The following is a 114,019-nucleotide window of genomic DNA, read 5'->3' as shown; positions in this document are numbered from 1 at the left end:
GGAAACACTGAACTTCAGCAGAACCCCCCTGCACTCCCAACCTATTGAAGACCTGCCAAAAAAAGAAAGCTGTCATTTCTGAAACAGCATGCATCTTTTGTTTGCTGTGGTATTTTTCAGGGGGAATACTAACTCTGCCTTAGCAAAAAAATTAACATCTGGAGATTCTCAGTTTTAAAATAGCAGGTAATATGTTTGGCAAAAGAGAAATCTATGACAAAGAACTTAATAAAAGAGGGAGATGGGATAGCTCATGGGACTGGTACTTCGAATTTCCAGTAGGGGTTTGAAATGGTGCTTACTGATAGTAAATGGAGGAGTATTGCTAAATGTTAATATCACACTACTCTCTTCCTATTTACATACATCCTAAAATGACCATGAACTTTCCTGCTTGTGTGTCCTCTCTGGAAACATTCTGGGAAATTAAGTTATTAACGGAAAATCCATAAAACTAAAAAATTACAAGGAAATATTGGAGGGTGGTTTTAAAATGTGAATTCCTGATTTGCAACCATTCAGATTCCCTCAGGAAATCTGCTTCCAAGAGCTGTGCTTGTGATGGGTGCTGGGTGTTCACCCAAATACATACACTACACCCACAGTGATCTGTGCTCCTTCTTCCCTGCTCCCCCTCCACTTTGATACACAGCCTGGCAGCACACTGGAGTCAATAGGGACAGAGATCTTAAAACTGTAATATTGTTATAATAAATTAAGAGCCAGCTAATCTAGGTATTTTTTTCTTTAATGTATTTTGGCAGATCTAACAGAACTTATGACCTGTTTCATTTGCCTGTAAATAACGTACCTAGAAAACAGAAACTTAATTTTCAAATTTCTGTTTCATAATTTCTCTGGACAACCAAGTACTTTGGCATTTTAAGCCATAGATTGTCTGGAACAGCCCAAAAAGAAAGCAGATCAGGCTCCTGAATATGAATATGAACAATTCCTTGTTACACACTATGCAATAGAAGTACTTTTACCAGCCACTCATTTTGCAACGTCATACTGCTTTCAAAGGTTTCAAACAGATTGGAACAGAGCTTCTGTATTTAGGAGCCTTGAAAGCACCAGAGAGCTTAGGACGTGTCATAAAGGCTGCTTAAGACCTATGGACCAGATTCATCCTGGCAGCCACTGCCACAAGTCAAGAGATGTACTTGGTGGATCCATTTGGCCCCCGGTGCCTGCAGCTGTTTTTGTGTGCTGGAAAGTGTCAAATCAGCTCACACTCACCAGTCTCCTCATGTATTCTTCCAGCAAGACACTGATCCACTGTGGACTTTACAAAGAAACTACTTTTTTCAGAGGACATCACAGCACTTGCTGCATGAAGGAGAGGTGAAAGGAAAGAAGCCACAGTCCAGACTTCTCCTGCCTTGTCAGAGGATGAAAACCACCTTTTTCTCACTTCTCTTTAATTTCGAAAGGCAGGACAAACTAAATGGGGCTACAAAAGTGCTCCTAGGCCTTGCAGAACACAGGGCAAGAGAAGGCACATGTTCTGTCATCTGAAAAATGAAATGCAATGTTAAAACCACAAGATTTGTTTACTACAGGAAGCACTTACATTTCCAGACTTGAGAGCAGTTTCTCCACAACCCTGATTAAAATTACTCATCAAAACATTACACAGAATTAACTTCATTTCATACGGTGAACAATTATGCAGCTTGGGTGGAGTGGAAAGTATCCAGCACATTATTAGGTTGTGTTTAGCAGAGGCATGTGGTAAAATGTCTCCTTTTTCCCTGTCTTAGAGCTGTTTGCCAATGTAGACATTCACCAAGAAAAGCAAAGGTGAGGGGGGATGAATAGGAGCTGGAAAAGCTCAGGCTTTAAAACAGCAACAGAGGAATGAGGAGCAGGGAGACAAAGAGGTTTTCAAAGAGAAGTTTCATTTCTTCTTCCTATAAACCAGTTGCAGAAGCAAACTTGCTAGCAAAAGTAAGTTGTGTGCTGCATGATACAAGTGATCTGTCACAGGACAAGCAGCTATTTTTTCATCAGCTATCCTGGATGTTAGGGGGCTGAGACAGGGTTTAAATGAACCCTTCTGTTCTCAGTTCCTGCCTGTGCAATGAGCTACTCACATATGACAACCACATTTGAAAGGAAAAGCACGTCTTTCAATTTTGATTAAGCTGATAAATGTGTTCTCCTCTAGCACCTTTTCTGGGCTTAGTGAAGTTACAGGATTAGGCTCCTTAAGATGCCTTTTAGCATTTTGGTGCTAAAGAAAGCTTGTCAGGCAGCTCACCGAGGCAAGAGGGACAGAAAAGAGCTCCACTGCAAACCCAGACATGGCTGGGACCTAAGTTCTGGTGCTGCTTGTTTTAGTAACACAGCTTGGACCAGGACAGAATTTTTCAAGAAACACTAATCCACAGTGGATTAACATCTCACCTAAAGCATAAGGGTTTATTGTCATAAATCCACCACAAAATTACAGCAATTATAAATATGAAATGCACCTCAAGAAAAGGAGCTTACTGGAGAGGGGGAAAAAGAAATATTTACTAGGGCACACAGCTGAAAAAAACCTCTGTGCTGACAAAGCACATTAAAGATCTCACGTAGAACCCTTATCGTAGCCAGCTCGTGTTTGCACAGCCTTTCACACAAATGGGTTTCACTAAAGGGTATTTGAACAAGAAAAGAACCCTTGAATCAGGCAGACACCAGGGATGAAAGTCTCAGAATTTTGACAAAGTTCATACACGCAAGCTTAAAACAAAAGCATGAAACTCCTCCAGATTTATAGCCAACTTTCCTCCTTTCATAGCACTGCCTTTCAAATACTTTGTGAAAAAATGTTGTCATAACAATAAAGTGTGAATAGGCAAATCCATGTATTCCCAGTTGTTGTCCCAAGCAAACAAGAAAAACATTTCACACTTCACAATTAATACAATGTCCCTTTGTCCCAACACATGAAAGAGCTATTTAAAACAAATAAATGAAGAGATAGCCACATTTTTAAAAAAATATTCAATGTATTTTCACATTTTCTTTTGCAACTGGGTCTTTTCCACCAGCTCCAACCACACAATACCATCAGAAAAGGCCAGAGAGATATAGAAGAGCAATACATGGTATGCTCCAGTTGCCTGTCATCAACTTAAAATATATTAATGTAATTAAAAGTCCTGTTAGCAAACCCTGGTGCCTCTGCCCTCGAGGGGTAAGGACCAATGCCAATACATTGACAGAAACATTTGAAGTCCAGAATTTGCCCCAAGATGTCAATCTGTGAATAGCTGTTCACATGCAGCTTTATTGACACGCTGGTTCCAACAGTAACAGCTTTAGCCTCTTGCTGCTGGGCCTTCCTGGTGCATCTACCACCACAAAATCACTCTAAGCACCACTTCAAAAAGTAACTCAGGACTCCAGGCAGGATTTTGGGAAGATTAAGGCCCACACAGTGAATGACATCCCCGAAACACTTCCAACGTTTCAGGCTCTGGCCAACTCTCTGTGCTACTGAAAGCTGAATGAGGAAGATGGGAGGTGCACCAGCCGAGGCAACATGAGACTGCCATGCACAAAGGCTCTGTTGCAATCTCAGTTCCTGGCTGAACACAGAGATGGGCTCGTGCCCAGGGGAGTTGGTGTGGGTTTTCCCTGGGCATGGCCACAGGGACTCAGACAAGGGCAAGAAGCAGATCCCTTTATCTGAGGGAGTGCAGGTTGGTGATGTTGGTGGTGGACCCTGGGAAGGTGTAGAAGATGTAGCTCCTTTGACCCAGGAGCACAGCTGAAGACCTGTTAGACAGCAACTGGACAAAACTGAAGAACCCAGTGTTAACAAGGAGAGACAGTGCTTGACTGGTTTCACAAAGGTTCTGGTTTTCTTCTTCTATATACAGGAACATAATACACATTTATACACAAGTTTTAGTATTCAGTTAATAAATACACAGCGTTCTTTTGTTATTGCTTACACTGCAGCTAAGCCAAATATTGGAAGGTGGATTAAAAGAAAGGGATTCATCATTTTTCTCCTACCTCTCCCCTTCTTTTGTGTCTTTGCAAAGTCTATAGCTTTTAATACTTTGACATAATGTAGCTCAACTGAGTCACAAGCAGTACAGCCAGCTTTTAATTCCTGCAGGATGTGTACACTTCTCTGAACTCTGTGTCCTTTGCTGATTTTTTTGCCATTTTAAGTATTCAGGTTTTCTTCCTAGGCTCACTCCAAATTTTACAGTAAAGGTGAACTCCGAGTACCAAGAAAGAAAGGTTGCTTGATTTATTCATCATTCTCATTACCTGCCCCTGTGGCCCATATTTTTACTCTTTGTTCTCACACATTATGTTGTCCGAACTAGCCAAAAGTTACTATTGTGACACTACAAAAGCAGGAAAAGTTCAATATAGAGACATTTTGGCCCATTTGTACCAATTCTTCATTTTTTTGCTTGTTCAATACATCAGTTTTCTTCCTGGTATATTACTCTTATTTTACAACAGTATTACTCTTATTTTACTACTGGCTAACCTTACAGTAACCCTCCAAGAACCCAGAATTTTCTTCTCCCCAGATTCCTCATTAAGATAACATGTAACACAACAACACTCCATGAAGCAGTGGGGCTTATGCTGCCGTCATGATGGTCCTCCAGAAGCCAACAGGAGTTGCAGGCTTGCTAGAGCTTTGGGGGCAATAGGACTTATTAGTATTCCTCACACACTTCTACACACACATCCCCCCTCAGTTCCAAACACTACTCCACTTTCCCATGGCATTCAGCTTTCCATGGCTGGCTTAGGAGACTGACATCTGCATGGGGAAAAACAGAACCTGAATCTTGAGTCTAAAGCTTGGGGCCTGAGCCAGAGAGGACTTTGCAGCAGGTCTTAAATTTTGGTGAAGTGAGCTGGTGGCTCTGAAAGCATCAGTGTATTGAGGCGTTGGAGTTCAGTGCTGGCATTGCTGCAGATGGGATGGTCTGACACTTTCTGCCCTGACTGTATCAGAACTGATTTATAGAATCAGAGAATGGTTTGGGTTGGAAGGAACCTTAAAGGTCATCCAGTTCCAACCCCCTGCCATGGGCAGGGACACCTCCCACTAGAGCAGGTTGCTCAGAACCCCATCCAACCTGCCCTTGGACACTTCCAGTGGTGAAACATCCACAACTTCCCTGGGCAACCTGTGCCAGTGCCTCACCAGCCTCACAGTGAAAACACCTTCCTAATAACCAATCTAAATCTACCCTCTTTTAGTCTGAAACCACAGCACCTTGTCTTATCATTACACTCCCTGATAGCGCTTCTGTATTCCTCCCAGCGGAGACACAGGAGAATAAATTCCCAATTCTCTCCTCTGGCCCCTCAGCCAGCTGTTGACAGGATTACAGCTGCATCCCCAGACCCAGCAGCACAGCCCCCTGCCCAGGCTGAAGCAAGTGGGGAGGGTGGGTCAGGAGCAGACGTGACTCTATGTGTTAATTAAGCCCAACTCACCACGATGAGGAGCAGGGTCAGCAGAGCCCCACCACGCCAGAGCCCCAGCCCCCAGAGGGGCAGCAGTGAAAGCCCAGCGCTCAATGAAGACACTGGGAGTTCTTAAGACATCTTTTGAAAGAGATTAAACAGACCCCACATTGGATTAGAAAGATGATGCCTGACACATTTAGTTTCCGTTACCTTTTGTGTGCCGGCTCAGTGCACAGACCTGTACCAAACAGTGCATTATCATGCAGATTTCCCTGAATCCCTCTGGGATTTCACAGAATCCGTAAGACCCTCACAGCAGGAACCCCTATTATTAAGCTATCTGCGCAGATCAGGCAGTAAGCTGTGCCTAAGGGCCATCTAGAGGTTGTTGAGCTACAAGAAAGCAAAGGGGTCAGGGGTTTGTGGTGAGAAAAAGAAGAACTTTAATCTCAGGATGCCAGTAAGTGGGGGTGTGCAAAAGGGCTTCAGCATTCCTCAGTTTGCCCTGTTCCTTCACCTAGTGAAGTATGTCATGGAGTAAATTAGGGAAATTCCCAGGCTGGACTGTCTGATTAGGAAAAATGATTTGTTGCCAGAGGAACCACTTCAACTAAATATGACAAAGAATAGATAAGACTGAGCAGAACAACCCAATAAAATAAGACAATCAGATTTGATTCAGTAAAAGTATTTTAACATAGCTCTTTTCTCCAGTGCAAGGGAAAGAAGGTTCCATTTGCATTTCCAAGAGAAATACGTGTTTAATAGCTCTCATACACTTCCTTGAAGGAAACCACTCAAAAATCCAAACCCTCTTTTTAAAAAAGGGGCAAGGGAAAGAAATAATCACACAAATCATTTATCTCACGTATGCTACAGAGAAGGAAAAATTTCTGCCCTCAGCTCATGACCACAGACTTATTTTGAGGGAGGTCTGCTATTTAAGCCATGCCATTTTCATGTTTTTACTGGCACCAAAGAAGCAGGAGGTTGTGTGTGGAAGGGAAAGGCTTTTCTGCCTCTGCTAGAAATGCCAGTGCTCTGGCTCAGCTGGAGAGAGGAGATGTCCTGCCACACAGGCTCCAGTCCCCAATTCCACTGAGCCAGATTAAAATCCAGGCTTGGCCCAAAAAGCTAACCCAACTCCATTTTCTTCAATAAATAAATGAATAAATTCATTAAAAGTTGACTGGCTGGCCATGAAATCCAAGTTTGCCCCCCCCCAGCCCCTTCAAATCTTCCCCAAGCCCCCTGTTCAGAAGCAGCAGAAGCCTGATGGCAGATGCTCAATAGCTTTACTGCTGTCCGTGCCAATGCAAGCAAGCAAAGGGGAACTTTCAAAGCCCTCCCTACAAGCTCTGCATAACACAAATAGAAACAGGTCTTTCTACACACCTAAAATATTTAAAAAAAAAAAAAGAACAACCAGCACCTTGCTTCTCAGAGCCTCTACTATTCTTTCCTGCCCTCAGTTCAATTTCACACCCCAAGAGAAGCTGGCAGGCTGAGATGTTAGTTTAGCTGTCATACCCTGCTGAAAAAAAAAATAAAAAAAAAGGACAGAATTGTTCATTTTCTCCTCTCGAGATGCAGAGACTTTGCCATAGACAAAGCTTTAAAAATAAAGGAGTGGAGAATGCTTTATTCATTTGCCCACATTTATTCACTGGCATTAACTGAATTCAATGAGAAGCAGAGAAGTTTGTTTTTCAGAACAAAACTTTCAAAACCTAGGCACAGCCTGAGAAGACAAAAAAAGAATCACAGCTCTCAGTAGCCTTGGTGGACACTCAGTGCATCTTCATTTCAGGTTATTGATGCTACTCCTTTTGTACCCCTTCATTTGCCCACTGTGTACTCCTTCACACAGACAGAGATGGCTGCTTGGCTTTAGAGGCTGTTGGTCTATGGAAACCTCAAATAAAAATGAACCAAACTTAGGTGTGGTCTGTAAGGGAAATAGAAATGCATTTGATAAGCTGGGTTTTGCACAGTAAGGGGGAAAAAAAAGCTATTTCTTATACTTCTTTGGATCCCTTTAATAGGATTCTAGTGAAAAATAAAAAGGTGGGAGGCCGAGCAGAGAAGGTCTGAGCCACAGAGTGAGAAGAGGACAGAAGTCATGTGTTATTGTATCTGTAACCTCAAGATCTAGACCACTACTGGAAGGAGATTTAGGCACTGCAGTTAGTTATACTGCCCTACTATACCATCATAAAGTTTATGAAGTTTCCTCCACAATAAAGCATCATGCATTCATTTTATAATTGTTAGTAACACAGGTCCTGTTTAAAGATTTCCCTTTGATGTGTGTTTTTTTCTGGGTGACTGAGCTTTATGAATAACTCTTCAGTAACGTTGCCCTCAAAATGTGGATTTTGGTTTTTAAGCTCTGGTACGTTGCAAATTAACCCAGTGGAATTCACAAGGGGCTTAGGGGAGGTGTCAAAAAGAGAGCCATTGTATCTTGGGTGATTTATGGCCATCCTTAAGACTCCACCTTGGCTGCACTTTGCTCAGGGAAACCTGTGACATTCAGCTGTGGCAGCGAATCAGACAAGGATGTTAGCAGAAACCAAAAAAGGAGGGTTGAAATCTAACCTCTTTTGGTACATTTTTCTCCCTGTAAAAACCAAAGAATGTCATGTGCATATGTGGAGACTCGTTTTACTTGTAATTGGTTTGCAGGTGTAGCAACACCACCTGGGACTGACAGTGAGTAGAGAGCTTTTAAGGGTAAGAAACCTTTCACAAAGCAGATACTGCCACAAGATACAAGTGTTGGTATTGCACCCCTTGAATTACTCAGTAGGATGGACAAATGAACCATATGATGGTAATACCTGAGCTATAAGTCACTTTTTCCATCAATTTCCACAAGACCTTTCAAATAGAAATCAAACTACACCAACACCAACGTCAGAAGGACATGGACCTGTTGGAGCGAGTCTAGAGGGGACCCATGAAGATGACTGGGGGCTGGAACACCTCTTCTACAAAGACAAACAGAGAGAGTTGGGCTTGTTCAGCCTAGAGAAAGCTCCCAGGAGACCTTAAAGCAGCCTGTCAGTACTTAAAGGGAGCCTAGAGGAAAGATGGGGAGAGACTCTTCATTAGGGAGTGCAGGGATAAGACAAATTGCAATGGTTTGAAACTGGAAGAGAGGAGATTTACATTAGATGTTAGGAAGAAATTCTTCACTGTGAGGATGGAGAGACACTGGCACAGGTTGTCCAGAGAGGCTGTAGGTGCCCCATCCCTGTTAGTGTTCAAGGTCAGGCTGGATGGGGCTCTGAGCAACCTGCTCTGGTGGGAGGTGTGCCTGCCCATGGCAGGGGGCTGGAACTAGATGATCTTTAAGATCCCTTCCAGCCAAAACTGTTCTATGATCCACCAAAAGCTCATTCAACAGACCAAAAGCAGAGGTGGGGAAAGTGCTCAGCAAGTGGATCCTAATTCCCTGTGACAGTCAACAACACCACATCTCCCTGTATTTAGTTGAATCAGGGAAACGTTTTCCTGTAAGAAGTTTCACACTGACAAACTCAATCTGGGAGATCCTTGTTCCTGAGGACTCTGGTGGATGTGCTGGCAGCCCACGCTCCAAAGCGTTGTGGAGCCATGCCAGAAGAGAGCAGGAGGGAAAGGTAAAATGAACAATGTCTGCCTGGGAGAAAGTCCAAGACTTATTTCCAGCCCTGAGCAAAAGGCAGGGAGAAAACTCACTGCTACCCAGGCGGGCAGACCTGTGGGGAAACAAGAACTTCTGCCTTCGGAGTGGAGCAGAAGAGGGAAACCACAACATGCAACAGCAATTCCAGCTTAATTCTTCAGTGATGTACATAAGTGTTGGTCAGTTCATAAAATTTATTATTTTCTGTTAAAGAAAATACAGACATCCACCTGAATCCTTTTTTTTTTTTTTTTTTTTAAAGCCAAACAACACAGTGGAAGAACCAAGGGTATCTTCATGGACCAATCCTGGGAAAACTCTCCCAGATCAATGCTTTGGGGAAGAATTTCCTTCCTTTTCTGTGACTATAAGCCCACAGAACACACCTATCAAAGCTCAAAGTGGAGAAAAATATTGCCCACTCCCTGCATTAGAAAGGGAAGTTAGCTTACAGCCACACTATTCCTTCAAGGCACCATGGACAAAAGAAATAGAAAGAAAGTTTTACTCCAAATGGACTCTCAAGTTCACAGAATATGTCATATGCACATTACTATTTTAGGGCTTTTTTTTTTTTTTTTTTTAAATAAATTGCCCTGTGGGAGAAGCTGGCTGCAAGTCAATGCCACAGAAACCTAATTTTAACTCCAATGAATACAACTATTTACAAGGCCCCCTTTCTGCAAAGGAAGAACCCTGCTACTGCTGGCAGTTTTGATGTGATAGGAACACATATTTCTAAGACATTCAACTGGCCTGGCTTTTAAAAAAAAAAATACTGTTTTTACTCATGCATCTTTAATGTTCAAACTGTTCTTGGCAGCTCCCACTCAGAAGCACTGTCATTCAAAACAAGAGAATGACAGACATTAATATGGAAACATTCAAGCTCTTAACTGAGCCGGAACAATAATTATGCCATCCAATTTTATGTTGAAGAGTATTGACCTTGGTCTCCACTAGCAGAGAAAATCCAACAGACAAAGATATAAAGAGGCATTTAGGGAAAGTGAAAGAGAAGGGTTTTTTTTGACCACGGCGCCTTGCACGGCATCAGAACCCAAATTTGGGACTAAAAATATCATCGCAGGGGTACCGGGGGATTCGTGGTATGACAGGACAGTGAATCAAGTCTTTACTACAGGAAACACTAATGGCTGGAAAACACTGTGCTAACACATGAAGGAAACAGGCATCCGAGGGGGAGCTCCACGCTGCACAACCCACACCCCGCTTTCCCTAAATACAAATAAATTACATGAACATATGCTCTGTGTGCTACTCCCAGATGCTAGAAGTGCAAAGACCAGTAATGAAAACTTGGGAGGGGGGAAAAAAAGAGGGAAAGTCTGTCATTAAACACAACACTCGGGGAGCCTGGAGGGGGAACAGCTTTTAATGAAACAGGTCGCGACAGTTTGAAAGAAGCTGACAGCAACAGGGGATGCTGGAGCTGACGTCTCCAAGTCTCCTCAGTCTTGCTTAAAAATAAGAGCCATAACCTCTCACAGGCAACAAGATTGTGTTTTATTACACCTATAAAAGCGTGGAGTTTTTTGCTGAGACAATAAACAGACGGTTGTCCCATGCTCAGAAGCAAATGGGAACAAATTATTTAGTGTAGACATTAGATTCTGCTGATATGCTGGATTATAAAGTGCTTTTATGAGTGTTTGCTACCTCAGCAAAGCATGACCTTCTGCAGCAGGATGCACTGTCCATCTTGCTCTCTTTCTCAGGAGGAGGAGGAGGAGCAAGGAGAAAGGGCAGGGGGGATCCAGCATGCAAAAGTAGCAAGGAAAAAAAATAATATATGTAAAAAAAAAAAACACAAGCAAAAAAAAAACCAGTAAAACTATTTAAATGGAACTTTGATGACTGCATTTCTGGAGATGATCTCCAGCTCCACTTGCCTGTTCACACTCTGTGAGGTGATGGCTCTGCTTACCACCTGCTTGTCCTCAGTCCAGGTCTGAACGAGAGCTGGTGTTTTTTTAGCTAGTGCCAAGGGAAAAACAGGGTTTCCACCAGGCTGAACTGGGCGTTGGCAAACATCCTGCTATGTTTGTGGTCCTGCTGACTGATGGTCACCTCACAAACCACAGGAATAAATCCACAAGGTAAATCAAATGGAACTTTCCCTCTGCGTGTGCGTACCTATACCCATGCAACAGAAATCACTGTGAAAACCTGAATTCTATTTCCAAGCTGCAGCAGACACAGATTTGTCAGGATTTGGGAACCGATTCAGGCACTAGCTTTGTCTAGACTATCCTCATTCTCTAACAAATGGCTTTTTTCCCAGCTGCTTAACCAGGCAGCACAAAAGTACCATCTCCCCATGCTTTCCTCCGTCCAGGAGACACTTGAGAACACTTCTGTCCCTCTCCATTTCCTTCACTGGGCAATTTTAAGAACGTGTTGAATTATGCACAGGACCAGGAGCAGAAGGTGCAGCTTGTGCCCAGGATTCTATCCCCACACACACCTCTGAACCGTTACGCAGAGAAGCTGCGGGGCAGGCAGCAGTGGTGCCACGGTGAGACAGAGGGAGCAAGGAGGGACAGAGGTCAACGCTGAGCCTCACGTGGGCTACAGTACAACAGTCAGGAGCCCCAGCCATGCCATGGGGCCAGTTATCACTTTTGCCCCTTCTCAGCCAGCCCTGCACTTTGCCAGTTCCCCACAGACTCCGTGGCATCAGCCAGGCGAGGCTTTCCCTCGGCATCCGGGAAAGGTTTGGATGCAGGACGTGAGCAGAAGTCAATTTTCATGTCTGGAAGTCTCTTTGGAAAGATTTCAAGTCACTGCCAGCTTTTTTCCCAGACTGTCCTATCTAGGCAACCTCTAAGGAGATTGAATAATTTTCTCACTGCTTACCAATTCAAAAGCATTCTGTACCTCGACGCGCAGCGCCAGTGAAGTCATCTCTGAATTCCCAGTTCCCTTTGAAGACCTATCTCTGTAATCAGCCTAGAAAGTTTCCTGACTCCTGTATGAGTTGGCAAACGTTTTAAGCCAACATTTCTGGCTGAGATCTACATTGCAGCAAAGCTGGAAGGGAAAAATCTTTACAAACATCCAGCAAGCTTCCTATAGAATAAAATCACAGCCACCTTCTCTTTGTATTAGAAAAACCCTACCAGTGACAAACAAAACTGAGCTTCATCAAAACAAAAGAAATCCAGGTAGAAAAGGAGGTGAAGAGGAAGTAACAACAAAAAATCCAGGTAGAAAAGGGGGTGAAGAGGAAGTAACAACAAGAAATCCAGGTAGAAATGGGGGTGAAGAGGAAGCAACAACCTAGAAACTGTCTCTTGAAATTTTGAGAATTGAATTTTGGGGAGTCTGACTTTCCAGGGTTGGTGGGATTTTCAGAGGGGATTACCACCTTTTGATGCAATAATCAGTTTTAATTGTTGTCAGATTGTACTCGACAGCCCTATAGCAACCTGAAAGGGAGTTTTTCACAAAAATTCTCGTTCTTGACTCAGTTTGGATCTGACCTGATTTTTTTTGTCAATTAGTTCTTTACAACTGGCAAATAGCTTAAGCTGCAGGAGATGGAGAGAATTATTTTTAAGGCAAGGGCATCTAGCACCTTGCAAAAACACTGCTAAGGCACCGTTAAAGTTGTAAGTAACACCGTGCATCTCTGTTTGGGACAGAAATAAGCCCTAGAAGCTGTCAGAAGGCCATTGTGGAACTCCCTTTGCTGCTGCTGGAGAGGGAACGTTCTGCAGACACTGGCAGATGGAGGTGCACAGAAAAAGAGGAGTGCTTTAACACCTGCTTCTCTGTGCCAGCTTCTTTATTCCCTGCTCCTCTGGCCTGCGTTGGACACTTCCATTCTCCTCTGGGTGCTTGGGTCTCTTGGCAAATTTCCTGAGCTAGGCAGTTGGCTATTTTGGAGGAAGGAGGATGGTAATTGGGGGATATTCCGCTTTTGATGTGCAGGGCAATTAAATCCTCAGTGAATAGAGAAGCAAGTGAAGCATTCGGTGTCACTTGAAAGCAGAGATGTGTAGTGCCATTTCTACGCACCAGTGTGAAATACAGAGGGGCATAAGGGCAGCCCAGAGCCCTTTATGCTGCAGCCAGAGCCGCCTGCAGATGCAACGACACAACAGCCCATTCAGGAGGGAGGCTATACAATAGGTCATGAGAAAAACCTGTTGCTCCTGATTAAGTTTGCAAATACTGTATCTGTAGGGATTCAGAGTCGTGGTTGTACCAGATGAAAGGTCCCAACTGGAATTAGGGTGAGGGGTAATTCTATATCGTGATCAGGTCTGATTACTCTTCACCCAGCAGCTCTCTCTTACTGCTTTGTACAAATTAGTCAATCACCATTTTTGACAGGTTTTTTTGCTTGCTTTTAAAGTGGTTCTAACAGTTAATAATATACCCTGAAACAATATGTTTAATTCATTAGAAGAACACATTCACTCTAATACTCACATTTTTGCATCGAATCTTATAAATGTTTTCAAGAAGAAAACAAACTCCCCGTGGGGTTCATTCAACTTTCAAAAAAGCTAATACAGAGGATTAGGGAGGGGTTAGCAATTCCTGATGTTTTCTTAAATGCCACAGAGGTTTACAAAACAGATTTTGAGGAAAATGTAGAGGCAACTTCCTTATTGAAAAGCAAGGAAGTCGAGGGGAAAAAATCCATAGGGTTGTTAGCCAGTTTCTACAATGTGATCTCTCAAAGTTATTCCTCAAGCCATGTGTTGTATGGCATCACAGGACAGATGAGGCTTCATGTGGGCAGTCAAAAGTATGAAAGTCAGCATTATGCTGCCTAAAAAGACAAAAAGGCCAAACTGAGGCTTAGAGTAAGCTTTAGAAGGAAAAATATAATTGTTGCAAAGACCTGATTTTGGCTTTTCTGATTTGAGTTGAATGGGGGGAAAAAAAAAAGGAAAAAAAAAGTGAAAAATGTATTTCAAGTGCCTGACCAATTTAGGAGTGCAAATCCCACTAATTTCCAGCTGATCCATGCTTTCCCAACTCTTACTCTCAACCATCAAGGGTGCATGAGCATGAATGTAACTCAGCATAAGATCAGATTCAATCTCAGACATACATAGTTCCAGTTAACTATTGCAAGAGGACAGAGAGTGATGGTTTTAGTCTAAAAGAGAAGAGATTTAGACTAGATATAAGGAAAACAGTTTTTACAATGAGGATGGTGAAACACTGGCCCAGGTTTCCAGAGGATGGTCAGTGCCCCATCCCTGGAAACACTCTGGATCAGGTTGGAAGGGGCTCTGAGCAACCTGCTCTAGTTGCAGATGTCTCTGCTCCCTGCAGGGGTGTTGGATTAGATGGTCTTAAAAGGTTCCTTCTAAACCAAAGCATTCTATGATCTTATGATTCTATTACAAGTGAATTTGCACGTGTAGTAGGATGGAATGAAATGCAAGATGTGGTAGCTGCCCTTGGTAAAACACTTCTCCCTCTCTAACGAGGACAGTACTCACTGAACAGTCTGTATAGTGTCTAGCTAGCTTAATGTTTTTTAAAAGCTGCTTCCCTCTTCAGCTGTTGGAGTGAGAAAATGCTTCTGAATGTTTATGAGCCACATTAGGAAAAAAAAAAAGCCTGTGACTATCATCTCCATCTGCATGGTCAGCTGTGAGGCAGGAAGAGAAGACAGTCAGTTAGATACAAGCACCTCCAGGAATCAGCTTCACAACACTGTTAACTGTTAAGAAACTCATTGAGTGGGTTTGAAGCCATGACTTTGGGGCACGATGGCTGTGAAGGGCAATGATAGCAAAGCCATGGGGTGGGAGATGCAAGGGACACCCAGGACACACCACAGGCATGGCAGCTGCTGTCCCTGAGCAGAGGGTCCATCAAAACCCCAGGACATCTGTCACTGGCTGGAGTGGGAGACTCAAGGGTGACACACTCAAGAGGTGGCTTTAAGTCAACATGAAGCAAACCAGCAAATGTAGAAAGAGGCAATAAGGAAAAAAATATAAATTTGTTTGTTCAGTTCTATAAGGATTTCAGAGTTTGGGCTTTTAAACATGCATTAGCCCTCTTGTAGGAGCAGGTATTTACTTTTCCTGCCTAACTCATTTTCTTCAGTATTAAGGATCCCTCGAGTCTTATCTAGATTGAAGTGGGTTACACTTTAACTCTCAACGTGCCATTTTAAAACAGTTTCAAGAGGTCTTTCCTACTCTTCACTGCTTACACACCAGACCCAGGCCAGGAGCAAATGCAGGTCTATCACCACATCAAAAAACATCGCTGCAGAAAGACAACTTCTTACACATGATTTAGAATAAAATCCCTTCTTGTGTTTTGCTACAATAAATAACAATCCTTCAAGGGCTTCTTGGGAAAAGGATCGTTTTCTTTGAAGTGTTGCTTTTCTAATGCAGCCTAGGTTTTTTCAGTTGAAAGCAATCAAGTAATGTTTTCCAAAGCAATTGAAATGTAAGCTCTTTGTTATGTTTGCCTTTCAGGAGAAATACAACATAAATTAAAATCAATGCAATTTGACTACTTTACTCATATGTTATTGTATATCAGAGATGTAAAATTTAAACATTTTGTGTATGCACTATAGTATTCAAGTAAAACATAATCTGTGATAATAGTACCTAGAAAAATCACTGCAAACCAAGTATTTGGTAGCATATTCTCCTCATTTCTTGTCTCCTTCCTTCCCTTAAATCAGTCAGAACTGGGTCAATATTTAATCAACAGAAAATACAGATGACACAACCCCCTTGCTATTCTGCATAATATTTTACCCATCAATCTGTTTAAAAAGAGCAGAAAAAAAAAATATTCATTATGACCTCATTTTCTGCATCCACAGTGGCAAGCTTGTTGGCCTATGCCCTACAACCTACCTAAGTTTTTCCTCTCAAGTATTGCCAAGGAGGTGTTCATACTTTTCCAAAAAAACACATCTCAGGCCTCTGGTTGTCAGGTTTCATGCACTGGTTAAATAAAATTAGAAATCCAGCCTAAAAAAAAAATCAAACATGTCACAGACATCTAGAGATGATATTCCATTACAGAAGTTACTTGGAAACGCTACAGTTTGATGCTATGGTTTCCTTCATTTAATTTAAAATTACCTCAAGAATGTTAATCATCTCACAGCAGTAAATCCCCCATGTGCCAAGCTTTTTCCATAAAACCTAGAACTCTTTGTTCATGCTGATTGGGATCTCCAGGGGATTAGGTGATCTGTCCATAGAAAGGCAAACAAGAGAATAATTCAAACCGGTCTTTGAAAATCAGAGTGCCTCCTAATCCATCATAACCACTAGTCTGGAGTGGGAATCAATAGCAAGGGTTGGTCAAGGTCATAATTTGCTGGTTTACCTGAATACAGGTATTATAGTTATTGACTCAAAGCATTACCCAAGGGCTACAGCTGAGCCTGCAATCTACAGGCTGCTCAGACCTCTAGTAAAGGATAGTCCCTGCCCATCTGGGCCATGAATCACCTCCTGCTACAGCTGCTTGGCTGGCACAGCCACGTGGCTACTGCAGTCCTGCAGAAGGCAACCTCCTCAACTGCAGCTCGTGGTCAGCACGGGCTGTCTGGAGTAGGACACCTCAGAGGACTTTGGGACATGATCAGAAAGCTACTGCCCATCAGGTGAGGCACCACAGCTGACTGCAGGCATGCCTCTAGCCCACAGCAAAGGCAGAGTAATGAGAATTAGCAAAACCTTCTCTCCTGTGGATTACATTAAAATGAATTGCACCACTTCTACAAAAGGTCAGGAGCACACACAGGGCTTGTTCCCAAATCTCTGCTGACACATGGAAATTTTTGTGTTGGAGCCCTAGTTCTCATGTGAGCCAGCCTATATAGTCTGTGAACAGGGACTTCTCTCATACACATCTGAGGGGTGACAAACAGACATAGGAGGACAGCAAAGGCTCTACCTATTGAATCTCATGTAAAGGTTAACAAAGCAAACAAGTTTGGACTCAGCCACATGGACTCAGGCTGCCAAGCAACTTGAGTTTCCAGAGTAAAAACACTTGTGCAAGCAAGGGGAGCAAGAACTGAGGCTGACTTCAGAGCTTACCAGGAGGAAAATAAAGAGGAGAAAAGGAAAGTAAAAGAAAATTTCTATCTCAGGGGGGAAAAGAGTCAAGAAGTGGATGATGTGCCATTGCCAGCAATAATGAGCTCTAGCACACCTAATAAAAGTGTTCAGGGAGCCCAGTGATCTCAGACCAAAAGAGGCTGTAGAGAGATATCACTCTTTTCACACGTAGCCCCCAGAAACATCATGAAGAGAAGGAAAGGAAGCATGTGTGCACTGCAGAGCAAAACACTCTGGGGGCTGTGTTTGATTTGGAAGACAAAACAGTTTGCCAAAGAGAGGTGGGATCATTTGCAGGACACATGAATAAACTTTCTTCAAGAGAAGACATTTTTAAGAGAAACTGTTCTAGGCTTAGAGAAAGGTGTCCACAACTGCAGTGGCAGCTGGATGACCCAGGAGGAGGAGTGAAGGACAAAAGCCACCAGTGCAGAACCGTGTGTGATGACCTGAGAGGGCGGCTTCATGGAGAGACTGATGGAGCACTAATATCATCTTTAATACAAAAAGCATTTTTAAAGCTGGAGAAAAGGATATCTGACCCACCAACGTCTGGCAAAGGACTGTCAGAAAGAGCCATTCCATAGAAAAACAGCACTGAAAAGTTCTGACAAACCCTGCTGAGGAGAACACCAATGGCAGAACTTGAGCAGACATGAAGACCTTTTATGTGGCTGCCCTGCAGACATTGAAGAGCTCATTAACTGGTGTACTTGGGACAAGTAGCAAGCCAGTTCCAAGTGAACAGCACTAAACAGCAGTTACTTGGCAGAGCAAACACAGCTGCAGCCTCGAGCTGGGGGAGGAAAGGAGGGAGAAGCACCAGTGAGGAAACACGGGCTGGTCCCAGGCACTACAGAGCATCCTGGAGAAAAGACACAAGGTGCAGCCAAAGTAAAGAGGAGACAGATCTCCTAGGCTGCAGTGGTGGAGGAGGAAGAGGTGGCTGTGCTTAGCGAGGCCATTCCCAGCGTGCCTCCTATTTCCAGTATCTGCACATCTCAGAGGGAGGTTCCAGCAACCCAAGAGAGCTCCATGCTAAGCAAATAAAACAGTGAAGCCATTCATTTTCTGGAACTGGCCAAGATTCATCAAGTGCCATAAACGGGAAGGCAGGAGAGCAGCTGTACATACAAGCCTGGGTTTTATTTGAAGGAATTTTACAGCAACCTCAGTAGCTGAAAGAGCTGACATCACGAGGCAGAAGCACCACTCAGATCTGAGGGAAAGGAGATCTATCAGCTGGTCAAGCTTACAGGAAGCAGAAAGTAGATGTGCAAAGGGTACCACGATTGACAGGATGAGTCTGCGCAGCTTTAAAAAATCCATCCCAAGGAAAAACCTGCTCCTTTGGATGGCAACTGGCAATGAAAGGTGATGGCAGATGGTAACAAGCCAAACAGCAGCAAAACGTGAGTCTCAGGAGACAGGTACTAACTCAGAAATAACCAGTCAAGGCAAAACAAAAGATAACAAGAGTGGCAGGAAGGAAAAACTCAGCCCAGAGAGCATGAAAGGAAGAAGTCAGAAGACGTGGGGTCAGCTCTCCATGGAGGAGAGCACTGCTGGGCTCACAGGAACAGCCTCACACAGTGAGTGTAGCTACATGATGGGAGTAAGAGACACCAAGCAAGGGTGGGCAGCCCAAGGGGGCCTGGCCCAGCAGCTGGTACTCCAGGCAGAGGATGAAGAATGAAAAAAAATAAGTAATTTTCAATCAACTTCCAAAAAGTCCCTTTACAACTCAAGTTAAAGCAAGTGCATCTCTTCCTTGGCTCATAAGTTCCTGGAAACTAAAATAGTGCTGTTATGCAAGATGGACCATATTTAAATCTACATAAGCATGTTATTTTACACAGAAAATGTCAAGAAAAACACAAAGGGTGAGAAAAACCCAGCACATTGTCTAATGTCCAGCTACAGCAGGCATTGATATTCCTGGAAATAGGTTTAATTGCACCTAATGCATTAAAAAGGCCACAGACTTGTTGTGTATCATGATTGTGCCTCACCTACAGAGAGGAGGCATAAACCTCCCCATCTTCCAGCTGTGCAGCAGAAAAGGGCCACACCAGGGCTCAGCTGGCTTGTGCTCATGTCTTCTGACCTCACAGGGAGAATAAACACATCGAGCACCAAGACAAGTCCAGGTATTACTCTAAGCAGAGCCTATATAATTACTAAAAATAGATGCTATGGAAAAATCCCTGTGCTTTAAGCCCTTGCAGCTTTAGGCCAAATTCCAGAGGCTGTCACAACTGACAATGTGCACGTTTGTTAAGCAGCCACACAGGCCACATCCAGCCCATTGGGGACTTCAGGATGTATGTTTTACTAATGAATTTTGTGCTAGCTGTGCCAAATCACCTAGTTTATTTGGGCACATTCATGTGAATTGTACATCCACTTGGAGCAGAGAGAATATTCTTCAGCTTTTCAGCACTGTGGAATAAAGGGGATGTGTTCTCCGAGTCCAGGAGCACATTTGGCACATTGAACAAGGGTCTTGAAGGGTTTGAGAAGGGTCTACCACAGTGTGACTACAGGGGCTTGCACTGGAATGGATTTTTTTGTGAGGAAGAAAATATTTTCCCCCTGTTATATTTTCTGTGTAATCTGGGAGGGGAAAAATGGGGTAAATAATAGAACACAACTTTTGCTCACAAGAAAATCTTGTTTCCACCGCTCCTGCCCAGCATGATCTGAGTCCTCCTTGGGACCCACAGCTAATGCTGTAGGAGATAAACCCTCACACACAGGATAAAATTGTCAGTGAGACTGCATCAAGAGGTGCATGTTGGTGCTCTCCTTGAAACTTGCCAACAGTCCTGCCCCAGCTGGTTGCTTCTCATCTTCATCCCTTCCCAAAGATATCTCTTCCTCTCCTGGGCACCTAATTGCCACAGCCTGGCATTAAGCAAAGCAGAGTAGCTCATTGCTCATCTTACCTGCATAAGAGACAGGAAAGTCCTGTAGCAGCTGGGCAAGCAAGGATCAGCAGAGCAGAGATCTGCATTTACAGCTCTATGCCATTCCCTCTTAGGGCTCTAAGTGCTCAGCCAAGAGAGAAAATACAAGTAGCATTAGGTTGGGAGGGGAATCAGCATCTCCAAGTGAAAATTTTTTTCACAGGCACAGTGTAAGCAGGGAAGAAAATCTCATTTCATACATTTTGTCCCTCTCCTTTGATTAAGCCTTAGTTTTCCACGTTTCCACCCTCAGTGCTCCTCCATCCCTCTTTCCCCCCCCAGCCCCATCCCCTCTCACAATTCCCAGATCGTGCTTTAACCAACAATACCGTGGCTGAAAGGCTATTATGCAGATTCATGAATACATAATTCAAAATCAAGCTGCCCCAACAGTTGCTCTTCACTTCCCTGACCCTCTCGGCGGCGCGGAGGGCGGGCGGGAGGCAGGCGACACACGCGGGTTTTCCCACAGCCTTTCACCCCTGCTCCAGGCTCATCCCACTGAGAGCCTCTGTGCCCTGAGGACAATGTGGGGGCACTAAGCAGAACTACACTGCAGCAAAGATTTTTGCTGTAAAATACCTGTAAATACCTTTGTGCTGTAAAAACAACACCAAAAACACCTACTGAATTCACATCCTAGTGCTCATGCTGGTTTGTTTCTGCCTGTTGGGTATTTTTGGGCTGATTTCATAGAACACCAAGCAACAAGGCTTTACTATCAGTGGCTCCTGACAGGAGTCGTGCTGTCCACACATCCTCAAACCCAAAGCAGCCCTTGCAGTTTAAAATAAATGAATATATTTCATCTTCCAGTAACATGCAACCCAGGTAGGCCGACCCTCAGCAGACTTGGAATCTGGCTCTGCACCATGTGACACCCTGTTAGCTTGTCTAACAGCCCAAGCACAACCTCAGCAGCTCTAAGGCAGCCCCCTTAATGTAGCCCATAGGAGACCATTTCTGACTAGTGTCAGGTCAATACACTGTCCTCTGTACTTTGCAGGGGTTTCCCAGATAGCTCCATTCTCCTCTGCAGACCAAAGAACACTCACCCCAAACATAATTTTGGCATTTAAATGAAACCACAGTAAATTCCCAGATGACTGTAGTCCAAGCAAGTACAGCAGCTCCTCAGTGCCCTGTAAAGATCCTGCAGAGGAGAATGAGATAACCAACTCCTTAGCAAGTGGATTAATAGATTGTGAAAAGCCCATCTCTAAAATTCAGCACAAGCATTTCGAATGGCCTACGGACAACTGAATGATGGGCTGGTGTTTATTAAGTTTCACACAAAGGTGAATTAGTGCCTTTCACTATGGCAACGGCAATAAAAGGATATAGAATGACTCCGAAAGGTCCTGGCTGGCTGGGGAAATTGGTTGGCATTCTGCAAGCCTATTCAACCAGGAAAGGGTTTCATTATGTGCACTTCCCCTGGGCTGATGGAGCCCATCACGTGTTTCCCTCACTGCCAGGGATGGGACATGGAGAGAGCAGGAAAAAAGAGCTCAGCCATACCCCTGAAGCTGTGTGTTTAGAAAGGAAACCATCCTGCTAAAAGCAGGGAGAAGGACACAGTTAATCACCACTCACTGAAACTGCTGGGCTAAAAAAACAATAAAAACACCAGGTCAAAGCCAGCTTGAGGATATCACTGGACCAGGTGAAGATTAAGTTCTGTTTCATCAGTGGATTCAGTGAACTGCACACCCAGAGCTACAAGGTACCTGGTACCTGCACCTTAACAACAGGAGTTACACTCTTTGCCAGGCTAAAAGCTTGATCTTACAGCTGCTGTGGCTGGTTTCTCAGTAGATGGACTCTGTGGAGTCCTTCCCTTAGTTCAGCACTTTTTCCATTGATTGCTGTCATCTTCTATAGATCCCACCACCCAAACTCAGTTAACAGTACAAAAAATACCTAGAAGAAAGAGCATCTTCATTTACACTCTGAAGAGAACAGGGAATAAACCACAACAGGTTGAGCTCTTAGGCTGGTGAAGGTTACATGGTGGGGGCAAGTTCCTGTCTTGTGCTTTTGCCTTTGCTGGAGAACCTTGCACCTCTGTGGTAAAGTACAGTCTTGCCACTTTCTGTTCAAAACTGCCATCCACCTGCCATGACAACAGGAGTTTTAAAGCCTTGCATGAACCCATCAAACACTTCAGCCTGATCTAAGCTGTAGATTTCTTCCCCCTTGACTCTGGATGGGGTTGGTCACACAATGTCAAAGTTCCTGGAGAGGCAGATTAAATATCATCCCTTGTTGTACAGAAGGAAGAATGGTGTCTTCAAAGGCTTCAGTGGCTCGGGATATTCTGCAGTGAAAGGAGCATCACAGCATCTCTGGCTCTGAGGAGCCTCCACTGCCCAAGGGGACTGCAAACCAATTCATCAAAGCCAAAATCAGCACTGAGGAGTGACTAAAGGAGTGGGAAGAAACTGTCAGGAGTGTTTGAGATCTCAGCCTGAGGGCCCTAATCAATAAAAATAAATGGTAGTCTTCCCCCAAGGAAATGTTCTGGACTTTTTTATCTCGTTTCTTCTGGAGTTGATAGAAGCAGAGGGGAAAGGCATTGACTTTTTGTTACTTTTTATTTACTTAAATGCACTGTACACTGGCTGTCTTAGCTCCAGCTTCACTGGTGTCTTACCTTACTTGAAATTCTTCCAGACAGTTTGATAAATGAATTGTGAAGTGGTCCAGCATCGTGTGTTCTTTCTACAGCACTATCAATAGAAAATGCTCTTAAAGTACAGATCCCCCAAATACCAGGGGAAAAATCCCTTTCAGGAGAGCAGCTGCACACGGCATATGTGCTATGTTTATGGAAAGAGTAAACATGAAAACCAGACACATTTGGTTTTAATTCACTTCGCCTGACCCAAGGAGTCCTCCCCAGAGATAATACTCAGGTCAGCCCATAAATTTTCAAATAAGTGTGCATGATTTTCACTGCATGTCCTCTATTAAAAAAGCCAGAAAGTTGTGTGAGGAGAGATTTCTGAGCAGACATCCAGTAAAGACACTGACACAAAACTGGTGTATTTGTGGACTATTTCACCAGAGAGACCAGCCGTTGTACCAGCACACGGCACACATCAACAGTCCATATAAAAACCTGCTTCTGTAGACAGAAGTACCTCATGTTACCAAAGGCAAGAGTCAGAAGCTCAGACATAACACACTGAATAACATCTTACCCTGCAAAGAGCCTCGCTGAAGCCAGCAGATGAACTCATGGGCTCAGATACCACTCCACGCAGCTATGCCAATTGGAGCCATGGTTACAACTTCTGGCAAAACATTCCCACTTCTTCCCTCCACTCCATTTTCAGGCAAGTTGAAGGGATTCTGTCATAGAAAAGCAACATTTTATTTTATCTGACTTCTTCAGAGCAACATAAATCTGGAAAATCCTAAAGCAGGTGCCAAAACACGCTCCTATTAATTATAACCCAAATGTTGTAAGGTTTTAAGTCGTTTACAGCAAATCTCAACGCTGGACCACACTGTGGTGTCCTGGCTCTTGTGGAGTCCACCTCATCAAAACATTCCTCATGGGTTTAGCCCTAAGCATCTGTTTCTGTGGTCTGCTGAGCCCAAGCTGTGCAGTTCAACTGTTCCTGCAAGACGTGGAGCTACACAGATCTACCGTGGGTGCCCTTATTGCTGCACAAGAGTTGGATGTGTGGTGCTTCATGTTTGGCTTAGGACTGCTCTGGACTTCACTAGCACAGACAAAGACATCACTGGAAGCACAGGAGGACAGCCCTCATGTACACCAATTTATCTGAATTCCCCAAACTCAGGCCAACTGCTCTCAGCAATATTCCACCAAGGAGGTGATACTGATGAAACTCAGCCAAACACAAGAACAAGATCCCTTTTTTCAATTAGATGTTTTTAACATCTCCAAAACAGAGTTCCATCGTGCGACAACATCTTGAATTAATTGAGCTATGGGCAATCCTTGTTCTTTTTTGTGTACTATGAAATGTAGGAAACGCAGATGCTGTCTGTTTAAACTGTCAAACAAGTTTCCTGATGGTAGCTATCATGTCTGCTACAGACTTGTTGGTTTAACAAATGTTGTGAATGCAAAGTTAGAACATGTGTGCAAAATATTCCAAGCTATAAACATCAGAATTACTAGAAGTTTGGTGAAGGTTTGTAGCATCAGCATGAGAAGGTCTGCAAGTGCTCTGGCTCCTTTGCTGGTGGGTTTCAGGAAGGCTTTTCTATTTCAAATATCACCATAATTATTGTGAAAAGCCTCACTGCCCAGAACAGAAGATCCTTACTTAAAACTGCAGGCAACTAAGCAAGTAGTTGGTGCATAGAAAGCCTTCCATTCCTGGTTCAAGTTAAGAACAAAAGAAATACTGCAGGTAATTTATGGCCTTATTCATACAATCCTTGAAAAATAGTAGGATTAACTCTGGAAGAACAGTGAGTAACTTTACCTTACTTTTCAGAAAAATGGGGTTATTATAATCTGTAAGGGTAGGAAGCATCCTGCACTCAGCTGCCTAAACCTGAGAGTAGCTTACCTGCCACACTGAGTCCAAGTGCCTCACAACGATGGGGTTTTGTGAGACTATCAAAAGCACTTTCAAGTACCAGCAAATTGAAAAATAAGGTGCCCATGGGGAGAGTCATGACATTGTGAAGCTGTAGCTCCCAGGCATTTTGGATCAATGTACAATGTGCTGCTCATAGGACTTAATGAAACAATTACAGCCCTCCCGTTGATTGCCTTTGTTTTGTACCATGAATCGATAGATTACCAACTGTAAATGTCAGCGTGTTCATTCTTTCCTTGGAGGTCACTCTGCAAGGTAGTAGTGAAGAACACACAGCACTTGACTAAATATGCTTCTGAGGTACTAGCTACAGATAAATGTCTCAATTTCTAGGGAGCCTGAAGCACTGAAAGATGCTCTTACACACCAAAGAGAAACTGAGGACATAATAAAACCTCAACAGGACTGTGAATGGAAAGTCAGATGTTAAAAAGCACCAAAATCTTCAAATATATTCTTGTAAATATCCTCTTAGTAAATGGGAGGTGCATTTTGACAACTTCACTCCTCTGGATTGAGTGGATTTCTGTTAAAAGAGTTCTGCCTTTTCAGGAATGTCCATTTTTAATTTTAATGAGTCTCATTTTCCCATTCCAGTGTTCTGCTTTTTCCCATTATGTAAACGACTATTATTATTATTACTTTACAATACAAGGCAATAAAAGAAAAATATAGTGATAATATACTAAAAAGAGACCAACAGAGGATACAGAAGCTCCAATTTCCTTACCCCACACTGGGATTCCTAGAATATCTCTAGCCTGGGAAGCAGGGCCATGAGCACAGGAGGTTTTGAGGATCACCACCTGAAGCAGGTGTTGCTTTGGAGTGAAGGGTGTCAGTAATGAGATGTGGAGCTGCACGATGTCAGGGGCTGAAGCTTTTTGGAGTACAACTGAAGACCAGACACCAGTGAAGGTGCAGCATTACTCCAGCTGTCAGGTCCCACCTGGGGTCACTACCTTTGATCCACACAAATGCCCTTCTCATCCCAATGGAATACTGAAGCTGCTGAGGAGTTTTGCCAGGCTGCTGCCATGTGTATTTTCCCTGAGAGGGCAGAGTCTCACGTATGCCCTCATTGCAGCTTGGTAAGAATGTGCTAATTTATTCCTGGCTGGAATGCCCTGACAGCCTCCAACTGAAAGAAGGAAGTGACAGAAATACTGCTGTCTCCTAGCACCATGGAATGTCCCCATTTCACAAAAGAGTCACAGAGTCACACAATGGTAGGGGATGGAAGGAACCTCTGGAGATCATCTCTTCCAACCCCCCTGCTAAAGCAGGGTCAACCTAGAGCAAGTTGCCCAGGATGGCGCCCAGACAAGTTTGGAATCTCTCCAAAGAAGACTCCACAACCTCTCTGGGCAGCCTGTTCCAAGGCTCTGGCACTCTCAAAGGAAAGAATTTTTTCCTCATGTTGAGATAGAAGAATGATAATGCTTCTCCATAAAAGTATTTTTAGGAGACAGAAAGAATAGACTGTAAGACTTACCATGAAGTACACAAGCTCTCAAGGATGCTACCTTAGCAAGAGGAGTCTAAAAATACAATATACAATGATATTATAGAATATTAGGCAGTAACCATGTTGTACAATAACCAGGAAATCCAATGTGCTGTTCTGAAAGGCTACCAAGGGAGAAGACCCTTCTGCTTCAGTGGCCAACGTGAGCCTTACGCCACCACAGGACCCTGAAGCAGGACATTCCTCTGAACCCCAGTCCCTCCAAGCCTTCTGCCTTGCTCCTGGAAAGCAGTTCTTCACACCCTTCACTGAAGCCAGCTTAGGAAGGAATACTTACAAGACAGCTGGGATTTTATAGATTTCAGGGGTAAGGATTATCTCACCCTGAGGACCCAAGCAGTGCTGTCACAGCAAAGCCTCTTCCAGGTTTCTGGGACCTACAGTGATGTATTTGTATGGAAAATAATAACCTGAAAATGGGAGCCTTGTTTTTTCAACTGATCTGTCTTGGAGCACATTCACCTTGAGCAATAGAGACTAATGTAATCACAAAACATAGCTTGCAAAAAAGTGTTGCAGTGCCCTGATCTCCTAAATTCATTATTGCAAGCCTTTTTTTTGCCATGATTTTATTCCCTTCATAGGTGAGAAAGAAATCCTGCTATCAAACTAACAGGTTAAAAATGGAAGAGGGGTGAGAAGAAAGCAGAAAAAGAACACACTTTTGATTTCATTGTTTTTAGCTTTTACAATCAAGGCACTGGAAACTTCACCAAGGTAACAACTGACAATGAAGAGATAGTATTTATTTTTTCTTTGGGACATGTGTGAATTGTGGATTGGGTTTTTTAAATAAAATTATGTTTGACTTAAAAATTGGCTTCTGAAAAGAGAGGGCTTTAGCAGGGAACGGACGAGCTGTTAGTACTGAAAGTACAACTGCTCAGTTAATTTTTGGCAAGCACAACACACACCTCTCTTGCACCAGAAGATGTGAGCACACTTTGTTCAGTTTTGGAGACGCTGATTAAATTGTTGGAATCCCATTGAGAAATACACTATATTAGAATATTGTAAAAAATATACTGCTGTCAAAATGTGTGCAATAAACAGGGTATTAGATATTTTTAATGCTCCTACTGCACAGTTTGATAAGAACAACATGGAAAGGAACAGCATCAAAAGCATTTTGAGATGGGTAACTCTGCCAGCTGGTGCTTAAGTGCTCAATGGATCTTAATTTCAGTAATCCACTAGTTGTATAAGATATCTGATAAATCTAGTGTTATAAAATCTAGAGTATTTGTCTGGAAATAGCTTTTAATCCTGACTTTTCACCCATTTGTACTTCATTCCACTAAGGAAGCACAGAACTTCATCAACCCCACCTGACAATCTTTTTCCCCTGATATACCACAATTAAAAGCAGAATAAAAAAATTCAACTCGGTATGAGATGTTAATAAAAGAAATCCAGAAAATTTGGATCCTTGGTCAAGAAGTAACCTGAGTGCTAAGAGGAACTTGGCAAGCTGGACCATGCCCTCTGGTGGCTGCAGGTTCAGAGCATTTAAGGAGAGAATTATGTTTGCTGGTATAGGAAGTGTTGGTTCTTTACTATATTTTACTGAAGTGTAGTTGCTAAATGGAAAATAGATGCGTTAAACAGAAAAATCAGTTAGGATACTGACTATCATATTTTGGAAAAGCAACAGTTATTTGCTGATGTAAAACACTGAAATAATTGTTACTTTGATTACTGCAACAGCAGGCACCAGGCCATCCTCTAAAAAGAGTGGACCAATGGGGAAATGCATAAAAAGGCTCAATAAAAGATCTTAAAAAAAGGATTATTTGGAAAGGTAATTGGATTGGTTAGCTTAGAAAAAAAACCAGCTGGTTGACTTGGCAACAGTCTTCAAAAATGTCTAGAGGTGTTGCAAAGAGGAACTTCAGTGACTGCCCTTCATATTCAGGTAGGACAAAACAAACCAGCTTCACTTCCAGACAAGAGGGTGAAAATGAGACAGGAGGTAGTACAAACTTTCAATAACAAGGATACTATTCCCTGCAGAAAATCACTCTAAGGAGCTTATTGAACTGGCTTCATTAGAGATCAGTGCAAACAGCGAGGGATAGTTGATGGGTTCTTGCTCTGCCCCAGCCTGGAGGAGAGAAGGTAAGGGAGAAGCAGCCAGCAGTTTGTGAAGGTCCCTTCCAGCCTACACTTTCCTGCTCCTATGTAGACACTGAGTGAATATTTCAACAGAATTAATACAATTTCATAACTTAAACCAAGCTTTTTTTGCCATAAATACAGTACAGTGACCTTAACATTTTATTCTTTTAAAAAAAATATACCACAATGCCCCATTGATTCTTCCTGGGCAATGACAATCAGATGTCACAGACAAAGGGAAATGAATGAAATCCGACACATTTCTTTTCAAGCCTGCAGCAGACTAAATTGTAAATAAATCCTGCTTTTTCTGCAGCACAAAGGTTGCAGACTGACTGTCCCTGTGGATTCTGCTCTCTTCTCACTACTTAACAGACTTTCTAACGCTTTCTTTTGTCCTGATAGCAATCTCTCAGCAGGACTTTTGGCAGACACATGTATTATGTGTCAAAACTGAAGTGGAAATAACTGATGGGAAGCACAAAAATCTGATGGGAATACTTATAATAAGGAAATGAATAAACATCAAAACTAAAACATAACCATGAAGAGATGCAGCCAGAAAGCTGCTGAGCTATTACTTGTCTTAAGATGATCAGCAAGAGCCACTGTTTTCAGATTTAGGACTGTTTTGTATTAATATAAATAGCAATAACATAAGCTATACTTTATATGTTAATTTAATCTATTTATATTCCTATTTAATACTGTTAGAAAACAAATCTCTCACAAGATGAACTTAAAACATGCCACACAATGCATACAGTAGAATAAATTATAGAATACTATTTTATTTAGGAATCCACTGACCACGACTAGCACCTGGATACTATGTTTAGCAGGAGTTATCATTGTACATCTGTTTCTGGAAATGCATTTTTGCTTCTGCAACATATTTGTTCTACCCACAAAATGTTCTGTTTAGTCAGTGTTTGTATAGTTGGTGACTTAAATCGTGATGCTTTCCAATAAAAACTCCTACCAAATGAACTTATTCTACTCAATCTAGTTGGTGTATGCCTTTTGTTACCAGCTGTGGTTAACGTGCATGGTTAACACCATGTGTAAATGGTGTTTTCCCAGTGGGGCTAATGTCTCATAACTAAAGGCAATCCCATGGCTACTTACCTGCTAATGCTCCTCTAGCCAGCAGCCACCTTCAGTTCCCCTCTGTCATTCAGGGTCCTCACCAACCCTTCCTTGGTGTCCTCAGCAGCACTTTCCACAGCTGATGCTCAAGCCTGACCGAGGCCCACAGCTCACCACCCTGGGCTCCTGTGGACAGCTAGAGCCATGACTCAAAACTCCCCATCACTCCAGTTAACTTAACCAAACAGATAACTTGGCAACTGGAAACAAAATCTGGCTTTTTTTTATGCTCAGCATGTGAGACCATATGCAAGAGGCTCTGAAGGTGCATTTTCATAAATATTTTGGGTACAATATGTGGCTATGATGCTTCTGGCAACACTGATGATCTCCCTGAAATGTGGTGATGATTTCTGCCCTAAATACTGTCTACATCCTTCCCAATGCAGACTCTTCCCATAGCAGGACAGAATGAGCAAGAGCCATTAAAGCTTGGGGGGGAGAGTGGAGATGGAATGTTCCCCTCATCAGCCATGTAATACATGTTTGAAGGTATCTGGGACAACCAGAACAAGAGGAGTGACTGAGCTGGTAGCTTCAGAATGATCACCTGGCAAAGATATTAACACAATTCAGAATGAGTGAGGGATGTAGATGCCAAAAGAGCAGTCAAACAGAACAAACAAAAGCTCTCAAGGAAGTATAACCTGAAGGACAGAGCCTTGTGCACTGGGCCACCACAAGCCTTGGCACACCAAAATTTTGAGCCATGATGGCAGTAGGCTTCAATAAAAGGCTCATTCATGAATCCAGAATTAGCTGGAATTCTGCTCCACTCACCAGGAACACAGATCAGTTATACTTGGGTGCATAATCCAGTTTTCCATGTTGCTTGCTTGGCTGCTTACTTCAGAGAAAAGGTTTTTTTCAACCAACTAGGAAAGGTATAGCCCAGCTAAAATAAGTAGCTAGTCCTATCCAGTCTCCATTAGTGAAAAACATCTTTATTTTATTCACAAAAGAATTATAAATTTTGTTTCAAAGTATAAACTCTTTATTAATCTGTCTAGCTAGAACAAAAACAGATATGTGTTTTGAACTGACAAGTAAACTCTTCTGAGCTCTGCTACTCTCTGACTTCCCTGAGTTTGCTGTTCACTGGAGACCTAGCTTTCAGGATGATGAAATCCTACAAAGTAAGAAAAAGTCACACTCAGAGCTATTACTTCTTTACCATAACTCACAGAGACTAGAAATAACTTTATTTTCTACACTTACAAGTCAAACAGGCCTGCTGAAAAGCAATTACAAACTCAACATGCGGGTTCTTTTGCATTTACTGAAATTGCTGATGCTGGAAATGAGTAAGATCCCCATCTATTTCCAATTAGAACAAAGAACCATATTTTATAGCACTGGTCACAGCTCTGCATTTTCTTACCACCGTTTTATGCTCATTTATCAACAGATGATAGAACAAGGCAACCTTACTTCAGGGACTGACTCACAAGCTAACTAGATGAAAATAATTAAATAGTTTGTACTAAACAAAATATCTCAAAATTCAAGAATTCTCAATGACAACATCTTATTAAATACAATTGCAATAGTGGTGAATTTTCAGTTCCACTGAGGTCAGTGGCAAAATTTACCAAGCTCCATCCTCAGACTCTATTCCACTTTTAAAACAGGGATGGAGGTATCAGTCCTGAGAAATACTGATTTCCTTCTAAAATAACACGAAAGCAGTGAGTCAGATCTCAGCATGCCACATCAGAACAACTCAAGTTTTGAGTTAATCTCAGTGTTGACTTTTTTTTTTTTAAATATGTATCTCTACTTGAGTTGAGGAAGAGTCAGAAGCCCAGCATGCTGTGGTGCTGCAGTTCCAGTGGAGGTCAGAAAGCAAAAGCACCATTTCAGAACTCACAGGAAATGGTCATTTACCTCCAGTGGTCACACTAAGAAGTTGTACTCAATTTTCAGGTGTATACTTATCTCACCTCTCTTTAACTGCAGTCCCTCAAAGCTCCTCAAGAGAAACAGAGCATCAGATAAAGTCTCATACCTATCTCAAAGGCATATCAGTAACACATAGTGGGCACAAACAGATGGAGCTCTTCAAGAACTCTCAGTGGTGATGTTAAATCTGCTCCCTTGCAATTTAGCAGAAAATTTAACTTCTCCAGGAGCATCATTAAATGGTTTTGATAATCATTAAGATTTTGCAAGTCACACTGGAATTCCTCTGTGCCCATTAAACTGATTTTATATCATATTAAAAGGTTTTCTCATTTATTTTGATTTTAAACTGTATGGGCATCACCACTTTTCAACACATTGTGTAGGCAGAAAATGGCATATGTTATTGGATGTTTCACTGGGTGGCAAGAGTATTTCCTCCACAGAAAATAATTCTTTATAATAATATTCCTAAATAGGATTTAGTGATTCTCCCGTGGCAATAGGTTTAGATAAGACATGGACAAACTAGATTGCCCAGTATACAGAAAGTTCTCTGTGCCAGGCAACAGATAAACATGTATAACACTGATAAAACAGATATGGGAAAAAAGTTAAAGCTGCAATGCACTTGAATTCCAAAATTCTTACGTCTGTTCCACATAAAAATCAATGGTTAATATTATAGGCCAAGAGTTTAAACCTAAGTCAAGCCCAGGAATGATAACCTCAGGGGTAAAATTGAAATTGGTTCCTTTCTGGAGAAAAACACCTACATGGATAGTGTTGAGCAAGGATTTTTCTTCAGAAGTTACCAGGAAATGTCAAGTTGATTCAAGGTAAATACCAGCTCCTGTTACCCAAGAAGATAAGAAACACAAATGCACCAGTCTAGTTACGATGTTGTAATACATGACTGACTTACATAACAGTGTTACTTCCCAAAATTCACATTACTGATGTGACGTGGCAGGGACACAGACTACTCATGACAACGTTCATAGATCAGATAATAAAGTGCTTTCATTAAGCATCACAATTTCCTGTGTTTCCAACAGAAGTATTTACTGAAATGTTCTTAGAGACGTTAACCCGTGAGCTGCTGCAGCATAAACAAGTCAGTAAAAGCACAGGAATATGGTATTTAACTCTTCCCATACAATTCTGCAGGAAAAAAATTGCCACAAAACGCAGCAGTGGTACCTCATGTCTTTTTTTTTCAGCACAGTTCTGAAATGCTCACTGAAGAACCACAGGACAAACCTCCCAAGCTCTGTGTGACGTTAGTGATGTGCGTTAAGAATCCACTCTTTTGAGATGAAGGATAAGGCTTATACCAAAAACCCACCGTGCCACTCGGCTGTGCATCTTTGGTATATTCATAGTGCAACTATTCTGTCTCATCTCTAAAGGGGTAAATTTTCCAAAGCACTGCATCCCCTGCCACTGAGAATCTGCTACCAACTCCTACATTCACTCGGACCTCAGACACTAACCTACTGCTTTAAACAACTGAAGAATGTGCAGTGAAAATAATTTCTTCCTGTTCTTATAGATATTATCAAAATAAAACTAAACCGTGCCAGATTTAGAAAGTAACAGCACATTTCAATTCCCTTGCAAGAGTTTTAGGAGCATACTAATGAGAGCACAAATGTCATGGCAATTTTTAATGACAGATATCCAAGGTGCTATTTAAAAACATTTGTCATTTAATTATTGTTATTCTAGATTTAGTCAAACCTTTGTCTCTACAAAAAAAAGACACCTGTTTTTCATTTTGCTTAGATGCTTTGAATTATTCAAAATGCATAGAAAGGCTAGGACTACTTAATTAAAATATATTGCAAGCATGTTTTTCTAAACCTATATTGCTCAAGCCTTGTTGTATTGTAAGTTTTATTGGAGTTGGCCTTTAAACACAGTACCATGTATTCACACAAACCTAGATATATACCTGTATACTGCTATTTGAGAGGCATACCCACACACAACTACAGTACATATCATCCAGTGGCAGTGCAAGAAAACGTAGTGCCATCCAAATGCCATTTAATGATCCTTCAACTTCTGAACAACAACATCCTCTCTGAACAGGCCTGTCCAACCAAGCTGGCATACTGCTGAACGCTGGCTTCATCACTTGGCCCCTTCCTTCTTTCCTTATACACGCTGTAAGGCATCACGGTTCTCTTGTGAAGTACCCTCACTCTGCCCAGCTCCTTCACACGACCTTCATCAACTGCAAAGGCAATCAGAAAACACACAAAAAATTAAGTTATATTTTCCGTGTGATCTTAATTTATGCAACCAACTTCAATATGCATAATGAAAACTGTACCAAGCAATAAAACTAATCTGCAGATGAAAGCTGAGCTGATGTACAGAGCAGTCTTCTTGGATCATGGCTGAAAACAAAACCTACCTTGCAAAGGAACTGTACTGGTGGTGTGTAGGAACAAATCATGCATCACACATTTCTAAGGCTGATACACAGCATTTCTGGAAATACCTCTACTGCTGTATTTTAACCTTCATGTTCATTCGATGCTTGCTGGAGCCCACTGCCAGAACTGAAACTCTATCTGGGAAATACTTTCAAACACAACCAACCAGAAGAGGCTTGTTGTTATTGCCATATTGCACTTAATTACCACACTGCTTACAAAACCCACCAGCACAGAGCACTCCTTTCTCCCCATTGTGAAGTGTATTAAAACCAGCAAGAAGCCCCCAGACCATTTGCCTTAGGTAAGCAATAAGTAATAAACCACTTTCCGAGATGAAACCCCCTGGCCCTTCAGCTCCCATCTTTTTTTCCTCATTTATTCTGATTTCCGAGTTTCTCTAGAATGAAGTTAAACACATGCCCTTACTTCGAGTCTGACCCCCAAGCTCTGCAGACCCACAGATGGAGTTATCAGGGCAAGCTGCACCAGCTATAAAACAATTTCTCAAGCTTTCAGATCTACACAAACCATAGTTAAATCTTACTAACCTCATCTAAAGATCCCTTGTGACTTAATTTAACCAGAATTGTACTCAGAAGAGCATCATTGAACAAGTTAAGACTTCCTTATCTTTATGAAACCAGCTGATGCTGCTACAGCTGCATACTGTCACATAGCTGCTGCATATCAGAAAAGGTGGCTCCATGGTGCCAGAAAACTCTTTAAAGAAAGGGAGAGAGCACGCCACAAATTGCAGGATATATTAATAAAATTATTACAAAATACTGGAAAAAGAAATCTTTTCCTGAACTTCAGGATTAAAAAGCCATCAATGTCAAACAGAATCTGAAATATGAGTTTGAGAATGGAACCATACAAATTCAAATAGCAAGAGAGAAGAGCTGCTCACTGGAAGGTCAGCATTTGGGGGTGAATAAACTATGCAAAGTCTCCACCTTTTTTCAGCTTCAGGACATTACTCTGACCAAAGAGACAGCACAAGCAAGTAGGATTGCTTAGCATTATGCCCTGCATCAATCTGCCACAAATTAAAATATGCTATATGTTAATGTACTTGCTTCATTTAGAACATTTAAGGCTCCTGGAACAGGGTCTGAATGATATCCACTCTGTACCATTCCCTGCCTACAGCACCCAGAAAGAAGCCTTCTGCTGATCTTTGGTTGACTCAAAAATCACAGCAGCTGTTGTGGAAAAGCAGGTAGTCCAAACAGCTGCTTCATGGCCAAAGAGAGGTTTTATTTATAAGAGAAGAAACAGAGGTAGAACTTTTTTAGCAAGTTCCACAAATGGCAATAGATCCAAAGTGCAGATGATATGGCACCAGCTCTGGGAAGCAAACTCAACACCAAATCCTGTCCTAGGTTTGGGGTTTTTTTTTTTTATTCCTTTATCTGCTCACTAGACTTATCACAGATAAGCTAAACCACTTGGCTGGAAATCTGAAGAAATCTATAAGACAAATCTCTGTTCAGATGCAGCCCTTACTATGGAAAAGCTTAATGCTCCCTTTTGGGCCTTCTTTATGCTTTAATAAAGACAAAGGAGGTCATCAAATGCTTTTCTTTGCAAGATATTCTTAAAAACTTGCCCCATTCATCCCCAAGAATGGCTTATAGACATTTTTCTGCTGGTTGCCTGAATTTAGTATGTGAAACATCACAAAGCCTGCTTTGCAAAGTTTAGAATGACTTCATTATTTTAGCTATGTTTTGATTCCTGACATGAAAGCACAACGTAGTTCCTAAGACTTAACTAGGAAAACGTGGTTTGAAGCAAGAAAACCTGAATAGTACTTGCTAAGATTGCATTCTCCACTAATTATTGCTGGCAATTGCTTTAGATAAACACCAAGTCAAAAACACTTTATGGCTTTCCCTCTCTTTGAAATCCAGTAGGTTTTTGATGTGTGGCCAACACCTTTCTGATATCTCAGCAGGTTGTTTTTACTACCAGCCTTACTGCCTCTTGTATTACATCCTTCTCCCTTCCCCAAGTGCACCAAGGAAAAACATGCAAGTTTAGCTTCTGGAGGTGACACAAGTGCAAAGTTATTTTAACTTGTTGAATTGTAAAGTTTATATTTACTGCACCTCCAGGCTGACTCTAAGTTCGTGTTCTAAAATGGATTTAGGTCAAGTGGATCCTTCCTAATCTCATGCCAAAAGCACTTTCAAAGCCATTTCTCAAAGCCACCAACTCCCTGCTTGATACTCATTGCTTGTGAATACTGCTGAAGCCTGACACTCTGGATGAGTTCATCTCTTGGCTTGTAGTCTTCCTGGCCCCAGATTCAATTTCTTCCAGTAACCCAAGCTACTGTACCTTCAGTTTCATGAAAGCTTCACTGGCTTGGCTGAATTCTGTTCTTGTTGCTCAGCATTTATACCCTTACTCCACTCTTGCACTACCCTCCTTGCAATCAGGCCCATGCTGGCTCTAGCTCTACTCATACCATACTCATAACATACTCATAACATAAAGCTTTACCTCTATGAAACTTTTATTACTACCCAGATCTCTAGCAAATTTATTAAGCCAAGTGTTTTCTGGGCAGAATCAAGGCTGGTCAAACCATGCTGTAGACCAGTCCTTTCTTGGACTGTGGAACAGGTTTATAACAAACACTCAAAAAAAACCCTGTAATACAAATACTTCAGACATATTTTAAGTTTAACACAGGGAGTTTTCTGCGTTAACTTTATATATAAAGACCTGGTAATGAGTTTATCATCAGGAAAAGTTTAAAGCCAGATATGTTTGGTCTTACGAATGTATGTTTGAATATATATTTGTTCTACACCTCAAGGTTTATTCTGGATTCCTCAAATAAGGTTTGAAAGGGAGAAAAATGACAGTCCACATGTCTGCAAAGATTACCTGTTTCAGTGAACATTTTTCCAAACTAAAAACATTAATGGTAAAAATAACTGCTGTAAAAGTACTTCAATATATATAATTTAAACTCTATCTGAAAAAGAAAACTTTTACTGAATTGTTAAGTATCAGAGAAATAATCTCAGGTTAAGCTTTTAGAGAAGGCAAATAGGAGCTTCTTTCACCATAATAACAAATCAGTAATTTAAAAATCAACCACCTTCCAATTGCTAGTGCTCTGGAGGCAACACCATATGAATTCAGCAAAGTACACCCTTTATTCATGATTTAAACCTAAGCAGAACAGATTTAAAAGAATTTAATGGAAAACAAAAGCAGCTTGGGCTCATGCTAACAAAGAAATTACCCTCCCAAAAAGAAAAACCAAATATCTGCTCCTGCTGAGTGGCACATGATAAAATTTGCTTTCTATTTAAGAAGGTGCCAGCTGAATTCTAACAGGCCTCCTCTGCATGACTGATGTTGGGATACAGGAGCAATCCCAATCCAAAATGAGATCATACGCTACATTAAATTATAGAGAAATTTTTCTGATTTTTAAAAAATAAGTACTATTTCCATTCTTTATTGAAGCAATTTCTGTTAGTGACTTCCACTTCTCAAAGGCCCAGACTGATCAGATAGTGGAACTATGTCTTAGGGCAACTTTAATCACTACTGTAATTACTGAATGAGGTATTGTTAACATTAAAAATCTACAAAAAACCCTTATTTTTTCCTCCTCACACTTTCTCATTTTACATCTCTCCAGTCTCCCACTAACCTCTGCTTCACCCCACAAGCAGTTGGTGCATTAATTTATATAACCCTCAAAAAGATAAAAGCATGGGTTTGAAGACAAAATTTCTTTTGCAAGTGTACAATTATTGGATGCCTCATCGAGTTAAAATTTATAGGCAGTTAACTTTCTAAAGCTAGTTCAGTCCTGAATGACTAAGACCAGATCTGGTACACCACAGTTTCAAGGATGCCACACAGCTCACATGGTGTTGCTTCTTCATATATTGTAGAAAACCTCCTCCTGTAAGTCCACATTTTGTTCATCTAAGCAAATATCACTGGGTCTTGGAACATATTTTATCACTTAGAAAGACTGGATTTGGTAGAAGCAGTTCTTTTAACAAAGCAACAGTACTTTAACAAAAGCTCTATCAGAAATGGTACTGGGAGGAGGTACAGCACTGCTCATGTCCATTTGAACTCTTGGGACTTTGCCTTTGTGAAGATTATCTTCTCATGGAGCTGTTGATAAATTGTAGTCTACAGAACAGACACTGCCACTTCCCATCTAAATCATAAAAGGTTTTTATCCCTTAATTCAGCTACATCTATCAATATAGTTTGGATGGCAGAGGCATAAACTCCCTAAATTTCAGAAACACCCATTCTGTAGGTTGAAAGTACCTGTCATTTTAGGAAATGGAGCAACTGTGGATGCCAACTGTCTTTCTTTACAAAACTATCATCCTGTAAGTTTCAGAGCTAAAAATACAGCTGAATTCTTTTTGAATAGATTGTCACTTCTTTCTCTTCTCCTTTATACTCTTAAACTAGTATATTATTTATATAGCATTTGTCTTTGGGAACCTGAATACAGGAGAGATTTCATATATAATTCAACCTTGCCACTGTGATCATATAAAATAATGACAAAGATAGCAAAAAGGTGTTAAAATTCTCTGTCCCCACCCCCATATCACTATTAAATGCAGTTCAGACATGGAGGATTTCTCTTCTGAAATAACAGAGCACATTGGATAAGTAGCTAGATATCATTAAAGAACAAAGTAACGAGCAGAAGTGATCTAAAGACCCTCTACAGCATGGTTTGTCTTGGCAGATGTCAGGCAGACACTGGTTTGATTTCTTGGCCCTGCTACCCATGTGAACCTTCATCAAAAGCACTGGCAAGGCTGCTGAGCGACACGGAGTGAGTAACAGCAGTGGTCTTCAAAGGCAGCTTCATCCAGCAATCAGCCCCAGAAATGCTTTTATACTCGAGGGACAAGAAGAATGTGAAGAGCAGGAAGCCTGACACACTCCTGCACAATTCAGGTTTTATTTCCTTGCCCAACCCAAACCAACTTCCCCCAAAACGGCAAGTTCCCTCCCGAAACCAAAACATGAGTTTCAAATGCTGATACTTTTATACCAGCATGAAAGAAGAGGGAATTATTTTATCATCTGTATTCATCATAAGAACAAAATGGGCATTGGTGTGATTAGACAGAGAAATTCAAAGTTTCGTGTTCTGATTTGCATCTCACAGTGTAGGAACTGATTCACATTTTTATAAAATTATTTGGGGAAGCTGATATCCAAATATTTTTCTTCTCCAAGTGCATTAATCTTTATTATTATTACCTAATATAAGCTGAAGTGAGAAACAGCTCCATCTGGTCAGCAAGCTGGGTAAGCATGTGCAAAGCCATACAGCTGAGACACAGTTCTACATAGGCTTGGAGCCAACATCACCTTGAAAAAACTCTGATGGTTCAAAGGCTTTTGTAGCCAACGACTACTAATCCAGCTTTTGGGTGGTGGTTTCTTTGGGTAAAGCTGTTTTTGATCAGTAGTGGTTTGGAAAGACAGCCTGCAGTGGCTGTGTTCTGTACAGGTCTTCCTCAGTGTGCGAGGGGTTCAAAGTCAATGATATCTCTTTCCTCGTGCCCTTTAATATACTCCTCACAAACATGACATTTTAAAATTTCTAAGGGGTATAATCTAGACATGCAAGCATGCTGACTTTATTCTTTTAAACCACATTTTCCCATTTACAGGATACATAAGTGAAGAAATAATTAAAATAAGTGACAAATCTATTGACTTCTTTAATTTTTAAATAAGAAAAAGGAAACCTGCCAATTTTCAAAAAAACTCACAGTCACAAGAAAATATTTCTTATATTTTCTGCACAGAATGAATTCAGAATTAATAAGAAGCTTTACTAGGTCTGGTACTTCTAATTCAGAAAGAAATATGGCACTCCTGCTAAAACAACCTGAAAAACAAAGTATTTGGCCATATTCACTTTGTGCTTCTGCACCCATGCTACACAGAGAACCTGGATTTATATTTTGTCCATAGCAAGATGGAACAGTGGAAAAAAGGAAGGAAACAGGCATAGAACAAGTCCTAATTCAAAATGATGATATTTAAAAACTGTGCCATTAACTGAAATCTGTGGTTGACTCTGAAAGCCGTCTTTGAAGGCAACTCCCACGTAAATAATTCACATTATAAATTAGTTTCCATTTCGTTTAAAAATGGAATGTCAGCAAAAAATATTTTTACTCCTAATCATTAAATCCACAGGAAAAAAAAAAAAGGTAGAAAGATTAACAATTGACAGCTGCTGTATTTTCAGACTCACTGCCCAAGGGTATGATTGGATTTTGGGTGTGTTTCAAGTTGTTCTCGGTTTTCAATTTTTGACTTTAAGCACTGAAGACTTGCATCATTTTTTAAGAGGAACGCAGTGTTCACACTTTCCAAATCAAAGTAAAATAACAGGTTTAAAACTCAACTTAACAAGGAGTTAAAAAGGTTCATGATACCCGAGCTTTCAAACTAGGTGTAAAAATCATCAAAAGAAGCACCCATCCCTCGCTGGTTACACTGTGGTGATGTTCATCTATTTGAATAACACTACAGCCTTGTTGAATATTTTTTAAAGAAAAGCTACATCTGGTTCACATGACCTCATCACAGTTAATGATCAATGATTTTAAAACAAAGACGCTTTCAAAGGAAGAAACAAATTAACTTTCCCAATTTTATGACTGAAATATAGGAGATATTAATTACTGGAAATAGAAAATGTTTGCACCTCAGTCAGAAGTCTAATGTATCTGACCTTTGAATTTAAGCTCATTTCTTGCTCAATTTAAAGCATTCTTTTTGTTCACCAGCAAAGCATAGTAAGTCTTCCTCAAACACAAAGCAGACAATACACAGAGACAAGACAAACAATACCCATTAATAGTAATATTTATATAAAACAGTGAGTTGAAATGTGTTTTTTCTCATACTGTGTCTTCCATACTAGACTCATACATTAAGAAACATAAAAGACAAGTATGCCTTGGGGTATAAAAATAATAACTCAAACCAAAATAAGAGTAGAGTTAAAATGACGCATAAATAACAATAACAAAAAAAAAAATCAATGAAAAGAATTCTTAATTAAAAGCAGAAAGCACAAGTCACAAAGGAAGCACAGTAAAATGCTCAGGATATTCTCAATCACCCAACTCTCTGCAGTTGCTCTGAGAAAAAAAATAGGAACTTTTGAAATCATTGTTAAAAAGAGGATGTTTCTAAGGGGGAAAAAACACCTTATCAACGATCCCTAAAACATGAAGACAGATGGATTACAGTTTTACAAGCATAACTTAAAGGGAACCTTAAAATGGGTAAAGACAGGAAGCTGCAACAAGGGTAAATCCTAAAGACATCTGAACAAAACTTTTGGGCTTTGTGCCCGAAATCATACAACTGGTTTATGATTTGCAATTCAATCTTGAGAAGCAAGCAGCCTAATCACTTGACAAAACGCATTCAAAACCCACTAACCCTGCTGTGCCACGCGGAAACAATAACTCATTGTGTTGGGACTCTTATTATTCTAGTAGTAAACATGAATAGGGGCCAATGGAAAACATTTCCTGGGAATACAGCAATCCAGAGCAGTTCTCGTTTTCAGCTGTAATTCACAGCAACCTGCCAAGGCTCCTGGCTTACCTGCAAAATCCAACCCTTTGACTGTGTTGCCTGCCACTAAAATCCAAGTATGGCCTGCTGGTTTGGACACATTTGAAAGAGATGCACATAAAACAATATGTATAAAATTCCCCGTTTCTTTATGAGGAGCTCTCATGTATTACTATCAATCTAACTACCTCAATTTATTATCCTGAAATATGGTGACTGAGGAATGGCTACCGAAGGGTTAGATGGAAATGATACTGATCTTTCTTCAAGGACTTTTCAGAGATGCTCTATTAAAAAAAAACCACTATTAGTAGCTGGGAAAAATCTTAGTTAAATGAGACTGAACAACTCCCCATCTGAAAACTGAATGCACTGCCTCCAAAGTCAAGACACTAAAACAAAAACAAAACAAAAAAAATATAATCTAGTAGATGGCAGGTTGACAAAGGTAATTAATTCACTTTTAGATGCTCTTCCAGAAGACAAAATGCACTAGTCAATTCTTTTGAAGTTGTGTCTCTAACACTATTCTTGAATGACTTCAGATACAAGAAATGAGAATGTGAGTTGCCAATGAAGAGTATTAACTGTATACCCAAGAGGCTTTTGTAGCTTTTTCTGGTCTTTTTTTCTTGTTTTAAATACTTTTTTTGGTCATCTAGCCAATGCTCAGTTATGCCTTCAGTTTAAATAGGACCAGAAGCAGGACTGCAGCAGGTACAGCTTGGTTTTAAATCCATGGACACTCAAATACTGGTTCTTTGCATGGCCCTGCAGGTGGTCACTTCAGTGCTTCTCAGAACCTTTGCTAGCTGAGTTTTTCTGATCCTCAAATTATCTGAGTTATTCAGAACAATACAGGAATGTTCAATATTTTGAGCTGCTCATTTCTCTTCGAGATGAAGGGAAAATCATGGGAAAACCCAACGAGCACTTGGAACAACAACACATGAAGGTAACTCCTTACTTGCCAACAGGGAATTAAAACTGCACATGCATCTTTCCAGAGAGTTTAGCAAGGTACCCATCAACTCAGGAACATCATCATCAAAAGTGACTAACTCAGTGCTGGGAAAGACACATTAAACATGCCATTAAATCTGTGGATTAAAGGTTGAGAACACGAAATGAGGGATGTGTCTTAAATAGAAAAGATGAGGGATGGAAAGCAACTCCCAGACAAACATTTCCTGTTAGGGATGAATGAAGTATCTCATTCATTTCTCATGAAAAAGATGAATAAATATTTTTGTAGACAAACACAAGCTTACCTCATTACTAACTCTAGTAGAACTTTAGTAACTACACTGAGATCTCAAACAGAACAGCTTACTCCATCTATTTCCTCAGCATATTTTGCATAAGAAAAACCAGAAACACTACATAAACTGTATTTTCATTTCAACAGGTAGCTAAAATACCTTGTAATTTAGTAAGATTTACCCAAGAAGACAAACTCAACTCCAGTAAGACCACTTTCTAACTACAAAGTGCCACTAATGAGGCAGTTTTAAGTTTTGTCACATGCACAGTGCCTAAAACAACGTCCTGATCTTCATGCCTGTGGCAAATCCTAACAGTCCAAGTATCTGAATTTCTGCAACTTCCACTGATTGCAAAGCTGACATTTAAGACATGCAAAAGCATTTCAGACTATTTTTCATGCAAAATTAATTTTACAAGGGCTAACAATGGAAGAATATTGCTATTGCCTCATTTTACATATTTTAGAGTCATTTCTTCATTGCACAAACAAATTAAGAAAACACACTTTGTAACTTTAATAGGCCATCACCACCCTCTAGATTATAATTTTGCTTCCAGGCAATTAAATTTTTTGTTTGTGTCAGAGATGGGAATATATATAAAATAAAGGGATTTTCTGCAGTTCTGGATGCTTTCAAAAATTCTATTTTATAAATATATTCCCATCACATTTATGCAAGAATAAAAAATGCTGGCAGCTTTGTTTCTTTTTCCAAAGCAAAATCTTCCCATGGAACTGACCCCAAGTCAGCTGATAGTGAAGAGGAACCAATGAGGACTTCAGACTTTCAGAAGAAGGCTTTCCAGGAGACAGTTCCATTTTCAACCAGGCTTCCAGGGACTTTTTATCACAGTTTTTAATGACACTCCAAGCCAGCAGCAAAATGGAATACTGAGCCCCAAGCCTACAACAACACTAAAACCAATGGAATAGCATCACAGAACCACAGTTTTGGTTAGAAGAGACCTTTAGGATCACTGAGTCCAACTGTTAAATCCAGCACTGCCAGGTTAGAATAAAAGACAGTATGAAAGACAAATTTACAGGGTGAAGCTTTAGGGAGCTACAGCTCCAAAAACTGGTACGGAAACAGGAAAAAGCCTGAAAGGGTAAGAGTTAAATACTATTTATGAAAGTATTTGAAGTGCATAGAAGTGCAAATGGCAGAAAGCAACACGAGGATCTTTCAAAAAGAAGGGCAAAGCAAATTCCTCATTAAGGTTTGATATGTGAGAAAGAGGAAAAAACATAAAAGAGTGAAGCTGAGAATTCCAAACGCACGCGTTTCCATGAAACAGGCAAAATTGAAGCAATTGGCAGTAGCTTATCAGCTAAATCAATCAAATTACAGCAATCAATTTACTGGCTGAATTAATTAGCACATGGAATCCAATCATGTTGCATGTGCAGAGTTGGGATGACGCCACCAGAGCAGAGAGTAAACATGCTGTGAGGCACCGAGGATGGTTCCAAAAGGTCTGACCCTGGAGAAAGTTCCGTGGTGGCTGCGCTGGGACTCAGGCCATGCCTGTGGTGTCACTCCCCCAGCTGCTCTGGATCTGCACCTCGTTACAGCTTTTAACTTTTATCACATTTTGAAACTAATCCCACATGCTAGTAGTTATCCTCGGCATGAAATAAATCTGCACGATTTGCTCCACTCATCCCACGATATTTAGTTTTTGATTTCTGCTCTTGTGTTTCTGACACCTTCTGAGCAGGGGAAATGATTCTTACAAGATTTGACAGCCCTTGCCCCGCCCCACATTCCCCTGAATCTTCACCAACTAATGAGTTCACTTCTGGTCCTATCATAAAAAAAAAAAAAAATAGCTAAATTATTCTGCCAGAGAATCAAATCTCACAACATTCAAATGTTGAAGGAGTATCTTGAGCACAGAGCTATCTAAGTTTCAACTCTGCAATGTGAGAAGAAAAATATTTGACAGCCCTTGCCCCGCCCCACATTCCCCTGAATCTTCACCAACTAATGAGTTCACTTCTGGTCCTATCATAAAAAAAAAAAAAAATAGCTAAATTATTCTGCCAGAGAATCAAATCTCACAACATTCAAATGTTGAAGGAGTATCTTGAGCACAGAGCTATCTAAGTTTCAACTCTGCAATGTGAGAAGAAGAAAAATGTGCCAGGATATCTTCATTTATCAAGCAAAGACCTCAAAAAATTATGTCATTTCAAAATACATCTGTCTGTTACACAACCTCTATGATGGTCATTTTGGATTAAAACTGATTTGGGGGAATTTTTGCAGTCCAAGCCAAATGTTTCATGAACTACATTATGACAATGGTCCTTCTTTGAAGGACATAGGTTTACTCTGCTACACATATGTCAGAAGCACATATGTGTTTAGAGCATCAATAAATCCAAACTTTTAAATCACAGATATTTAGTAGAGTTTCAGATTTGCTAGAACAATGCAAAATGGAGTTCCTAATATGACCGTACTTCAAATCCCATTTTGAAGACCATTCTGCCTTTGAGATCCATTGTTTTGGGAGAATCCATTGCAGAACTGATGGGTCAAGTGTAACTTCTAACCCACAAGCCATTTTATGCAGTTTCAGCTGTTTAGGACCCACAAATTAAGTTAATAACATATTTTTATTACAGAAGCACTGGAATATTTGAGCATATTTTTGCATATGAGGCTAAAGACCATGGCAGTCATTCCAATTTAATCCAAACACAGTAAGAAAGGAGGGAAAAATTTGCCTGGCTACACCTTATTGGCACCATCTTCATTGTTCAAGTATTTTGTATGCTCAGGGATCACACTGGATTTAGAAATATGCATTCTGATGATTCTAAGTGTTTATAAACTTAATTAGAAACAGATACAAACTTGTAAGACGTGTCTTTTTTAGAGAAGCTGCTAGAAATCATTCATATATCTGTCTTTTTCTTGGTTATAGAATTCAAATTTATTACCTGCAACTGTGATAAGAGAGTGGAAAGTCAGCTCTTTAGCAGAATTTAGTTCACGATCTATGAAAATTTATTTAAACTGTTTCCTAACTCTCCATAGTACACACCACTGTATCTTTAAAATGCCTGCACAGCAGTTGTTTTAGAGCAGAACAGCAATTTCTCCCTAATCAGATGATTGCACAGTTTAAACAATTTGTTTAATGCTTTCCATCTGTGATAGTTTTGGGACTACATTTTCATCCCCTCCAGAACTTCAGGGCATTTATCCTTATAAACATTAATCTGCATCACACAACCCTTATAAGCATTAACATATACTGTCTTTTGCATTGATCCAGCTGACCAGATTCAGAGAGGGAACACCACATGTATGTGTCACTTGGCCAGGGACCTCAGCTAGCAGACATGACCAAATGGCAACCACTGTTCACTTCATGGTTACAAGTATGTGACCATGGCTTTTCCATTTAGAGAGGCAGGAGGAAAATAAGACCAGTACCATGCTAATACACTATACTCTTAAAACAGATCTTAAAATTAAACAGTCTCTTTAGTGGATAGGGAAAAAAAAAAAAAAAAACAAACAAGACTTGGGTTCACGTACACAATAAATGTAAAATGACTGAAATACACACTTTTTATTACTCACAAATACTATCTGAAGTGTGCATTAAATGTTTTGAATACACAACACTAGAAATAAAGGTTAGTGAAATAGTTGTGACAGATTTTTTTTGCTAGTGAAAGCCCTATACACAGAAATATATTTTTAAAATTAATTCAGTTTTGTATAGCTGCCCAAGCCTGCAGATTTCTGGGTATGGAAGTTAAGCTTTATTTACTAGAATTAATAACCCCCAGCTTCTTGCAAGAAGCATTAAGATGCATAATCAAGCCACTAATAAGATTCATAAGTTATGAAATACTGACATTAACTACTTTGGGTTAGTATCCACAGCAGAGTAACAATGTGGCAAAGCTGCAAAATTTTTCATTTTGTATGCAGCACAGAAATGGAGTTAGTTCTGTAATATGTGAGAATAGGTGAGAAAAACATATTTCTGAATTAAAAAAATATTTTTTTCACCTTGCATTCCTAAAACTTCTAAAAATCTGTTAAAAACTTGCAATAAAAGTTATAAGACTACCTTAGAAAGAAACTGGAAACCTTAAGTAAGTTTCTTTAGTGCAGTAGTTCAAAAACTAGTGATCTGGCATCAGCTCTGTTCATAAGGTAATGCAGCAAATGGGTCTTTTTTACAGATGGATTCTTGCAAGCCTGAAGTGAGACCTCACTTCAAATTCTGACCTCTACATAGGTATGTGTAATGTCCCAGGACCCTGCCACTGATCACTGGGCTAATACTCCTGGCAAGGAGAGTTCAGGCACTGGCTGTAGTGTTGTTTTGGTTTGCTTGGGGTTTTTTTTCTTCAAATAGTTAAGGCTTGTATGTGAGCATGAAGCAGTGAGTAAGACTATTCAGACTGCAACACCTGCCTTTTGTGTAGACAGTGTCACCCGTGGCTGCAGGCAGATCACTGGAAAGCACAGAAAAGATAAATTATCTCTTGATTCCAATGCTTATTGGCATTTGGGCTCAGACAAGATGATCTTTGTTGCTGTGTGGAGATGGTAGATGGAAAGTCTGATTTGCATCAGGAACGACAAGAGGAAGGTGGTTGCTGAGCTGGCAGATTTCTGCTGGTGTGTGACTTTGGCTTCGTAATCTCTTTGGTTTCCACATCTAGTTTCTTTATATAGTGTACCTAAAAAAGTCTCTCTTATTCATCTCTACAAATAACTATCTAAATTTTAAAGTTTTAATCCTACCATTACTTATATCAAGAGCTTTCTACTGTTCTTGTCAAGTCCTCCTCCTCCTCATTCTACCTATATGAACTACTGCAATATTTGCTTCCCCATCTTTCCACGCACATCTCTGGCAGGTACCCAGACCCACATCCCATCAGACCAACCTCACTCCTAAAGCTTTCCACAACCTGCCTCACCCCCGTCCTCATTCCAGGCACCTACAGGCAGCAATACAAGTTCCACCTCTAACTTTGGGATCTAATGTCCCACATCAGTTTATCTGTTTTTGAAGGAAACTCCTTTGTGTCTCCAGATACTCTTCATATCTCCTACACCTCTCATGCTGCCTAGAGACTTCTCCATAAACTCTAACACAAAACTCATGCACTTCCTTAGGTCTCTTTTCAAAACTCTCCCTCTCCGTGACCTACCATACAGTTTAGTTAGTTTAGTCTACTACTATTTAGTCTATTATTAGACTCTAATTTAGTTTGTTACTGTAATTGACCAGAAAAAACAGAAGTAGATCTCTATTTTTTTATAGCATCCTGTTGTATCCATCGTGGTTTGTGTTAGACTATACTCTCTAGAGCAGTGTTTTGTCTCCAAGAACACACAAAGCCAATACAGAGGAGTATGCCTTTGTTATCTGTGGTTTTCAACACTGGAGAAAGTACTTTATTTTAATTAATGCATTCCATTCGATTCCATTTTGATATCACTCTATTATTAGATATACAGGAAGCTCAACAGATGTGCACCAGCCTAAGCAATTTATCAATTTCAGCAAACAAACCAGTCAAGGAAAAAAAAAAGGCATTAAAGTCCTGTTTGATCTACACTAAAAGCTTCTGCTCAAAGCAGCAGGCAGAGGAAGGTGGGAAGAAGCTCCCACCACCAAGATTGCCATAGGCTGTGCCTAGTAATTTGGACTGGGCAGAGCTTTTTCACTTGGGTAACACCCCCCCTGTTCATCCTGACTGGCACAACATACACCCCACAGGATGTGACACAGTCAGGAGGAAGGTTTTGAAGCTACCACTTCAGACTGGGATTGTATCTGCCCTTAGATCTTAGAGGTCTTTTCCAACCTTAATGATTCTATGGTTATCTGAAGTTGTACCTTAAAGGTGTTGACAGTCCAGTGTTAATAGGATGAAAGATTTGAAGTTTCCCATTAATTTAATAACCATCCCAAAAGTAGATTTTCATAAAAATTTTACTTCACGAAGACATTTTTTCACAGGCTTCTCTCAGGCGCAACAAACTAAAATTCTCAACAGATGTTAGACAAAAAAAAAAAAAAAAGACATGTCATTGGGTTAGTCTCAGAAAAATGGAAACTGCAAGGAGAAAAATACTGCCAGGATACCAAGTAAATTATTTATAATTCTTTTCATACTTCATCTGTTCCATGGGTAAAGCTGTTATTGAAAGTACCACAGAAATAAAGCCCAGTTTTGAGAGGGAAGTTAACCAGTATGACAGACTGACTGTGGCCAAGAATCTTTCAGCAGACACAATCACATGACTGAATTTTGCTCAGTTCTGATCTGTTGTCAGAGTCACTGACAAGCACTTATCTGCAGAGCAATCTTTTAATTAACTTCTTTTTTACTTAACACAACTCCATCTGTACTTAAAGCTAATGGCCTGTTAAAAGATTAGCACTACCTCAATTTTCAGGATGCATCAGTATCCAAAGCCTCAATTATTGTCCTGCCTCACTAAGAGCTTATTTCTAAGTAAGTGACTGGCCACCACTTTATAAGGAACACATCAGAACCCTAATAAAACTCACTCATTTATAACATGATGCCAAATCATCTGAATTTTTCTAATTGAACACGTGACAAAAATGAAGAATCTGTTCTGAGGCAGGAGTAACTGAGGCAAAAATTGGTAATACATAAAAGCAAGAAAACTTGACACACATGACCTTTCATCCATGAATGCTGGCTGATATTACCATGAATTTTTCTTTTTTTTCTGAAATAACTGATGTTTTCCAATGTATGTTTGGAACTGCACACCAAGAGCCCACTAGCAGCTTACTCAGGTCTCAGATTTGAGTGTTTGCTGGCACAAGAGCTCGTCGCTGTCTCTGTATGACTGGAGTCTTTGGAGTCTTTTGAGGTTAAGTGAGGTTGGATCTCATTACTCCAGCCTGAAGCAGTAAGGAGTTGAACCTGTTTCAACCATCAGGAGCCCATGATTTGCCATCCTAAACAATAAAAGTTATGATTCCTTTGACTGGTTTTTGAAGTTATTAACTGCTAGACTTTTTTTTAGATGCACACCAAGAGCCCACTAGCAGCTTACTCAGGTCTCAGATTTGAGTGTTTGCTGGCACAAGAGCTCGTCGCTGTCTCTGTATGACTGGAGTCTTTGGAGTCTTTTGAGGTTAAGTGAGGTTGGATCTCATTACTCCAGCCTGAAGCAGTAAGGAGTTGAACCTGTTTCAACCATCAGGAGCCCATGATTTGCCATCCTAAACAATAAAAGTTATTATGATCCCTTTGACTGTTTTTTGAAGTTATTAACTGCTAGACTCTTTTTTAGACTTATCTCTGTGGTATAAAGAGTTAAGAAGTTTGTTCAGTTTGTCCTCTCTTCATTCTCCAACTATTAACAAAAGTATCAGACATCAGAGGAGAAGGGGATGGAAACCAATATGTTTGAAAATCATCTGAAAACGCTCAAGCTCGGGACAACCACATAATATAAAACAGGCAAAAAATCCTCTGCAAATATCAATTAATATTTTCTGATACTTTAAAAAAAGATTGCCACTTTGTGTGAACATTTGTCTTTTCTAAAAAAAAAAAAAAGAAATCTCATTGTAGGAAGGAGCTTGGAAGTGTGATGTGTATGAATACTCAGAAATTCTTTACATATTGCAAAGACCTGGAAGGTCAGGGCATGCAGCACCCTCTCCTGAAGCAGCTCTTGCTGCTGCTCTATAATGCATTTTCATAACCTGTAACTGGTCAATTTATTAGTCAAATTTTGTAGTTTTTTAAAGGGAAGAAAAAGAAGTTCACAAATTGTCAAACACGACGAACATACTAGTGTGAAGTAATGTTTCAGAATTTTTCTGACATGATAGACAGCATTAAAACATGAGCATTTCCAGGGACAGTATTATTGCCCCAGGCAGCAATGCAAGCCACACTACTCTTCCCAGTTGTTCACTAGGTTTGGTTATTGCCCTCAGTTTCTATGTTTGAAGTCCCACTCCTGATAAATCATGATCTACTGAAGTGACATAATTATGGGCAGTATTAGAGAAAGCTGATTCAAGAGAAACAAAGCACACAATCATTCCTATTGCTCTTTAAATTCACTGTAACTTCAGCAAACTCATATTACCGACTGTTGTAGAGAAAAGGAGTAAGAAGGAAACTGATTTTACTCTTGAGAAATAGCTCCTTAGAGCTAGCTACTTAACCCTCAAATGACTATTAGCTCACAGCAGGTCCAGTGCATTTCCACATGGAGCTATGTTTTAATTCCCTTAAAGCACAGGAGCTAAGTCACAGTTCCAGTAGTGTCTGGAGTGAGAGACGCCATGCTCATAATGACACAGATTTATATCCTGCAGTTTCCAAACGCATGGTATGACACAGGGTTTTCACAGAATTAAGAAGATGATGTCCCTTGGCTTGTACAGGGTTAATGCCCTCAAAGGTAGTAGTTTAGTTGTAATCTTTGCACTTAAGTAAATTCACTCTTTTGGTTTTGAATGACAAGAGTAACTTGCACACTACTCGTCTCCAACACTATTTCCCTTCCTCCTACCTTGGTACTTTTTCTCCAGTTTCCCCTCAGCAATCTAATGATGATTCTAGTTGATCAAGACATGATGTGCTGCCCATTTAATCTTTTACACACTGAGCTTCTCCCATGGTAATAAATACTCTTTTCAAAGAACATCCAAGCACACTCCCCACTCTACCTCCCAGCGCATCACACAGCTACCTGCATGATCCCTAAAGAACATTCTTTATTTGCAAGGAACACTTAAAGTAACTGTGATACTTAAATTTTTAACTCTATACCTAGAAATTTATTTGAACCTCATTATTGTAGTTCTTATAATTCCTATCCTAGTGTTCCAGTTGAGCATAAATGGTAACGAGGATAAGGAAAAGCAAGTTCACAACCCTGCTTAAGTGGTTGTCTTTCTTCAAACTCATTTCACTCATCTACATCCTGCCCTTCCAAAAGCTACCCAGCTAGTGAATGAAAAGTGTATTAAATTACAGCCATGCAAACTAAAAAGAAAGAAGCAGCTGTTGAAGACTACTCAAACTCAAAGACAGGTAAATATATGTTTTGATGGCTCAAAACAGACCATGGTTTTACATACTCTTGAGTTTAATCACTGACATCTCTGAATAATACCACAACCTTTTCCAGCTGTTATTCAATGGGGAAAGAAAATTTCAAGAAGATTTTCTATTAATTGAAAATTGCTAAGTACAATGTTTTTCTTTTTTTTTTTTGCTTTCTACCCAGGCACCACACCAAGTGTTCTCTCATACAGCTCCCCTGGGGTCTGGAGTCCACTCACAGAGTCAATAATTAAGGTATGTGGTTGTTTTGCTTTTTTTTTTTTTTTCATTTGATTACATTTCTTACAGTATTCACTAATGAATTATGTTCTGGTAAGTAATATTTTCAACCATTCAGTGCTGGCAAATCACTAAGTACCTCTTTTACAGAATGTAAACACTTAAGTCCCACCTACTTCAAGATGTTTCAGGTACTTCTGCTGTTCATTGTGTTCTTCAAATACACTGGCAGATTGTTAAACTAAATCTGGCAGTTTGTTTCTTAACAAAAGCACCTGATGCCTTTAAGCTTCTCCAGCCCTTTGACTTTCCTGTATTGATCCTAATTACCTTACTTTATGCATTCACCCAACTGGAATGTAAGGAAAGAATAATTATTTAATTGGTTTTGTTCACGGACAGAATGACAAACGTAATTATCTAAAGAGCAGGAATATGTGTTAATTTTGAACTACATATAATCCATAAAACAGCATGTACTTAAAATTTCTATTGCTTATTTTATAGGAGAAGATAAAACTCTGTTTGCTGATTTTTGCTGGAAGAAGTTGTGAATTTTACATTTTTTTATCCTTTACAGATAACATTTCCATAATGCCTCAGCAGCAGATGACAGCAATACACTATGCAACCAAGACAAGACAATTTATTACTATCACCTCTCACTATTTTATTTCTTACTATCACTACTTGTAAACTTACCTGCTTTGACATCCTGGTTGAATCGACAGTATTTGGAGTGCTCAAGCAGGGGCAGACATTGCTCAATAGGCGTCCAGATGTATGTCTCTGGACACAGCAGGTCAGAGGGCCTGTACTGACCCTAGAAAGAAAAAAGAGAAAATAAAATAAAAGAAAAAAGAATAGTCATATCAGTTGCACAAGAAAAATCTGGCTACAACTTCACAGATTTTCCTATCACCAAGGAAAAGTTTTGATCTATTCTACACCGAGTGAGTCAGAAACAGCTTTACTGAAATCACAGCCTTATTTCATAGTGATTTCAGCACCATTGCAGGAGTACAAACTGAACCTTGGCACTTGAAGAAAATGTAAAATTAATGTAACACATTTTTACAGTATCCAAGATGAACTAGAAAAGTTTCGGCTTTGCTTACTGAAACTCTGTATTGAAGTTATACTCTGGAGTTCTGCTGAGCTGGTGCTGACACTAAAAAACTCAGCACCTCCAAAATCAGCTTGTCTCAAGTGTTGGTAATTCTAGCAAATACTAGAGATGAAAAAAAAGCTAACAGAAAAAAACCCACTTAACAGTTAAGCAGGATGCTATTTTTAGAGCGTTAGTGATGAAGCATTTTGTTCACTGCAACTTAAATAGCAACATTTTCTTCGTAATTCATGGAGTTTTTCCTGGAATAGCTTAAAAGTAATGAAATTCTACCATTTTTTATTGATTTATTAAAAAGATATTCTTTGCAGACATTCCCAGAAACTAAACAGCCATCATTATTTTCCCTTCAGCTACACAGAAAATCACCACCTCACCAATAACAACCTCCTCTAATCAGATCTTCATTTGATTTAAAGTAAGATTATTCATCGGCCTGTAACTTAAGTCAAAAATCTATCTGTGAACCATTATTCATTTCATTCATACCCTCTCAACATTCAGAGCCATATGGTGGCAAAATCAAATTCATTTTTAAACTGAAAATTCATTACACGTAGCAGCTTGAAAAACAGAACTACAGTAAATTGAAAAAGTTTAAGGATCTCAGTTACACAGGTCTTGAGGCAACAGTTCAAAGACTGGGTGTTATAAGAAGTCACACTGCAGTTGATGCAATTAATAGTCCTCCACATCAGTTATTTTAAATAGGTAAGGAAGATTATTGTCTGGATATGAAGTTTGTTAGGTTTTTTCCCCAATATCCACCATGAAGAAAGGCAAGTGGCCTTGAATGAAGCTCACCAGTGTTTGGAAGGGACATAGATGTGTCTACAGGCTGGTGATAATGATGTATTTTAAAAAATTGCATTCACAAGCTCAGCTATTCTTTCAGACCCCTTAAGCAGCCAAGTCTTTATTCTCTTTGACTCTTCACAATATTTACAGTAAAATTAACTTCAATTATGTGTTTTCCATCAACGTGAAGGAAAAAAAATCTGATTAAAAAGATATAACTGTCCACATGAAAAAAAAAAAAAACAAACCACAACCAAGCTTCATGCTGAACCTTGTCAAATAGCTGATGTATCTTTCCAAAATGAGCCTGACTCCGATTTTCCTATTTGAAAAACATTCCAGATTGACTTGTAACTACCACTGTTGGTTTTGGGGTTTTGTTTTAATTAAATGCAAATTTCTATATTAAGTGAAAACAATACTCCTCCAATTCCATGAAGAAGCTTAAACCTCAAGGCCTTTAGAAAATCCTCTAAAGCCAGAGAATGGAAATGACATTATTAAATAAACTGCTTTGAAATGTTATGCTGCCTAAACAGAAATAGTTGAAAGGTATATGACAGTAATGCTTGAAGAACACTTCTAGTTACTATTACTGAGAAAAAAAAAATTTAAGGACTTGGGGGGGGTGAAAAAAAAGCGTCTTCAGTCAGATTTAAAAAAAAGAAAAAAGAAGAAGAACATAAGAACTTGTTGATTTAAAGACATTTTCTCATCTGGCCAAGAAGGCAGAAATAGCCAAATAACCACCTTTCAGAGCTGTTGCTTAAGCACAGAAAACACAACGTGGAAATTTAGTGTTTCCTAGTAGCATGGGTATGCTCATGGCTGTTCTGAGATGATTTCTTTTAGATGTTTTCTTCCCCTAAAATTCAGTCCTGTTAATAAACTTCCCTGACGATATGCGAGGCTGAGGTGGTGACACATCGCTGACCAGTGACACACAACGTAATTAGAGGTAAAAATTAAACAAGCCATTGATGGCCCTCAATATCCTCCCTTTCTAAAAGTATTTCCAAACATACGAGAAGCAATTTATCCCATAAAGGCATTTTATTTACACCACTGGTTAAACCCACATCCCATGACTCACTCTGTGGAGGAGTGGGAACACAGAGACGTACCGAGGTGAGCTTCCCAACGAACAGCATTGGCACTCTGTCTATATTGATAGAATTAAAAAGGGAAGCCACAAAACTTGTTAAATCCACTGCAATAATTTCTAAGGGCCTTTACCTCTTCCCCCTCTCCCCCTTAAAACACTTACTCTCAATTTACTTACTTCCTTAAAAATGTTTATAAACCTCAGTATGAAAATAAACAACTAGAAACCACCTCACTTTTGTGTTTTTCTCCTCTCCCCTTATTCCTGCACTGTGGAAAAAATCTGAACCCAAGAACACAGCCAGATTCTGCCTCATTTACAGGAGCACCTATACCTCAAGAAAAATAGACAAATTTCATGATTCACTCTAAAATGATTACATCCTCTAAAAAAATTGCCTCTAAGTTTACTATTTATATACCTCCTGATTGGCAGTATACACCCAACATAAACCCAAAATGGAAAGGGGATGTCTGGAAGGGAACTGCTGCAGAGCTATTTATCACAGTACAACAACTTCATCAGATTTGCAAAACCATTTCTGAAAATCACTTCTCTTTGGCTTCAGATTAAATTAGCACACGTTTCAGAAGTAATTCTGCCTACAGTAAAATTCCACAACTGAAAACATTTTGCTTTCTTGTATTTCATAATTTAAAAGCTCTTGCACAGTAGCACCGTTCATGCTGCCCAGACCACTTTGGGAATACAGAACTACATGACTTTGAACAAAAAGTATCCTCTTACAGACTGTCCCTAAGCACTTGTCTTAGGTTTCAGCTTCTTAAATCCAATACCACCTGCTGATGAAATGCACTCTGTCAATACACAGCAACTGCACATATTTTTCTCTATCTACATTTTGTCGAGATATATCCAACAAGACATAAAACGTGCTACTTTGAAATGGTTTTGGAATAAAAAAACCCACAACACTCGTCTAAAATTTCTTTTTTGATGTCATTTAAAATTTTTCATAGACATCCAGAAACAACTTTCTTGAGACAGAATATTAACAGGTTTTGACCTGTTGTAACTGACACCACAGGTCATACCAGATGTCCATGGTATAGTCAAAAATCCCATCTCTGACAGCCATCAACAGAAAATACTCAGTGAAGACTAAAAGAACAGCATAAGCATATAGTGTTACTCTCTTGACCTCCAACAATTTGCAGGACAGATCCTTCTACAACCAGACAACTTCAGCAAGAATGCATTTTGCCATTCAGCTGCTTGGATTTAACTCTATCTGCAAGCTCTAGCTCTATTTGATGACCATTCCCCACCTCCACAACAGAAATCCAGTGACTGACTGTTGCCTTATCACTGTGCCACTCGTGATTTTACAGACAAATGTGGTACCTCCATCAGTCTGAAGAGACCTAAATTCTTTGCTGAATTTACCTTCTGTTACTCCTACATAAGGTATTCTACACCTTTAACTATCCTAGTCAATCTGTCCTCTTTCCAATTTTGCTCTCTCCTTTGAAACAGGGGGAAAGGGCCACAGGAGGAAAACATCCAAACTGCATCGTTCAAGAAGGGGGAGAGCACAAGGTCGAATAAAGATATAAAGAAAACCAGAAGAAAAAAAAAATAGCATCTTTATAAATACCTGATTGATCTATCAAAAGGCTTGATTAAAAAGTAATACTGAAAATCAGTACAGCTAAGAAATTCCTAAGTACCTGGTTTCTTCTACCAAGTAAACTCATTGCAATATAAATGGGACTGTTTAATCAAAAAAAATATCTCCAAGATGTTTTATTTTCACTAATGTTTGGGGCAGTTTTCCTCCTATATACTATAAAAGAAAGAGCATTTACAGTGCCTTCCCTTATACTTTTAGACATGCTGCATTTTAATTGGAAGCTTCTGGAAATAAATTTTACAGTGGGGCTGCCAAGCCTAAATTAATACCTCACACCATGGTATTTTTGCTTTTACAGTTTCCAAACTAGAATTGAACAGAACTTCTCTGAACTTTTGTTCCACAGGAAGGGCAAAGGTTTTAATGAGCCTTTAGTCTGGAGATTACTTTTTAAATATTTTGTAAAATCTGAGGGATTTGGTAAGCACTTGAGATGAAAAACACCAGCAGAGTTTGTTTTTGCAGTCTAAGTAAATTTTAAAAGGTAAAACTACCAAGAAAAAGAATAGTCTCAAAATCGAAGAAGGTCAAGCACCAGTAGCACTGAAAAAACAAAACAGGAAGGTTAAATACACATTTAATTCTTTTATCAGGTATAGTTTACATCTGTATTCTATTTTTTCACAATAAACCCATTGATCTTTTATTAAAAGTGAATTAAGACTGCCTTCATCTCCATTTCCAACCACTGCTTGAAAAGAAGCTCTCAGACTACGTAAACAAAATAACCCCAAATTATCAACAGCAATCCATTAGAATGAGGCAGCGTGGCCCAAGAAAGAGCACACCAGACTACAGGTTTATTAAATTCAGTCTTTTCACTGAAAGACAACCCCACTGGAATCCCATCAGCAAAGTACTAGAGCAGACCCTTGCTCCCTGGTTTCATTATATAAACAGAAATAGACTTTATGGATCCCCAGGAGAGCCCTTGGCAAGTAACTGGAACTGCTGTGTTTGCACAGAGGGAGGTTGGACTGGGCCATGCTGGGCCAATGTGGTGAGCCAGCACCAGCAGGGACAAAGAGCTGAACATCTGTATCTGTTTGGGCTTCCAACCCTCCACACTCGCTCACATGGGATCCAGCTGAGGAAAGCCTGAAAGATTTAAGGAAAACAACAACAAAAAAAAACCCACCCCAAAACCACCTACACAATTGCACTCCCACCTCAGTGTCACTGTTTTATTTTAAAAGACTAAAAAAAGAACAAACAAAGCAACCCCCTAAGATTAATAGGTATGGAATAAAGCAAGCAGCTGTATTTACCAGTAAGAGGTGGCTTGGACACTTTAGACTTATCATCAAAATTATTCAACCTACAAGAAGCATATACCAAAGAGTTAAATGATAGAATCATAGGTTGGTTTGGGGTTGGAAGGGACCTTCAAAGGTCGCCTAGTCCAACTGCCCTGCAGTGAACAGGGACATCTGCAACTAGAGCAGGTTGCTCAGAGCCCCAACCAACCTCACCTGGAATACTTCTAGGGATGGGGCATCAACCACCTCTTTGGGCAACCCGGGCCCAGCGTTTCACCACTCTCACTGTAAACAATTCCTTCTCTGTATCTAGTCTAAATCTCCCCTCTTTTAGTTTAAAGCCATCACCCCTTCAGCCAAGGTATGCTTTGTGGGTAACTCAATGAGTAGCATCAAGAAGTTGGATTTAACCATGGAGCCTACAGTCAGATGTGCAAACAGACTGCCCGATACTCCACTGCTAGTATCTAACGAGCTGATTTTATCCAAATTGCAAACTTTGAATTAATTATGCAATCCACATTTTTAGGACCCAGAGCTGCATGCTTGTGAGCTCAGCCACCCCTCTGTTTTCTTAAAGAGTAATGCATCGTAATCCTTAAAAGATGTTACAAATAACCAAAATTCATTTTGTAGCTCATAGAACTCAAATTACTTTAGAGGAGCATATGAAGTGCTCATCCTTGCTTTTCAAAAAGCTGTGCTGATTCTCATTCTTTTAGCTGCATTATCACAGGAACAAAACCAGTGTAATAGGAATTTTTCAGGCCAGCCAGGGAGCTGTGATGTGCTTCCCAACACATCTCAAACACAAACTCAGAGCAAACGCCCACAGTCTCCTATAGTGTTACCCATAAGTGAAATGTAAACATCATTTGAAGTTGTCCTTCAAATAGACCTTGTTTAGGTTGGCTAATTTGTTACATTAGTTTTTTGTTATTTTCCTTAAATGTGCCCCAACAATCTTTAAACTGTCTGACCAAAGCAATGGTACAATTTGCCAACTCTTACCTCTTCCCTGTTTACTTCCCAATTCAAATAACTAAGGATAAACTCTTTTCAAGAAGAAAATAGTTATGGTACTCCTTTCTTACATGCCTGACATCTAGTAGGAAACAGTTTCCTACAGATAGACTACATATTCATACTTAGCTTTTTTTTACTAAATATAAAACACTTTCAGTGTTTCAGAAGGTATTCACAGTGTCCTCTGGGTAAATAAAATAGCCCAAGTAAGTGTAAAACAAACAAGATAATGAGTAAAAGACAAAAAGGAAGATAGTCAAGATTTATGCTCAATATCCTACAACTATCATGCCATCACTCGCCCATTAACTGTTTACATCCTATTAACCCACCACAAACATGGAATTAAATTAATCTTAAATTTCGCTCAGATTTAAGGTAAATCTCAGCACTCCATCTGCCTGTGGTGGTCTGCTCAGAAGCACTTGCAGAGAACTACTTCCCACCCTCTAAACACTTTCTGAAGGCATCACCATTTTTTTGTTTTCCCAGCACATGTTATTCTTAGGAATCTTCTGAACTGTTTGGATTCTGCTGTCTTTGGACCTCAGTGCACACTCCGAAGAGCTGATTCCATCTTGTCCTCTTTCATAACAATTATCTGAAACATTTAACACTTTCTAGCTTGCTTTTGATGCTGGAACATGGCCAACATTTTCTGAAATGTCTCAGGGACTGTGTCTGAAAAGGCTCATGGACTGCTACAGAAAAAATTGCTTTCCATTAAGGAAAAAGGGGAAAGTTTTGGACAAGTTTCTTTTTTTTTTTTTTTTTTTTACTCTTCCCCTTTAGTCTCTAACTCTGTCCAGCTCTTCTTCCTCTTTTTATATACCCATATTATCTTCCCTTTCACTCGCTGAGGATAACATGCTACAGGAGGCTGTGGATGTTTATGTCACTTTAGCCAAGTTCTAAGTGCTGCACATTCACATCCAAAAGTGCCACCAGCAAGATCCAAGAAGCCAACAAGGCTCTGCTGGAGATAACGTGCACCCATGACCACACTCAAACAGATCCCCTTGTCCTCTCTAAGGCCACCATATTAATCAACGAGATAAGTTTGGTTTTAAGTTGAAAAGTTAAAAGTAATTAGCATGCTCAAGAGACTTCTGCTTCACTCTTGTGGAGGGCTGCTGCAGAAGGGACCTGTGCATGGCTCTTATTAACTTGGGGTGCAACTGCCCAGAGCTAAAGATAAGGCACAGCTCTGGGCATACTCTGCCAATCACTTCCAAGCATTGCTCTCTCCTCCATGATTTCTTGCCAAGAGTTTGTTTTTGCATTTAAAAAGACGAGTAAGTCAGAGTTTTCCTTAGCTTGTTCTAAGTAAAGCCACTCTATCTGAAGTCATCATCTTAAAGCAACTATAATGTACTATGGGTTCATTATGAAGAGTGTGACCAGCAAGACAAGGGAGGTTCCTCTCCCTCTCTTTGCTAGCAAGGCCACATCTGGAGTATTGTGGCCAGTTGTGGGCTCCTCCGTTTAAGACAGACAGGGAACTACTGGAGAGAGTCCAACAGAGGCTACGAAGATGATGAGGGCACTGGAGCGTCTCTGTGACAAGGAAAGGCTGAGACTTATGTCTGGTTAGTCTGGAGAAGAGAAGATTGAGAGGGGACCTTCTCAATGCTTATTAATATCTAAAGGCCAAGTGTGCAAGAAGATGGGTCAGACTCTTTTCATGCCCAGTGACAGGACAAGGGGCAATGGACACCAACTGGAACACAGGAAGTTCCACCTAATCATAAGGAAAAACTTCTTTGCTGTGAGGGTGATGGAGCCCTGGTGCAGGCTGCCCAGAGATGTTGTGGAGTATTCTTCTCTGGAGACTTTCAAAACCCACCCAGACACATTCCTCTCCAATCTGGGTGACCCTGCTTGGCAGGAGGGTTAAACTAGACAATCTCCAGAGGTCCCTCCCAACCCCTACAATTCTGTGATATCTGGAATAAAGTCAGTGATTAAGAATGCACAAGAGAAAAAAAAAAAAACAACCTGTACATTCCGGAATTGCATCATAAAAACTGTACTTTTAACATCTCCTTGATGACTAGATAGGCTTCAAAGGAGTAGTCACAAAAAGAGAAAGACAACTTTTGCAGGGGGCAGCTGTCAGTCTTTTATGTTCATATTCAAGCTAATGGATGTCCAGTGTACAGTAAAGTTTCTGAACTTGGACACAGGCCATTAAATATCTGTGCCTATTCCCACCTCAGAGCTGTTCTCATATTTTTCTAAGAAAGATGGATAGATACAAGTTCTACATTTGCTGTCCTTAGATTTCTCTTAAGCTTAATCTAACCAGTGAATGCTACTAGGCTGAATTTGCCACGTAAATGCGGTTTCACACTGTAGAGACAACAGCATAAAACATCACAAAGTGGTCCCTTAAAGATCAATACGGTGCATTATTTACCCTAAAACAACTATTGTACCCTGGTTCCAGACTTTTGATGACAGAAATAGTAAGTTTATGGATTCTGAGCTGCCCTAAATTGGCTGTTTATTCACTGCTGAAATAAGAATATCCAAATGACAGACAAGTATGAAGACAATTCCTGAAACTGAGAAACAAAGAACTATTTCAAGTATGCAGTTACTCAAAAAAGTTTGCATAACATGAGGGTCATTTTTTAAGCATGTTCAGTAAGTACCTTTACATCATCAAACTACTGATGTCTCTATTTTGCTCTTTTGTATTTCCCAAGGTTCCTTTTTTATTATTATTTCTTTTTCTGTTCATATTTGCTAATCTGTGCTGTACACAACAGCATTTTATTAAAATGGACTATTGAAATTGTTTAGCTTTCAATTTCATTAGAGAAACTTTGTGTTTGGCATACAAAAATAAAAGATGCTGATATGGGAAGGTAATTACAAGAAAACCCTATAATCCCCCTTCAATGCCACAGGTTTGGGAAGGACTGTCTGGAAAGCTGCCCAGCAGAAAGGGCCCTGGGGCTACTGATCAACAGCCAGCTAAATACAAGCCAGCAGCGTGCCCAGGTGGCCAAGAAGGTCAAGGACATCCTGGTTTGTATCAGCAAGTGTGGCCAGCAGTACTACAGCAGGGATTGTCTCCATGTACTCAGCCCTGGTGAGGCCACGCCTTGAACACTAGGTTCAGTTTTGGGCACCTTAATTAGAAGAAAGACATCAAGGTGCTGGAGCAGGTCCAAAGAGGGACAACGAAGCTGATGAAGGGTGTAGAGCACAAGTCTTGTGAGGAGCAGCTGAGGGACCTGGGGTTGCTGAGCCTGGAGAAGAGGAGGCTCAGGGGAGACCACCTGGCTCTCTATAACTCCCTGAAAGGAGGCTGGAGCCAGGTGGGGGTCGGTCTCTTCTCCCAGGTAGCAACTGAGATGACAAGAGGAAATGGCCTCAAGTTGCACCAGGAGAAGTTTAGGGTGGATATTAGGGAAAAAAATTCTTGCCCAAAAGGGTTGTCAAGCCCTGGAGCAGACTGCCCAGGGAAGTGGTTGAATCACCATCCTGAATGTGTTTAAAAGTCACATAGATATGGTGCTTAGGGATGTGGTTTAGCAGTGGACTTGGTAGAGCTAGGTTAATGGTTAGACTTAATCTTGAAGGTCTTTTCCCACCTAAACAATTCTACGGTTCTACTGTAGACTCCTGGCTGGAATTCCCAAGATTGCCACCAGGAATATGAAAACACTGCATAGCTTCCAATATGGCCATTTTCTCTCTCTCATTTACTAATATTTAGGTATCAGTGACATCAGACTGGCAGAACAGTGTCATCAACACAAGACTGAAATTGCAAAGAATGTTTCCAGTTCAAGGTATATTAGCACACATTTAGAAACTGAGTAACAGCTGTATGTTCAAAAATTTTTCAGGAAAAAACGTGATTTTCTGGTTTTAAATAAAACACATAAAACCAGCTAATGTTTACTGGAAATCGTCATTAAAAATCTGATTGGGAACAAACTAATTAAAGATGGTACCACACAGATCTACTTCTGGAGCTGGAAGCTAGTATTCACCTTGCTCATAAGAGAAGCTACTCAGGAATCCAAAAAAAAGTAACAGTTTGAGAAAGCTCAAGTGGAAAACAGTAAGAAGAGTTAAGCTTGTACATTTGATGAATATTAGCTTCTCTGAATTTTAGCCAACTTCTTCAACAACTTAAAAAAATACCAAGCATATTATAGGGGAAAAAAAATGTAATACACTTTTTACTTTTTACTTCAGAAAACAAAGGTCTCTGGGAATAAAAATCAAATGATTACTGAGATTGAACTCCTTTACTTTAAATCTGCAGCAGAAACTCTTAAGGAGACCCTAGCATTAAACTTGGAAAAAGAGATTTTAAAAAAAAAAAAACAAAACTATGACAAAAACATAAAACCCAAGTAAGGGCCTCAAGAGGAATGCTTCATTAGAGACACACCAACTATGTTGACTTAGGTCTATCTCAAAAGGAGTTTATTTTGGCAGCTGTGAAAAGCCAAAAGGGAAAAAAAAAGCAAGTGTTTCAATCATGTGGCTCCCATATCTTTCTCTTGAAGGGTTGCCATAAACTGACAATATTTTCTGAGTTCATTAATTAAATGTATGAAACGAAATATTAAAGTTTATTTTCTTATATTTAATATAAGATGAAATAATCACAGGGAAAATATGCACAACTTAACATATCATACTCACACTTTACACTTCCAGACACAAAATTGTGACACTGATATCACATAGTTTTAAACATTAATACCTCACTAGCTGGACTCGTATCTGAAAGAACAGCATTCATCTAGGCAGCTTAAAGCCATACTCCACAGGAAAGCTAAATTATTGCCCTGTCCAAGAGGCTTCTACTCTTCAGTTATCAAAGTAAAACCACTGCAGACTATGTTTAGTTAATACGAAAAAAAAATATCCAAGCACAAAATAAAACCAATAGAATTTAAATGACAGTAAGCATGTTTTAACATTTTTCTGTACAACTGCAGGAGGAACCAGAAAATTAACATTCACCAGAACTAAAGCACCAGCACAACAGAAATTTATGTGAGAACAGTCCGTGTAATTTTCAAATTTTTAAAAACAGTGACAGGGATAATGATGTACCAAAAAGTAAACCAAGGTAAATTAACTTTTTAATCCTTTGTGATGATTAGAAGAAAACAGGTACTAAACCTGCTACCCTTACTCATATGACTCCAAGTCAAATCTGTTTTTTCTCATTTTTTAGAGCCATAGTTTTGAAGGATGACATAAGAGAGAAGCAGGTTATCTTCTACAGCAAGATGTAGTATTTACTTTTCAGGTATCTAGGAAATCTCCAATTTACTCTTCTCATACAGACATAACACACACTGTTCTTGCAGCTTAACCCAACTGCAGGCTCTCAGCTTCTGGATAAAACTGTTCACTGCAGTGCACCACAGAAACCTGCATTTCTTCCTGTCCACTAATTTCTCTGTATTTTTAACACTTTGGACAACTCCTTGCTTGTACGCTTATCTTCAAACTCCCCATTAAAGCTCACTGTGTTCTGTGATTACCTCCAAGACCTTGTGCCATTTCCTCTGGCAAGCACCAGTGCTCATCAGTGTCCACACTTTCCCCATCTTTCCTAGTGTCTTTCCAACAACCCTCCTCAATGAATTTTCCTGGAGCCCCAAAGTTCCTCTTCTCCCAGCTCCAAAACTCAACCCTTCGTCCCACTCAACCACCCATGAGCTCCACACTGCTCAGAACACTGGCTACTCCATGCCCCTTCTGCTCAGCTTTACCCATCAGGTCGATCTCTGCATCACCACCTACACCCATCACATCACCATGGAGAACACTACCTCTGTACCACACTTCCCCAAAGTTCTGCTTCTGCCTCTAATGGGGTTTCCAAAAACTCAGCCAAAAACACACACAACCTGCCAAAAATCTCTCCAAACAAGACTCTCAGGGCAAGAAAATAAGGCCTAACCAGGGAAGTCTGGGCTGGTGGTAGCCTTATACTAAATAAATAATTTCACACTTCACTTCCATTCCCAGCTACTGACTCAGCCTGTGAAATATTTGAAGACATAATAAATATTGGACTAATTGACAGCTTTTCAAATGGTGAAACACTGATAGCCACAAGTTGAAATATATTCCTAATTAAGAATTCAGATGCAAGGTGTTTGCTTTAGATTAAGATAGGCTATGTGGAATTTTCAAAAGCATTTATAGTATTTATGCAACTAAATCACATTAAAAAACAATGTCACTTTAGAAACTGCCTCTTCAGCTTTTATTATAGCTATTTGCTTTCATATACCTAAAACCATAAAATAATTCTCTGAACTGATAATTTAGAACAGTACAAGATTTTTAATTTTAAGGCTTTCTATCAATATGTGGTACACTAAAAACACGTTTTCAAGTCCAACAATAAAAAAACCCCTACTAAAAGTCAAATAATTTAGCTGTAATCATTCAACACCAAAATATACACAACCCAGTATTAAAGAAAAGTATTCCACCAACAGTAGCACATATACCAAAAAGGTGTTAGCAGTAATCTTAGGATAGTGGAAAAGAACAAAGTTGTGGGACAAAGTGGAGGAAACAGCACAGGAAAGTTTATTAGTAAAAACTTCATTTCTGTGGGATTTTGACTAAATAATACTGTGAAATTCAAGTTAACACATCCTTGACACAGAAAAGAAAGAAGTTATTCAGACTGAAAATCTGAAGGAGAATATAAGGCACTGATAAATCTCAGAGTTTCAGTGTCTACAATTTATATTATCAGGAAGAGTAACACACCCCTGCCAGAAAAATCTAAACTGACTTGTCTCCCCTTACATCTGCAGATTAAAAAGAGGAATAAATGCATAAAAAGGCCCACCTCACCACAGTATTCCAGGCATGTCTTAGAACTGAAACCTAACAGCAAGTAAAGCAAGAGGTATGTGTACACAGTATCAACAAGCACCTGTACAAAAATTCAGGAACATCAAAAGAAGTGCACTTCAAAAGAACTTTCTTCTGTTGCCTCTAAAAATGTTTATTTTCATAATAAGATTTCATTCATTAAATTCTCATTTTAGGCTCATTTTGTTTGTCAAGTGTTGGTTAAACAGGCTTGCCCTTGTTTGCTGAGACAGGAGGATTAGTAAGCAAAGCCTCTCTGTGCTCTCCAAGGAGTCTGTCCTCAGCAGGAGACCTTCCCACTCCATCCTGGGACCACCTCCAGTGTGTGGAGTCCTCCAGCCACATACCACTGAACTGAAGCCATTGTGGATCTCACTGCAACTGTCTCAAAACCAGACAAAAATCTGCACAGTAAACAAAGTGTAAGTTTTGTCACCATAAAAGAGATGGCATGTGGTCTCCAGAACTGGAGATGTGTGAAGTCAAGCAGCCAGGCATCATGCAAACACCTCCTGTAAGAGCCAAAAGCCCCAGCACTGCAGAAACCTGCACTGCCACCACAGCCCACACCAGCACTCCATCTTCACCTTAACACTCCAGACTGAGAAACAGGCTGTAGCTGTATTAATTTAGGATGAGAGGCAATGGACTCAAGTTGCACCAGGGGAGGCTTTGATTGGATATTAGGAAGAATTTCTTCACTGAAAGAGTAGAGAGGCTACCTAGGCTAGCCCCAGCTGCCCAGGGAGGTGGTGGAGTCACCATCCCTGGAGGGGTTCCAAAAATGTGTAGATGTGGCACTTGGGATGTGGTTTAATGGTCATGGTAGTGTTGGGTGATGGTTGGACTTGATGATCTTAGAGGTCTTTTCCAACCTTAATGATTCTATAATTACCAGAAGAAATACTGAACTGGGAGAGCCCCAGAGTTTCCAAGCTTCAATACATTCAAGTCCCTCTGGACCATGCTAAATGTAAGAAAGTGGGAAAAGAACCCAAATACAGGAATACTAAACACGTGTAGGAATAAGACATAGGAAGTATGGCTAGATAGAGATGTACTGAATTTTTTGTCACGCTCTTCTGCAGGGAATGGTAACTGCCTGAGGACATGCTCTAATAAAAATTATTGTATCCTTTCAGCATGTTCTTTTTAACATTGGCTTGTTTTCAAACTCCTTATATTAATGAATTCTGTCTCCTTAATTCTACACAAAATAGTAAACTTACAGAACTGGAATTCTTGTCAAGGAAGTCCATTTTTATTATACAAAATGGAATTATAGTAGTAAATTCTGCAGCAGCAATTCCACATGCAGATTTTGCATCTATTTAGCAATGTAAATGCACACGTGCATGCTTGTGGCTCTGTCAAACTGCCCAAACTCAGCACCATTCTCACAGTTGGTTAGAACAGATTGACTATTATGCTTTCATCCAAATTATGACCGTTAAAAGGTACACAAATGTCTACTTGCATGTTTAGGAAAACATACCATTTAACATTACGTATCCCCAAAGTCTTTGAGCTGAAACATCGACACTTCAGTTTTTTCTTAATGCCAGATGTTTGGAAACTGTTTTCTTTACAATCACCTTCACAGAAGAAAACAAGCTTGAAGTCAAACGGGCTGCAATCAGTAAGTGCACCATATGCTGCATTGAGCATTGACCATACCAAAACCTGGTCACTCAAGCGTGTATTTAAACATGCATCCAAATACAGGATTATGGAGAAGTTCTTATTTTATAAGAACTGCACCTCTAAAAATCAAGCGCTTTGTTGACATTCTAACAGTTTATCCTCCTCGCTTCTCAGAGTTAAAATAATTTAAAATTGCCTAATCAACCCCCTGGTTTTCAGTTCAGTCAAGCTCCACGACATGTTCATGTACATCCAGATCTCTAAGCAAGAAAGCAGTTTCAGGCTTTACTGGGAATTTCTAACATTTCTACAACATCTAACTATGGTAAGTACCTCAATGCCTGCCATCATATGCCAATAAATATGGACACAATAGTTTAATCCAGACCTAGACATCTAAAAGACAGTGGCCAAAAACGTTTCTTTTAAACTCTTCAGCCTTGGTGGCATCTAAAGCAGCTTCAAGTACAGCAGCTCGCAGAGGGCCCCAGGGGCTGTTGTGCTGTTGACTCTTGGCAGAAGCGTAGCACATTCCAACTCCACCACCAGGCCCTGCAGAAGGTCTCCAGCTGCCCCCTTAGGGAAGTTTTCTGTTGGTGTTGCACTGTCCAAGCAACCTAATGCAGCCAGAAGCCAAAGATTTGGCTGAAAACCCAGAACAAGAACATAAATCTCAGGGAAGGAACAATTTCTGTAGTTTTAAGAGACTCTAAGGAGAAGGTTCACACACATTCTTGTTTGTTCTTGGTCTAAAGACATGCAACCACCACAGAAGCAAGAGGACTGAATAAAGCCCATCTAATGCAGAATTTAGCTTGTGTTGTACAAGAGATTTTAGATACTTTCATGGCAGTCTGCTGCTTGTCCAACTGAATGGGTGTTAGCTTGAGGGCTATTAGCACCTTTTTTTTTCTTGGGTCATCACACTAACCTCCTCCCACATCAGGAGTGAAAGAGGTGAATTTACTACCATTTAAAGCTTCATCAGAAGGTGGGGCTCTTAGTACAGGCATTTGAGGACTAACCAGTCATCAATGAGCTCAAGAAAACGTGGAACATACAGAGATTCTTCACCACCCCTCACTGACAGATAATCATTTTGTGCTTATAAATCCATTAAACTATCATCAGCAACAAATAGCAAAACAGATAGAGTTCTGAGAAAGAAACCAATTTATCTTCTAAAATAAACTCTCAGTCAGGGCTTACAAAATGAGCTCTATTAGAGAAGCACACAACGATTGATGAGAAACACATCAAGCAGCATCTTGCAGTGATTTAGGCTGCACAGGTGCCGTCCTTTGGATCATCTCTCAATGCCACACCTAATTTAGCAGGAATTGTGGTGGAGCAACCCCAAAGCTTCTCCCTGTGGAGACCTTCCCACCTGCACAGAATCCTCGGACTGCCCTGACTATCAGCACTACAGCATTTCACTCAGTGTTCTTCACTGCCACCACATGACATAAAGTGAGGATGCAAAAAGCAGCAAGTCCCCCTAAAATATACTGTAACATCTTTCTACCTTCCCTCCTCGTCCCCCAGATGGATGATAATTAAAAATAATTAATAGTCGGACTGCCCTGACTATCAGCACTACAGCATTTCACTCAGTGTTCTTCACTGCCACCACATGACAAAGTGAGGATGCAAAAAGAAGCAAGTCTCCCTAAAATACACTGTAACATCTTCCTACCTTCCCTCCCCTTCCCCCAGATGGATGATAATTAAGAACAATTAATAGCAAGCCACACAATGTCAACTGGTAAAGACTAAAATGGAAACAATATATTAAAAAAAGAAATTAATAAAATAAATCATGGATCAAACCTTATTGACCATATTAGCAGTAAGGAGCCATTCAGAACACTAGTCTTAATATCTTAAATAAATAAATAAATAAAATCAATAGATCAGTGGAGCAAAAAGCTCATCTTGTCCTCTGTCCATTCACAGAACAGCAGCACATTTGTGCTGGGACCAACAGAGCATTTGGTTCCTGGGTACTTTTGCTCCACAAGCCCATTCTTCTTCATTCTGCTGACAATGAGGTTATTTTCATACCCTTTTTTGTCATTCTAGCTCCATATTATTTGTGAAAACGTTTTTATTCTGCACAAGAAAGGGGAAGGAAGCAAACAGTATGATATTCTATTAAAAAAGTTCATCTACTCCATTGAAGCCTTCGTAGTAAGAGTCTCAAAATTACCCTACACATCTAACAGAGCTGATAACCACTCTTAACTCCAGTCATTCTCTTCAGAATAGTTCAGTTACTAACTTGAAAATAACTAAACAAAGTAAAGTTCTTGGCAGTGGTTAAACCTCTCACATGCTAAGCAGAAACCTCAATGCAATGTCAGGAAACAGTAAGAGGGTTTGTGGGGGTGTTTTTTTGATATGGCACTAAAAACACAAGAGTTCACCGAGCTCCTGGGTCTCCCCAGGCCTCCCCAGCAAGGAGACCTTTGAAAGCCTTTGGGAACTAATTTTATTAGATTAAGAAAAAGCTTTAAAGAAGCTGTAACACAAACATTTCACTTCTCTATTGACTCTTCTGCCTGGGGCTCTACTCTGTGCAACCTCTCAGAGCTCCAGTGGCCTCCTGATAGTCTTCATGGAAGCACAGCACCATCCAGAACCTGCCCACATCCCAGTTTAGCTTGTCCCAAAATCTTTCTTGTTGCACAAGTCTCATTTTTTCCCTTTTCCACCCTTTCTCCTTGCCTACAGAGCCTATTATCTTCTTTAATTCAATGAAGGCAATAACCCTTGTTATATAAATAAATGGTGGAAGTTGACTGCAGCATCTGAGGCATTTTACACAGAAGGCCTAATTTTAGACATTCTCTAGGACAGAAATGCATCAGTTGATGAAAATCCACTACACTACATCAAGAATGACAAGAAGCTTTAAAAATGAGACTTGGAGAAAAGAAGGAATTGAGAGTGGGGTTTAGTGGGTGGGTGGGGGTTTAGCAAAAATTCAAGAAGCCCAAAAAGAAGATATATGAGAGTAGCCATCAAGTTGAGAAAGGAAATTTTAGACATTCTCTAGGACAGAAATGCATCAGTTGATGAAAATCCACTACACTACATCAAGAATGACAAGAAGCTTTAAAAATGAGACTTGGGGAAAAGAAGGAATTCAGAGCGGGGTTTAGTGGGTGTGTGGGGTTTTTAGCAAAAATTCAAGAAGCCCAGAAATTTAAAACAAGATAATGGGGGGGTTGGGGTTTTTTCTTTTTATGTGCATAGTAGGTTGGACAAAATGTAATATTCTTTAGGAAGAAAAGTTCAGTTCAGACATTAAGGAAAATAATTTCAGTGGGAAGATTAACAGAGCACAAGAATATGTAATTAACTGCCAGGCCAAGGCCTTGATAAATCTTTTCTATGATCCCACTCTTCCCAAATCATTCCCCTCTCTAGGAATCTGGGACTCCCACTTCCATTCAAACTCTGTTGTTGAGCCTTTTGCAAACTAGACAGTCAGAAGCATCACGTTTAATATCAAGATTGAGAATAAATAATAGAACCTCCATAATAATACATTTATTTGGTACAGTTAGCAGCTGAACAAACTCATTCAAAGTAATGAATTGTCATCTAGATTAAATGTAACACGTCAGAGCAGTGTACTTTGATACCTCTGCAAAATTAATGAGGTCTTAGTAAAACCAGACTTCATTAAAGTATCTACCATTAAATCTTTCCTGGAAAATTAGAATACAAAAACATCTCTTTTGTAGATGAAGTAACTTGCCAGCCAGCTCCTACTGTAAAGACCACAAGATGAAATATGTTAGAGGCAGGAAAAGCAAGAGTTCCTTTGGCTTTCAGACCAAATAAATCCCACTTCAGAACACTGCTTAATTAAAGCTAATATAATCAGCAAAATAGCAAAAATAAGAAAGAATATAGTAAGAACAATTGGATTTGAAGTTAAATGAGAGTTAAATCCAATACTCCAAGTGTTGCCAGGTTCAATAAATGTGGTGCACAGATAAAGCCAACTAGCATTTAATAGCTTCCACTTCAGTGACAGATTTAGAGGGGTGATTTTTCTCCAGGACACAAGAACTTTGATATTTTGCCCAAATTTGCCCAGTTGTCACTTGAAAACTGGCATGGCTATGAACAACTTGACACAGACTACATTAAGTGAAAAGTATTTTCTTATTATATTGTGTTATTATAATATTTAACCTCTTGCATCATGGCACCACAAGAGGTCCATCTCTGCATATTCAAATCCACTCACTTCTGGGAATACCCACAAAGAGACACGTAGAGAGAAAGAATGTTTAACTAGTGTTTCAGGACCATCCCAAAATAATTAAATCAACAAAAACTGAAGTGAAGCTGACAAGGCAGCACTATATTAATTCATTTGCTTGTTAGAAATGTAAAAATTACACTCAAGCCACAGAGTCTTACACTTATTAGAAAGGACTAATGGATTTAGAGAACTATAATTGGAAAATTCTGAAACGTGAATTGTGAGCTCATTCCCCAGATGAAGGAGAAAAATTAAAGACACATGAATTGTGAAGTATATTATTCCCTCTCAAAAACAAACAACCCACCCAAACAAAACCCACAACCCTTTGGGCTATATATTTCATAGTTTACAGTTCTCACTTTAATTGCCAATGGTTGCTATAGAGTCCCCAAATAAGCCTTCAAATAAGATTTAGTACAAGTCAGCAAAAAGCAGTGAATTTATGACTATGCAGAGTCATGAATTAGACATGATAAATTTCTACCAGCTATTATCATTCAGAAGATGGTTTGCCTCAGGTTTATTAACATGATCTTGAATAAATCTTTTTAGCAGCTCCTTTTGACAAAGACAGGCAAGTTACCTCTAAGAACTCTGAAAAGATTCCCCTGGTACAGAGCTGGTCTGTAATTTAACAAACCATATCTCTTATTATTGCACTTTTCTAAAAATTAGATGATATTTTAGATTACTTCGGTCTCAGAAAAATTAACAAAATCACATTTATTAAAGAAACACTACAGGGAAGTTGTCTCAAGTTAATAAAATTCCTGTAAGAAGTAAAAGGTGTAGAACTTAGCCCTGCTGATGTGCATATGTAGGTAGTTAATGCCACCTCTATCCAAGCCTGTGCAACATACAACCTAAAATTTCTGCTTTTGGGCACTACATCAAGAACTAAAGAACTAATATTTTTTTTAACATGTGTTATTTTTTATTCTGTCCCACCAACTCATAGCTGTTTATTCCATCATGTTTAGTTGCATTTACTCAGTGTGGTCTCTTAAGTAGTGACTAAGAGTCTTCCAGATGAGGAAAGGTGAAAGGAGAAAGCTTTTATCAAAGAAAGGAACAATAGAAAAAAAGAAAAAAGCAAAAAAAGGGGGAGCAGCAAGCTGTGAGGGACACTGAAACCCTGAGTATTGCCTAGCAGTTATTGTCCCCATAACAGAAAGCCAACCTTCTAGTCAAAACATGTTTGATAAAATATATGCAGAGTGTTAAGGACTTCTTGTTCCAGTTGCATCCTGAAGGAATATTAAAGCAACTTGATTTTCAGAAGTCTTTAACACATGTACACGGAGTCAATCATTCAAAATACTTTTGGAAGTTGTGGCCAGCCACTTTAAAAGACTTCTCAAAATCCCTTTGGGTTTTAGTGCCAAAACCCCAATATAATTCTGAGTAGTAACTTTCTCCCTCAGTCACTAACCCAAACCATTAGAAGGAACACATGGGGTAAGTTCAGAATGAATGTTCAATTTTAGCTGCTGATGCTAACGTGGAGAGTATCCCAACCACTGGGGAAGTCTGGGGAGGAAATGGAAGGAAGAAGAGAGCTAGTTAAAAGTGATGTTACCAAGACAGATTAAAACAGGGAATTCCCCTCTACTTCTGTAATTTATAATTTTCAGGGCTTTAATATTATAATTGTATGGGTTTGGTTTTGTTTATTATTTTGCTGGTTGTTTTGAACTGTCTTGCAAAAAAAAAAACAAAACAAAACAAAACTACTGTGTTGCCAAAACTTCTGTTGCTTTTTTAGAGTAGATAAGTTTTTTTCAACACAGGTATTTCAGTTCCTTATCACCACAAGGTATTGCAAGCAACCAGTTGGCACTCTGTAACAAGTACTGACTTTTCAGAATATTTAGTTGACTATTTATGACTTGTTTCTAGAAAAAGAAAAAATATTTTTTACTAATTTGAATGCATATTTATTCCTATAAACTGAAAAAAATAATCCTGGTAAAGCCACTAGTGCAAGTGCTAAGAGACTGGAGCAGAGCAACTGCAGTCCTCCAAACTACTCTCATCATCTCCTCCCATTATCAAGGCAAATGGCAATATCAGTGAGAACAGCAGGCTGAGAGCTGGTAGCAACTTCAATACATGCCAAATAAAAAGATTGTGGATGGAGGTACAAAAATACCAGCTCTCTTTGTGTGGAACTAGTGCCACACTTTGAAAAGCTGTTTGATGGTCAGTGGCAGAACATTAGGATTTATACCTCCAAAATCATAGAGGATCAGATTAATTCTTTCCCTCACACATTTCAGGTTACACAGCAAATCCAGGTTTACTGAAATGGTTAATTGAATCCCATGGTCAGAAACAGCAAAAGAGTCAAGACAAGTGAGGATGAGCCAGACCTTTGTGAATCCCAGGGACACTGAACTTCAGGCTACCACTGGATGCTTTTCACTACTGCAGGAGGAGTGATGCTGCAATTCCTGAAAGCAGCCAAAGAAACTGGCTCTCGAGTGCCATAAAATTCCAGGGGCACCACTTACAACCACAGTCAGTCCAAGGTATTTAGTTTAAGAATTATTAATCACAGTTGAATCAGTCTTTTGTTTCTTTTCTGACATTTCAGAACCCTTTCTAGTACTCCATCTATCTGAAGTCTGGCCATGCCTTGATACCAAAGGAGACTGTTTGAAATAATTCCATTTACTTTGGCTTGCATACAAGTCTGGATAAAGAATTCAGTCAAAACACCTCTTCACATCATAGAATGGTCTTAAAATGGTACACAGAGATAACACAGCAAGAAGACATTAAATCTGTCATGCACTTCAAAGTACTCTGATAGTTATTTACAAGTTTCATGGAGCAGCTTCAGGGAAAGCAGAACATCGACCAAAACAGCAATCAATACGTGCTCCAGTTGCACTATGTGCATGCAAATATTGATGCTAAAAAAAACCTCAAAAAACAAAAAATCAAAAAAAAAACCCACCCAGAGCTAAGGAAACTGAAGTAGAAAACATCACTGACAAATCCTTTCCAATACAAGAACTTAGAGGAGAACTTGACTTAAGGTCAACAGAGGTCTGACTGGCAAACGTACGTCAGGTATGCTTACTATTTACTCCTGGAGCACAAACCCAAATTCTGTTTAGTGTCACCCACCACAAGACTCAAAACCAGTATCAAAGAACTGTACTGGGAAGAACAGAAAGGATCTCAGAGTTCAGTAGTGACTGGAAAATGTGAATTTCCTAGCACAGAGACATGCAATAAATTTTTTTTACTTTGAAAGATGGAAGATAAAACAGACAGAATATCAGTACAGGAAAAAAATATCCCAAATCCTCTCAAGCACCTCTCTGATACGGCTGCTCACTACAGGTGGCTCTCTTATTTCTGTAACTCTACAGATATGTTTGTAAACAAATGCCTTTAACTGAAATGCATTAACAAGTACAGACACAGTACTCAAACACATGAGGAACAAGCCTGAGACCAACATCATCCTCCAGTAAAATATTTTCTTAGACTTAAAATTTTATCACTGACTCCAAAATGCATTAGGAAAAAGACTTCACTGTAAAATTTTCCAGGAGAATATTTTCCAACATAAGAACTACCACATCTAACAGAGCCTGAGAAGTCTTACCACAAGGTCATGAATTTCTTCAGAGAACCATTTTAATCTTGTATTACCCTAACCTACCCAGAAAAAAATGGAACAAAGCCATGGCTTAAGGTTTTCATAGGATTTTTCCATATTAACATCATTAATAGACTACAGAAATCCTTTTGTCTCAATTTCATGTAGATTTTATTTTACCAGTTCATAAATATTAACCCATACATGGGAACAAATTTAAGAGATGCTGGGAACTAAAAAATAGCTTAATATTGCAACATATTCCCTTCTTCTATCTTAAGTAATTTTACTGGTACTCCACTGTTTTTAAATCACATTGCAAACAAATTGCAAGCTGTTTGGGAACAAAAGGAAAGGGGAGAGAACAGTGACTCATAAAGAAGCTTTATTTTTTTTTAATTTTCTGTAATTGCATCTGATCCATGGGGTGGATGACACTCTAATTCTTTATCTTCCTGTCTGATAATCCAGAATTCTCCAGCTCTGCTACTGAGCCACAGGAACCCTGGCTTGAGAATCCTCTTCCAGAGCACTCACTCCTCCAGCCTTCCACTGGATTACACACTATCTATGACCACAATTGTACCATTCATGGAAAGAGAACCCTACAGATGAAAAGGTCACACAGTGACCACCACTGACACATTCTCTGCCAGCTCAGCCTCTGACCTGCTCAGTGCTGGTTCAAACTACTCAGCTGCTGTATGTTGCAGCTCTGCTCTGAGCAACTGGTGTAGTTTGTGGCCATATTGAAGCTGGCTGCTCAAAGAAACTTTCTAAGATAGAGATGTAGGCACCATTTTAAGAACTGCATAAAAAGCAGAACTAGCATATTAGCAGCTATCTATTTAGATATATAAATCTATTAGCAGATTTATAAATCACTGACTGGTAATGCTTTAAAAAAATTGTGTTTGACTATTGCTTTACATCTTTACATCTACAAAAAGCAAGAATCCAGACAAGATGACTATGGTTTGCATTCCAATAGAGTACTCATGCAGAACAAGATTTTAATGCTTGCTGTTGGATATCTATACCTCCAATCTAGGAGCCATGAATATTTAAAACCAAAATGTGCACATGAGGATGTAGCTGCACAACATCAATGCATCAGTCTTGGATTGTAAATGACTACAACAGTTCATCACACAGATCCCAAATTATCCCAGCCACATCTTGCACAGAGGACTGAGACTTACTCCATGCAACGTGGAGCACTGGCAACCTGCTCAGAACAACGTTGTGAAGTCACTGTTCCCTGTACATCCCAAATCACGGGCTATCCCTCCTCAGTCAGCAGGCAGACAGGCAGCTCCAGAGTACAAACCAGGAGCCAAGCAGAGGCAGCTTGGCCAGAAGCAGCCTAGTACTGCATTCCCATCAAAAAGCACATGCTCAGGCATTTCTAGTCATCACTACCTGTGACTAGAAGAAGGAAAGTTTCCAAAGTTTTCCAAAATCATGTGACTTCACTGGGAATAAAGGTAGCATGCATGTGTTCTTAGCAAGGCACTGCTTACAGAAAGAAGTGATGCTGTGCCGTGCCTCCATTTCTAAACATCCCAGGACAAATAATTTGCAAAGAAAATCACAAGCAAAGGATAATAACCAGTGGTCTGCTCTTCAGGTCCTTCCAGGACAAATAATTTGCAAAGAAAATTACAAGCAAAGGATAACAACCAGTGGTCTGCTCTTCAGGTCCTTTTTTTTTTTCCTTCCTTTAATTTCCTTGCCTGCCATCAGTTTAACAACAGTTACAGACAGCCTGCCACTCTTCCACACTAATATCATTAAGGGAAGGGAGCCTCTAACCTCCCTATTAAACTGCAATCAAGCAAGGTCTTCAATGTCTAATGCCTCTAAGTCAACCAGGCATTACTGAAAAGCCTTAATCTGCAAAGTGAGTACTCACTCACCCACCCTACTGTACCACCACTAATCACTTCACAAGACCAGGAGCATTATCCAGATGCACTTCAGAGCTTAGTTGTAAAATTTGTTTCCGGTGTACTATGTCACTGAGGGTAAAGTGGAACTACAGAATTAATGTCAACCTGATTTCCAATTGCATTACAGTTGGCCACTTCCAAAACAAATATGCACAGGAAAGGAAATATAAAATTGTAACTCTTGCAATTCATTAATTAAATTATTACTCTCCTCACATAGAGCATTACTTACCTGCTGTTGTGTGTGTTCTAAATATGTATGTGTAGGCTTTTTTCTCCTCCCCACCCCCTGCCCTGGTAATTCTCATACTGGGTCACACTTAATGACCTAAGCACGTGGACATGTATAGGTTTCTGTGAGACTAAAATGTATATTCTACCAAATCACAGTTATATCAGAGAGTCATTAAGTATAGGCAAGGGAAGAAAAGAACTTTTGTGAAGCAAAAAAAAAAACAACTCCCAATTACAATTTATTCCATTTCCATTATTTGACAGTGAAAACTAGAAGCAACAGGAGAATTTTATACTCCTGATGCAATCATTTTCAAATAATAGCACAGGCCCAACAGAAGAGATACCAGATTATAATAAATAATAAAAAGTATAGTAGCTACTGAGGCTAGCTCCCAGTTTTACAGCATTTAATTTTCCTGTTATAAAGAGCTAGCTGGCTACTTCAATACACTGACTCATCTGTGAGCCTCATTTAACCCATGTATACAAAGTTTAAATTTTTATTAAAGCTTACTACAAGTAGCTGAACCCAAAATTTCCTAGTAATGCTCTCTTTCAGAACTGGGATGGTTTTTGCCATTATAGTCAGTTCATTTCTTACGTGCCCTAGTGAACTAAACACATTCTGTTCAGAAGTCTTCAGCTGCAGAGGTTGCAGAATAGACACGGGATGTTAAACTGCAGCATCCCAAACTTTTAAACATTTCCAAAGACTTGAGCAATTAATCAGAACCTACAATTCAAGCTGGTGATGCAATGACCTTTAAGATGATTTAGGTGACAGAGGCAGTGTTTCCAACTCACCCACTTGCTTCCCTCAAACTTAATATGCTCTTTGTTTGGCCAGCAGATGTACACGATAAACTCAACATGGCAAAGGGGGTGGGGTGGGGGAAGGACAGATAAACAACTTCTAACAGAAGGAGAGGGAGGGATTTGTTGTTTTCAGAAGTCTGAATCAGCATGGTCACCTGTAGTGTAGGCTACAAAAAGCTGACATGATTTTGCCTCCACAACCACCACTTCCATGAGCCTCAATTTTTTGGCTGTTTGAAAACTAGATGAAAAGACTGCAGATTTTTAACATGCTTTGAGTAATAAATAAGAAAACATTACACCTCTTAGTCTAGATTCCATGAGCTTTGTATCCTTCCACATTATTAATACCTTAAAACAGGCAGAAAGACACCCTTAGGCATCTGGTAAAAAAAAAAAAGCTGAAGCCAACAGGGCTTACAAAGAAGGTTTGGTGACAGACTGGTTACTCTAAACCTTCTGTGGATTCTCCTGGCACAAAATTGCTGATAACCTAACTTCTCACTGGCTTCATCAGCAGAGCAAGACCTCCATCTTCAGCAAAAAAAGAAACCCAAAACAAAACCCCCAAAAAACTAAGAGGAAAAACCCAAGTACAGCCAAGACCACAAAGGCACCTTATCACTGCCTGTAGTCACTAAGCAACAGCTCCACAAATATGCAAACCTAAAAAAGGGAGAATTTTAGTCCATTGGAAGATATACTGTAAACATGAGATAGCCAGGTAACCAAATGGCAAGGTATTATCTGAAAGCCTTGAAAATCTCCCTATGTGAACTGCTTTTAAGCCAACTTGTAATAAATAGCACATGCAGCTGAATTTAAAAAAAAAAAAAGAAAAATCCAAAGCCAAGTTAAATAGTAACTAACATTCAAATTTAACCATGTGAAGTCTACATTAAAATCTAAAATGACAATTACAAAATATTGTATTACTATGAACACTGTCAAGTGCTTTGAATAATAGTACACTAAGGAAATAAGTAAAAACACACTTTACCTTGTATCTCATTTTGGGGCATGAATGAATGTAGAAACCCATATAATAAAAACAGAGATCAGGAGCTTTTTCATGGAGTTGCCTAGTAAAAGCAATTTCCCTGTGAAAGGAAAGAAGACACTAATTACTTTTGAATACAACTCTTACATTCATTTTGCCTCTTCATATTGAAATATTTTATAGCTACCTGGCTCTTGACCTATTTAAACAACTAGACTTATACCAAATAAAAAAAAAATAATTTAATAAACTCAAAACTAATGTTTAAAAAAACCCCTAAAGATAATAAACTGAAAATACATATTTAAAAACCAAAATGCAAAACACCATGTCAGGCTTAAAAATACTTCCATTTTTGTGCTTTTGTCCCAACTTGAAATTTAAATAAAAGTGACTAAGAACCTCTATTTAACAGATTTCTTGTTAATATTCATGCATGTTGGAATTCTACAGAAACCTGGCCCAGCTATTGTACAAAGGTTGGCTAATGTAGCTCAGTATTTTTTAAAAAACAAGCTGCAAGGATAAGCCTCTTCTTTGTTCTGTTTGCATTCTAGCAATTCACATGTAAAACCATGCATCTTTATGCAACAAAAGGTATTTTTCACCCATCCCATGTTTGACTGGATGATTTTCTCATTTATTCTGAAAGAGGAGTGTCAATATATCCCCAAATAAGTTTGCTTTTATTTTCCTGGCACAAAGAAAGTAGCATTATTACAAAGACTCAGCCAGTCTTTCTACTCAAATGCCCATTTTTACAGCTTTTGTAACTTTGCAGTTCACTGTTGTAGCAAATTTGATGAAATATGGATGTTGGTTCTGACTTTCAGTGTTGAAGGGGTAAGATAGGAGCATGTGCATGTAGGAAGCACGTACAAATACTGGGGTTGTTTTATCATTTAAGTTACTAGTAAGGATGTTTAAAGGTACTGAAAGCTTCACATTCCAGTTGCATGTAGTTTGCTGAGACCATCAGGAGTTTGTTGTAACTCTGTATCTATATGCAACCATTCAAAGAGAAAAATGTCTGGGAATAAGTTATATCCATATCTGAAAATCCAGGGAAATAGAACAGATTCCAAAAGTGAGATTTATGTACTACCAAAAACGTACAAACACGAATTTAACATAAATAATCTTTAAGATGTGGCATGAAGTTAAACAACCTTAATGTTTCAGGCAGATTATGCTGGACCTAATTAAACAAATACCTTTCTGCAATTCAAAAAGCTGGAAAACTACAGAGAAAAAAAAAAACAGTATCTTTGTATTTCCAAAACTCTCCACTCACTCTTTCCAACTGGACTACACAATCTGATCTAATAAAACAAAAAGACTCCATGGGAACAGAAAGTGTAGTAAATAGGCCATAAAGTAATGAGGTAAAAATTGGGCTGGAGCAGTTAAGCCTTACCATGGGCAACAAGGCTTTGTGCAAGCAAACCAGTGCCCATGAACCAAAGCTAGCCTGCTTAGAACCACTGCCAATGTCTCTAGCTCCTGCTCTGTCATTTATCTGTTTGGCCAACCCCACTCCAGGGAAGTTTCACTGGGGGATGATAAAACATCCCTCTCTTCCTGCTCTTCAGGAATGTGTGCTGTGTTCCAGCACAAGGGAATCCTCCAACTCCATCACTTCACACCAGGGGCACCAGTGAGGTGACACTTTACAGCATAAAACACAACTGCCTGTTTTCTTCTTGCCTAAATCTCTCCTATGGAAAAGCAACTAGAGACTTGCATTTACCTTTTCTGTGAAGGTTTCAGTTATGGTATGTTAGAGCTGAAGAGTTATGATGGCTCTTGAGCCCCTGGCAAGAGTAACCAACTAGTGAGGAAGACACATTCATTTCACCAATATAAAATTCAGCCTTGGTATTCCAGTGCCACATAACCCAATTCCAAAAGAAGTCTGAGTATTTATCCTCCTACCAGATAGGTATTTTGAATACTGTGCTTGTCTGCTATTCATGATTTCAGGTAGCAGAAGGAAGGTTTAACTTTTTCCTGCAAGTATAAGAACCACTCAGTATTTCTTGATCATTTTTTTCCTTTGGTAAAACTGGTATTTCACAAGTAGCTTCTTCTCCCCCCATTCTTTACTTACTTGCCTACATTTTTCAGATGATCTTCAAATCCCACCCTTTCTACGACTCAGCAGCAAAAATTCTTAAAGGAGTATGAAGTGGAAGTGACAGCACTGCAATGAAGTTTAACCTCCTTGGAGTCAAATTGGCAACAGCTTTGAAGGTATCAGATTCCTTTGCAACTTCCTAAATCCTCCTTAACTCTCAAGTTTTTTTTCCCCCCGTTTGAAAGAAGAACAAAGTTGGCTGCCTCTAAGACTATTGGGAACTCATTTTTATTGCCTTAAACACGCAGACATTATAAATGCAGAATTTACAAGCTGCTTTTTCACTAGCTGAGCCACACACGCGTGGTTTTGCAGACCAAGTTTTAAATTTATTATGTAGAAAATTTAAAATCATTTCAAGAATTCATAAGCATGGATTATATTAGTCTATTATTACAAAAAGTAATCTGATATGTACAAATACTAAAAAATAACTCTTAGGAGGAATTAGTATTTTAGTATTTTATATGCTCACCTTGCATGGAAAAAAATAATCATCTCTTTAATTTCAAGTATCTAGCATATGTAGTAAAACACTTCTAAAAGTCTAGACTGCTAAGAGAAAAATTATCAATTCTAAATTATAGGAATTCCAACTCTTTTTCTATGTTTGTTAATTCTAATAATGTTCTAAAACCATCAGTGCCACTGAATGCCTCAAAAAAAATGACAATCCTGGCTCTTTTAAACACAGACCACTGGAGATGCTACAGCAGCAGTTACATTAATGCTGAAGTTAGCCCTGATTTGTGCTGGACCTGGACCAGATGTCATCCAGAGGTGTCTTTTGACCTAAGCTGTTCTATGATTATCTATAGTTTCTCTTCATAAAGAACCACTCCAGAAGAAGGTGGGACTAGCCAGTAGGAAAGCAAGGTTATCAGCTCCTATTAAAGGTGACATACTCTGAGAAACTACATTAGGATTTAATTGATCTAAGAGCTTACCAGAGAGCAGAAGCATGTCCTGCTCTCTCACTCCCTAGCCACTCTCAGCTGCACGTTGTGGCTCTGTCACAGCTCTTCTGTTAACAGATTCTCCAAGTGAGTCAACTCAGCCCACTAACCATGTTGCTAAAGCAGTCTGTAGATTAAACTGGCTAAATATATGGTTGCTAGAAGCCCAACATACAGCAGAGATGGAGAGGAGTGAATGCAGTACCTCATTTCAGCAGCAAAAACTTAACAGTGAGCTGTCAGAAACTTAATAGTGAAGTTGGTGGGAAAAATCCTTTGACATATATTTGAAAAAGTTGTGTAAAGATTATTGAGAAATCACAAAATTCAGCACAACAAAGAGAAGACACACACAAAAGGAAAATTAAAAAAAAAATTCTTAGGAAATGAAAAGATTCTAACCAAAATCCAAACAAATTGTGAATGACTAGACTTCTGAGAGATTAAATTGCACGTGGTTTATTAGGTATCACAAAAATACATGAAGTAACTGTGATAAGAAGAGTTTTCCTAAAAACAGAGTTTGTATTTTACATATTTCAAAAGTCGTGTCATATTTGCCCATCCTGGTGGGTAACACTAAGTAGCAGTTCAGAAGCTCCACCCATAGAGAAGATGCCACGCAGCAGGATGCCTTGGAGAAAGAAAAAAGCTGGATCTCACAATTCTAGCACTGCTTTGACACCTGAAAGATTGTGGTGTAAATCTCCACAGGTAAAGATTTTTGCTAGAACCTCTCAGACCCAGGGTAACTTGAAAATAGATATGGCTGGCACAAGGTTCAAACCCAGCTGCTTCTTAAGAACTTCCCTGGGAACCCCACATGTCTGTGACAAGCTTATTTCATGTAAACAAAGAAGCAAAAAACCAAGAAAAAAACTTGATATGCACAAGTATTTCCACTTGTTTAGGTTGTTGTTTTTGTTGTGGTGTTTTTATTTTTTCTTATAGTAATAATGGAAATAGATATGGCTGGCACAAGGTTCAAAGCCAGCTGCTTCATAAGAACTTCCCTGGGAACCCCACATGTCTGTGACAAGCTTATTTCATCTAAACAAAGAAGCAAAAAGCCAAGAAAAAAGTTGAGATGCACAAATATTTCCACTTGTTTAGGTTGTTGTTTATGTTGTGGTATTTTTTTTTTCTTATAATAATAATGGAATCATAAAATTGCTTATGGAAGAAGAACAGTAACTTGCAGTTTAGCATACAAGTCTTATTCACAGTGAAAAGCATTCCTCACTCCTCCTACTGTTTTGCAAGCTGAGGTTGATAGTTAATTTAAGGCTTTAAAACTCAGAGGATTACTCTCTCCATCTAAAGACAAAGATAATGAGATTAACATACCTGAAAAATACACCTAGTGCTAGTACAGCAGGAGACTACTAATTCAGAAGACAATGAGTTTTAGGTATACTATTATTTATGATCTCAGAGTGTATAAAACTATAAAAGTGATTAATTTCATTTGGTGACTGGGCTAAGAAAAAGGTCAAAGGAAAACTTATTTCTGTTCAAACAAAAAAGGGCCTTTCCCTGCTGAAACCGAGCCATACTAAATTATTTTCAGGGGCAATAAAAACTAGGTATTTCATTTCTGAGTGGTTTTTAAATCTTTAAAAGTGTTTAGCTAACTAGAAAGACACATCCCTATTCAATAATGACAATTAAGAATTTATTTGGAATGCAACCAACTGTAGAGAATTAAAAAGAAACCAAAATATCACAAATACTTTGCGAGAGATAGTGTTACCACTATATGTTTAGACTGGAAATAAAAGCTCAAGTTTAGGAGCAAGTATCAGTTCTTACCATGAGGTGTGACCAGATAAACACCTCCTCTTACCGTAATGCAGAGTAGACTCCCAGAGATAAGAAGGAATAGTCTGGGTCGTAGTACAGATAGACGGAGGACACGCAGTAGGGCAGGATATCAATGACACCAACAGCAATTATCTTCCCATCCAGCCAGTACTGCTGGTGGAAAGAACCATAGCCACACTCTGGTCCATTTGGTGCGTTCTCTGCCTAAGCAAAAACAAGAGAGGGATGTAATTGTCTGGCAGGTAGACTTGCAGTATAAAATTCTTCCTAAATGTTTTGTTTCTAACACAGAAGTAAATACTGTGAGAAGTTACTCCTGCTATCTGTGTTTAGAAACGGAGAAAAAAAGAATTTTAAGGAATTTAATCAGCAAGGAAAACAATGTTAGCTCACTGTATCATTTGTGACCTTTGCTGTACTCATGATTGGAAAACTCTAGATACCACGCACCCCAAACATGGACCTGCAAATAGCCTCTGCCAGCTGGCACTTGTGGTGCTGACATGATCAAACAATGTGATTCATCAGGTTATTGATGCATTACTACATACAAACAAACCTGCAGATACTCTTGAACTTGACCTACTTGCTCTTCAACAAGAGATGAAGCCCACAGACAAATAGAAAGGTGACATGCAGGCACTTCACTGTGCTGGCACTCCCCAAAGCTGGCTGTGGCTGCCTTGTTCCTCCGACACCTTCTGCCACAGCAAGGACCCTACTGTTCCTCTCCCCCATGCTCACAAGTACTGGAAGCTACAGAAATTCAGGTTCTCAGGGTTGCTTGAGAAGAGAATTTATAAAAAGAACCAAACAGCTTAGTCTTTCTGAGGTTTACTCTTTATAAGCAATGAAGTACCTTTTATCTAAGAACCTGAAATTGTGCTGCAAGACAATCTGTGGAACTTCTTCTTCATCAGCCCACATGAATGTCTTCTGCAAAAACACTGAGGAACTGGTTGTTGTGCACTGCAGTTTTGGATGTGCAGTGAAGCATGTCTCTGGACAGGGAAAAGCACCTAGAGCCAGAAACTGATGCTTCAGACAAAAAAGAAAATGATCTCCCAATTTAAAAACGTATTACACAACCAACTCTGGCATGCCATTTTCTTCCACGTCAAGCTTCCTTTAATCCCAAATTCCACTGTGCTCAACTTAATTATCCAACTAGTCATGTTTTTCACTGCGTTGCCAGATCTTCAGAAAGCTGCTTCTCACTCAATAAATCTGACAATATTGCCTGCTATTACCAACTGTTTTGCATTACAACAACAGAAGGTGGGTTTAATCAAGTATTTTGATACAGTAGCACAGACTGAAGAGATGATGGGCAGTAGAAGTTACTCTAATTGGTACCACATGTGTCAAGAGAAATCAATCACACGAACAAAAATCATTTCAACTGACTTACCCAACCAATAAACCCCCAAAATAAAGGCCATATCATAGAATGTTTGCATTTTTATATAGTTATGCAGCATAAAACTAGATGTGAAGCTACAGATACTGCAGAACTGAAATGATGAAACATTTGAGAGCTCAATCCACAGTATATGAGGATATTAGACTGATATTAACAGATTAAACTTACTCTAATTGGTACCACATGTGTCAAGAGAAATCAATCACACGAACAAAAATCATTTCAACTGACTTACCCAACCAATAAACCCCAAAAATAAAGGCCATATCATAGAATGTTTGCATTTTTATATAGTTATGCAGCATAAAACTAGATGTGAAGCTACACTGAAACGATGAAACATTTGAGAGCTCAATCTGCAGTATATGAGGATATTAGACTGATACTAAGATTAAACTGGGTTTCTTCTCATTCAGGTAAACCCTACTTATTCAACAGTTATGATTTTATACAATAACCTCAACTTTTCAGTAGAACCAAATGAAACCACCTGGTCAACAGCAAAACTTTTAAGCTGGGACACAGTCAAGTAAGATTTTTCTCTCTGGATTTCTCACCACAGGTGAGAAATAATGAAACTCTCCTACAAGCCAAAGGGAAATGCAATTGGTAATATCACACAGCCTTGCTTAAGTAAGTTGCAGTTAAAAATTATTTCCTTTCTTTGTCAAAACCTCATCATATTTGATTTCATTAAGACAGATAAGTCTAAGCCAACATGGAAAAGATTTTTACTCAAGGCAAAGTCTTCTGAAGTTAAATTAATGCTGTGTCTGTGTGTGACCCAAAACCTCCAAATGGCATCACAAGGGTTTGGTCACCGGATCTCTGCAAACTGAAGTATTAGAATCAGTGAAGACTTTCTAGTGAAGACTTTCTAGTGAAGAACAAACTACAGTTATTTCACTAATGGAATTACAAGGAAATGTCATGAACATGAAGGAGGCTGTGTCCCATAACAAACAGCACAGATTTCAGGCAAAATGTTCAGGGATCTCCATTACATTATGCAAAAAATGATTTCAAGAAGAGTAACATTTTCCTTGTCCTTCAGAAGTTTCCATACAACATAATCCTCTCTCATGTTTAGAAGTATTTTGTTTTCTCCAATATCTCAATGAACATTAGACTCCTTTAACTTGATTTCTCATGCATCATCCAGGTGACTTGACATGAAGCAGGTGTGGAACATGACAGATTTTTCTGAAGCAGGTTGTACCACTTCACACCACTGATGAGCCCTCCTGGGACCATGTTTGTCTAAAGTGGTGGAAAATACACCAGTGGCACCAGGTGAGCAAGCCCCACCAGGAAGGGCTTACTTTACCTACCCAAAATTATACCTTAGCCCTGGAAACAAACCAGAGGGACCAATTTATTTACAATTAACAATTTATACTCAAACTCAAAAGTATGATGTATTATTACAATCTGACACTGGAACAATCAAAAAATTAGGAACTAAAATAAAGGGCAAAAATTAAACCAAAACAGTTTATCTCCAATGTTTAGATGACAATAACACAGAGAAAAACACAATATATTCCATCACAGGTTAATTCTTCATATTCTGCTAGCTAATGACTTTGTGAACAGATTTGGTGGCTCTCCTTTTATAACAACTTATTAAAATTTTAACTTTTAATAGCACCTAGTATTATATGTTGTCCCAATTACTACACCTCAATGTAAAAACTGCTTGCAATTGAACTTCAGTGATGGTGAGAGCACTCAATTTTCTTCAAAGCACGTTGCTCTCTCTCTTTAAGAGATGTTTTACTACTTTATCATCACTATTGTTATGATGGAAATTACACTTGTTAACCCACAAGCCAGAGCAGTGTGCAGCTGCAGAAGGCACTGTGTACTCCCAAAAATGAGCCCTGACTATACTAACTCCATGATTACTTTGCTCTGGAAGGTCTCATGGAATTTGCCATTTTGAACTGTTCCATTTTACTCTCTGCTGTGCATGAAGTGAGGAGGAAGACATGAAATCCCTTACACAAAACAAAACACCAGTCAAAAGGCCAGGATACCTCTCATTTCCACACTCCAGTGGAAATTATTTGGTAAGTGCAGTGATTAATTCCAGCAGTTCCTTTCCCAAAGGCACACACCCACAACCTGCCATAGGGTAGATTTGTATCTCTTGGTGAGCAATGTGCTTCCTTTCCAGTACTATGTCCTCCTTTCAGTAGAGGCAGGTAAATCACTGAAGACTGAACAATGTTGCAGCAAACTGGGTCTAGTGCTGGACTCCCCAGCACAAGAAAACTACAGAACTAGCGAGACAATCCCCTAAGGGCCAAAAAGATCATAGAATGGTTTGAGTTGGAAGGGACCTGAAATATCATCTAGTTTCAACCCCCTGCCATGGACAGGAACACCTTCCTCTAAACCAGGTTGCTCAGAGCTTCGTTCAACCTGGCCTTGAACACTAACATGGACAGGGTATTCACAGCCTCTCTGGGCAACCTGCTCCAGTGTCTCACCACCCTCAAGTGAAGACTTTCCTCCTAACATCTCATGTAAATCCACCCTCTTTCAGTCTAAAGCCATTACCCCTCTTCCTATCACTACACTCTCTGATACCAAGTCCTTTTTTCCTGTAAACCCCCTTTAAGTACTGAAAGGCTGCAATAAGGTCTCCCCAGAGCCTCCTCTTCTCCAGGCTGAACAACCCCAACTCTCAGCCTGGCCTCAGAGGGGTGGTGTTCCAGCCCCCAATCATCTTCGTGGCCCTCCTGGGGACTTGTTCCAAGAGGTCCATGTCCTTCTTCCTTCTGGTGGCTTCAGAGCTGAAGCAGTTGGGCCAGCTGGCTAGAGTATCTGCCCAATCATCTTCGTGGCCCTCCTGGGGACTCGTTCCAAGAGGTCCATGTCCTTCTTCCTTCTGGTAGCTCCAGAACTGAATGCAGTTTGGTCAGCTGGCTGCAGTCTGTGGAGTCTCCATCCCTGGAGATACTGAAAACCCTTGAAACCTTCCAACCTGAACAATTCTGTGATTCTGTACCAAAACAGAGATCAACTCACTGCATCGAGAACCTCTAAGACACTGTGGAGAGAGCTAACTTCTGTACCTTACAGGAAAAGGACAGTATTTGAGCTGTACTGTCAACTATTTAATCAGGCCAGTGAGAGTAAGCTTGAAATAATAATAAAGATTAGTGAAGCTGTAAAGGTACAAGGGACCTCAGCTGCCAAAGACATCATGGTGATGTCTATATCACTGCAAGAACACAACAATTTTCCAAGATCTCTAAAGGAAATAAGTTTTGATTTAGTCCTAGGCAGTGCATTAAACACAACCAAAATATGACATTCTACAGAAGGTGATTCTGGGAATTCCAGACCTGTAATGGCAGCATTTGTTATCAGACCTCCCCAAAATTGACACATATCAATAAAATCATGCAGAGCAGAAGCTTATGTGCTTTTTGAAGAGCAAAGATCTAGGTTCACAAATGTCCTTCAGTTCTTTAGAATTCAAAAGCATCTCAGTATGGATAACAGGAACCAAAAGGGGAAAAAAACACCATTCATAAAATGGAAAGCAGCTCACTCTCCATTGTGCTGGATCTGTTCTGTTCTCCACACTGGCAGGTAAATCACTGAAGACTGAACAATTTTGCAGCAAACCAAGCTGATGATTTAAAAGTATTCAGGATGATTAAACAAGAGCTGAGTGTAAACAGCTACAGAAAGATCCCGTAATACTGCGTGATTAAAAAGGCAGAGGAAATGCTCATAAATCCACAGGACATAAATACATCAAATATAAATGCCTGGAGGAAAACGTATTGCTCTATACACATCCAAAACAATGGTTATAAATTAGCAATTCTCTCAAAAAGATGCTTTTGAGAGCAGATGAAATCATCAATTTAATGTTTAGCATCAGTCGAGATGGAAAAAAAGACTAAAGAGCAATTAGAGATGGATTTGAAAACAAAACCAAAGCAAACCCTCATGTGACTGTGTAGAGCCACAGCCCTTCTGAGTGCTGAGCCTCGTTCCAGTGGCTGCACCACGATGACGTGGAACAGCTTGGGAAGGGCAAAGGCAGAAATGACTACGAGTGATGCTGACTGGTTTTTGGCTCAGACTCCTACACCGAGCCACCCTAATCATGCCCCTCCAAACCAAGTAGCTTTGCAACCCTAAAGTGATAAAACAGCAAATGCCCAAAGGCAGCTACTAAGACAAAGGGATGAATAAAAACACCCCTCCATCGATTCTTTCTACATTATCCTGTTTACTGCTAGAAAACTGCCCAGTTTTCTGCTACTACATACTATATCTTTTTTTTTTAAACTATTCATTTTTTGTGCCAGAGCCCACAGCCAACCCAGAAATTAAACATAATAATCACACGAGGAAACAAAAAAGACAGGAAGAGTTTGAGTGTTCATACAATTTGCAGCTAGTAACAACATTAAAAATTCAGAAAATTACAAATCGGAATCGTGTAAGGTTTAAATTTTATTTTAAATTATTTTTGTTCAAAAGAGTAAACAGACTACACACAGCTAGATTTGCTTGTGGCAACTGTTTCAGAATAAAGAATTTCAAGAATCCCTTGGCCTCTGATACACAACCCCTTTTATTTAACTTCATCTAATTGAAGACATCTGTAGTGGTGCCACACAAAATTTAATTCAAGCTTCGAAATGTCAATAAAAAGTGTCTGTAAGAAACAATACTGGTATGAACCTGGCAGGGAAGTGTGCATCAAGATCTACGTAGCCATACAAAATCAAGAATATAATGGCAGACTGCTGCCAGAGTTGACGAGGTGATAAAAGCCCTTTTCCTATAAAGTCTAATGAGCTCTATTACTCTTCAGCTTTCAGGAATGTAAAGGCCAGTGGACTCAGCAGAGAAAAGCAACAAACTCTCCACACATGGATTCATTCAAACTACGACATATCAAGTTACTAGTGTAATTACTATAACCTGACAATTTCATTACAGTCACACAGTTCTTAACTCTTCAAGACTAACAAGAAAGACGGCGCAAGAAGTCCGTAGCAGTTTGCTTACTTGAAATGAAGCAACAGCATCTCTCCTAAACTTTTCACTCAGATTGTAGTCAAGTTTAGCAAGTTATTTAGTAGTAGTCTTTTCTTTCATAGAAATAAATGAACAGAACAGAACCAGCACATTTTGCTACTATCTCTTCATGCAGTGATCCAAAATTCAGTGATAGCTTGTCTAGTTTATTATCCAGCATAGTCCTCAGACTCCTTGGAAAATACAGTGCTATCATCCTTACCAGTAGGTGAAGATACAAAAACTGTGGCACCCATCTATACCACTTTGACCATAATAGTTTGCTGTCTACAGAGAGTGGAAAGAATTCCAAAGGTTGCAGCTAGAAGGAATACATACCTCCAGAGGAGAATCACAGAGGAACCGTGTGAACTGCACCGAGGGAGATTCATCAGAAATAGGTGCCCAAGAAGACAGTCCAAATATGCAAAGTAGAAAAAGAAGAAAAATATTTTCAGTATTTCAGGATATACTAAGAGTCAAATACACTTTCAAAACCATACATTTGAAAAACACCATCAGATTTTATGAGTTAAGATAAAATTTCCATAAACTAACTCCCACTTGCTATTTTAGGTAGAATAATTAACTATCCAAAGTACTTCCTTCCTATGAAATAAGATTATTTTTAAAATGTGATAGAATTATCACCTTGTAATACAGGTCTGTTTCTGGTGTCATTTATTTTAAATTACACATGACCCTTCTCTGTGACTGCCTGCAAGAGGGAGTGGAGTCTTTTCCCACCCTTCCACTAGTACCTGCCCCATCACTAACACAAGGGGGTTAGGGTCCTCTCTCTTAATATAAATTGATTAAGGCTATTTACATCCAAAATCATAAGCATGACTATTTTCAGTCTAAAGAAGAGAAAGGAGAAAAGGAAAAAAATAAAACCAACTTCCTGAAAGTGCAAGCATTTTCAAACCTAGATTCTTTACTCAACACAAAATGATGTGCTGCAGATTATCAACCAAAAAGACAAGGTTTTAATGATCTGGAGCTTGTTCAAGGTTCTAACAGTACAAAAATGTACTAGTTATTTATTTATCATCACTTACTTATTTGATACAAATACTTCCTTATTGGTGGATTCCACATTAAACTTGTTACAAAGTTCTGGTATGTGTTCAGCCCTAAAGCATTCCTTTGTTCAAACCCCAGTACGTGTTGCATGGTTTAATTCCCCCCCTTGTAAAACCCAATGATTTAATAAGTCAGCAGTTCCCAAACTGCAAAGTAATGGCAAACAGGAACTTTTAATTAAAGTTTGATTAAAAGAATATATATATGGACACATACAGAAACTGATTTTTGTGAAGAATTTCTGAGATTTGAGAAGATTATTCTATTTAAAGGGCAATACAAAAAATGGGTTGATTAGTTGTCAGGTATCCCATTTTACCCAGGGAAAGGGAGGAGAGGAAGGCAGGCAACAGATTCTTCCTCCTCAAACACACAGCAGTAGCTGACCTATGGCAGACCTTTCACCACAGACTCCACAGAAGAACACTGAATTTCTGTAAGGTGCTGGGGAAGCCAAGGGATTGTGCATTTCCTACAATGAACCATTTCAGATCTAGTTACTACCATCCCAAATTAGAGTCTGGAAAGTGAATGACTGCAATATCATAATTAAATTCTAGAATTTTTATTGACTTGGTGGATAAGGAGAAAGAAAAAGAAAAATGCACCCACACAGATATTAAGGAGGAAAAAATAAAAGTAATTCAAGATTTGAATTATTGAGTTATGTTCCCATTAAAAAGGAACAGCGAGTTACAAATTCCTGCACTGCCAGTGCATCAGTTCTTACAGCCAGTGATTTCAGAATGTGCAGGCTTCAGAAAAAATAAACCATGTGTTATTAATTCTCATGTCAGAAGACCCCCAATAGTTCTTAATCTGTAACTTTAGCTTTATAGTGCAAGTTAAACCCTATGGGTGAGAAAACTGAGCCAACGACACTTCTCAAATCGTTTTATCCATCCTCCAGGCTCTGCTACACAATCTCTTGGCTTTGGGGGCCAGGGGGGACTTTTTAAGTATACCTGAGTGTAACTGCTGCTTGCTAGGGAGTATATACTGTTACCATGACCTATGCTGCTGGCTAGAAAAATAATATTGTAAATGCACTTGGTTTTGTATCACAATGTTATGGGGGAAAAAAAAAAAATATACTGCAAATCTCACTACATATTATTTCACCTGTTGAAACTTGTTAAAGTTCTTGGGTTAAACAATTTTAATCAAGTCCCTAAAAACTTCACAAGACTGTGAATCTTCTCTAGAAGTCAACTGAGAAACAGTTACTCAAAAATCCCAACATTTTTTTGTTGTGGATTTGTTGTGGGTTTTTTTCTTTTTAAGGAATAACTTGCACATAGAGCTGGAGAATTTAACAAACATTTTAAACCCACTGACTTCTGCTGGTATAGTCTCAATCCTTAATCTCCCTTCTCACCTCCAAATCATAGTTTCATCCTAACCTAGGAGTATACCAAGACTATAAATTTATTTAAACTGAAGTAAGCATACGATTCAGTTTCTAAATAAACAAACTAATTTAATAGTGCAGAGATATTATGAACACAACTCAAAAATTATTCAGTAAACCATGAATGAAACAGCCAAAAGCTGGTGTTGCATGTAGAACTCAGTCTGTCACACAAGCACAACTAAAATTCTCTTCACAAAGCCATGCTTTTTTAATTTCAAACCAAATTACATAAACATCAGTCTTTTAAGAACTATGTAATATATATGAAATCCACAACATTTTTGCTTTGGTGCAAACCAATGACAACTGCCAGAAAGAATCAGCACAACACGAAATAAGTTTAAACATAATTAATAACACTAAGAGAGGAACATATCACTGAGAACTAAATCAAAAGGGAAGAAAAGGCAGAATAATGAAAGGAAGGTTTGGTTTAACTCGGAGCTACCTGCTCAAGTAAAAAGCACAGTGAGAAGACATCACAGAAAGACATTCATTTATAGTTTTCCTTCTGACAACATTAGAGTTTGCTCATATTTGCAACTCACTGTCAAGGAAAACTGGGTATTTGCCCTGGCTATTTGCCCTTTTCTTTGGTTTGTTTTGTTTTTGTTTTGTTTTGTTTTGTTTTTTTAATTGGATTAATATAATCCAAGGTGTTGAATATTTTTTGATTTGGTTTTTCATAAACATGCCAGGCTCATAATAAAATAAACAATAACACTATGAGTTTCCATACAGAAGCCAAGCCAAACCACCTACAGTTCCAGTGTACCACCCCCATGTGTATCAAGCAAGTTTATCCTCTCTTCCCTTCTCCATTTCCATGGCAAACAAAATGAATGGTTCCACATATTGAGAACTGGAAGTGGCCAAAAGAATCCTCCTGTAGTCACTAACAGGAATGAGCCATAAATGGTGGCTTTCTTTTCTGACAACCCCTGGCATCTCCTTAGATATTAATTTTTATAAAGAGTCTCTCCCCCTCAAGTAGGGCAACCTTTAAGTATCAGGTATGCATGGAAATGAAGAGCTAGAATTGGATTTTTCTTGTCTAGAAGCCCCTTTCCTAGTTGAACACTTAGCTTCTTTTATCCAGCTCTGCTTGGCTTCATACAAACATCCTGCAACCCCCAAAGCAAGCAGTGATGTACCCCTTTGGAGCCCTATTAATTTCAAGATACTGGCACTTCTTCCAGGTTCAGAACAGGGTTTGAATCTCAAACACTAAACTCATCCTTGTTTGTCAACAAGAGCTGTTTCTAAGGCAGTTTACTTTTTAAAGAACTTGGTGTGTAGTCATAAGCACACTTTGTCCTAGGAAATGTGTTAGGATTTATTTTGTCCATTTGGCTGCTATTTTAATTGAGATAATCTTCTCTAGGCAAACCTGACTAGAATCATTATTAACCATAAAGTAGTGGAGTGAAAAAAGTGAAAAATACACAATTAAAAAAAAATAAGTGAAACTTTCAGTAAAACTAGAAGCTGCTAAATGACCAAAATAAACCATCAAACACACAAAGAAAAATTACCTAGAAAAACAGATAAAAATTAATCTGGAAAATGAACAAAATTCTGTTTATTTTCTATAAAAATCTCAGAAATGGGACAAAATATAGTATGTTTACAAAAAAAATATTACCAAGCTACCCTGTTGTCCTTACAGCAGGAACTGTACTAGAGCCCAGTTAGCAGAGGAATCAAAGCTCAGGAGACCCCACCTGGAATACTTCATCCAGCTCTGGAGCCCCCAACACAAGAAGGACATGGACATGTTGGATAAGGTCCAGAGGAGGGCCACGAAGATGAACAGAGGGCTGCAACACCTCTCCTACAAAAACAGACTGAGAGAGTTGGGGTTGTTCAGCCTGGAGAAGAGAAGGCTTTCAGAAGACCTTATTGCAGCCTTCCAGTATCTGAAGGAGGCCTACAAGAAAGCTGGGGAGGGACTTTTTACAAGAGCTTGTAGTTACAGGACAAGGGGTAATGGCCTCAAACTGGAATAGAGGAGATTTAAGTTAGATGCAAGGAAGAAATTCCTCACTGTGAGGGTGGTGAGACACTGGCACAGGTTGCCTTTTTGCTCCCCCCCTGTTAGTGTTTAAGACCAGGCTGGATGGGGCTCTGAGCAGCCTGGTTTAGGGGGAGGTGTCCCTGTCCATGGCAAGGGGGTTGAAACTAGATGATCTTCCAGGTCCGTTCCAACCAAAATCATTCTGTGATTCTGTGGTTCTGGTGCTGGCTCCATGTAGCATTTTCAACAGTGACTTACAAAAATGTAGGAATACTAACAAAATAGTTTCCACAGACCAGAAGGTGAAGAAAGAGCCTTCAAAAACATTGCACATAAAGAAAAGGGGAATTTACAGTTTAAATGCATGTCTCAAATGTAGCTTTCAGTACAAGCATCAGACTAATGAAATAGAAAAATCTGCTGATGGACAGAACATACATTTTATGATTACAATTTCAGTTCCTTTATGGAGTGACAAAAATCCCTGTGGCTTTGTCTGCTCACAAGAAACCTACTCTCAAAATAAAGGGTATCTGTCAGTCTTATAGTATTAGAATCAAGAACAATATAAACTGTGATGCAAAAAGCATATGAAATGAAATGATGACTATGAACAAGCTACTGAATTGTCTCAATGCCAAAATTCACTGGCTCTTATGGGCACTTGAAGAATAAAATTCATTAATCCAGGGCACTATAGTCACAGGAGCCATGCTAGTAAGCAGGAGACAGGTTGATACAGAAGTTTTAAGTCTTTCAGTCTGCAATGTCAGAGACCTGAAACACCAGCTCATTGCAGTGAGATGTTCTGCTGCAGCTACAGCCAACCATCAGATCTGTGCTGCCACCAGATGAAATGATAAAAGAACCAATTCAAGAGATTATAAAAACACAAGGCTGCCGGGGCAGGCTACAGAAGGCTAAAAAAAAAAAACCACAAAGGCTATTGATTTTTAAAGCATTCTCTCACTAGAAAAATGAAACAGACAGAAGAAACTAGGTTAGAAAGACCCAAAAGCTTGCAACTGGCTGCTGATAGCACCTTTCAGATTGATTGGAATGTGCTCCTTGGCATTTCCCAGGCTGCTCACTCAGTTTTCTGTATTAGTTCAAGGGGATTTCTGGGAGGCAAATAAAAAACTAGGGAAAAAAAAAATCCAGTAATTTTCTGCACCTTTTCAAACAGTGTATCTTTTGTACGTTGTGAAATTCTTTTCTTCCAAGACAAATATTTAGTTAAGCACAAAGCAAAGAGAGTGTCCAGCTAGCTTTGCAGAGGGAACAGAGACACTCACTATTTTTCTGCAAGTTTGTCATTATAAAACACTCGTGAAATGTTAAATAAAACATTTGCTTCAGAAGGTCTAAACAGCAATAAACTGCTCACTCTTGCTCTTTCTGGAAACTACTGTAGAATGTTTATGATCTTTTATGGAAATGTTTTTTAACTTGTGTAGCTGCCACAGAGCTTGTTTCAGTTATACTTCAGCTGTGTTTCTTAAAGACAAAAACTACCGTAAAAAATTTTAAAGCTTTAAAAAAAAAAACAATTTAAAAAATCACCTTCATGGACTAGGTGTGTTGTAACTGTGTTTTAAATCATCCAGATCAATCATTAAGCTCACTAGAGAAGAAGCAGGAAGAAAAAATGCTTATCTTCAAATTTTTACTATCTGTAAAACTCTGTTTGGAATGCTAGGCACTAATTGTTTGAACACAAGAACTGAATACAACTGAAGAACTCAAGTGGCTGAGAGATTTTACCTATTTATATATGTGGCTGTGTCTATAAAATATGCTAACACCTTTTATAATTTACTTCCAGAAGCACTTTAAAACAGAAAACACTGGGTCAGGAATGCAATGCCTTTGGTGAGATGACACTTCATTAAGAACTGATAAAGACATGCCTTATTTTATCCAAACTAGCCACTGATTACACCAACTGGGGTCAAAAATGTGTCCTTCTTGGGATGAAAGGGCCAAGTGTTTTCACTGTATTCCTTTCATTTAAAATCTCTGCCCCAGAGCTAGAGTTCTACAGTTATATCTACCATTAAAATACCAAGAAATAAGCTTCTGACACTTCATACAAAACACAGAAGACATGCAGGTGGCAAAGCATTCTCAAACATTTCCATCCACCTTTCCTCATCCTGTGTGACTCGTGCTGAAGCTGGGGTAGAGCTGGATCACAGACTCGTGTTCTGCAGAGCCCTCCCTGCACTTCTTACACAGAAGCACTGGAAGGTTTGTTGAGCAGAGTTAAAATGTTTGCAGGTAAGGATTGCTCTTAGCAAAGCAGATGACAGGCCACATCTATTACTAAGCTTCCTTAAATCCAATGTTCTCATCTGAAGAGCCAGCCTATGCCCTCAGACCTAGTTACTGTTTCTCTTTATCATGTTCCTACCTTCTTTTCAGATTTTTGTGCTGTAACTCTACAAAGGTAACACATAAAACACTCCCTGGTCACTCTTAATGCTTCTTGAGGTAAAATCAGACCAGCAGACAGCAGCAAATCTGTAGAGAAACCCACCTCCACTAGCACTGCCCAGTACCACATTCAATTATCAAAGTACTTCTGTCTCTTGGGATTACACAAAACACAGACTTCATTCTTCTGTATTATTCTCAGCTTATCCTTCTACACATTAATCTATACCTCTTCACCCAGAAATATAACAAAATTCTGTTCAATGTTACTCAAAAAAGTTCCAAACCCATATTTATCCATTTCTCTGTGCATGAATTATTGCAACAAAGCTATTATTACAATTTGTTCTATGTCTTACAACAAATTAAAGACAAAAGGTGGGCAAACCTCCACCCACACAAGTTGTTTGCATTATTATGGTTCTCAGTCTTCTGATCAGGTCTATAATTCATGTTGATACTGATGTTTCACTGACAACACAGGGAAATAATGCCTGTGCAATGAAAGGATGCTCAGCCTGCCAGCTCCTCTGTTCACTATATCTCTCCCTTTTACAGGTTTTCTGAGATTTCATTATTTCCTTTTTTTATTATAGCTTGACTTGTCTACAAGTTAGTTATTTAACATTTTTCCTGCTTGCATGATGATAATTTTGTTGTGAAACATGTTACAAGTCCTTGCAATAGATTACATTAGTGTCTTTTTGTAGGTTACAGACATAGATCCCTGATACTAAACACAAATTCTTCCACTACTCAAGGGCTGCATTATGCAATCATAATTCTGATTTTTCCCAATAACTCCTTTTAAGATAAGAGAACATGTATTACTGAACAGTGGATTAGTACACATTTAGATAGCAGCTTAATAAGGTTTTGTGTTCCCACAGAGCAAAACTGAAAAATCAGTTCTTCCACAGCACTGTTTAAGAGCAAGTGTTATGAAGCAATCTTTAATTAGAAAATCACTTGCTGTGTTTTTCCTCAGGACACCAATACAATTCAATAAAAAACACTGGCCCTAAATATTCTTAGATGTCAACAACTTTGAGTAACATCAGTACTTGACTGCACTCTGAAGCACAGAGACAAGCAGGTCAACTTGGAAGATGGAGTCCTGTAGCAACTACCCAAAGGTTTTTGAGGGAGCTGAGAGTACTTACTTAGTAAGTTATACCAGACAAACTCAGGGAAAAGGGGATAATCGAGAGTTCAAAAGCCTATGCAGAAAACAGTTGCAGCTTTTATGCCAAGACATAAACAGATTTTTAAATTTTCATTTGCAACCTAAACTGGTTGTAATTCCAGTGCAAGGAGATACTGAAAACAGTTCCTAGAATATTCACTCACTTGGCAGATCCCAAACACACTTCTACCTTACCACGTCCTCTACTTGGCAAGGAGAGCAGCTCTGAAGACTGTGGTGATGCTTCCACAGAAAAGGCAAGTTTCATCATCACAGGGAGAACAGCAACTATGGGACTTGGAGAAAGTTTATTCCACTATGAAATTTCTACCCTGCTTTTATTACTCTCCATCAGAGATGCAGGAGGAGAGGAAAAAGTAAGGAGGAAAAACTCAAAACAACCCATCATGAAGGGCACTGAAACACCACTTGTCACTGGTCTCAAAGTGGCACCAACCAGAGTGTGCCCAGAAGTTCAAAGAAATATTTGGTGTCAAGTATTCAGTGCACTCCCTGTCCTGGAAATTACCTATTCCCCTTTCAGACATAAAATCTTGATGAAAAGATGTATCTACATTACATAAGTGCAAAAAGAGGGTCTTCTTTCACACTCATCAAGCAATAATCAGCTTCATGGCTCACCTACCTTTTGTTAATATTGCACTGCTTTATAACTTTCCACACCAGTGTTATTTTCAAATCATCACCAGAATACTACATCTATTCCTAAAATTGCCTTTTCATGTAATAAGGTTAACATTAAGCTAGCCTAACAGCTAACACAGGCAGACAGTATATTGTAACACCAGCAATCTAAGAATATATTCCAAAAAGAAGTTGTTAATATGTCCCATAACAATTTTTGTGGGATTCTGAATTTAAATCCAGGCAGGTTTTTGAAGTGTTCAGCCCAATATAAAATTAAACACTTCTCCTAAACTAGAAACTTTCCAAACACAAAAGTAAGCAGGACTCTCCCTGAAAAAGCTGGTTCATCCACCATACACAGATGTATTAGCTCGCATGGATTAAAAGCTAAATTTTATTTTTTGATCCCAAAAAATTCCTGGATGTTTGCCAGTTTACAGCCCAAAGCAGACTTGTTACTACCCTGATAGAAAGCCCTGTGTATAGAACAGAATTACATTCTACCTTTACTTAAAGAACTGCTTGGCTCCATAATGTCTGTATGATATATTAAAAAGTCTTTTAATTTGAGTCTCTTATTTGAATACTCAAATAAGACTTTCCAACCTTGCTCTCAGTAATTTGGATCAGTTTTACCCTACTCGGTGTCTTCTGTTCTTGAAGGTGACTCCAATAATTCTCATCCCGCACAGATGAGAATTTAAAAAATAAAAAAAAAAGAAAGAAAAAAGGCTTCTAATGTACATCAAAATACATTTTGTGTATTAAAAAATAAAAAAAAAAAGAAAAAAAAGGCTTCTAATCTACATCAAAATACATTTTGTGTACTCTTCAGTTTATGCCCTACAGGAATCAAACACAAACTGCTTTTGATTGAGGGGACTGAGCTTTTCTGTCTAATAACCATGAACAGAGAAACCTTCTTAGCCAGACAGTCCCAGGAACGCAGAAGGTAATTTAGTAGTGCTGAAGAAGGACCTAAATTAAAGCCCATCAGCATCAGCCTGAGTTTTTACATTTACTAGAAGCTTTAGAGAAGGTCTTCTGTCTCCCCTGGAATGTTACACTAAGCCTGCATAGTCCTGATGCCAGAGAGAGAACATGAAGGCAGAGCAAGGAAACACCTATGGCATGTAGCAAGGAAAAGGAGGAGGATAAAAATCCACTAAATTATTAGCAGTATGAAGAGAAATCCACCTCATTCCTGTTCAACAGCAATTCCCACAACAGACTGTACACCTTAAGGTGGTGGAAACCTAACCTGTCCTTAACATCTCTTTCCTTCTCTAGATTCCCTCAGTTAAAAAACAAAGTTCCATGAGTGATTAAAGCCATGAGACTCAAGTCCACACCAAAGCAAGCACTCTGACCCAACTGGAGAGTAGATGAACTGAGAGGCAACTGCTCCTCAAAACTGAGCTGCAAGCAGCCATCACCACTTTGCTCTTGATTCTCCACCATGTTATTTCCACTATAACCACCACTATATTTCTTAAATTGCTAGTTTTTAATGAAGAATCAGTAAGTACATGAAGTTTTTATCACCCTTTCTGCAGCAACAAGGTTTTCAGAGCAGAAGCACAGAGGAATATATGCTATAGCTAAGCATTAGGGCTGAAATGCTTTCATCGTAGCAGACAAATCAAGCCACAAATCAGACCAGGTAATGCCAGGTACAAATCTAGCAAACTGCTGAAGCTTTCTTGGCATGCTTCCCATTTGTGCATTATTATAATTAACCCAATTTATGTCAGTAATTATCAGAAGGGCAGAGACTACGACTTATTGTTACGAGTCCTATTACTTCCCAAAACAAAGTGAAATAAATTTTATGGCTTTCCACAGTAGCATTACAGAGATCTCACAAAAAAAAAAAGCTCTCCTTAACACTCTTTTGAACTAAAGCCAAAAATGATTATGTAGTTTTATTATTCTACCTGGAAAGCAGCCACAGTTTGCTGGGTATCACTTGTGCAAGTCTCTCTCTCAGGAACAGAACAGCCTGACTAGATAGTGGATCAATACTGAAGTTGTAGGTTTGCAGCAGACAGAAGTGACAGTTCTGAAGTAGCAGTTTTATTAATTCTGCTAATGAAAACGTTGTGCCATCTAACAGAGAAAGAGAATTGCTGCTTGTTGAAAACCCCACGAGTACTCTTGTTTTACTTATTAGATTAGGATTAGCATCCTGTAAACACCATTTTAAAAGCAGGCTTCATTCCTATGCAACGTTCTCTCACTGAACCTCAGACCATCAGCTGGTGGGAATGTTTTTGCACTATTTCTACTGCAAATGTGAGTTCTAGTTGAGAGCAATGAAACGTGAGCAAAACTGAGATTTTTTTGTAAAACTTTCACCCGTTAAATTAAGCGAGACCACAAAAAATTAGGGAGAAACATGGAAAAGGTACCAAAGAGCTTAAAAGCAGATGCTTTTGCCATCAAAAAAGCATTTCCATAGCATTATCCCATTTCCAGTGTAAATCTCAGTCCCACACCTCTACAAATCATAGTGAAACAGCAGCTTTAACTCAACAGAAGCTTACTAAAAACCACAAAGCGTTCCCTCCCAAATGGAAACTCCAATATTTTAGTATTTAGAATCACTCTTAAGAGACACTTCCCATCATTTACGTATGCATTAAAACCCCAATGTCTTCACAAAGGTGCATGCAGTGAACTGTACCTCATTTTCACCACAGTCAGAAGGTGTGTCCTTGTGTATAGCCATCTGATACTTGGCAAATAAAGTGGCTGATTGGTTGAAGGATGATTTGAACTGGGGGTCCTCAAAGGAGACAGGTACTAACCTCACCTTCAGAGCAAGGGAAATACAAGCAGGCTATTTTGAGTGCATATAACCAGATAATATGCTTCTGAAGGTAAGGCTAGTGAAAGCTCTCCTCCTATTCACTTCAAAGCCTCTGAAGTCAGTCTTCTGATTTCAACATAGCAACAAGAAAATCCTCCTACAGAGGAAAGTCTGACAATGAACTCTAAGCTTTAAATGATCATTGATATCTTCATTAAAGATTAAACACTATATAACACTAGAACACTCCAAAACACCAGTTTAGTCAACCTGTTTTTTGACCAAGTTCTGTGACAAATCACCCACAAAAACTATTTTCATTTTACAGTCTTTTGGACTCTTAAAATGTATTAGTTTTAATGGCACTTCACTCATTGCTCCAGTTTAGCAATTACATCTTCTTGCTACATGTATCCTTTCTCCAACCTCCAGATTTTTTTTCTGACAATGTGATAATATTTCTGACATGTCTGATAATTAACTATTACACACTGCCTGGTCACTACAAGCAGCAGTAACAATGTGCAGTGTAGAGTGCACAGACTACTTCTTGAAGGACTTAAAGTGAAGTGGTTTATACAACTTCTGTCAACCTTAAACAGTTTGTATGTGTGATAAATTTTTACTCACATGTTGGCCCTGATCATGCTAATTTCTCCTTCTGGAAGCATTCTAATCAAAGCCAATGAGACTAGTTATCAGAGTAAGCATCCAACTGGTTTGGGTTCTAATGAGATATATTTTATAAGGCCCACAAAATTTACTTCCAAAAGCCTCATCTTCTCCATCTCTTACCCAACAGCATACCTATGTAACTTCCCTAACTTTTCTGTCTGCAATTAAGACCAATTTGTGGCACTCATTGTGATAGCAAAACAGTTTGCACTTTCAGGACATTGATTTTATTTGATACAGTATTTTGCATGCTCCTGAATACACAATAAATATAAAATCCACATTTGTTTCTTCTAGAAACAAGACACGTGAAATGGAGGGGAAGCTGAGCTTTGCATAAAATTCATTTGGCCTTCTGACCTGATTTATAGTTGGTTTATCAGGTGGGTCCTTGTGAATAACCATCTGGTAACGTTTATAGACCTGGTAAGACTCCTGAAATGTGGCTTTGAACTGTGAACTTGGTGGAGATGATCTCACCACCCTCACCTTCAGAAGAAGTTAAACACATTTATTATTACCATATCATGCAATAACTTTATATTTATACATAGACAAACATCACAACAGACAAATCTTGATTTCCTGCACAAGGGTCCTAAAGAATTCATTAATATTAGACAATTCTTCAGCTCAATTTAGGCTATTGAAGGCTTTTCTATTTACACTGAGTAATGTACAAATTAAGATAACCAAAATGCCTAGAGAAGAGATACACAACATTCAAAAACTAATACCAACAAATGGAACACAAATTAATGTTTTAAAGAGATTTTGTGTACTTTTTAAAAATCTTCTCTTGTAATTTCACACTGTACTGAAAAGTAACTTGAAGGACCCATACATCCTATCTCTGCTCTTTAGATAGACTGTTTTTACTACAATAATCTCCAGGGGATTTTTCAAATTTAAAGAGGAAGAGGAAACAATGTTTCCATATTCAATCATGAGTAATTCATTATAGGAAGTTATCCATCTTCCCCACCAACATCCTTACACACACAAAAATAACTTAAAAAAAAAAATCAAGCTGTAAATTAAAAATTGTTCTTAGTAAAAATGATTGCTTCCTAAGCAACAGAATGATACTACATGAGCAATAATGCATTTCTTATCAAGTGTATTTAAGGACAGGCTCATTTCAGAAAACATATAATTTTCAGTATGGTTCTATTTTCATAAATAGCATTGGTTTTGACCTATCAAAAAAAATTAAACAAAAAAAAAACACTTGACAGCTATAGTGAAAAAGCACAAAGACAATCTAGGAATACACTGCTGGAACCATCCTACTTTTAATTCTCTGTGCATCTTCTAAATGAAGATGTTCAGACATCTGAAGATGTTCAGAGCCATCAATCTGGTGGAGTTAGTGAGATGTATCAATTTTATGACTTCTTGTCACTTATTCAGGGTGAATCTTTTAAGTCATCATTATTACCTCTTTGAATAGTCAAAAGAATATTAAAAATTTACTTTCAAATACCATCACTGATAATCAGTAACTACAGGCAAATACTTAAGTCTTCCAGCTTCCAGAAAGAATTTTTAACATGGGGTTATGATTAACATATGTTAGAATGTTAATGGCAACCAGTATATTAAGCAAAATTTTCTACCATCACTTTTACAGCTTCCAAAGACATCAACACATATCAATGATGTTTATAAAGAGCAGCTATCTTCTCATCTGTTTAATTTTATGAACAGTTACTGCTTTCTTGTCAAGCTTCATTAGCATAGATAGTTTAAGTATTTATAAACTGCAGAACTAAATATTGAATCTCTCTCATCATTCAACACTTGGTTAATTCAAAGTCTTTCATTTTCAAGTCACACTGTATGAAATCAATTTGCAAGTTATTTTGGGAACTGTGCTGGTCTCTGCTAGGACTGACTGCAAGTGCAAGAGTTCCCTCGTGTGGTTACACGGAGCTCAGCTGCACCAGATATGTAGCTACATATCATGCAGTACCACATCTATTGCAGGATTCAAACTACAACCTTTCCTGAAAGTCACAGATACTGAACAACTAAGCACTTCAAAAAATCCTTAACTAGAGTTTTCCTCAATTTGCCTCCAACAACAGAAAACGAGACGTTACCTCTAATTTGTGTCGTGCATCATCAGGCAAGGACACAAACACGAAGTCTTCAATGGTTTTAGGCTGGTTTGGTTTAGATTTACAGTTTTGCAAGAGGGAAACTTGATCTGCTTGCTGCTGAGAGCCTTCAAGGGTGCACATCTGGTTCTGAAGGAGTTTCTGCAGCTTTCTTTCTCTCCTTATGTCCTTTGCCTTTCGACACGGTGGCTTGCTCAGATCAGCCCCTTTCCCTATGAGGGCACAGGCAAAGAATTAAACACCACATTTTGCAGGAGACAAGTAGTTCTTACATAACCCCTGAAAAGAAGTTATTAAACTCATCCTTAATTGCTGGCTGTGGTCTGAACATAACATGGGCCTCCACATTTACAACTGCCAACACCACCTGACACCAAGCTAAGTTGCAATGACTCTTCCTCTACAGCTCTTTAATGCAGCACTTCAGTGCAGAAACACCTTGACCACGAGTCCACCCCACAGCCAAGAACACACTTAAAGAAAGTTACTTCCTGCTAAGTCCATCCTTAAACGATTCTGCCACATTCCCCTCTCAGAAACAAAGACCAGCTCCTGTTTAATGCACAGTATGTTGTCATACTACATCCAAACAGCTACAGGATCTGCTTGAAACACTGAAAGGAAAAAAAACACAACCACAAAACCTTGTAGCCAAATTCACAGAGAATTTCTCTACTGCCTTTAAAACCCAGCTGGCTACACAACACACCCCTGCAGAAGACACACAAAAAAGACAGCATTTCTTTTTTGCCACCTGGAATCTTTATGCAGCATATAGAAATGCTGCCAATGCCAGGACCATTAGTGCCAATGCTACTAATGCCATGCAAAAGGAGAGTAAAGGTCCACTTAAACTTACACTGAAAGGAAAAAAAACACAACCACAAAACCTTGTAGCCAAATTCACAGAGAATTTCTCTACTGCCTTTAAAACCCAGCTGGCTACACAACAAACCCCTGCAGAAGACACACCAAAAAAATAGCATTTCTTTCTTGTCACCTGGAATCTTTATGCAGCACATAGAAATGCTGCCAACGCCAGGACCATTAGTGCCAATGCTACTAATGCCATGCAAAAGTCCACATAAACTTACAGCTTTGCTTAAAATTATATTCAGATTAGGTAAAAGTGAATTGATTTGTAATTTTACACATCTCCCTCAACAGATCAACCATTTATACTGCTCTATTTGTGACTGTTATTCACTTAGAAGTCAAACCTAGAAAACAAATGGATCAGCATGGAAGACAGAATGTGATGCTACAAGAACTTAAGTTTTAAAGCAACACAAACCCAAAGACATGCACAAATAATAGTTCAGGTGGTCCAAATGATTCAGCGAAGGGGCCAGATTTTTATACTTAGGACACCAATGTAAGATAAAAAGTCAAGATATGAGAATGCCAGTACCAGAAAAACACAGAATTTTTTTCAATTAATACAAATAAAAGAAAAAAAAAATTAAGAAGACAGCTGGTCCCCTTGGTACCCACTAGATGCAGTGAATTTCTACTTACAAGTAACAATTTCCCTAGACATTGTGAATATAATGGATACTGCTTTGTAAATCCATAAATCCAAATTTGTAAAACTTACAAAAAGCAAGAAACATTCTTCTAATGCTCTCAGTTCTGCCTAAACTTTGTACATCATTCTCTGCTATTCCATGTAGCACACACAAGGAACTGAACACCAGACCTCACTCCAGACACTGTGTAAGAGCTGCATGAATCTGCTGCACTGCTGGAAACAGGGGCTGGAGAAATTATATTGCACAGAACCAAAACTGTAACAAATATTAAGACAAACCACTAAAGAAGTCTTTAATGCCATTAGTTTTCTTCTAAACCCTTATATCTTGCAAAAAAATCACTGGCAATTTTTGAAAGATTAATCTTTTCAGTTGGGAAAACACCTTGAATAGTGAAGTGCTTTCATTTGAAGCATAAGGAAGAAGACATATTTCCAACTGTTAATATTTATAAGAAGTAAAAGGAATCCAAACCCAGACTTAACTACAGCTTATCCCATTTTACTCTCTTGAAGGCCTTGGAAATTACACAAATTGTTTTTTGCAGGACTCCTGGGAAAATTTAGAGCTTTCTTTCCTCATCCTCCTTCTTACTAATAACTTACCAGCCAAAACCATCTTTCTTGTCCTCTATCTACTTCAAACCTTCCCACAGAAAATGACAACAGTAGTATCCTCCTGCAAACTGGAAACTGTGAGAGCACTGGTATTCTAAAGTAATTCTAAATTCTAAATATTCTATTTAGTCACTTTACCTGCAAAGAACTGCAGCCCTAGGAGTCACTGCCTGCATCTTTCTTCACCAACAGATACCCCATAGAAACTGGCAAAATACTTCATTTTGGGATAAGCTTTTAAGTATCAGTAAAGCTGGAAAATATTCTTTTTATTGTGCATATCATACAAAATTTATGGAGTCTGTGAGTGCTTTCCTGGGGCAAGTGGGCAGTGAGCTCTTTGTGGCTCACCCAGAAGAGGTCCCAGTCTGTTTTTTCCATGTAGACTCCATGACAGTTGAAATGTCATGAAATGAGCACCTCAGGGACTTTGAGAAGGAGCTAATACCACTTGGGCACTCCTTAGACACCCTACAATTGCACCAGCAGATTTTATGATAGTGTTCTTACCTCTGAGCTAAGGATTTTGAGTGTTTGTTTTACTCATACAGCTAAAAAGATTCATCAGAAAGGACAAATATTAAGAGGAAATAACAGATATGTGACCTGCTCATAGGCAAACAAGTCACAGGAAGAGTTTATTTAAAATACTCATGATCCATTGAAGAACAAATAGTTCATCTGGATCAGGATCTGCTTCATGTCTCAGATCTTCTACATGCTTTAAGTTAGCAAGAAAGACTTCCTAAAACAATGAGTGTGCACAGACATAAGCAAACCTTCTTTTCCACCTGAAACTGTGCAGAAACAGCCCATTATTCCAATGGGACAATGACTTGTTTCGTTTATAAAGGAATAAAAATGCAATTAAGCAATCTTATTACAGAATAAGCCTGCACTTTCCAAGATGAAAACTAAACATCTTTCTATCTGGAAAATTTTAAACTGAATTTGACCTGTGACACCATCTACCCTTAAAAAAAAAAATAAAAAAAATTAAGAATTAAATAAGCTTTCTGATGCAGTTATTATTCACTTTTATCTTTCATTTAAAACTTCCAGGAAGAAAGAAGCACACTAATGCACATTTCTCCCCTGTAAAACTAACTGCCCATTTTCAGAGTACAACCAATGTTTCAGGTTTTAAGAGAATTTCCAGTGCCTCAAGTTTTAACCAATGCTGTTCTTAACATAACTGAAGATCATACCCCATCTTTTTTTTAAAAAGGCAGATTTGCAGCAATAATTTACCCAAGGCTGCCATCTGCTGTCAATATCCACTTAGTTTCCTTCCAAAAGGAAGTTTACATAACCCAAAGCTTGTCATGTTATTTTAAAAACACAAGGATTTTGAAAATTTGCATAACAAATAAAAGTTATATGAACTGTATGACTGCATTCTATAAAATCAAAATAAAATAGAGTCTTAAGAATTTGGGACTAGTTTTCCAGGAATGTGTAACAGTACTGCTTCTATGCAGCACTACAGGTTTTAGGATCAAGCATTTCTGAAAACATCCTTTTTTGGTTTTTTAGCTGCAAAATTGCTTGTTAAGCTGGTGAAAACCTGATCCAATCAGAATGAGTGTTCATTAGGGGAAAAAAGAACTTTATTTTAATTAGCCACCTCCTAAAAGGAGACAGAAAGCTTTGTGAAGGAAAAAGTACTTTGAGGTTCTCCAATACTGGCACAACATGTAATAGGCAAGTGAAATTAGGAATGATGTCCCAAAGATATGGAAAAACTCCAAAGTGTCCAGTCTCCACTGGGACTTTAACTAGAACCACACACCGTGGCTAACTGCAATTCCAAAAATACCCTTTATTTTTCTGGACAGGCCATTGCAGGCTATGCAGAACTGGAAACGTGACCTGTAAGACAAGGCTGCCTCCTCCTCTGCAGCCTCTGGGACACAAATCAGCAATTCTGCCTCATTTTCCAGTGCAGGCTGTTGGTCAAGTGAATTATTCTGGCAATAACTCATCCACCCAAAAAATTAATTATACCATTAAAACCAGTATTATACAAAAAAATTATTAAGATTATTATTATATTAAAAATGCCACCTATAATATTCCATGTACTTTCACACAAAACCTTGTTAATTAACAAGCATTTACCTTCATGTTTTGGCACATGAGAGCTGTGGCATTGTATAAATGCATCAGAAGTAGAACAAGGGAGATTGTCTTACTCCTTGTACATACTTACTGCTCCTCCTTACAGAAATGTAATATTAAGTTGACAACAAGACAATAAAGAGGAATTACTTCATGATTTCACATCCTCCAGTGGTACTGCTTTTCTCATCTAAAGTTAGCCAAAATCTAAAACAAGGAAAGCTCCCAAACAGCTCACATGTTAAAAAATGACATTTTCTAAGGACCAGAAGAACCTGTACTTTTTTAAAACAGCAGAAGTCTATTCCATTTTCTTTAAGCCTATAAAATAACAGAAAAATAATCTGAATCCATTTCCAATGCCAGTTAGATCTGTGGCAAACAGTCTATGAAAGCATAAGAAATAGAGCCTTAAACACATTATTCACAGGGTGTAAACACCAAAACTTCTATTACAAGACAACCTGCAGAAGTAAAGAAATAGAAAAATAATACCTAGGGTGATTTCTTGGTTCTTAAATTGGTTTCCCACTGTTGCACAGGAGGCAAGGTTAAGCCTTAACCCAACTCAGTAACCAGCACTGCTGCAGCTCCAGCCAGAGCTCCAGCCAGCTCTTCACCTTGCACATCCAATGAGTCCAACTCAGGGAGGTGACCCAAATAAGCCTGAAAGGTGCCCTTCAACTTGAGATATTCTGTGATCCATACCTCAAGGTACACAAAGCCCAGGTCTACATGTCCTACAGAAGAAAAGGAAAGCTGGACATACATCTGCATAAAAAAGTATCCCAAACTGGAAACTGGTCCCCATGTCTGATGGGATGCAGTCACCTTGGTCTACTTGGCTGCAATCTAAAGAGCTTACAGGAACCTATCAGCTGTAGATATGTAGTCTCAAAAACAAAACTTTAAGATAATGAAAATTAATGCCACTTTCAGGAAGAACTAAGAAAACAAGTAACACACAGCACCTCTCCATTTTTACACTATAAATTGGGAAGAGAATAGGGAATAAAAAGAAACAACTACAAAACACTAGGCAAGATAAAAAGAAGGACTTCAACAACATGTGACACCACGAGAGCATACTCCAATTACTGCCAAAAATGTGACTACCTGGCTTAGGTGGTGCATGGACAGCTTTAGCTGAATGTGATGGTTCTCCAGGGTCTGGCACATCTTTATCTGAACACAGCCGAGTGGAACTTGATCCTGCCTTCTGCACAGTCACCTCTTCTTTTGTTTCTCCTGCATCCTCATCTTCATTCTCCACTTTCTCCACGGGATCCACGTTCAAGGGAGTCAGTTCAGACAGACTGGCATGAGATTCACTCTTGTACCCAAAATCACCTGCCACCACGTCGTCGACATGGGAGTCCATAGGCTCCTCTGTGAATAACCAACAGCTGCATGACTCAGTTCCTCTGCAGAACCACAGCTGATGCTTTGCACAGTTAATACTAACTCTTTTCCAATTTTATAACTGTTTTCTCAAAAGATAAAGTGACTTCTGACAATAATCTGAAGACAGAGAGCTTCCTCTATGACCCCAATTTACAAGCACCAACTCATTTATGGAACATACAATTTTTTATTTTCTACACTAAAATTGGGCAGTGAACTACTCTCATGCCACAACTTCAAACAAACAACAAAAAAGACTGAAAAAATCTCACACTCAAAAGAGGCAAATTATAATGATTTGGAACCAACACAACAAGCTCCACCAAAACTGAGAACAGCTGAGTTTGGTGTTGGGTAAGTGGAGTGTGACTGGTCAGTCACATGGAAAAAAAAAAACCTTCCTTTCTGTGCTTGCTCTCCCTTCCCTCTGACACCCACCATCCTGCTTAGTCCTTTCCAGATTACCACTTTTATGGCAGAAGTAAAACCAGGTTTTAATTCTCTAGAGCACTCCGTTAGAAAGTGAGCAGGTGCCCACAGATGAAAAAAAAAATTAAGCTGGTCCATGCAAAAAATAAGCAAAGAGCTGCACAATTTGGTGTCTGGGCTATCTAGTGCTCTTGATACAAAACACACTGCAAAGGCACAACCTCTGAAGAAAGGCTGAGGGAGTTGGGGTTGTTCAGCCTGGAGAAGAGGAAGTCCAGGGAGATCTTATTGTGGCCTTTCAGTACTTAAAGAGGGCCTACAAGAAAGATGGGGACAAACTTTTCAGCAAAAGGAGAGGGGGTGAGGGTTTTAAACTGAAAGAGGGGAGATTTAGACTAGATAGGAGGAGGAAATTTTTACACTGAGGGTGGTGAGACATTAGCCCAGGTTGCTCAGAGAGGTGGTCGCTGCCCCATCCCTGGAACCATCCCAGGTGAGGTTGGCCGGGGCTCTGAGCAACCTGCTCTAGTTGGGGATGTCCCTGCTCCCTGCAGGGAGGTTGAACTGGATGGCCTTGAAAAGGTCCTCCCAATCCAAACCATTTTCTGATTCCTTGAGCCTACCCACACCTTTATCTAGGGGTCTATATCCAAAATTCAAAGTGTATTAGCCATCCAACCACTCAAGCAGACAGTTGATCCTCCTTTCTTACCTTCACTCACTACTTTCGAAACCTCTCCTTTGGAAATAAACTTCAACATTTTCTTTAGAACTTTCTTGTGCGATTTGGAGGCCTGAAAATGCAAAGCTTGGCACCTTAAAAGGGAAAAAAAAAAACTTTATCTCTTCTGTGAAAGATTATTTCAGAAAACAAAAAGGTTAAAAAACGACTTTAAAAATTACACTGTATGTGTATTTTCTAACTATTTCTTAAATTCCTCTATATTTAGTAGTCAGATATTTTATCAACGCTTTTGAGTTAATAAAACTGTGTTCTGCATAACACTCTTTATGGCATGTTTTGTGCATGTATGTCTGTAATCATTAAAATATGACCTCAAGAACAACATTAAAAATAAACCACACCTTCCTAGGAAGCTAATACACTCAAATTTTTCACTTATCCATCTTACCCAGCATCAATACTAACTATTAATGCTGGAAAAGCGTACCCAGAATTATTCACACCTATTCAACTGACAGCCTCTCTTATTTGGGTGACCAAACAGTGTTTGTGGGATACAAACATACTGGGTCACCTGCACCAGGGAGCAAGAAGAGCAACCATAGGACTCTTGCTTTGGATTCTTCTTGAAGCACAAGCCAAGGGTAGGCACTTAGCAGCTCACTCACAAGAAAACATTACAGAGTTTCTGATGTGTCTATGCACAAACCCAAGAGCATGTATTTAGCATGAAAAGTATCATTAAAAGTAGACAGTCTTTGTAAGTATTACATATTTAAAGCAGTAAGCACAAATGGCTGAACATATTTGAGGCAGTCAAATCACTTACAGTAGCATATTCTAAGCTTCTTACCTTATTGTGTATTGAGGACAACATGTTTGGTTCATGATAGGTTTGTAGACGTATTTTCCACTTCTAAAAATAACAAAAAATATGTATCAATTCTTTATTGTTATACTAGAAAATAAATAGAAAACTGTTTCTGTTAAAACAGTACCAAATAGTACACAATGGTAGCAAAACTTGAGAAGTTCTTGCAGCTTTTTGCTGGTATAGTAAAACTATCCTCAAGTAATCAAGTATTTTCCTATTCAACATGATCACATCACAAGTTTTCAGAGCATTTGGCTAATAGTTCTATTTCAATTATTTACAGAAACTAGTTAACAGTTTTCACAGAGAACTTTAAACCTCGATTCTAAATTGTGTCTAAACTGACACCAGGGCTTTGTATTTTCTTTTTCACTTTACCTTCGCCATCCTCTGTCTATGAGATCTTGGTAATCCTGAACTGTCATTGAGTGTGCCCACATACCTGAAATAAATCATACAGTAACACACTTGACTGACCACTATTAGGCTTTAAAACACAACAGGTTGCACAGAAATATTACTGTCAAACTGAGTAGCTTGTGGTGACTTTCAAGGATTTGGCACATTCATAAATGCTGTAAATTACTGATTTCAACACCCATGTTACATACAAAATAAAAAATAAATCAATCTCAGGATGCAATCAACTATATTGCCCTAACTGTACAAGTTAAAAGTCCAGCTCTCCACCTGCTATCTTTCCCAGAGGCAGACCAACAAAACAACATCAAATTGCTCCTTCATTTTGATAAAGCCACCGGGAAACGCTGGGCTAGAAGACTTCTGAGAGTTGCCGGAGCTGACAGGGACCGTTCCCAAGGACCGCTCGGGGAGCGAGCGCCCAGGTGGCCGCCGAAGCGTCAGCTCTCTGCCACGGCAAAGGCGACAGGGGCTGGGCTGGAGGACACTCGTCTCGCCACCGCTTTAGACGGGTGCGCTCTGATCCGCGGATTAACCCGGGCCGGAGCCGGGGCTGGGGGGTCAGGC

General features: G+C 39.3%; 1 protein-coding gene across 1 annotated transcript; it reads right to left on the bottom strand.

Moving 5' to 3' along the window:
* Nucleotides 1-33,544: 33,544 nt before the first annotated feature.
* ATE1 (arginyltransferase 1) lies at nt 33,545-113,472 on the bottom strand. The gene is made up of 10 exons (XM_008941609.1): nt 113,411-113,472; nt 113,012-113,074; nt 112,186-112,289; nt 110,757-111,029; nt 105,353-105,582; nt 91,313-91,345; nt 84,518-84,699; nt 79,579-79,678; nt 52,875-52,995; nt 33,545-33,723 (listed from the first exon to the last, which is right to left on the bottom strand). The coding sequence occupies exons 1-10, from the start codon at nt 113,470-113,472 to the stop codon at nt 33,545-33,547; spliced, it is 1,347 nt and encodes a 448-aa protein (XP_008939857.1).
* Nucleotides 113,473-114,019: the final 547 nt, after the last annotated feature.

The sequence above is a fragment of the Merops nubicus genome, unplaced genomic scaffold, assembly GCF_000691845.1.
Source record: "Merops nubicus isolate BGI_N331 unplaced genomic scaffold, ASM69184v1 scaffold326, whole genome shotgun sequence".
Taxonomy (NCBI): domain Eukaryota; kingdom Metazoa; phylum Chordata; class Aves; order Coraciiformes; family Meropidae; genus Merops; species Merops nubicus.
Note: the sequence above shows the minus strand (reverse complement) of the source record. Positions and strands in the feature narration are given on the sequence as shown.

Excerpts from the sequence above, each read along its gene's own strand:
- ATE1 (XM_008941609.1), bottom strand. The coding sequence starts at position 113,472 with ATGTGGGCACACTCAATGACAGTTCAGGATTACCAAGATCTCATAGAC. Across the intron at positions 105,583-110,756 it reads CCATGCACCACCTAAGCCAG|GGAAAGGGGCTGATCTGAGC; the intron begins GTAGTCACATTT and ends GTGCCCTCATAG. Across the intron at positions 33,724-52,874 it reads CAACCAGGATGTCAAAGCAG|TTGATGAAGGTCGTGTGAAG; the intron begins GTAAGTTTACAA and ends TTGCCTTTGCAG.